General features: G+C 49.8%; 1 long non-coding RNA gene across 3 annotated transcripts; it reads left to right on the top strand.

Moving 5' to 3' along the window:
- Window positions 1–62,732: 62,732 nt before the first annotated feature.
- LOC134987309 (uncharacterized) lies at window positions 62,733–84,848 on the top strand. Of its 3 annotated transcripts, none has more exons than XR_010192976.1 (12): window positions 62,733–62,881; window positions 66,902–67,031; window positions 71,052–71,181; window positions 75,202–75,331; window positions 77,289–77,316; window positions 78,815–78,844; window positions 80,033–81,994; window positions 82,968–83,339; window positions 83,423–83,598; window positions 83,879–84,006; window positions 84,296–84,423; window positions 84,702–84,848. It is a non-coding gene; the product is annotated as an uncharacterized LOC134987309 (long non-coding RNA). The 3 variants fall into 3 exon arrangements; XR_010192974.1 differs by lacking the exon at window positions 78,815–78,844 and adding an exon at window positions 78,052–78,118; XR_010192975.1 differs by lacking the exon at window positions 78,815–78,844.
- Window positions 84,849–144,179: the final 59,331 nt, after the last annotated feature.

Below are 144,179 nucleotides of genomic sequence, written 5' to 3'. Positions count from 1 at the left end.
GGGGATGATATATTATCCCAGTGTCTGTGGCCATCGGTGATGCTATATTATCTCAGTGTGTGTGGCCATCGGTGATGATATATTATCTCAGTGTGTGTGGCCATCGGTGATGATGTATTATCTCAGTGTGTGTGGCCATCGGTGATGATATATTATCTCAGTATGTGTGACCATCGGTGATGATATTTTATCTCAGTGTGTGTGAGACCATCGGTGATGACATATTATCTCAGTGTGTGTGACCATCGGTGATGATATATTATCTCAGTATGTGTGGCCATCAGTGATAATGTATTATCTCAGTATGTGTGAAAAACGGTGATGATATATTATGTCAGTATGTGTGGCCATCGGTGATGACATATTATCTCAGTGTGTGTGACCATCGGTGATGACATATTATCTCAGTATGTGTGACCATCGGTGATGATATATTATCTCAGTATGTGTGACCATCAGTGATGATATATTATCTCAGTATGTGTGACCATCAGTGATGATATATTATCTCAGTATGTGCGGCCATCGGTGATGATATATTATCTCAGTATGTGCGGCCATCGGTGATGATATATTATCTCAGTATGTGTGGCCATCGGTGATAATATATTATCTCAGTATGTGTGGCCATTGGTGATGATATATTATCTCAGTATGTATGGCCATCTGTGATGATATATTATTTCAGTATGTGTGATAACTGGTGATGATATAGTATCTTGGCATGTGTGGCCATCGGTGATGATATATTATCTCAGTGTTTGTGGCCATCGTTGATGATTCATTTTCTCAGTATGTGTGGCCATCGGTGATGATATATTATCTCAGTGTGTGTGGCCATCGGTGATGATTAATTATCTCAATGTGTGTGACCATCGGTGATGATATATTATGTCAGTATGTGTGACCATCGGTGATGACATATTATCTCAGTATGTGTGACCATCGGTGGTGATATATTATCTCAGTATGTGTGGCCATCGGTTATAATGTATTATTTCAGTATGTGTAACAATCGGTGATATATTATCTCAGTATGTGTGTCCATCGGTGATGATATATTATCTCAGTATGTGTGGGCATCGGGGATGATATACTATCTCAATGTGTGTGGCCATCGGGGATGATATATTATCTCAGTGTGTGTGGCCATCGGTGATGCTATATTATCTCAGTGTGTGTGGCCATCGGTGATGATATATTATCTCAGTGTGTGTGGCCATTGGTGATGATATATTATCTCAGTATGTGTCACCATCGGTGATGATATATTATCTCAGTGTCTGTGGCCATCGGTGATGATATATTATCTCAGTGTGTGTGGCCATCGGTGATGATATATTATCTCAGTGTGTGTGGCCATCGGTGATGATTAATTATCTCAGTGTGTGTGACCATAGGTCAAGACATATTATCTCAGTATGTGTGACCATCGGTGACGATATATTATCTCAGTATGTGTGGACATCGGTGATAATGTATTATCTCAGTATGTGTGACAATTGGTGATGATATATTATCTCAGTATGTGTGACCATCGGTGATGATATATTATCTCAGTATGTGTGTCCATCGGTGATGACATATTATCTCAGCATGTGTGGCCATCGGTGATGATATATTATCTCAGTGTGTGTGGCCATCGGTGATGATTAATTATCTCAGTGTGTGTGACCATAGGTGATGACATATTATCTCAGTATGTGTGACCATCGGTGACGATATATTATCTCAGTATGTGTTGCCATCGGTGATAATGTATTATCTCAGTATGTGTGACAATCTGTGATGATATATTATCTCAGTATGTGTAGCCATCGGTGATGATATATTATCTCAGCATGTGTGGGCATCGGGGTTGATATACTATCTCAATGTGTGTGGCCATCGGGGATGATATATTATCTCAGTGTGTGTGGCCATCGGTGATGATATATTATCTCAGTGTGTGTGACCATTGGTGATTATATATTATCTCATTGTGTGTGGCCATCGGTGATGATATATTATGTCAGTATGTGTGGCCATCGGTGATGATATATTATGTTAGTATGTGTGGCCATCGGTGATGATATATTATGTCAGTATGTGTGGCCATCGGTGTTGATATATTATCTCAGTATGTGTGACCATCGATGATGATATATTACCTCAGTGTGTGTGGCCATCGGTGATGATTAATTATCTCAGTGTGTGTGGCCATCGGTGATGATATATTATCTCAGTATGTATGGCCATCGGTGATGATATATTTTCTCAGTATGTGTGATAACTGGTGAGGATATAGTATCTTGGCATGTGTGGCCATCGGTGATGATATATTATCTCAGTATGTGTGGCCATCGGTGATGATATATTATCTCAGTATGTATGGCCATCGGTGATGATATATTATCTCAGTATGTGTGATAAGTTAACTGGTGATGACATAGTATCTTGGCATGTGTAGCCATCGGTGATGATATATTATCTCAATGTGTGTGGCCATCGGTGATGATATATTATGTCAGTATGTGTGGCCATCGGTGATGATATATTATCTCAGTATGTGTGACCATCGGTGATGACATATTATCTCAGTATGTGTGACCATCGGTGATGATATATTATCTCAGTATGTGCGGCCATCGGTGATGATATATTAACTCAGTATGTATGGCCATCGGTGATGATATATTTTCTCAGTATGTGTGATAACTGGCGATGATATAGTATCTTGGCATGTGTGGCCATCGGTGATGATATATTATCTCAGTATGTGTGGCCATCGGTGATGATATATTATCTCAGTATGTATGGCCATCGGTGATGATATATTATCTCAGTATGTGTGATAACTGGTGATGATATAGTATCTTGGCATGTGTGGCCATCGGTGATGATATTTTATCTCAGTATGTATGGCCATCGGTGATGATATATTATTTCAGTATGTGTGACAACTGCTGATGATATAGTATCTTGGCATGTGTGGCCATCGGTGATGATATATTATCTCAGTATGTGTGGCCATCGGTGATGATTTATTATGTCAGTATGTGTGGCCATCTGTGATGATATATTATCTCAGTGTGTGTGGCCATCGGTGATGATATATTATCTCGGTGTGTGTGACCATCGGTGATGACATATTATCTCAGTATGTGTGACCATCGGTGATGATATATAATCTCAGTATGTGTAGCCATCGGTGATGATTTATTATGTCAGTATGTGTGGCCATCTGTGATGATATATTATCTCATTGTGTGTGACCATCGGTGATGACATATTATCTCAGTATTTGTGACCATTGGTGATGATATATTATCTCAGTGTGTGTGGCCATCGGTGATGATTAATTATCTCAGTATGTGTGACCATAGGTGATGACATATTATCTCAGTATGTGTGGACATCGGTGATAATGTCTTATCTCAGTATGTGTGACAATAGGTGATGATATATTATCTCAGTATGTGTGACCATCAGTGATGATATATTATCTCAGTACGTGTGTCCATCGGTGATGACATATTATCTCAGTATGTGTGGGCATCGGGGATGATATACTATCTCAATGTGTGTGGCCATCGGGGATGATATATTATCTCAGTGTGTGTGGACATCGGTGATGATATATTATCTCAGTATGTGTGACCATCTGTGATTATATATTATCTCAGTATGTATGGCCATCGGTGATGATATATTTTCTCAGTATGTGTGATAACTGGTGAGGATATAGTATCTTGGCATGTGTGGCCATCGGTGATGATATATTATCTCAGTATGTGTGGCCATCGGTGATGATATATTATCTCAGTATGTATGGCCATCGGTGATGATATATTATCTCAGTATGTGTGATAAGTTAACTGGTGATGATATAGTATCTTGGCATGTGTAGCCATCGGTGATGATATATTATCTCAATGTGTGTGGCCATCGGTGATGATATATTATCTCAGTTTGTGTGGCCATCGGTGATGATAAATTATCTCAGTGTGTGTGGCCATCGGTGATTGGTGGAGAGCAAAGGTGCTGAGGATGAGGAGGATTGGTGGAGAGAAAAGGTGCTGAGGATGAGGCAGAGTGGTTAAGAGGAAAGGTGCTGAGGATGAGGTGGAGCGGTGGAGAGGAAAGGTGCTGAGGATGAGATGGAGAGGAAAGGTTCTGAGGATGAGGAGATGTGGTGGAGAGGAAAGGTTCTGAGGATGAGGAGAATTGGTGGAGAGGATAGGTGCTGAGGGTGAGGAGGAGTGGTGGCGAGGAAAGTTGCTGAGGAACAGGAGCAGTGGTAGCGAGGTAAGGTGCTGAGTATGAGGAGGAGTGGTGGAGAGGAAAGGTACTGAGGATGAGGAGGCATGGTGGAGAGCAAAGGTGCTGAGGATGAGGCAGAGTGGTGGAGGGGAAAGGTGCTGATAATGCGGAGGAGTGGTGGAGAGGAAAGGTGTTGAGGATGGGGAGGAGTGGTGGAGAGGAAAGGTGCTGAGGATGAGGAGGAGTGGTGGCGAAGTAAAGTGCTGAGAATGAGGAGGAGTGGTGGCGAGGAAAGGTGATGTGAAGGTCTGGTGGCAAAGAAAGTTGCTGAGGATGAGGAGATGCGGTGGCGAGGAAAGGTGATGAGGAGTAGAGGTGGCAAGGAAAGGCACTGAGGATGAGGAGGAGTGGTGGCAAAGAAAGTTGCTGAGAATGAGGAGGCGTGGTGGAGAGTAAAGTTGTTGAGGATGAGGAGTGGTGGAGAGGGAAGGTGCTGAGGATGAGGAGGAGTGGTGGAGAGGAAAGGTGCTGAGTATGAGGAGGAGTGGTGACGAGGAAAGGTGCTGAGGTTGGAGAGGATTGGTGGAGAGGAAAGGTGCTGAGGATGAGGAGGAGTGGTGGTGAGCAAAGGTGCTGAGAATGAGGAGGATTGGTGGAGAGAAAAGATGCTGAGGATGAGGCAGAGTGGTTAAGAGGAAAGGTGCTGAGGATGAGGTATAGTGGTGGAGAGGAAAGGTGCTGAGGATGAGATGGAGAGGAAAGGTTCTGAGGATGAGGAGATGTGGTGGAGAGGAAAGGTTCTGAGGATGAGGAGAATTGGTGGAGAGGATAGGTGCTGAGGATGGGGAGGAGTGGTGGCGAGGAAAGGTGCTGAGGATGAGGAGGAGTGGTGGAGAGGAAAGGTGCTGAGGATGAGGAGGAGTGGCGGAGAGGAAAGGTGCTGAGGATGACGAGGAGTGGAGGTGAGGAAAGGTGCTGAGGATGGGGAGGAGTGGTGGAGAGGAAAGTTGCTGAGGATGAGGAGGAGTGGTGGCGAGGAAAGGTGCTGAGGATGAGGAGGAGTGGTGGTGAGGAAAGGTGCTGAGGATGAAGAGGAGTGGTGGAGAGGAAAGGTGCTGAGGATGTGAAGGAGTGGTGGTGAGGAAAGGTGCTGAGGATGAGGAGGAGTGGTGGCGAGGAAAAGGCGCTGAAGTTAAGGAGGCTTGGTGGAGAGCAAAGGTGCTGAGGATGAGGAGGATTGGTGGAGAGAAAAGGTGCTGAGGATGAGGCAGAGTGGTTAAGAGGAAAGGTGCTGAGGATGAGGTGGAGTGGTGGAGAGGAAAGGTTCTGAAGATGAGATGGAGAGGAAAGGTTCTGAGGATGAGGAGATGTGGTGGAGAGGAAAGGTTCTGAGGATGAGGAGAATTGGTGGAGAGGATAGGTGCTGAGGGTGAGAAGGAGTGGTGGCGAGGAAAGTTGCTGAGGAACAGGAACTGTGGTAGCGAGGGTAGGTGCTGAGTATGAGGAGGAGTGGTGGAGAGGAAAGGTACTGAGGATGAGGAGGCATGGTGGAGAGCAAAGGTGCTGAGGATGAGGAGGAGTGTGGAGAGAAAAGGTGCTGAGGATGAGGCAGAGTGGTGTAGAGGAAAGGTGCTGAGGATGAGGAGGAGTGGTGGAGAGGAAAGGTGCTTAGGATGGGGAGGAGTGGTGGAGAGGAAAGGTGCTGAGGATGAGGAGGAGTGGTGGCGAAGAAAGGTGCTGAGGATGAGGAGGAGTGGTGGCGAGGAAAGGTGATGTGAAGGTGTGGTGGCAAGGAAAGGTGCTGAGGATGAGGAGAAGTGGTGGCGAGGAAAGGTGATGAGAAGGAGAGGGGGCAAGGAAAGGCACTGAGGATGAGGAGGAGTGGTGGCAAAGAAAGTTGCCGAGGAACAGGAGCAGTGGTAGCGAGGTAAGGTGCTGAGGATGAGGAGGAGTGGTGGCAAGGAAAGGCACTGAGGATGAGGAGGCGTGGTGGAGAGTAAAGTTGTTGAGGATGAGGAGTGGTGGAGAGGAAAGGTGCTGAGGAGGAGGAGTGGTGGAGAGGAAAGGTGCTGAGTATGAGGAGGAGTGGTGACGAGGAAAGGTTCTGAGGATGGGGAGGATTGGTGGAGAGGAAAGGTGCTGAGGATGGGGAGGAGTGGTGGAGAGGAAAGGTGCTGAGGATGAGGAGGAGTGGTGGAGAGGAAAGGTGCTGAGGATGAGGAGGAGTGGTGGCGAGGAAAGGTGCTGAGGATGAGTAATGGTGGCGAGGAAAGGTGCTGAGGATGAGGAGGAGTGGTGGAGAGGAAATTGCTGAGGATGGGGAGGAGTGGTGGAGAGGAAATTTGCTGAGGATGAGGAGGAGTGGTGGCGAGGAAAGGTGCTGTGGATGAGGAGTGGTGGAGAGGAAAGGTGCTGAGGATGGGGAGGAGTGGTGGAGAGGAAAGGTGCTGAGGATGGGGAGGAGTGGTGGAGAGGAAAGGTGCTGAGGATGAGGAGGAGTGGTGGCGAGGAAAGGTGCTGTGGATGAGGAGTGGTGGAGAGGAAAGGTGCTGAGGATGGAGAGGAGTGGTGACGAGGGAAGGTGCTGAGGATGAGGAGGAGTGGTGGAGAGGAAAGGTGCTGAGTATGAGGAGGAGTGGTGATGAGGAAAGGTGATGAGGATGGGGATGATTGGTGGAGAGGAATGGTGCTGAGGATGCGGAGGAGTGGTGGAGAGGAAAGGTGCTGAGGATGAGGAGGAGTGGTGGAGAGGAAAGGTGCTGAGGATGAGGAGGAGTGGTGGCGAGGAAAGGTGCTGAGGATGAGGAGTGGTGGCGAGGAAAGGTGCTGAGGATGGGGAGGAGTGGTGGAGAGGAAAGGTGCTGAGGATGAGGAGGAGTCGTGGCGAAGAAAGGTGCTGAGGATGAGGAGGAGTGGTGGCGAGGAAATGTGTTGTGAAGGTCTGGTGGCAAGGAAAGGTGCTGAGGATGAGGAGAACTGTTGGAGAGGAAAGGTGCTGAGGATGAGGAGGCGTGGTGGAGAGTAAAGTTGTTGAGGTTGAGGAGTGGAGGAGAGGGAAGGTGCTGAGGATGAGGAGGAGTGGTGGAGAGGAAAGGTGCTGAGTATGAGGAGGAGTGGTGACGAGGAAAGGTGCTGAGGATGGGGAGGATTGGTGGAGAGGAAAGGTGCTGAGGATGGGGAGGAGTGGTGGAGAGGAAAGGTGCTGAGGATGAGGAGGAGTGGTGGAGAGGAAAGGTGCTGAGGATGAGGAGGAGTGGTGGAGAGGAAAGGTGCTGAGGATGAGGAGGAGTCGTGGCGAAGAAAGGTGCTGAGGATGAGGAGGAGTGGTGGCGAGGAAATGTGTTGTGAAGGTCTGGTGGCAAGGAAAGGTGCTGAGGATGAGGAGAACTGTTGGAGAGGAAAGGTGCTGTGGATGAGGAGGTGTGGTGGAGAGTAAAGTTGTTGAGGATGAGGAGTGGAGGAGAGGGAAGGTGCTGAGGATGAGGAGGAGTGGTGGAGAGGAAAGGTGCTGAGTATGAGGAGGAGTGGTGACGAGGAAAGGTGCTGAGGATGGGGAGGATTGGTGGAGAGGAAAGGTGCTGAGGATGGGGAGGAGTGGTGGAGAGGAAAGGTGCTGAGGATGAGGAGGAGTGGTGGAGAGGAAAGGTGCTGAGGATGAGGAGGAGTGGTGGCGAGGAAAGGTGCTGAGGATGAGTAATGGTGGCGAGGAAAGGTGCTGAGGATGAGGAGGAGTGGTGGAGAGGAAAGGTGCTGAGGATGAGGAGGAGTGGTGGCGAGGAAAGGTGCTGAGGATGAGGAGTGGTGGCGAGGAAAGGTGCTGAGGATGGGGAGGAGTGGTGGAGAGGAAAGGTGCTGAGGATGAGGAGGAGTCGTGGCGAAGAAAGGTGCTGAGGATGAGGAGGAGTGGTGGCGAGGAAATGTGTTGTGAAGGTCTGGTGGCAAGGAAAGGTGCTGAGGATGAGGAGAACTGTTGGAGAGGAAAGGTGCTGAGGATGAGGAGGCGTGGTGGAGAGTAAAGTTGTTGAGGATGAGGAGTGGAGGAGAGGAAGGTGCTGAGGATGAGGAGGAGTGGTGGAGAGGAAAGGTGCTGAGTATGAGGAGGAGTGGTGACGAGGAAAGGTGCTGAGGATGGGGAGGATTGGTGGAGAGGAAAGGTGCTGAGGATGGGGAGGAGTGGTGGAGAGGAAAGGTGTTGAGGATGGGGAGGAATGATGGAGAGGAAAGGTGCTGAGGATGAGGAGGAGTGGTGGCGAAGTAAGGTGCTGAGGATGAGGAGGAGTGGTGGCGAGGAAAGGTGATGTGAAGGTCTGGTGGCAAGGAAAGGTGCTGAGGATGAGGAGAAGTGGTGGCGAGGAAAGGTGATGAGGAGTAGAGGTGGCAAGGAAAGGCACTGAGGATGAGGAGGAGTGGTGGCAAAGAAAGTTGCTGAGGAACAGGAGCAGTGGTAGCGAGGTAAGGTGCTGAGGATGAGGAGGAGTGGTGGAGAGGAAAGGTGCTGAGAATGAGGAGGCATGGTGGAGAGTAAAGTTGTTGAGGATGAGGAGTGGTGGAGAGGAAAGGTGCTGAGGATGAGGAGGAGTGGTAGCAAGGAAAGGTGCTGAGGATGTGTAATGGTGGCGAGGAAAGGTGCTGAGGATGAGGTGTGGTGGTGGAGAGGAAAGGAGCTGAGGATGGGGAGGAGTGGTGGAGAGGAAAGGTGCTGAGGATGAGGAGGAGTGGTGGCGAGGAAAGGTGCTGTGGATGAGGAGTGATGGAGAGGAAAGGTGCTAAGGATGAAGTGGACTGGTGGCGAGGAAAGGTGCTGAGGATGAGGAGTGGTGGTGAGTAAAGGTGCTGAGGATGAGGAGGAGTGGTGGAGAGGAAAGTTGCTGAGGATGAGGAGGAGTGGTGGCAAGGAAAGGTGCTGAGGATGAGGAGGAGTGGTGGTGAGGAAAGGTGCTGAGTATGAAGAGGAGTGGTGGCGAGGAAAGGTGCTGAGGATGAGGAGTGGTGGCGAGGAAAGGTGCTGAGGATGAGGAGGAGTGGTGGAGAGGAAAGGTGCTGAGGATGAGGATTGGTGGAGAGAAAAGGTGCTGAGGATGAGGAGGCGTGGTGGAGAGCAAAGGTGCTGAGGATGAGGAGGAGTGGTGGCGAGGAAAGGTGATGTGAAGGTCTGGTGGCAAGGAAAGGTGCTGAGGATGAGGAGACGTGGTGGCGAGGAAAGGTGATGAGGAGTAGAGGTGGAAAAGGAAAGGCACTGAGGATGAGGAGGTGTGGTGTCAAAGAAAGTTGCTGAGGAACGGGAGCAGTGGTAATGAGGTATGTTGCTGAGGATGAGGAGGAGTGGTGGAGAGGAAAGGTGCTGAGAATGAGGAGGCGTGGTCGAGAGTAAAGTTGAGGAAGAGGAGTGGTGGAGAGGGAAGGTGCTGAGGATGAGGAGGAGTGGTGGAGAGGAAAGGTGCTGAGTATGAGGAGGAGTGGTGACGAGGAAAGGTGATGAGGATGCGGATGATTGGTGGAGAGGAATGGTGCTGAGGATGCGGAGGAGTGGTGGAGAGGAAAGGTGCTGAGGATGGGGAGGAGTGGTGGAGAGGAAAGGTGCTGAGGATGGGGATGATTGGTGGAGAGGAATGGTGCTGAGGATGCGGAGGAGTGGTGGAGAGGAAAGGTGCTGAGGATGAGGAGGAGTGGTGGAGAGGAAAGGTGCTGAGTATGAGGAGGAGTGGTGACGAGGAAAGGTTCTGAGGATGGGGAGGATTGGTGGAGAGGAAAGGTGCTGAGGATGGGGAGGAGTGGTGGAGAGGAAAGGTGCTGAGGATGAGGAGGAGTGGTGGAGAGGAAAGGTGCTGAGGATGAGGAGGAGTGGTGGCGAGGAAAGGTGCTGAGGATGAGTAATGGTGGCGAGGAAAGGTGCTGAGGATGAGGAGGAGTGGTGGAGAGGAAATTGCTGAGGATGGGGAGGAGTGGTGGAGAGGAAATTTGCTGAGGATGAGGAGGAGTGGTGGCGAGGAAAGGTGCTGTGGATGAGGAGTGGTGGAGAGGAAAGGTGCTGAGGATGGGGAGGAGTGGTGGAGAGGAAAGGTGCTGAGGATGGGGAGGAGTGGTGGAGAGGAAAGGTGCTGAGGATGAGGAGGAGTGGTGGCGAGGAAAGGTGCTGTGGATGAGGAGTGGTGGAGAGGAAAGGTGCTGAGGATGGAGAGGAGTGGTGACGAGGGAAGGTGCTGAGGATGAGGAGGAGTGGTGGAGAGGAAAGGTGCTGAGTATGAGGAGGAGTGGTGATGAGGAAAGGTGATGAGGATGGGGATGATTGGTGGAGAGGAATGGTGCTGAGGATGCGGAGGAGTGGTGGAGAGGAAAGGTGCTGAGGATGAGGAGGAGTGGTGGAGAGGAAAGGTGCTGAGGATGAGGAGGAGTGGTGGCGAGGAAAGGTGCTGAGGATGAGGAGTGGTGGCGAGGAAAGGTGCTGAGGATGGGGAGGAGTGGTGGAGAGGAAAGGTGCTGAGGATGAGGAGGAGTCGTGGCGAAGAAAGGTGCTGAGGATGAGGAGGAGTGGTGGCGAGGAAATGTGTTGTGAAGGTCTGGTGGCAAGGAAAGGTGCTGAGGATGAGGAGAACTGTTGGAGAGGAAAGGTGCTGAGGATGAGGAGGCGTGGTGGAGAGTAAAGTTGTTGAGGTTGAGGAGTGGAGGAGAGGGAAGGTGCTGAGGATGAGGAGGAGTGGTGGAGAGGAAAGGTGCTGAGTATGAGGAGGAGTGGTGACGAGGAAAGGTGCTGAGGATGGGGAGGATTGGTGGAGAGGAAAGGTGCTGAGGATGGGGAGGAGTGGTGGAGAGGAAAGGTGCTGAGGATGAGGAGGAGTGGTGGAGAGGAAAGGTGCTGAGGATGAGGAGGAGTGGTGGAGAGGAAAGGTGCTGAGGATGAGGAGGAGTCGTGGCGAAGAAAGGTGCTGAGGATGAGGAGGAGTGGTGGCGAGGAAATGTGTTGTGAAGGTCTGGTGGCAAGGAAAGGTGCTGAGGATGAGGAGAACTGTTGGAGAGGAAAGGTGCTGTGGATGAGGAGGTGTGGTGGAGAGTAAAGTTGTTGAGGATGAGGAGTGGAGGAGAGGGAAGGTGCTGAGGATGAGGAGGAGTGGTGGAGAGGAAAGGTGCTGAGTATGAGGAGGAGTGGTGACGAGGAAAGGTGCTGAGGATGGGGAGGATTGGTGGAGAGGAAAGGTGCTGAGGATGGGGAGGAGTGGTGGAGAGGAAAGGTGCTGAGGATGAGGAGGAGTGGTGGAGAGGAAAGGTGCTGAGGATGAGGAGGAGTGGTGGCGAGGAAAGGTGCTGAGGATGAGTAATGGTGGCGAGGAAAGGTGCTGAGGATGAGGAGGAGTGGTGGAGAGGAAAGGTGCTGAGGATGAGGAGGAGTGGTGGCGAGGAAAGGTGCTGAGGATGAGGAGTGGTGGCGAGGAAAGGTGCTGAGGATGGGGAGGAGTGGTGGAGAGGAAAGGTGCTGAGGATGAGGAGGAGTCGTGGCGAAGAAAGGTGCTGAGGATGAGGAGGAGTGGTGGCGAGGAAATGTGTTGTGAAGGTCTGGTGGCAAGGAAAGGTGCTGAGGATGAGGAGAACTGTTGGAGAGGAAAGGTGCTGAGGATGAGGAGGCGTGGTGGAGAGTAAAGTTGTTGAGGATGAGGAGTGGAGGAGAGGAAGGTGCTGAGGATGAGGAGGAGTGGTGGAGAGGAAAGGTGCTGAGTATGAGGAGGAGTGGTGACGAGGAAAGGTGCTGAGGATGGGGAGGATTGGTGGAGAGGAAAGGTGCTGAGGATGGGGAGGAGTGGTGGAGAGGAAAGGTGTTGAGGATGGGGAGGAATGATGGAGAGGAAAGGTGCTGAGGATGAGGAGGAGTGGTGGCGAAGTAAGGTGCTGAGGATGAGGAGGAGTGGTGGCGAGGAAAGGTGATGTGAAGGTCTGGTGGCAAGGAAAGGTGCTGAGGATGAGGAGAAGTGGTGGCGAGGAAAGGTGATGAGGAGTAGAGGTGGCAAGGAAAGGCACTGAGGATGAGGAGGAGTGGTGGCAAAGAAAGTTGCTGAGGAACAGGAGCAGTGGTAGCGAGGTAAGGTGCTGAGGATGAGGAGGAGTGGTGGAGAGGAAAGGTGCTGAGAATGAGGAGGCATGGTGGAGAGTAAAGTTGTTGAGGATGAGGAGTGGTGGAGAGGAAAGGTGCTGAGGATGAGGAGGAGTGGTAGCAAGGAAAGGTGCTGAGGATGTGTAATGGTGGCGAGGAAAGGTGCTGAGGATGAGGTGTGGTGGTGGAGAGGAAAGGAGCTGAGGATGGGGAGGAGTGGTGGAGAGGAAAGGTGCTGAGGATGAGGAGGAGTGGTGGCGAGGAAAGGTGCTGTGGATGAGGAGTGATGGAGAGGAAAGGTGCTAAGGATGAAGTGGACTGGTGGCGAGGAAAGGTGCTGAGGATGAGGAGTGGTGGTGAGTAAAGGTGCTGAGGATGAGGAGGAGTGGTGGAGAGGAAAGTTGCTGAGGATGAGGAGGAGTGGTGGCAAGGAAAGGTGCTGAGGATGAGGAGGAGTGGTGGTGAGGAAAGGTGCTGAGTATGAAGAGGAGTGGTGGCGAGGAAAGGTGCTGAGGATGAGGAGTGGTGGCGAGGAAAGGTGCTGAGGATGAGGAGGAGTGGTGGAGAGGAAAGGTGCTGAGGATGAGGATTGGTGGAGAGAAAAGGTGCTGAGGATGAGGAGGCGTGGTGGAGAGCAAAGGTGCTGAGGATGAGGAGGAGTGGTGGCGAGGAAAGGTGATGTGAAGGTCTGGTGGCAAGGAAAGGTGCTGAGGATGAGGAGACGTGGTGGCGAGGAAAGGTGATGAGGAGTAGAGGTGGAAAAGGAAAGGCACTGAGGATGAGGAGGTGTGGTGTCAAAGAAAGTTGCTGAGGAACGGGAGCAGTGGTAATGAGGTATGTTGCTGAGGATGAGGAGGAGTGGTGGAGAGGAAAGGTGCTGAGAATGAGGAGGCGTGGTCGAGAGTAAAGTTGAGGAAGAGGAGTGGTGGAGAGGGAAGGTGCTGAGGATGAGGAGGAGTGGTGGAGAGGAAAGGTGCTGAGTATGAGGAGGAGTGGTGACGAGGAAAGGTGATGAGGATGCGGATGATTGGTGGAGAGGAATGGTGCTGAGGATGCGGAGGAGTGGTGGAGAGGAAAGGTGCTGAGGATGGGGAGGAGTGGTGGAGAGGAAAGGTGCTGAGGATGGGGATGATTGGTGGAGAGGAATGGTGCTGAGGATGCGGAGGAGTGGTGGAGAGGAAAGGTGCTGAGGATGAGGAGGAGTGGTGGAGAGGAAAGGTGCTGAGGATGAGGAGGAGTGGTGGCGAGGAAAGGTGCTGAGGATGAGGAGTGGTGGCGAGGAAAGGTGCTGAGGATGGGGAGGAGTGGTGGAGAGGAAAGGTGCTGAGGATGAGGAGGAGTCGTGGCGAAGAAAGGTGCTGGGGATGAGGAGGAGTGTTGGCGAGGAAATGTGTTGTGAAGGTCTGGTGGCAAGGAAAGGTGCTGAGGATGAGGATAACTGTTGGAAAGGAAAGGTGCTGAGGATGAGGAGGCGTGGTGGCGAGTAAAGTTGTTGAGGATGAGGAGTGGAGGAGAGGGAAGGTGCTGAGGATGAGGAGGAGTGGTGGAGAGGAAAGGTGCTGAGTATGAGGAGGAGTGGTGACAAGGAAAGGTGCTGAGGATGGGGAGGATTGGTGGAGAGGAAAGGTGCTGAGGATGGGGAGGAGTGGTGGAGAGGAAAGGTGCTGAGGATGAGGAGGAGTGGTGGAGAGGAAAGGTGCTGAGGATGAGGAGGAGTGGTGGTGAGGAAAGGTGCTGAGAATGAGGAGGCGTGGTGGAGAGTAAAGTTGTTGAGGATGAGGAGTGGAGGAGAGCGAAGGTGCAGAGGATGAGGAGGAGTGGTGGAGAGGAAAGGTGCTGAGTATGAGGAGGAGTGGTGACGAGGAAAGGTGCTAAGGATGGGGAGGATTAGTGGAGAGGAAGGGTGCTGAGGATGGGGAGGAGTGGTGGAGAGGAAAGGTGCTGAGGATGAGGAGGAGTGGTGGAGAGGAAAGGTGCTGAGGATGAGGAGGAGTGGTGGCGAGGAAAGGTGCTGAGGATGAGTAATGGTGGCGAGGAAAGGTGCTGAGGATGAGGAGGAGGGGTGGAGAGGAAAGGTGCTGAGGATGGGGAGGAGTGGTGGAGAGGAAAGGTGCTGAGGATGAGGAGGAGTGGTGGCGAGGAAAGGTGCTGTGGATGAGGAGTGATGGAGAGGAAAGGTGCTAAGGATGAAGTGGACTGGTGGCGAGGAAAGGTGCTGAGGATGAGGAGTGGTGGTGAGTAAAGGTGCTGAGGATGAGGAGGAGTGGTGGAGAGGAAAGTTGCTGAGGATGAGGAGGAGTGGTGGCAAGGAAAGGTGCTGAGGATGAGGAGGAGTGGTGGTGAGGAAAGGTGCTGAGGATGAAGAGGAGTGGTGGCGAGGAAAGGTGCTGAGGATGAGGAGTGGTGGCGAGGAAAGGTGCTGAGGATGAGGAGGAGTGGTGGAGAGGAAAGGTGCTGAGGATGAGGATTGGTGGAGAGAAAAGGTGCTGAGGATGAGGAGGCGAGGTGGAGAGCAAAGGTGCTGAGGATGAGGAGGAGTGGTGGTGAGGAAAGGTGATGTGAAGGTCTGGTGGCAAGGAAAGGTGCTGAGGATGAGGAGAAGTGGTGGCGAGGAAAGGTGATGAGGAGTAGAGGTGGAAAAGGAAAGGCACTGAGGATGAGGAGGTGTGGTGTCAAAGAAAGTTGCTGAGGAACGGGAGCAGTGGTAATGAGGTATGGTGCTGAGGATGAGGAGGAGTGGTGGAGAGGAAAGGTGCTGAGAATGAGGAGGCGTGGTCGAGAGTAAAGTTGTTGAGGAAGAGGAGTGGTGGAGAGGGAAGGTGCTAAGGAAGAAGTGGACTGGTGACGAGGAAAGGTGCTGAGGATGAGGAGTGGTGGCGAGTAAAGGTGCTGAGGATGAGGAGGAGTGTGGGAGAGGAAAGGTGCTGAGGATGGGGAAGAGTGGTGGAGAGGAAAGGTGCTGAGGATGAGGAGGAGTGGTGGCGAGGAAAGGTGCTGTGGATGAGGAGTGGTGGCGAGTAAAGGTGCTGAGGTTGAGGATGAGTGGTGGAGAGGAAAGGTGCTGAGGATGAGGAGGAGTGGTGGCGAGGAAAAGGCAATGAGGATGGGGATAAGTGGTCGAGAGGAAAGGTGCTGAGGATGAGGTATAGTTGTGGAGAGGAAAGGTGCTGAGGATGGGGAGGAGTGGTGGAGAAGAAAGTTGCTGAGGATGAGGAGGAGTGGTGGCGAGGAAAGTTGCTGAGGATGAGGAGGAGTGGTGGTGAGGAAAGGTGCTGAGGATGAAGAGAGGTGGTGGAGAGGAAAGGTGCTGAGTATGAGGAGGAGTGGTGACGAGGAAAGGTGCTGAGGATGGGGAGGATTGGTGGAGAGGAAAGGTGCTGAGGATGGGGAGGAGTGGTGGAGAGGAAAGGTGTTGAGGATGGGGAGGATTGATGGAGAGGAAAGGTGCTGAGGATGAGGAGGAGTGGTGGCGAAGTAAGGTGCTGAGGATGAGGAGGAGTGGTGGCGAGGAAAGGTGATGTGAAGGTCTGGTGGCAAGGAAAGGTGCTGAGGATGAGGAGAAGTGGTGGCGAGGAAAGGTGATGAGGAGTAGAGGTGGCAAGGAAAGGCACTGAGGATGAGGAGGAGTGGTGGCAAAGAAAGTTGCTGAGGAACAGGAGCAGTGGTAGCGAGGTAAGGTGCTGAGGATGAGGAGGAGTGGTGGAGAGGAAAGGTGCTGAGAATGAGGAGGCGTGGTGGAGAGTAAAGTTGTTGAGGATGAGGAGTGGTGGAGAGGGAAGGTGCTGAGGATGAGGAGGAGTGGTGGAGAGGAAAGGTGCTGAGGATGAGGAGGAGTGGTAGCGAGGAAAGGTGCTGAGGATGTGTAATGGTGGCGAGGAAAGGTGCTGAGGATGAGGAGGAGTGGTGGAGAGGAAAGGAGCTGAGGATGGGGATGAGTGGTGGAGAGGAAAGGTGCTGAGGATGAGGAGGAGTGGTGGCGAGGAAAGGTGCTGTGGATGAGGAGTGATGGAGAGGAAAGGTGCTAAGGATGAAGTGGACTGGTGGCGAGGAAAGGTGCTGAGGATGAGGAGTGGTGGTGAGTAAAGGTGCTGAGGATGAGGAGGAGTGGTGGAGAGGAAAGTTGCTGAGGATGAGGAGGAGTGGTGGCAAGGAAAGGTGCTGAGGATGAGGAGGAGTGGTGGTGAGGAAAGGTGCTGAGGATGAAGAGGAGTGGTGGCGAGGAAAGGTGCTGAGGATGAGGAGTGGTGGCGAGGAAAGGTGCTGAGGATGAGGAGGAGTGGTGGAGAGGAAAGGTGCTGAGGATGAGGATTGGTGGAGAGAAAAGGTGCTGAGGATGAGGAGGCGAGGTGGAGAGCAAAGTTGCTGAGGATGAGGAGGAGTGGTGGTGAGGAAAGGTGATGTGAAGGTCTGGTGGCAAGGAAAGGTGCTGAGGATGAGGAGAAGTGGTGGCGAGGAAAGGTGATGAGGAGTAGAGGTGGAAAAGGAAAGGCACTGAGGATGAGGAGGTGTGGTGTCAAAGAAAGTTGCTGAGGAACGGGAGCAGTGGTAATGAGGTATGGTGCTGAGGATGAGGAGGAGTGGTGGAGAGGAAAGGTGCTGAGAATGAGGAGGCGTGGTCGAGAGTAAAGTTGTTGAGGAAGAGGAGTGGTGGCTAGGAAAGGTGCTGTGGATGAGGAGTGGTGGAGAGAAAAGGTGCTAAGGATGAAGTGGACTGGTGGCGAGGAAAGGTGCTGAGGATGAGGAGTGGTGGCGAGTAAAGGTGCTGAGGATGAGGAGGAGTGGGGGAGAGGAAAGGTGCTGAGGATGGGGAGGAGTGGTGGAGAGGAAAGGTGCTGAGTATGAAGAGGAGTGGTGGCGAGGAAAGGTGCTGTGGATGAGGAGTGTTGGAGAGGAAAGGTGCTGAGGATGGGGAGGAGTGGTGGAGAGGAAAGGTGCTGAGGATGAGGAGGAGTGGTGGCGAGGAAAGGTGCTGTGGATGAGGAGTGGTGGAGAGGAAAGGTGCTAAGGAAGAAGTGGATTGGTGACGAGGAAAGGTGCTGAGGATGAGGAGTGGTGGCGAGTAAAGGTGCTGAGGATGAGGAGGAGTGTGGGAGAGGAAAGGTGCTGAGGATGGGGAAGAGTGGGGGAGAGGAAAGGTGCTGAGGATGAGGAGGAGTGGTGGCGAGGAAAGGTGCTGTGGATGAGGAGTGGTGGCGAGTAAAGGTGCTGAGGTTGAGGATGAGTGGTGGAGAGGAAAGGTGCTGAGGATGAGGAGGAGTGGTGGCGAGGAAAAGGCAATGAGGATGGGGATAAGTGGTCGAGAGGAAAGGTGCTGAGGATGAGGTATAGTTGTGGAGAGGAAAGGTGCTGAGGATGGGGAGGAGTGGTGGAGAAGAAAGTTGCTGAGGATGAGGAGGAGTGGTGGCGAGGAAAGTTGCTGAGGATGAGGAGGAGTGGTGGTGAGGAAAGGTGCTGAGGATGAAGAGAGGTGGTGGAGAGTTAAGGTGCTGAGTATGAGGAGGAGTGGTGACGAGGAAAGGTGCTGAGGATGGGGAGGATTGGTGGAGAGGAAAGGTGCTGAGGATGGGGAGGAGTGGTGGAGAGGAAAGGTGTTGAGGATGGGGAGGAATGATGGAGAGGAAAGGTGCTGAGGATGAGGAGGAGTGGTGGCGAAGTAAGGTGCTGAGGATGAGGAGGAGTGGTGACGAGGAAAGGTGATGAGGATGGGGATGATTGGTGGAGAGGAATGGTGCTGAGGATGCGGAGGAGTGGTGGAGAGGAAAGGTGCTGAGGATGAGGAGGAGTGGTGGAGAGGAAAGGTGCTGAGGATGAGGAGGAGTGGTGGCGAGGAATGGTGCTGAGGATGAGGAGTGGTGGCGAGGAAAGGTGCTGAGGATGGGGAGGAGTGGTGGAGAGGAAAGGTGCTGAGGATGAGGAGGAGTCGTGGCGAAGAAAGGTGCTGAGGATGAGGAGGAGTGGTGTCGAGGAAATGTGTTGTGAAGGTCTGGTGGCAAGGAAAGGTGATGAGGAGAACTGTTGGAGAGGAAAGGTGCTGAGGATGAGGAGGCGTGCTGGAGAGTAAAGTTGTTGAGGATGAGGAGTGGAGGAGAGGGAAGGTGCTGAGGATGAGGAGGAGTGGTGGAGAGGAAAGGTGCTGAGTATGAGGAGGAGTGGTGACGAGGAAAGGTGCTGAGGATGGGGAGGATTGGTGGAGAGGAAAGGTGCTGAGGATGGGGAGGAGTGGTGGAGAGGAAAGGTGCTGAGGATGAGGAGGAGTGGTGGAGAGGAAAGGTGCTGAGGATGAGGAGGAGTGGTGGCGAGGAAAGGTGCTGAGGATGAGTAATGGTGGCGAGGAAAGGTGCTGAGGATGAGGAGGAGTGGTGGAGAGGAAAGGTGCTGAGGATGAGGAGGAGTGGTGGCGAGGAAAGGTGCTGAGGATGAGGAGTGGTGGCGAGGAAAGGTGCTGAGGATGGGGCGGAGTGGTGGAGAGGAAAGGTGCTGAGGATGAGGAGGAGTCGTGGCGAAGAAAGGTGCTGAGGATGAGGAGGAGTGGTGGCGAGGAAATGTGTTGTGAAGGTCTGGTGGCAAGGAAAGGTGCTGAGGATGAGGAGAACTGTTGGAGAGGAAAGGTGCTGAGGATGAGGAGGCGTGGTGGAGAGTAAAGTTGTTGAGGATGAGGAGTGGAGGAGAGGGAAGGTGCTGAGGATGAGGAGGAGTGGTGGAGAGGAAAGGTGCTGAGTATGAGGAGGAGTGGTGACGAGGAAAGGTGCTGAGGATGGGGAGGATTGGTGGAGAGGAAAGGTGCTGAGGATGGGGAGGAGTGGTGGAGAGGAAAGGTGTTGAGGATGGGGAGGAATGATGGAGAGGAAAGGTGCTGAGGATGAGGAGGAGTGGTGGCGAAGTAAGGTGCTGAGGATGAGGAGGAGTGGTGGCGAGGAAAGGTGATGTGAAGGTCTGGTGGTAAGGAAAGGTGCTGAGGATGAGGAGAAGTGGTGGCGAGGAAAGGTGATGAGGAGTAGAGATGGCAAGGAAAGGCACTGAGGATGAGGAGGAGTGGTGGCAAAGAAAGTTGCTGAGGAACAGGAGCAGTGGTAGCGAGGTAAGGTGCTGAGGATGAGGAGGAGTGGTGGAGAGGAAAGGTGCTGAGAATGAGGAGGCGTGGTGGAGAGTAAAGTTGTTGAGGATGAGGAGTGGTGGAGAGGGAAGGTGCTGAGGATGAGGAGGAGTGGTGGAGAGGAAAGGTGCTGAGGATGAGGAGGAGTGGTAGCGAGGAAAGGTGCTGAGGATGTGTAATGGTGGCGAGGAAAGGTGCTGAGGATGAGGAGGAGTGGTGGAGAGGAAAGGAGCTGAGGATGGGGAGGAGTGGTGGAGAGGAAAGGTGCTGAGGATGAGGAGGAGTGGTGGCGAGGAAAGGTGCTGTGGATGAGGAGTGATGGAGAGGAAAGGTGCTAAGGATGAAGTGGACTGGTGGCGAGGAAAGGTGCTGAGGATGAGGAGTGGTGGTGAGTAAAGGTGCTGAGGATGAGGAGGAGTGGTGGAGAGGAAAGTTGCTGAGGATGAGGAGGAGTGGTGGCAAGGAAAGGTGCTGAGGATGAGGAGGAGTGGTGGTGAGGAAAGGTGCTGAGTATGAAGAGGAGTGGTGGCGAGGAAAGGTGCTGAGGATGAGGAGTGGTGGCGAGGAAAGGTGCTGAGGATGAGGAGGAGTGGTGGAGAGGAAAGGTGCTGAGGATGAGGATTGGTGGAGAGAAAAGGTGCTGAGGATGAGGAGGCGTGGTGGAGAGCAAAGGTGCTGAGGATGAGGAGGAGTGGTGGCGAGGAAAGGTGATGTGAAGGTCTGGTGGCAAGGAAAGGTGCTGAGGATGAGGAGAAGTGGTGGCGAGGAAAGGTGATGAGGAGTAGAGGTGGAAAAGGAAAGGCACTGAGGATGAGGAGGTGTGGTGTCAAAGAAAGTTGCTGAGGAACGGGAGCAGTGGTAATGAGGTATGTTGCTGAGGATGAGGAGGAGTGGTGGAGAGGAAAGGTGCTGAGAATGAGGAGGCGTGGTCGAGAGTAAAGTTGTTGAGGAAGAGGAGTGGTGGAGAGGGAAGGTGCTGAGGATGAGGAGGAGTGGTGGAGAGGAAAGGTGCTGAGTATGAGGAGGAGTGGTGACGAGGAAAGGTGATGAGGATGGGGATGATTGGTGGAGAGGAATGGTGCTGAGGGTGCGGAGGAGTGGTGGAGAGGAAAGGTGCTGAGGATGGGGAGGAGTGGTGGAGAGGAAAGGTGCTGAGGATGGGGATGATTGGTGGAGAGGAATGGTGCTGAGGATGCGGAGGAGTGGTGGAGAGGAAAGGTGCTGAGGATGAGGAGGAGTGGTGGAGAGGAAAGGTGCTGAGGATGAGGAGGAGTGGTGGCGAGGAAAGGTGATGAGGAGTGGTGGCGAGGAAAGGTGCTGAGGATGGGGAGGAGTGGTGGAGAGGAAAGGTGCTGAGGATGAGGAGGAGTCGTGGCGAAGAAAGGTGCTGGGCATGAGGAGGAGTGGTGGCGAGGAAATGTGTTGTGAAGGTCTGGTGGCAAGGAAAGGTGCTGAGGATGAGGATAACTGTTGGAAAGGAAAGGTGCTGAGGATGAGGAGGCGTGGTGGCGAGTAAAGTTGTTGAGGATGAGGAGTGGAGGAGAGGGAAGGTGCTGAGGATGAGGAGGAGTGGTGGAGAGGAAAGGTGCTGAGGATGGGGAGGATTGGTGGAGAGGAAAGGTGCTGAGGATGGGGAGGAGTGGTGGAGAGGAAAGGTGCTGAGGATGAGGAGGAGTGGTGACGAGGAAAGGTGCTGAGGATGGGGAGGATTGGTGGAGAGGAAAGGTGCTGAGGATGGGGAGGAGTGGTGGAGAGGAAAGGTGCTGAGGATGAGGAGGAGTGGTGGAGAGGAAAGGTGCTGAGGATGAGGAGGAGTGGTGGTGAGGAAAGGTGCTGAGAATGAGGAGGCGTGGTGGAGAGTAAAGTTGTTGAGGATGAGGAGTGGAGGAGAGGGAAGGTGCTGAGGATGAGGAGGAGTGGTGGAGAGGAAAGGTGCTGAGTATGAGGAGGAGTGGTGACGAGGAAAGGTGCTAAGGATGGGGAGGATTAGTGGAGAGGAAGGGTGCTGAGGATGGGGAGGAGTGGTGGAGAGGAAAGGTGCTGAGGATGAGGAGGAGTGGTGGAGAGGAAAGGTGCTGAGGATGAGGAGGAGTGGTGGCGAGGAATGGTGCTGAGGATGAGTAATGGTGGCGAGGAAAGGTGCTGAGGATGAGGAGGAGGGGTGGAGAGGAAAGGTGCTGAGGATGGGGAGGAGTGGTGGAGAGGAAAGGTGCTGAGGATGAGGAGGAGTGGTGGCGAGGAAAGGTGCTGTGGATGAGGAGTGGTGGAGAGGAAATGTGCTGAGGATGGGGAGGAGTGGTGGAGAGGAAAGGTGCTGAGGATGAGGAGGAGTGGTGGTGAGGAAAGGTGCTGTGGATGAGGAGTGGTGGAGAGGAAAGGTGCTAAGGATGAAGTGGACTTGTGGCGAGGAAAGGTGCTGGGGATGAGGAGTGGTGGCGAGTAAAGGTGCTGAGGATGAGGAGGAGTGGGGGAGAGGAAAGGTGCTGAGGATGGGGAGGAGTGGTGGAGAGGAAAGGTGCTGAGGATGAAGAGGAGTGGTGGCGAGGAAAGGTGCTGTGGATGAGGAGTGGTGGAGAGGAAAGGTGCTGAGGATGGGGAGTAGTGGTGGAGAGGAAAGGTGCTGAGGATGAGGAGGAGTGGTGGCTAGGAAAGGTGCTGTGGATGAGGAGTGGTGGAGAGAAAAGGTGCTAAGGATGAAGTGGACTGGTGGCGAGGAAAGGTGCTGAGGATGAGGAGTGGTGGCGAGTAAAGGTGCTGAGGATGAGGAGGAGTGGGGGAGAGGAAAGGTGCTGAGGATGGGGAGGAGTGGTGGAGAGGAAAGGTGCTGAGTATGAAGAGGAGTGGTGGCGAGGAAAGGTGCTGTGGATGAGGAGTGGTGGAGAGGAAAGGTGCTGAGGATGGGGAGGAGTGGTGGAGAGGAAAGGTGCTGAGGATGAGGAGGAGTGGTGGCGAGGAAAGGTGCTGTGGATGAGGAGTGGTGGAGAGGAAAGGTGCTAAGGAAGAAGTGGACTGGTGACGAGGAAAGGTGCTGAGGATGAGGAGTGGTGGCGAGTAAAGGTGCTGAGGATGAGGAGGAGTGGTGGAGAGGAAAGGTGCTGAGGATGGGGAAGAGTGGTGGAGAGGAAAGGTGCTGAGGATGAGGAGGAGTGGTGGCGAGGAAAGGTGCTGTGGATGAGGAGTGGTGGCGAGTAAAGGTGCTGAGGTTGAGGATGAGTGGTGGAGAGGAAAGGTGCTGAGGATGAGGAGGAGTGGTGGCGAGTAAAAGGCAATGAGGATGGGGATAAGTGGTCGAGAGGAAAGGTGCTGAGGATGAGGTATAGTTGTGGAGAGGAAAGGTGCTGAGGATGGGGAGGAGTGGTGGAGAAGAAAGTTGCTGAGGATGAGGAGGAGTGGTGGCGAGGAAAGTTGCTGAGGATGAGGTGGAGTGGTGGTGAGGAAAGGTGCTGAGGATGAAGAGAGGTGGTGGAGAGTTAAGGTGCTGAGTATGAGGAGGAGTGGTGACGAGGAAAGGTGCTGAGGATGGGGAGGATTGGTGGAGAGGAAAGGTGCTGAGGATGGGGAGGAGTGGTGGAGAGGAAAGGTGTTGAGGATGGGGAGGATTGATGGAGAGGAAAGGTGCTGAGGATGAGGAGGAGTGGTGGCGAAGTAAGGTGCTGAGGATGAGGAGGAGTGGTGGCGAGGAAAGGTGATGTGAAGGTCTGGTGGCAAGGAAAGGTGCTGAGGATGAGGAGAAGTGGTGGCGAGGAAAGGTGATGAGGAGTAGAGGTGGCAAGGAAAGGCACTGAGGATGAGGAGGAGTGGTGGCAAAGAAAGTTGCTGAGGAACAGGAGCAGTGGTAGCGAGGTAAGGTGCTGAGGATGAGGAGGAGTGGTGGAGAGGAAAGGTGCTGAGAATGAGGAGGCGTGGTGGAGAGTAAAGTTGTTGAGGATGAGGAGTGGAGGAGAGGGAAGGTGCTGAGGATGAGGAGGAGTGGTGGAGAGGAAAGGTGCTGAGTATGAGGAGGAGTGGTGACGAGGAAAGGTGCTGAGGATGGGGAGGATTGGTGGAGAGGAAAGGTGCTGAGGATGGGGAGGAGTGGTGGAGAGGAAAGGTGTTGAGGATGGGGAGGAATGATGGAGAGGAAAGGTGCTGAGGATGAGGAGGAGTGGTGGCGAAGTAAGGTGCTGAGGATGAGGAGGAGTGGTGGCGAGGAAAGGTGATGTGAAGGTCTGGTGGCAAGGAAAGGTGCTGAGGATGAGGAGAAGTGGTGGCGAGGAAAGGTGATGAGGAGTAGAGATGGCAAGGAAAGGCACTGAGGATGAGGAGGAGTGGTGGCAAAGAAAGTTGCTGAGGAACAGGAGCAGTGGTAGCGAGGTAAGGTGCTGAGGATGAGGAGGAGTGGTGGAGAGGAAAGGTGCTGAGAATGAGGAGGCGTGGTGGAGAGTAAAGTTGTTGAGGATGAGGAGTGGTGGAGAGGGAAGGTGCTGAGGATGAGGAGGAGTGGTGGAGAGGAAAGGTGCTGAGGATGAGGAGGAGTGGTAGCGAGGAAAGGTGCTGAGGATGTGTAATGGTGGCGAGGAAAGGTGCTGAGGATGAGGAGGAGTGGTGGAGAGGAAAGGAGCTGAGGATGGGGAGGAGTGGTGGAGAGGAAAGGTGCTGAGGATGAGGAGTGGTGGCGAGGAAAGGTGCTGTGGATGAGGAGTGATGGAGAGGAAAGGTGCTAAGGATGAAGTGGACTGGTGGCGAGGAAAGGTGCTGAGGATGAGGAGTGGTGGTGAGTAAAGGTGCTGAGGATGAGGAGGAGTGGTGGAGAGGAAAGTTGCTGAGGATGAGGAGGAGTGGTGGCAAGGAAAGGTGCTGAGGATGAGGAGGAGTGGTGGTGAGGAAAGGTGCTGAGTATGAAGAGGAGTGGTGGCGAGGAAAGGTGCTGAGGATGAGGAGTGGTGGCGAGGAAAGGTGCTGAGGATGAGGAGGAGTGGTGGAGAGGAAAGGTGCTGAGGATGAGGATTGGTGGAGAGAAAAGGTGCTGAGGATGAGGTGGCGTGGTGGAGAGCAAAGGTGCTGAGGATGAGGAGGAGTGGTGGCGAGGAAAGGTGATGTGAAGGTCTGGTGGCAAGGAAAGGTGCTGAGGATGAGGAGAAGTGGTGGCGAGGAAAGGTGATGAGGAGTAGAGGTGGAAAAGGAAAGGCACTGAGGATGAGGAGGTGTGGTGTCAAAGAAAGTTGCTGAGGAACGGGAGCAGTGGTAATGAGGTATGTTGCTGAGGATGAGGAGGAGTGGTGGAGAGGAAAGGTGCTGAGAATGAGGAGGCGTGGTCGAGAGTAAAGTTGTTGAGGAAGAGGAGTGGTGGAGAGGGAAGGTGCTGAGGATGAGGAGGAGTGGTGGAGAGGAAAGGTGCTGAGTATGAGGAGGAGTGGTGACGAGGAAAGGTGATGAGGATGGGGATGATTGGTGGAGAGGAATGGTGCTGAGGGTGCGGAGGAGTGGTGGAGAGGAAAGGTGCTGAGGATGGGGAGGAGTGGTGGAGAGGAAAGGTGCTGAGGATGGGGATGATTGGTGGAGAGGAATGGTGCTGAGGATGCGGAGGAGTGGTGGAGAGGAAAGGTGCTGAGGATGAGGAGGAGTGGTGGAGAGGAAAGGTGCTGAGGATGAGGAGGAGTGGTGGCGAGGAAAGGTGCTGAGGATGAGGAGTGGTGGCGAGGAAAGGTGCTGAGGATGGGGAGGAGTGGTGGAGAGGAAAGGTGCTGAGGATGAGGAGGAGTCGTGGCGAAGAAAGGTGCTGGGCATGAGGAGGAGTGGTGGCGAGGAAATGTATTGTGAAGGTCTGGTGGCAAGGAAAGGTGCTGAGGATGAGGATAACTGTTGGAAAGGAAAGGTGCTGAGGATGAGGAGGCGTGGTGGCGAGTAAAGTTGTTGAGGATGAGGAGTGGAGGAGAGGGAAGGTGCTGAGGATGAGGAGGAGTGGTGGAGAGGAAAGGTGCTGAGTATGAGGAGGAGTGGTGACGAGGAAAGGTGCTGAGGATGGGGAGGATTGGTGGAGAGGAAAGGTGCTGAGGATGGGGAGGAGTGGTGGAGAGGAAAGGTGCTGAGGATGAGGAGGAGTGGTGGAGAGGAAAGGTGCTGAGGATGAGGAGGAGTGGTGGTGAGGAAAGGTGCTGAGAATGAGGAGGCGTGGTGGAGAGTAAAGTTGTTGAGGATGAGGAGTGGAGGAGAGGGAAGGTGCTGAGGATGAGGAGGAGTGGTGGAGAGGAAAGGTGCTGAGTATGAGGAGGAGTGGTGACGAGGAAAGGTGCTAAGGATGGGGAGGATTAGTGGAGAGGAAGGGTGCTGAGGATGGGGAGGAGTGGTTGCGAGGAAAGGTGCTGTGGATGAGGAGTGGTGGAGAGGAAATGTGCTGAGGATGGGGAGGAGTGGTGGAGAGGAAAGGTGCTGAGGATGAGGAGGAGTGGTGGTGAGGAAAGGTGCTGTGGATGAGGAGTGGTGGAGAGGAAAGGTGCTAAGGATGAAGTGGACTTGTGGTGAGGAAAGGTGCTGGGGATGAGGAGTGGTGGCGAGTAAAGGTGCTGAGGATGAGGAGGAGTTGGGGAGAGGAAAGGTGCTGAGGATGGGGAGGAGTGGTGGAGAGGAAAGGTGCTGAGGATGAAGAGGAGTGGTGGCGAGGAAAGGTGCTGTGGATGAGGAGTGGTGGAGAGGAAAGGTGCTGAGGATGGGGAGTAGTGGTGGAGAGGAAAGGTGCTGAGGATGAGGAGGAGTGGTGGCTAGGAAAGGTGCTGTGGATGAGGAGTGGTGGAGAGAAAAGGTGCTAAGGATGAAGTGGACTGGTGGCGAGGAAAGGTGCTGAGGATGAGGAGTGGTGGCGAGTAAAGGTGCTGAGGATGAGGAGGAGTGGGGGAGAGGAAAGGTGCTGAGGATGGGGAGGAGTGGTGGAGAGGAAAGGTGCTGAGTATGAAGAGGAGTGGTGGCGAGGAAAGGTGCTGTGGGTGAGGAGTGTTGGAGAGGAAAGGTGCTGAGGATGGGGAGGAGTGGTGGAGAGGAAAGGTGCTGAGGATGAGGAGTGGTGGCGAGGAAAGGTGCTGTGGATGAGGAGTGGTGGAGAGGAAAGGTGCTAAGGAAGAAGTGGACTGGTGACGAGGAAAGGTGCTGAGGATGAGGAGTGGTGGCGAGTAAAGGTGCTGAGGATGAGGAGGAGTGTGGGAGAGGAAAGGTGCTGAGGATGGGGAAGAGTGGGGGAGAGGAAAGGTGCTGAGGATGAGGAGGAGTGGTGGCGAGGAAAGGTGCTGTGGATGAGGAGTGGTGGCGAGTAAAGGTGCTGAGGTTGAGGATGTCAGGAATCGACTCACCGCTGTCATGTCGGTCCGCCGGAGCGGACTCCGTCTGGGGTCACTGCATGTTGCTATCACCTGTCGTCCTGCTCATAGATGCATCCTCAGACCTGGAAGCGCCCCTGGAGTCAACGGGCGTGTGAGCGCGCCGCGTCCCTGCCGGGCCGCGGCATGGGCGCCGCCATGTTAGTATTCCTCAATGTAAGTGTGGCAGCCAATCCGGAGCTTGGCCGCACCCCCTTGTCTCACTCCAGCCAATGCCTGCCGGTCAGGGGGTATATCAGGAGCTGCTGGGTGAGGCAGAGGTTGTCCTGAACTTTGTGTCACTCCTGCGACTCGTGTGGTTGGACCTGTTATCCTGTTCCTCCGTGTTCCTGGATATTCACCTGATTCTCCTTGTTCCTGGATACTCTCCTGTATCAGCTACTCCGTGGAACTACAAGCACCAGCACCACAGCAATACCTTTCTGGCTTCACACCTTCTACACCTGCAGTGTGCTCCAGCCATCAACAGTAGAGACTCCCTATCCCGGTGCGTTCTAATATCCGACCTGTGATTCAGCCTGCAAGCTGATTGTGCTTTCCACCAGCACAGTGGACATTAACACCTTGTCTCCTGCACTGCTACCAGGTTGCTACTGTTATTCCCATCTCTGCTGGCTCCACGTTTTAACCATTCCAGTTTCATCTCGTTATTACAAACTTTGCCATAGACTTTCAGTTTACCAATTGCCATTGCTATCACCATTGCCGTTATCATTGCCATTCCCATTGCATTCGTTTGTTTTACTTTCTGCTGCATTATTATTATCTGGACTTTTCTGTTATTAATAAATCTACATTGTGCACATGCGCAGAAACCCAGTACTGCCTCCTCACTTCATTCCACCTACCTCCACTGACCCACTAGCGCCCCCTCCGGGGACACAAACAACACCGACTCTGACAGAGGATGAGTGGTGGAGAGGAAAGGTGCTGAGGATGAGGAGGAGTGGTGGCGAGGAAAAGGCAATGAGGATGGGGATAAGTGGTCGAGAGGAAAGGTGCTGAGGATGAGGTATAGTTGTTTAGAGGAAAGGTGCTGAGGATGGGGAGGAGTGGTGGAGAAGAAAGTTGCTGAGGATGAGGAGGAGTGGTGGCGAGGAAAGTTGCTGAGGATGAGGAGGAGTGGTGGTGAGGAAAGGTGCTGAGGATGAAGAGAGGTGGTGGAGAGTTAAGGTGCTGAGTATGAGGAGGAGTGGTGACGAGGAAAGGTGCTGAGGATGGGGAGGATTGGTGGAGAGGAAAGGTGCTGAGGATGGGGAGGAGTGGTGGAGAGGAAAGGTGTTGAGGATGGGGAGGATTGATGGAGAGGAAAGGTGCTGAGGATGAGGAGGAGTGGTGGCGAAGTAAGGTGCTGAGGATGAGGAGGAGTGGTGGCGAGGAAAGGTGATGTGAAGGTCTGGTGGCAAGGAAAGGTGCTGAGGATGAGGAGAAGTGGTGGCGAGGAAAGGTGATGAGGAGTAGAGGTGGCAAGGAAAGGCACTGAGGATGAGGAGGAGTGGTGGCAAAGAAAGTTGCTGAGGAACAGGAGCAGTGGTAGCGAGGTAAGGTGCTGAGGATGAGGAGGAGTGGTGGAGAGGAAAGGTGCTGAGAATGAGGAGGCGTGGTGGAGAGTAAAGTTGTTGAGGATGAGGAGTGGTGGAGAGGGAAGGTGCTGAGGATGAGGAGGAGTGGTGGAGAGGAAAGGTGCTGAGGATGAGGAGGAGTGGTAGCGAGGAAAGGTGCTGAGGATGTGTAATGGTGGCGAGGAAAGGTGCTGAGGAGGAGGAGGAGTGGTGGAGAGGAAAGGAGCTGAGGATGGGGATGAGTGGTGGAGAGGAAAGGTGCTGAGGATGAGGAGGAGTGGTGGCGAGGAAAGGTGCTGTGGATGAGGAGTGATGGAGAGGAAAGGTGCTAAGGATGAAGTGGACTGGTGGCGAGGAAAGGTGCTGAGGATGAGGAGTGGTGGTGCGTAAAGGTGCTGAGGATGAGGAGGAGTGGTGGAGAGGAAAGTTGCTGAGGATGAGGAGGAGTGGTGGCAAGGAAAGGTGCTGAAGATGAGGAGGAGTGGTGGTGAGGAAAGGTGCTGAGGATGAAGAGGAGTGGTGGCGAGGAAAGGTGCTGAGGATGAGGAGTGGTGGCGAGGAAAGGTGCTGAGGATGAGGAGGAGTGGTGGAGAGGAAAGGTGCTGAGGATGAGGATTGGTGGAGAGAAAAGGTGCTGAGGATGAGGAGGCGAGGTGGAGAGCAAAGGTGCTGAGGATGAGGAGGAGTGGTGGCGAGGAAAGGTGATGTGAAGGTCTGGTGGCAAGGAAAGGTGCTGAGGATGAGGAGAAGTGGTGGCGAGGAAAGGTGATGAGGTGGAAAAGGAAAGGCACTGAGGATGAGGAGGTGTGGTGTCAAAGAAAGTTGCTGAGGAACGGGAGCAGTGGTAATGAGGTATGGTGCTGAGGCTGAGGAGGAGTGGTGGAGAGGAAAGGTGCTGAGAATGAGGAGGCGTGGTCGAGAGTAAAGTTGTTGAGGAAGAGGAGTGGTGGAGAGGGAAGGTGCTGAGGATGAGGAGGAGTGGTGGAGAGGAAAGGTGCTGAGTATGAGGAGGAGTGGTGACGAGGAAAGGTGATGAGGATGGGGATGATTGGTGGAGAGGAATGGTGCTGAGGATGCGGAGGAGTGGTGGAGAGGAAAGGTGCTGAGGATGGGGAGGAGTGGTGGAGAGGAAAGGTGCTGAGGATGGGGATGATTGGTGGAGAGGAATGGTGCTGAGGATGCGGAGGAGTGGTGGAGAGGAAAGGTGCTGAGGATGAGGAGGAGTGGTGGAGAGGAAAGGTGCTGAGGATGAGGAGGAGTGGTGGCGAGGAAAGGTGCTGAGGATGAGGAGTGGTGGCGAGGAAAGGTGCTGAGGATGGGGAGGAGTGGTGGAGAGGAAAGGTGCTGAGGATGAGGAGGAGTCGTGGCGAAGAAAGGTGCTGGGGATGAGGAGGAGTGGTGGCGAGGAAATGTGTTGTGAAGGTCTGGTGGCAAGGAAAGGTGCTGAGGATGAGGATAACTGTTGGAAAGGAAAGGTGCTGAGGATAAGGAGGCGTGGTGGCGAGTAAAGTTGTTGAGGATGAGGAGTGGAGGAGAGGGAAGGTGCTGAGGATGAGGAGGAGTGGTGGAGAGGAAAGATGCTGAGTATGAGGAGGAGTGGTGACGAGGAAAGGTGCTGAGGATGGGGAGGATTGGTGGAGAGGAAAGGTGCTGAGGATGGGGAGGAGTGGTGGAGAGGAAAGGTGCTGAGGATGAGGAGGAGTGGTGGAGAGGAAAGGTGCTGAGGATGAGGAGGAGTGGTGGTGAGGAAAGGTGCTGAGAATGAGGAGGCGTGGTGGAGAGTAAAGTTGTTGAGGATGAGGAGTGGAGGAGAGGGAAGGTGCTGAGGATGAGGAGGAGTGGTGGAGAGGAAAGGTGCTGAGTATGAGGAGGAGTGGTGACGAGGAAAGGTGCTAAGGATGGGGAGGATTAGTGGAGAGGAAGGGTGCTGAGGATGGGGAGGAGTGGTGGAGAGGAAAGGTGCTGAGGATGAGGAGGAGTGGTGGAGAGGAAAGGTGCTGAGGATGAGGAGGAGTGGTGGCGAGGAAAGGTGCTGAGGATGAGTAATGGTGGCGAGGAAAGGTGCTGAGGATGAAGAGGAGGGGTGGAGAGGAAAGGTGCTGAGGATGGGGAGGAGTGGTGGAGAGGAAAGGTGCTGAGGATGAGGAGGAGTGGTGGCGAGGAAAGGTGCTGTGGATGAGGAGTGGTGGAGAGGAAATGTGCTGAGGATGGGGAGGAGTGGTGGAGAGGAAAGGTGCTGAGGATGAGGAGGAGTGGTGGTGAGGAAAGGTGCTGTGGATGAGGAGTGGTGGAGAGGAAAGGTGCTAAGTATGAAGTGGACTTGTGGCGAGGAAAGGTGCTGGGGATGAGGAGTGGTGGCGAGTAAAGGTGCTGAGGATGAGGAGGAGTGGGGGAGAGGAAAGGTGCTGAGGATGGGGAGGAGTGGTGGAGAGGAAAGGTGCTGAGGATGAAGAGGAGTGGTGGCGAGGAAAGGTGCTGTGGATGAGGAGTGGTGGAGAGGAAAGGTGCTGAGGATGGGGAGTAGTGTTGGAGAGTAAAGGTGCTGAGGATGAGGAGGAGTGGTGGCTAGGAAAGGTGCTGTGGATGAGGAGTGGTGGAGAGAAAAGGTGCTAAGGATGAAGTGGACTGGTGGCAAGGAAAGGTGCTGAGGATGAGGAGTGGTGGCGAGTAAAGGTGCTGAGGATGAGGAGGAGTGGGGGAGAGGAAAGGTGCTGAGGATGGGGAGGAGTGGTGGAGAGGAAAGGTGCTGAGTATGAAGAGGAGTGGTGGCGAGGAAAGGTGCTGTGGATGAGGAGTGGTGGAGAGGAAAGGTGCTGAGGATGGGGAGGAGTGGTGGAGAGGAAAGGTGCTGAGGATGAGGAGGAGTGGTGGCGAGGAAAGGTGCTGTGGATGAGGAGTGGTGGAGAGGAAAGGTGCTAAGGAAGAAGTGGACTGGTGGCGAGGAAAGGTGCTGAGGATGAGGAGTGGTGGCGAGTAAAGGTGCTGAGGATGAGGAGGAGTGTTGGAGAGGAAAGGTGCTGAGGATGGGGAAGAGTGGTGGAGAGGAAAGGTGCTGAGGATGAGGAGGAGTGGTGGCAAGGAAAGGTGCTGTGGATGAGGAGTGGTGGCGAGTAAAGGTGCTGAGGTTGAGGATGAGTGGTGGAGAGGAAAGGTGCTGAGGATGAGGAGGAGTGGTGGCGAGGAAAAGGCAATGAGGATGGGGATAAGTGGTCGAGAGGAAAGGTGCTGAGGATGAGGTATAGTTGTGGAGAGGAAAGGTGCTGAGGATGGGGAGGAGTGGTGGAGAAGAAAGTTGCTGAGGATGAGGAGGAGTGGTGGCGAGGAAAGTTGCTGAGGATGAGGAGAAGTGGTGGTGAGGAAAGGTGCTGAGGATGAAGAGAGGTGGTGGAGAGTTAAGGTGCTGAGTATGAGGAGGAGTGGTGACGAGGAAAGGTGCTGAGGATGGGGAGGATTGGTGGAGAGGAAAGGTGCTGAGGATGGGGAGGAGTGGTGGAGAGGAAAGGTGTTGAGGATGGGGAGGATTGATGGAGAGGAAAGGTGCTGAGGATGAGGAGGAGTGGTGGCGAAGTAAGGTGCTGAGGATGAGGAGGAGTGGTGGCGAGGAAAGGTGATGTGAAGGTCTGGTGGCAAGGAAAGGTGCTGAGGATAAGGAGAAGTGGTGGCGAGGAAAGGTGATGAGGAGTAGAGTTGGCAAGGAAAGGCACTGAGGATGAGGAGGAGTGGTGGCAAAGAAAGTTGCTGAGGAACAGGAGCAGTGGTAGCGAGGTAAGGTGCTGAGGATGAGGAGGAGTGGTGGAGAGGAAAGGTGCTGAGAATGAGGAGGCGTGGTGGAGAGTAAAGTTGTTGAGGATGAGGAGTGGTGGAGAGGGAAGGTGCTGAGGATGAGGAGGAGTGGTGGAGAGGAAAGGTGCTGAGGATGAGGAGGAGTGGTAGCGAGGAAAGGTGCTGAGGATGTGTAATGGTGGCGAGGAAAGGTGCTGAGGATGAGGAGGAGTGGTGGAGAGGAAAGGAGCTGAGGATGGGGAGGAGTGGTGGAGAGGAAAGGTGCTGAGGATGAGGAGGAGTGGTGGCGAGGAAAGGTGCTGTGGATGAGGAGTGATGGAGAGGAAAGGTGCTAAGGATGAAGTGGACTGGTGGCGAGGAAAGGTGCTGGGGATGAGGAGTGGTGGTGAGTAAAGGTGCTGAGGATGAGGAGGAGTGGTGGAGAGGAAAGGTGCTGCGGATGAGGAGGAGTGGTGGCGAGGAAAAGGCGATGAGGATGGGAATAAGTGGTCGAGAGGAAAGGTGCTGAGGATGAGGAGGAGTGATGGAGAGGAAAGGTGCTGAGGATGAGGAGGAGTGGTGGAGAGGAAAGTTGCTGAGGATGAGGAGGAGTGGTGGCAAGGAAAGGTGCTGAGGATGAGGAGGAGTGGTGGTGAGGAAAGGTGCTGAGGATGAAGAGGAGTGGTGGCGAGGAAAGGTGCTGAGGATGAGGAGTGGTGGCGAGGAAAGGTGCTGAGGATGAGGAGGAGTGGTGGAGAGGAAAGGTGCTGAGGATGAGGATTGGTGGAGAGAAAAGGTGCTGAGGATGAGGAGGCGTGGTGGAGAGCAAAGGTGCTGAGGATGAGGAGGAGTGGTGGCGAGGAAAGGTGATGTGAAGGTCTGGTGGCAAGGAAAGGTGCTGAGGATGAGGAGAAGTGGTGACGAGGAAAGGTGATGAGGATGGGGATGATTGGTGGAGAGGAATGGTGCTGAGGATGCGGAGGAGTGGTGGAGAGGAAAGGTGCTGAGGATAGGGAGGAGTGGTGGAGAGGAAAGGTGCTGAGGATGGGGATGATTGGTGGAGAGGAATGGTGCTGAGGATGCGGAGGAGTGGTGGAGAGGAAAGGTGCTGAGGATGAGGAGGAGTGGTGGAGAGGAAAGGTGCTGAGGATGAGGAGGAGTGGTGGCGAGGAAAGGTGCTGAGGATGAGGAGTGGTGGCGAGGAAAGGTGCTGAGGATGGGGAGGAGTGGTGGAGAGGAAAGGTGCTGAGGATGAGGAGGAGTCGTGGCGAAGAAAGGTGCTGGGGATGAGGAGGAGTGGTGGCGAGGAAATGTGTTGTGAAGGTCTGGTGGCAAGGAAAGGTGCTGAGGATGAGGATAACTGTTGGAGAAGAAAGGTGCTGAGGATGAGGAGGCGTGGTGGAGAGTAAAGTTGTTGAGGATGAGGAGTGGAGGAGAGGGAAGGTGCTGAGGATGAGGAGGAGTGGTGGAGAGGAAAGGTGCTGAGTATGAGGAGGAGTGGTGACGAGGAAAGGTGCTGAGGATGGGGAGGATTGGTGGAGAGGAAAGGTGCTGAGGATGGGGAGGAGTGGTGGAGAGGAAAGGTGCTGAGGATGAGGAGGAGTGGTGGAGAGGAAAGGTGCTGAGGATGAGGAGGAGTGGTGGTGAGGAAAGGTGCTGAGAATGAGGAGGCGTGGTGGAGAGTAAAGTTGTTGAGGATGAGGAGTGGAGGAGAGGGAAGGTGCTGAGGATGAGGAGGAGTGGTGGAGAGGAAAGGTGCTGAGTATGAGGAGGAGTGGTGACGAGGAAAGGTGCTAAGGATGGGGAGGATTAGTGGAGAGGAAGGGTGCTGAGGATGGGGAGGAGTGGTGGAGAGGAAAGGTGCTGAGGATGGGGAGGAGTGGTGGAGAGGAAAGGTGCTGAGGATGAGGAGGAGTCGTGGCGAAGAAAGGTGCTGGGGATGAGGAGGAGTGGTGGCGAGGAAATGTGTTGTGAAGGTCTGGTGGCAAGGAAAGGTGCTGAGGATGAGGATAACTGTTGGAGAAGAAAGGTGCTGAGGATGAGGAGGCGTGGTGGAGAGTAAAGTTGTTGAGGATGAGGAGTGGAGGAGAGGGAAGGTGCTGAGGATGAGGAGGAGTGGTGGAGAGGAAAGGTGCTGAGTATGAGGAGGAGTGGTGACGAGGAAAGGTGCTGAGGATGGGGAGGATTGGTGGAGAGGAAAGGTGCTGAGGATGGGGAGGAGTGGTGGAGAGGAAAGGTGCTGAGGATGAGGAGGAGTGGTGGAGAGGAAAGGTGCTGAGGATGAGGAGGAGTGGTGGTGAGGAAAGGTGCTGAGAATGAGGAGGCGTGGTGGAGAGTAAAGTTGTTGAGGATGAGGAGTGGAGGAGAGGGAAGGTGCTGAGGATGAGGAGGAGTGGTGGAGAGGAAAGGTGCTGAGTATGAGGAGGAGTGGTGACGAGGAAAGGTGCTAAGGATGGGGAGGATTAGTGGAGAGGAAGGGTGCTGAGGATGAGGAGGAGTGGTGGAGAGGAAAGGTGCTGAGGATGAGGAGGAGTGGTGGAGAGGAAAGGTGGTGAGGATGAGGAGGAGTGGTGGCGAGGAAAGGTGCTGAGGATGAGTAATGGTGGCGAGGAAAGGTGCTGAGGATGAGGAGGAGGGGTGGAGAGGAAAGGTGCTGAGGATGGGGAGGAGTGGTGGAGAGGAAAGGTGCTGAGGATGAGGAGGAGTGGTGGCGAGGAAAGGTGCTGTGGATGAGGAGTGGTGGAGAGGAAATGTGCTGAGGATGGGGAGGAGTGGTGGAGAGGAAAGGTGCTGAGGATGAGGAGGAGTGGTGGTGAGGAAAGGTGCTGTGGATGAGGAGTGGTGGAGAGGAAAGGTGCTAAGGATGAAGTGGACTTGTGGCGAGGAAAGGTGCTGGGGATGAGGAGTGGTGGCGAGTAAAGGTGCTGAGGATGAGGAGGAGTGGGGGAGAGGAAAGATGCTGATAATGGGGAGGAGTGGTGGAGAGGAAAGGTGCTGAGGATGAAGAGGAGTGGTGGCGAAGAAAGGTGCTGTGGATGAGGAGTGGTGGAGAGGAAAGGTGCTGTGGATGGGGAGTAGTGGTGGAGAGGAAAGGTGCTGAGGATGAGGAGGAGTGGTGGCTAGGAAAGGTGCTGTGGATGAGGAGTGGTGGAGAGAAAAGGTGCTAAGGATGAAGTGGACTGGTGGCGAGGAAAGGTGCTGAGGATGAGGAGTGGTGGCGAGTAAAGGTGCTGAGGATGAGGAGGAGTGGGGGAGAGGAAAGGTTCTGAGGATGGGGAGGAGTGGTGGAGAGGAAAGGTGCTGAGTATGAAGAGGAGTGGTGGCGAGGAAAGGTGCTGTGGATGAGGAGTGGTGGAGAGGAAAGGTGCTGAGGATGGAGAGGAGTGGTGGAGAGGAAAGGTGCTGAGGATGAGGAGGAGTGGTGGCGAGGAAAGGTGCTGTGGATGAGGAGTGGTGGAGAGGAAAGGTGCTAAGGAAGAAGTGGACTGGTGACGAGGAAAGGTGCTGAGGATGAGGAGTGGTGGCGAGTAAAGGTGCTGAGGATGAGGAGGAGTGTGGGAGAGGAAAGGTGCTGAGGATGGGGAAGAGTGGTGGAGAGGAAAGGTGCTGAGGATGAGGAGGAGTGGTGGCGAGGAAAGGTGCTGTGGATGAGGAGTGGTGGCGAGTAAAGGTGCTGAGGTTGAGGATGAGTGGTGGAGAGGAAAGGTGCTGAGGATGAGGAGGAGTGGTGGCGAGGAAAAGGCAATGAGGATGGGGATAAGTGGTCGAGAGGAAAGGTGCTGAGGTATAGTTGTGGAGAGGAAAGGTGCTGAGGATGGGGAGGAGTGGTGGAGAAGAAATTTGCTGAGGATGAGGAGGAGTGGTGGCGAGGAAAGTTGCTGAGGATGAGGAGGAGTGGTGGTGAGGAAAGGTGCTGAGGATGAAGAGAGGTGGTGGAGAGTTAAGGTGCTGAGGATGTGAAGGAGTGGTGGTGAGGAATGGTGCTGAGGATGAGGAGGAGTGGTGGCGAGGAAAAGGCGCTGAAGTTAAGGAGGCTTGGTGGAGAGCAAAGGTGCTGAGGATGAGGAGGACTGGTGGAGAGAAAAGGTGCTGAGGATGAGGCAGAGTGGTTAAGAGGAAAGGTGCTGAGGATGAGGTGGAGTGGTGGAGAGGAAAGGTGCTGATGATGAGGAGATGTGGTGGAGAGGAAAGGTTCTGAGGATGAGGAGAATTGGTGGAAAGGATAGGTGATGAGGGGGAGGAGGAGTGGTGGCGAGGAAAGGTGCTGAGGAACAGGAGCAGTGGTAGCGAGGTAAGGTGCTGAGTATGAGGAGGAGTGGTGGAGAGGAAAGGTACTGAGGATGAGGAGGCATGGTGGAGATCAAAGGTGCTGAGGATGAGGAGGAGTGGTGGAGAGAAAAGGTGCTGAGGATGAGGCAGAGTGGTGGAGAGGAAAGGTGCTGAAGAACAGGAGCAGTGGTAGCGAGGTAAGGTGCTGAGTATGAGGAGGAGTGGTGGAGAGGAAAGGTACTGAGGATGAAGAGGCATGGTGGAGAGCAAAGGTGCTGAGGATGAGGCAGAGTGGTGGAGAGGAAAGGTGCTGAGGATGAGGCAGAGTGGTGGAGAGGAAAGGTGCTGAGGATGAGGAGGAGTGGTGGCGAGGAAAAGGCAATGAGGATGGGGATAAGTGGTCGAGAGGAAAGGTGCTGAGGTATAGTTGTGGAGAGGAAAGGTGCTGAGGATGGGGAGGAGTGGTGGAGAAGAAAGTTGCTGAGGATGAGGAGGAGTGGTGGCGAGGAAAGTTGCTGAGGATGAGGAGGAGTAGTGGAGAGGAAAGGTGCTGAGGATGAGGAGAAGTGGTGGCGAGGAAAGGTGATGAGGAGAGGTGGCAAGGAAAGGCACTGAGGATGAGGAGGAGTGGTGGCAAAGAAAGTTGCTGAGGAACAGGAGCAGTGGTAGCGAGGTAAAGTGCTGAGGATGAGGAGGAGTGGTGGAGAGGAAAGGTGCTGAGTATGAGGAGGAGTGGTGACGAGGAAAGGTGCTGAGGATGGGGAGGATTGGTGGAGAGGAAAGATGCTGAGGATGGGGAGGAGTGGTGGAGAGAAAAGGTGCTGAGGATGAGGAGGAGTGGTGGAGAGGAAAGGTGCTGAGGATGAGGAGGAGTGGTGGCGAGGAAAGGTGCTGAGGATGAGGAGGAGTAGTGGAGAGGAAAGGTGCTGAAGATGAGGAGGAGTGGTGGCAAGGAAAAGGCGATGAGGATGGGGATAAGTGGTCGAGAGGAAAGGTGCTGAGGATGAGGAGGAGTGGTGGAGAGGAAAGGTGCTGAGGATGAGGAGGAGTGGTGGAGAGGAAAGGTTCTGAGGATGAGGAGGAGTGGTGGCGAGGAAAAGGCGCTGAGGATGAGGAGGAGTGGTGGAGAGGAAAGGTGCTGAGGATGAGGAGGAGTGGTGGAGAGAAAAAGTGCTGAGGATGAGGCAGAGTGGTGGAGAGGAAAGGTGCTGAGGATGAGGAGGAGTGGTGGTGAGGAAAGATGCTGAGGATGAAGAGGAGTGGTGGAGAGGAAAGGTGCTGAGGATGTGAAGGAGTGGTGGTGAGGAAAGGTGCTGAGGAGGAGGAGGAGTGGTGGCGAGGAAAAGGCGCTGAAGTTAAGGAGGCTTGGTGGACAGCAAAGGTGCTGAGGAAGAGGAGGACTGGTGGAGAGAAAAGGTGCTGAGGATGAGGCAGAGTGGTTAAGAGGAAAGGTGCTGAGGATGAGGTGGAGTGGTGGAGAGGAAAGGTGCTGAGGATGAGATGGAGAGGAAAGGTTCTGAGGTTGTGGAGATGTGGTGGAGAGGAAAGGTTCTGAGGATGAGGAGAATTGGTGGAGAAGATAGGTGCTGAGGGTGAGGAGGAGTGGTGGCGAGGAAAGGTGCTGAGGAACAGGAGCAGTGGTAGCGAGGTAAGGTGCTGAGGATGAGGTATAGTGGTGGAGAGGAAAGGTTCTTAGGATGGGGAGGAGTGGTGGAGAGGAAAGTTGCTGAGGATGAGGAGGAGTGGTGGCGAGGAAAGGTGCTGAGGATGAGGAGGAGTGGTGGAGAGGAAAGGTGCTGAGTATGAGGAGGAGTGGTGACGAGGAAAGGTGCTGAGGATGGGGAGGATTGGTGGAGAGGAAAGGTGCTGAGGATGGGGAGGAGTGGTGGAGAGGAAAGGTGCTGAGGATGAGGAGGAGTGGTGGAGAGGAAAGGTGCTGAGGATGAGGAGGAGGGGTGGAGAGGAAAGGTGCTGAGGATGGGGAGGAGTGGTGGAGAGGAAAGGTGCTGAGGATGAGGAGGAGTGGTGGCGAGGAAAGGTGCTGTGGATGAGGAGTGGTGGAGAGGAAATGTGCTGAGGATGGGGAGGAGTGGTGGAGAGGAAAGGTGCTGAGGATGAGGAGGAGTGGTGGTGAGGAAAGGTGCTGTGGATGAGGAGTGGTGAAGAGGAAAGGTGCTAAGGATGAAGTGGACTTGTGGCGAGGAAAGGTGCTGGGGATGAGGAGTGGTGGCGAGTAAAGGTGCTGAGGATGAGGAGGAGTGGGGGAGAGGAAAGGTGCTGAGGATGGGGAGGAGTGGTGGAGAGGAAAGGTGCTGAGGATGAAGAGGAGTGGTGGCGAGGAAAGGTGCTGTGGATGAGGAGTGGTGGAGAGGAAAGGTGCTGTGGATGGGGAGTAGTGGTGGAGAGGAAAGGTGCTGAGGATGAGGAGGAGTGGTGGCTAGGAAAGGTGCTGTGGATGAGGAGTGGTGGAGAGAAAAGGTGCTAAGGATGAAGAGGACTGGTGGCGAGGAAAGGTGCTGAGGATGAGGAGTGGTGGCGAGTAAAGGTGCTGAGGATGAGGAGGAGTGGGGGAGAGGAAAGGTTCTGAGGATGGGGAGGAGTGGTGGAGAGGAAAGGTGCTGAGTATGAAGAGGAGTGGTGGCGAGGAAAGGTGCTGTGGATGAGGAGTGGTGGAGAGGAAAGGTGCTGAGGATGGAGAGAAGTGGTGGAGAGGAAAGGTGCTGAGGATGAGGAGGAGTGGTGGCGAGGAAAGGTGCTGTGGATGAGGAGTGGTGGAGAGGAAAGGTGCTAAGGAAGAAGTGGACTGGTGACGAGGAAAGGTGCTGAGGATGAGGAGTGGTGGCGAGTAAAGGTGCTGAGGTTGAGGAGGAGTGTGGGAGAGGAAAGGTGCTGAGGATGGGGAAGAGGGGTGGAGAGGAAAGGTGCTGAGGATGAGGAGGAGTGGTGGCGAGGAAAGGTGCTGTGGATGAGGAGTGGTGGCGAGTAAAGGTGCTGAGGTTGAGGATGAGTGGTGGAGAGGAAAGGTGCTGAGGATGAGGAGGAGTGGTGGCGAGGAAAAGGCAATGAGGATGGGGATAAGTGGTCGAGAGGAAAGGTGCTGAGGATGAGGTATAGTTGTGGAGAGGAAAGGTGCTGAGGATGGGGAGGAGTGGTGGAGAAGAAAGTTGCTGAGGATGAGGAGGAGTGGTGGCGAGGAAAGTTGCTGAGGATGAGGAGGAGTGGTGGTGAGGAAAGGTGCTGAGGATGAAGAGAGGTGGTGGAGAGTTAAGGTGCTGAGTATGAGGAGGAGTGGTGGTGAGGAATGGTGCTGAGGATGGGGAGGAAAGGTGCTGAGGATGAGGAGGAGTGGTGGTGAGGAAAGGTGCTGTGGATGAGGAGTGGTGGAGAGGAAAGGTTCTGAGGATGGGGAGGAGTGGTGGAGAGGAAAGGTGCTGAGTATGAAGAGGAGTGGTGGCGAGGAAAGGTGCTGTGGATGAGGAGTGGTGGAGAGGAAAGGTGCTGAGGATGGAGAGGAGTGGTGGAGAGGAAAGGTGCTGAGGATGAGGAGGAGTGGTGGCGAGGAAAGGTGCTGTGGATGAGGAGTGGTGGAGAGGAAAGGTGCTAAGGAAGAAGTGGACTGGTGACGAGGAAAGGTGCTGAGGATGAGGAGTGGTGGCGAGTAAAGGTGCTGAGGATGAGGAGGAGTGTGGGAGAGGAAAGGTGCTGAGGATGGGGAAGAGTGGGGGAGAGGAAAGGTGCTGAGGATGAGGAGAAGTGGTGGCGAGGAAAGGTGCTGTGGATGAGGAGTGGTGGCGAGTAAAGGTGCTGAGGTTGAGGATGAGTGGTGGAGAGGAAAGGTGCTGAGGATGAGGAGGAGTGGTGGCGAGGAAAAGGCAATGAGGATGGGGATAAGTGGTCGAGAGGAAAGGTGCTGAGGATGAGGTATAGTTGTGGAGAGAAAAGGTGCTGAGGATGGGGAGGAGTGGTGGAGAAGAAAGTTGCTGAGGATGAGGAGGAGTGGTGGCGAGGAAAGTTGCTGAGGATGAGGAGGAGTGGTGGTGAGGAAAGGTGCTGAGGATGAAGAGAGGTGGTGTAGAGTTAAGGTGCTGAGTATGAGGAGGAGTGGTGGTGAGGAATGGTGCTGAGGATGGGGAGGAGTGGTGGAGAGGAAAGGTGCTGAGGATGAGGAGGAGTGGTGGCGAGGAAAGGTGCTGTGGATGAGGAGTGGTGGAGAGGAAAGGTGCTGAGGATGGGGAGGAGTGGTGGAGAGAAAAGGTGCTGAGGATGAGGAGGAGTGGTGGTGAGGAAAGGTGCTGAGAATGAGGAGGCGTGGTGGAGAGTAAAGTTGTTGAGGATGAGGAGTGGAGGAGAGGGAAGGTGCTGAGGATGAGGAGGAGTGGTGGAGAGGAAAGGTGCTGAGTATGAGGAGGAGTGGTGACGAGGAAAGGTGCTAAGGATGGGGAGGATTGGTGGAGAGGAAAGGTGCTGAGGATGGGGAGGAGTGGTGGAGAGGAAAGGTGCTGAGGATGAGGAGGAGTGGTGGAGAGGAAAGGTGCTGAGGATGAGGAGGAGTGGTGGTGAGGAAAGGTGCTGAGGATGAGTAATGGTGGCGAGGAAAGGTGCTGAGGATGGGGAGGAGGGGTGGAGAGGAAAGGTGCTGAGGATGGGGAGGAGTGGTGGAGAGGAAAGGTGCTGAGGATGAGGAGGAGTGGTGGCGAGGAAAGGTGCTGTGGATGAGGAGTGGTGGAGAGGAAAGGTGCTGAGGATGGGGAGTAGTGGTGGAGAGGAAAGGTGCCGAGGATGAGGAGGAGTGGTGGCGAGGAAAGGTGCTGTGGATGAGGAGTGGTGGAGAGAAAAGGTGCTAAGGATGAAGTGGACTGGTGCGAGGAAAGGTGCTGAGGATGAGGAGTGGTGGCGAGTAAAGGTGCTGAGGATGAGGAGGAGTGGGGGAGAGGATAGGTGCTGAGGATGGGGAGGAGTGGTGGAGAGGAAAGGTGCTGAGGATGAAGAGGAGTGGTGGCGAGGAAAGGTGCTGTGGATGAGGAGTGGTGGAGAGGAAAGGTGCTGAGGATGGGGAGGAGTGGTGGAGAGGAAAGGTGCTGAGGATGAGGAGGAGTGGTGGCGAGTAAAGGTGCTGTGGATGAGGAGTGGTGGAGAGGAAAGGTGCTAAGGAAGAAGTGGACTGGTGACGAGGAAAGGTGCTGAGGATGAGGAGTGGTGGCGAGTAAAGGTGCTGAGGATGAGGAGGAGTGTGGGAGAGGGAAGATGCTGAGGATGGGGAACAGTGGTGGAGAGGAAAGGTGCTGAGGATGAGGAGGAGTGGTGGCGAGGAAAGGTGCTTTGGATGAGGAGTGGTGGCGAGTAAAGGTGCTGAGGTTGAGGATGAGTGGTGGAGAGGAAAGGTGCTGAGGATGAGGAGGAGTGGTGGCGAGGAAAAGGCAATGAGGATGGGGATAAGTGGTCGAGAGGAAAGGTGCTGAGGATGAAGTATAGTGGTGGAGAGGAAAGGTGCTGAGGATGGGGAGGAGTGGTGGAGAGGAAAGTTGCTGAGGATGAGGAGGAGTGGTGGCGAGGAAAGTTGCTGAGGATGAGGAGGAGTGGTGGTGAGGAAAGGTGCTGAGGATGAAGAGAGGTGGTGGAGAGTTAAGGTGCTGAGGATGTGAAGGAGTGGTGGTGAGGAATGGTGCTGAGGATGAGGAGGAGTGGTGGCGAGGAAAAGGCGCTGAAGTTAAGGAGGCTTGGTGGAGAGCAAAGGTGCTGAGGATGAGGAGGACTGGTGGAGAGAAAAGGTGCTGAGGATGAGGCAGAGTGGTTAAGAGGAAAGGTGCTGAGGATGAGGTGGAGTGGTGGAGAGGAAAGGTGCTGAGGATGAGGAGATGTGGTGGAGAGGAAAGGTTCTGAGGATGAGGAGAATTGGTGGAGAGGATAGGTGCTGAGGGGGAGGAGGAGTGGTGGCGAGGAAAGGTGCTGAGGAACAGGAGCAGTGGTAGCGAGGTAAGGTGCTGAGTATGAGGAGGAGTGGTGGAGAGGAAAGGTACTGAGGATGAGGAGGCATGGTGGAGAGCAAAGGTGCTGAGGATGAGGAGGAGTGGTGGAGAGAAAAGGTACTGAGGACGAGGCAGAGTGGTGGAGAGGAAAGGTGCTGAAGAACAGGAGCAGTGGTAGCGAGGTAAGGTGCTGAGTATGAGGAGGAGTGGTGGAGAGGAAAGGTACTGAGGATGAGGAGGCATGGTGGAGAGCAAAGGTGCTGAGGATGAGGCAGAGTGGTGGAGAGGAAAGGTGCTGAGGATGAGGCAGAGTGGTGGAGAGGAAAGGTGCTGAGGATGAGGAGGAGTAGTGGAGAGAAAAGGTGCTGAGGATGAGGAGAAGTGGTGGCGAGGAAAGGTGATGAGGAGAGGTGGCAAGGAAAGGCACTGAGGATGAGGAGGAGTGGTGGCAAAGAAAGTTGCTGAGGAACAGGAGCAGTGGTAGCGAGGTAAAGTGCTGAGGATGAGGAGGAGTGGTGGAGAGGAAAGGTGCTGAGAATGAGGAGGTGTGGTGGAGAGTAAAGTTGTTGAGGATGAGGAGTGGTGGAGAGGGAAGGTGCTGAGGATGAGGAGGAGTGGTGGAGAGGAAAGGTGCTGAGTATGAGGAGGAGTGGTGACGAGGAAAGGTGCTGAGGATGGGGAGGATTGGTGGAGAGGAAAAGTGCTGAGGATGGGGAGGAGTGGTGGAGAGAAAAGGTGCTGAGGATGAGGAGGAGTGGTGGAGAGGAAAGGTGCTGAGGATGAGGAGGAGTGGTGGCGAGGAAAGGTGCTGAGGATGAGGAGGAGTGGTGGAGAGGAAAGGTGCTGAAGATGAGGAGGAGTGGTGGCAAGGAAAAGGCGATGAGGATGGGGATAAGTGGTGGAGAGGAAAGGTGCTGAGGATGAGGAGGAGTGGTGGAGAGGAAAGGTGCTGAGGATGAGGAGGAGTGGTGGAGAGGAAAGGTTCTGAGGATGAGGAGGAGTGGTGGCGAGGAAAAGGCGCTGAGGATGAGGAGGAGTGGTGGAGAGGAAAGGTGCTGAGGATGAGGAGGAGTGGTGGAGAGAAAAGGTGCTGAGGATGAGGCAGAGTGGTGGAGAGGAAAGGTGCTGAGGATGAGGAGGAGTGGTGGTGAGGAAAGGTGCTGAGGATGAAGAGGAGTGGTGGAGAGGAAAGGTGCTGAGGATGTGAAGGAGTGGTGGTGAGGAAAGGTGCTGAGGATGAGGAGGAGTGGTGGCGAGGAAAAGGCGCTGAAGTTAAGGAGGCTTGGTGGACAGCAAAGGTGCTGAGGAAGAGGAGGACTGGTGGAGAGAAAAGGTGCTGAGGATGAGGCAGAGTGGTTAAGAGGAAAGGTGCTGAGGATGAGGTGGAGTGGTGGAGAGGAAAGGTGCTGAGGATGAGATGGAGAGGAAAGGTTCTGAGGTTGTGGAGATGTGGTGGAGAGGAAAGGTTCTGAGGATGAGGAGAATTGGTGGAGAGGATAGGTGCTGAGGGTGAGGAGGAGTGGTGGCGAGGAAAGGTGCTGAGGAACAGGAGCAGTGGTAGCGAGGTAAGGTGCTGAGGATGAGGTATAGTTGTGGAGAGGAAAGGTTCTTAGGATGGGGAGGAGTGGTGGAGAGGAAAGTTGCTGAGGATGAGGAGGAGTGGTGGCGAGGAAAGGTGCTGAGGATGAGGAGGAGTGGTGGTGAGGAAAGTTGCTGAGGATGAAGAGGAGTGGTGTAGAGGAAAGGTACTGAGGATGAGGAGGCATGGTGGAGAGCAAAGGTGCTGAGGATGAGGAGGAGTGGTGGAGAGAAAAGGTGCTGAGGATGAGGCAGAGTGGTGGAGAGGAAAGGTGCTGAGGATGAGGAGGAGTGGTGGAGAGGAAAGGTGCTGAGGATGGGGAGGAGTGGTGGAGAGGAAAGGTGCTGAGGATAAGGAGGAGTGGTGGAGAAGAAAGGTGCTGAGGAAGAGGAGCAGTGGTGGCGAGGAAAGGTGATGTGAAGGTCTGGTGGCAAGGAAAGGTGCTGAGGATGAGGAGAAGTGGTGGCGAGGAAAGGTGATGAGGAGGTGAGGTGGCAAGGAAAGGCACTGAGGATGAGGAGGAGTGGTGGCAAAGAAAGTTGCTGAGGAACAGGAGCAGTGGTAGCGAGGTAAGGTGCTGAGGATGAGGAGGAGTGGTGGAGAGGAAAGGTGCTGAGAATGAGGGTGCGTGGTGGAGAGTAAAGTTGTTGAGGATGAGGAGTGGTGGAGAGGGAAGGTGCTAAGGATTAGGAGGAGTGGTGGAGAGGAAAGGTGCTGAGTATGAGGAGGAGTGGTGACGAGGAAAGGTGCTGAGGATGGGGAGTATTGGTGGAGTGGAAAGGTGCTGAGGATGGGGAGGAGTGGTGGAGAGAAAAGGTGCTGAGGATGAGGAGGAGTGGTGGAGAGGAAAGGTGCTGAGGATGAGGAGGAGTGGTGGAGAGGAAAGGTGCTGAGGATGAGGAGGAGTGGTGGAGAGAAAAGGTGCTGAGGATGAGGAGGAGTGGTGGAGAGGAAAGGTTCTGAAGATGAGGAGGAGTGGTGGCGAGGAAAAGTCGCTGAGGATGGGGAGAATTGGTCGAGAGGAAAGGTTCTGAGGATCAGGATGAGTGGTGGAGAGGAAAGGTGTTGAGGATGAGGAGGAGTGGTGGAGAGGAAAGGTGCTGAGGATGAGGAGGAGTGGTGGAGAGGAAAGGTGCTGAGGATGAGGAGGAGTGGTGGAGAGGAAAGGTGCTGAGGATGAGGAGGAGTGGTGGAGAGGAAAGGTGCTGAGGATGAGGAGGAGTGGTGGAGAGGAAAGGTGCTGAGGATGAGGCAGAGTGGTGGAGAGGAAAGGTGCTGAGGATGAGGAGGAGTAATGGCGAAGAAAGGTGCTGAGGATGAGGAGGAGTGGTGGCGAGGAAAGGTGATGAGGAGGAGAGGTGGCAAGGAAAGGCACTGAGGATGAGGAGGAGTGGTGGCAAAGAAAGTTGCTGAGGAACAGGAGCAGTGGTAGCGAGGTAAGGTGCTGAGGATGAGGAGGAGTGGTGGAGAGGAAAGGTGCTGAGTATGAGGAGGAGTGGTGACGAGGAAAGGTGCTGAGGATGGGGAGGTTTGGTGGAGAGGAAAGGTGCTGAGGATGGGGAGGAGTGGTGGAGAGAAAAGGTGCTGAGGATGAGGAGGAGTGGTGGAGAGGAAAGGTGCTGAGGATGAGGAGTGGTGGAGAGGAAAGGTGCTGAGGATGAGGAGGAGTGGTGGAGAGAAAAAGGGCTGAGGATGAGGAGGAGTGGAGGAGAGGAAAGGTTCTGAAGATGAGGAGGAGTGGTGGCGAGGAAAAGGCGCTGAGGATGGGGAGAATTGGTCGAGAGGAAAGGTTCTGAGGATCAGGAGGAGTGGTGGAGAGGAAAGGTGTTGAGGATGAGGAGGAGTGGTGGAGAGGAAAGGTGCTGAGGATGAGGAGGAGTGGTTGAGAGGAAAGGTGCTGAGGATGAGGAGGAGTGGTGGAGAGGAAAGGTGCTGAGGATGAGGAGGAGTGGTGGAGAGAAAAGGTGCTGAGGATGATGCAGAGTGGTGGAGAGGAAAGGTGCTGAGGATGAGGAGGAGTGGTGGCGAAGAAAGGTGCTGAGGATGAGGAGGAGTGGTGGCGAGGAAAGGTGAAGAGGAGGAGAGGTGGCAAGGAAAGGCACTGAGGATGAGGAGGAGTGGTGGCAAAGAAAGTTGTTGAGGAACAGGAGCAGTGGTAGCGAGGTAAGGTGCTGAGGATGAGGAGGAGTGGTGGAGAGGAAAGGTGCTGAGAATGAGGAGGCGTGGTGGAGAGTAAAGTTGTTGAGGATGAGGAGTGGTGGAGAGGGAAGGTGCTGAGGATGAGGAGGAGTGGTGGAGAGGAAAGGTGCTGAGGATGAGGAGGAGTGGTGGCGAGGAAAGGTGCTGAGGATGGGGAGGAGTGGTGGAGAGTAAAGTTGTTGAGGATGAGGAGTGGTGGAGAGGGAAGGTGCTGAGGATGAGGAGGAGTGGTGGAGAGGAAAGGTGCTGAGTATGAGGAGGGGTGGTGATGAGGAAAGGTGATGAGGATGGGGATGATTGGTGGAGAAGAATGGTGCTGAGGATGCGGAGGAGTGGTGGAGAGGAAAGGTGCTGAGGATGAGGAGGAGTGGTGGAGAGGAAAGGTGCTGAGGATGAGGAGGAGTGGTGGCGAGTAAAGGTGCTGAGGATGAGGAGTGGTGGCGAGTAAAGGTGCTGAGGATGGGGAGGAGTGGTGGAGAGGAAAGGTGCTGAGGATGAGGAGGAGTCGTGGCGAAGAAAGGTGCTTAGGATGAGGAGGAGTGGTGGCGAGGAAATGTGTTGTGAAGGTCTGGTGGCAAGGAAAGTTGCTGAGGATGAGGAGAGCTGTTGGAGAGGAAAGGTGCTGAGGATGAGGAGGCGTGGTAGAGAGTAAAGTTGTTGAGGATGAGGAGTGGAGGAGAGGGAAGGTGCTGAGGATGAGGAGGAGTGGTGGAGAGGAAAGGTGCTGAGTATGAGGAGGAGTGGTGACGAGGAAAGGTGCTGAGGATGGGGAGGATTGGTGGAGAGGAAAGGTGCTGAGGATGGGGAGGAGTGGTGGAGAGGAAAGGTGATGAGGATGAGGAGGAGTGGTGGAGATGAAAGGTGCTGAGGATGAGGAGGAGTGGTGGCGAGGAAAGGTGCTGAGGATGAGTAATGGTGGCGAGGAAAGGTGCTGAGGATGGGGAGGAGGGGTGGAGAGGAAAGGTGCTGAGGATGGGGAGGAGTGGTGGAGAGGAAAGGTGCTGAGGATGAGGAGGAGTGGTGGCGAGGAAAGGTGCTGTGGATGAGGAGTGGTGGAGAGGAAAGGTGCTGAGGATGGGGAGGAGTGGTGGAGAGGAAAGGTGCTGAGGATGAGGAGGAGTGGTGGTGAGGAAAGGTGCTGTGGATGAGGAGTGGTGGAGAGGAAAGGTGCTAAGGATGAAGTGGACTGGTGGCGAGGAAAGGTGCTGAGGATGAGGAGTGGTGGCGAGTAAAGGTGCTGAGGATGAGGAGGAGTGGGGGAGAGGAAAGGTGCTGAGGATGGTGAGGAGTGGTGGAGAGGAAAGGTGCTGAGAATGAAGAGTAGTGGTGGAGAGGAAAGGTGCTGTGGATGAGGAGTGGTGGAGAGGAAAGGTGCTGAGGATGGGGAGTAGTGGTGGAGAGGAAAGGTGCTGAGGATGAGGAGGCGTGGTGGCGAGGAAAGGTGCTGTGGATGAGAAGTGGTGGAGAGAAAAGGTGCTGAGGATGGGGAGGAGTGGTGGAGAGGAAAGGTGCTGAGGATGAGGAGGCGTGGTGGCGAGGAAAGGTGCTGTGGATGAGGAGTGGTGGAGAGGAAAGGTGCTGAGGATGGGGAGGAGTGGTGGAGAGGAAAGGTGCTGAGGATGAGGAGGAGTGGTGGCGAGGAAAGGTGCTGTGGATGAGGAGTGGTGGAGAGGAAAGGTGCTAAGGATGAAGTGGACTGGTGACGAGGAAAGGTGCTGAGGATGAGGAGTGGTGGCGAGTAAAGGTGCTGAGGATGAGGAGGAGTGTGGGAGAGGAAAGGTGCTGAGGATGGGGAGGAGTGGTGGAGAGGAAAGGTGCTGAGGATGAGGAGGAGTGGTGGCGAGGAAAGGTGCTGTGGATGAGGAGTGGTGGAGAGGAAAGGTGCTAAGGATGAAGTGGACTGGTGGCGAGGAAAGGTGCTGAGGATGAGGAGTGGTGGCGAGTAAAGGTGCTGAGGTTGAGGATGAGTGGTGGAGAGGAAAGGTGCTGAGGATGAGGAGGAGTGGTGGCGAGGAAAAGGCAATGAGGATGGGGATAAGTGGTCGAGAGGAAAGGTGCTGAGGATGAGGTATAGTGGTGGAGAGGAAAGGTGCTGAGGATGGGGAGGAGTGGTGGAGAGGAAAGGTGCTGAGGATGAGGAGGAGTGGTGGCGAGGAAAGGTGCTGAGGATGAGGAGGAGTGGTGGTGAGGAAAGGTGCTGAGGATGAAGAGGAGTAGTGGAGAATTAAGGTGCTGAGGATGTGAAGGAGTGGTGGTGAGGAATGGTGCTGAGGATGAGGAGGAGTGGTGGCGAGGAAAAGGCGCTGAAGTTAAGGAGGCTTGGTGGAGAGCAAAGGTGCTGAGGATGAGGAGGACTGGTGGAGAGAAAAGGTGCTGAGGATGAGGCAGTGTGGTTAAGAGGAAAGGTGCTGAGGATGAGGAGATGTGGTGGAGAGGAAAGGTTCTGAGGATGAGGAGAATTGGTGGAGAGGATAGGTGCTGAGGGGGAGGAGGAGTGGTGGCGAGGAAAGGTGCTGAGGAACAGGAGCAGTGGTAGCGAGGTAAGGTGCTGAGTATGAGGAGGAATGGTGGAGAGGAAAGGTACTGAGGATGAGGAGGCATGGTGGAGAGCAAAGGTGCTGAGGATGAGGAGGAGTGGTGGAGAGAAAAGGTGCTGAGGATGAGGCAGAGTGGTGGAGAGGAAAGGTGCTGAAGAACAGGAGCAGTGGTAGCGAGGTAAGGTGCTGAGTATGAGGAGGAGTGGTGGAGAGGAAAGGTACTGAGGATGAGGAGGCATGGTGGAGAGCAAAGGTCCTGAGGATGAGGCAGAGTGGTGGAGAGGAAAGGGAGTAGTGGAGAGGAAAGGTGCTGAGGATGAGGAGAAGTGGTGGCGAGGAAAGGTGATGAGGAGAGGTGGCAAGTAAAGGCACTGAGGATGAGGAGGAGTGGTGGCAAAGAAAGTTGCTGAGGAACAGGAGCAGTGGTAGCGAGGTAAAGTGCTGAGGATGAGGAGGAGTGGTGGAGAGGAAAGGTGCTGAGAATGAGGAGGTGTGGTGGAGAGTAAAGTTGTTGAGGATGAGGAGTGGTGGAGAGGGAAGGTGCTGAGGATGAGGAGGAGTGGTGGAGAGGAAAGGTGCTGAGTATGAGGAGGAGTGGTGACGAGGAAAGGTGCTGAGGATGGGGAGGATTGGTGGAGAGGAAAGGTGCTGAGGATGGGGAGGAGTGGTGGAGAGAAAAGGTGCTGAGGATGAGGAGGAGTGGTGGAGAGGAAAGGTGCTGAGGATGAGGAGGAGTGGTGGCGAGGAAAGGTGCTGAGGATGAAGAGGAGTGGTGGAGAGGAAAGGTGCTGAGGATGTGAAGGAGTGGTGGTGAGTAAAGGTGCTGAGGATGAGGAGGAGTGGTGGCGAGGAAAAGGCGCTGAAGTTAAGGAGGCTTGGTGGACAGCAAAGGTGCTGAGGAAGAGGAGGACTGGTGGAGAGAAAAGGTGCTGAGGATGAGGCAGAGTGGTTAAGAGGAAAGGTGCTGAGGATGAGGTGGAGTGGTGGAGAGGAAAGGTGCTGAGGATGAGATGGAGAGGAAAGGTTCTGAGGTTGTGGAGATGTGGTGGAGAGGAAAGGTTCTGAGGATGAGGAGAATTGGTGGAGAGGATAGGTGCTGAGGGTGAGGAGGAGTGGTGGCGAGGAAAGGTGCTGAGGAACAGGAGCAGTGGTAGCGAGGTAAGGTGCTGAGGATGAGGTATAGTGGTGGAGAGGAAAGGTTCTTAGGATGGGGAGGAGTGGTGGAGAGGAAAGTTGCTGAGGATGAGGAGGAGTGGTGGCGAGGAAAGGTGCTGAGGATGAGGAGGAGTGGTGGTGAGGAAAGGTGCTGAGGATGAAGAGGAGTGGTGGAGAGGAAAGGTACTGAGGATGAGGAGGCATGGTGGAGAGCAAAAGTGCTGAGGATGAGGAGGAGTGGTGGAGAGAAAAGGTGCTGAGGATGAGGCAGAGTGGTGGAGAGGAAAGGTGCTGAGGATGAGGAGGAGTGGTGGAGAGGAAAGGTGCTGAGGATGGGGAGGAGTGGTGGAGAGGAAAGGTGCTGAGGATAAGGAGGAGTGGTGGAGAAGAAAGGTGCTGAGGAAGAGGAGCAGTGGTGGCGAGGAAAGGTGATGTGAAGGTCTGGTGGCAAGGAAAGGTGCTGAGGATGAGGAGAAGTGGTGGCGAGGAAAGGTGATGAGGAGGTGAGGTGGCAAGGAAAGGCACTGAGGATGAGGAGGAGTGGTGGCAAAGAAAGTTGCTGAGGAACAGGAGCAGTGGTAGCGAGGTAAGGTGCTGAGGATGAGGAGGAGTGGTGGAGAGGAAAGGTGCTGAGAATGAGGGTGCGTGGTGGAGAGTAAAGTTGTTGAGGATGAGGAGTGGTGGAGAGGAAAGGTGCTGAGGATTAGGAGGAGTGGTGGAGAGGAAAGGTGCTGAGTATGAGGAGGAGTGGTGACGAGGAAAGGTGCTGAGGATGGGGAGGATTGGTGGAGTGGAAAGGTGCTGAGGATGGGGAGGAGTGGTGGAGACAAAAGGTGCTGAGGATGAGGAGGAGTGGTGGAGAGGAAAGGTGCTGAGGAAGAGGAGGAGTGGTGGAGAGGAAAGGTGCTGAGGATGAGGAGTAGTGGTGGAGAGAAAAGGTGCTGAGGATGAGGAGGAGTGGTGGAGAGGAAAGGTTCTGAAGATGAGGAGGAGTGGTGGCGAGGAAAAGGCGCTGAGGATGGGGAGAATTGGTCGAGAGGAAAGGTTCTGAGGATCAGGAGGAGTGGTGGAGAGGAAAGGTGTTCAGGATGAGGAGGAGTGGTGGAGAGGAAAGGTGCTGAGGATGAGGAGGAGTGGTGGAGAGGAAAGGTGCTGAGGATGAGGAGGAGTGGTGGAGAGGAAAGGTGATGAGGAGGAGTGGTGGAGAGGAAAGGTGCTGAGGATGAGGAGGAGTGGTGGAGAGGAAAGGTGCTGAGGATGAGGAGGAGTGGTGGAGAGGAAAGGTGCTGAGGATGAGGAGGAATGGTGGAGAGGAAAGGTGCTGAGGATGAGGCAGAGTGGTGGAGAGGAAAGGTGCTGAGGATGAGGAGGAGTAATGGCGAAGAAAGGTGCTGAGGATGAGGAGGAGTGGTGGCGAGGAAAGGTGATGAGGAGGAGAGGTGGCAAGGAAAGGCACTGAGGATGAGGAGGAGTGGTGGCAAAGAAAGTTGCTGAGGAACAGGAGCAGTGGTAGCGAGGTAAGGTGCTGAGGATGAGGAGGAGTGGTGGAGAGGAAAGGTGCTGAGTATGAGGAGGAGTGGTGACGAGGAAAGGTGCTGAGGATGGGGAGGTTTGGTGGAGAGGAAAGGTGCTGAGGATGGGGAGGAGTGGTGGAGAGAAAAGGTGCTGAGGATGAGGAGGAGTGGTGGAGAGGAAAGGTGCTGAGGATGAGGAGGAGTGGTGGAGAGGAAAGGTGCTGAGGATGAGGAGGAGTGGTGGAGAGAAAAAGGGCTGAGGATGAGGAGGAGTGGAGGAGAGGAAAGGTTCTGAAGATGAGGAGGAGTGGTGGCGAGGAAAAGGCGCTGAGGATGGGGAGAATTGGTCGAGAGGAAAGGTTCTGAGGATCAGGAGGAGTGGTGGAGAGGAAAGGTGTTGAGGATGAGGAGGAGTGGTGGAGAGGAAAGGTGCTGAGGATGAGGAGGAGTGGTTGAGAGGAAAGGTGCTGAGGATGAGGAGGAGTGGTGGAGAGGAAAGGTGCTGAGGATGAGGAGGAGTGGTGGAGAGAAAAGGTGCTGAGGATGATGCAGAGTGGTGGAGAGGAAAGGTGCTGAGGATGAGGAGGAGTGGTGGCGAAGAAAGGTGCTGAGGATGAGGAGGAGTGGTGGCGAGGAAAGGTGATGAGGAGGAGAGGTGGCAAGGAAAGGCACTGAGGATGAGGAGGAGTGGTGGCAAAGAAAGTTGCTGAGGAACAGGAGCAGTGGTAGCGAGGTAAGGTGCGGAGGATGAGGAGGAGTGGTGGAGAGGAAAGGTGCTGAGAATGAGGAGGCGTGGTGGAGAGTAAAGTTGTTGAGGATGAGGAGTGGTGGAGAGGGAAGGTGCTGAGGATGAGGAGGAGTGGTGGAGAGGAAAGGTGCTGAGGATGAGGAGGAGTGGTGGCGAGGAAAGGTGCTGAGGATGGGGAGGAGTGGTGGAGAGTAAAGTTGTTGAGGATGAGGAGTGGTGGAGAGGGAAGGTGCTGAGGATGAGGAGGAGTGGTGGAGAGGAAAGGTGCTGAGTATGAGGAGGGGTGGTGATGAGGAAAGGTGATGAGGATGGGGATGATTGGTGGAGAAGAATGGTGCTGAGGATGAGGAGGAGTGGTGGAGAGGAAAGGTGCTGAGGATGAGGAGGAGTGGTGGAGAGGAAAGGTGCTGAGGATGAGGAGGAGTGGTGGCGAGGAAAGGTGCTGAGGATGAGGAGTGGTGGCGAGGAAAGGTGCTGAGGATAGGGAGGAGTGGTGGAGAGGAAAGGTGCTGAGGATGAGGAGGAGTCGTGGCGAAGAAAGGTGCTGAGGATGAGGAGGAGTGGTGGCGAGGAAATGTGTTGTGAAGGTCTGGTGTCAAGGAAAGTTGCTGAGGATGAGGAGAACTGTTGGAGAGGAAAGGTGCTGAGGATGAGGAGGCGTGGTAGAGAGTAAAGTTGTTGAGGATGAGGAGTGGAGGAGAGGGAAGGTGCTGAGGATGAGGAGGAGTGGTGGAGAGGAAAGGTGCTGAGTATGAGGAGGAGTGGTGACGAGGAAAGGTGCTGAGGATGGGGAGGATTGGTGGAGAGGAAAGGTGCTGAGGATGGGGAGGAGTGGTGGAGAGGAAAGGTGATGAGGATGAGGAGGAGTGGTGGAGAGGAAAGGTGCTGAGGATGAGGAGGAGTGGTGGCGAGGAAAGGTGCTGAGGATGAGTAATGGTGGCGAGGAAAGGTGCTGAGGATGGGGAGGAGGGGTGGAGAGGAAAGGTGCTGAGGATGGGGAGGAGTGGTGGAGAGGAAAGGTGCTGAGGATGAGGAGGAGTGGTGGCGAGGAAAGGTGCTGTGGATGAGGAGTGGTGGAGAGGAAAGGTGCTGAGGATGGGGAGGAGTGGTGGAGAGGAAAGGTGCTGAGGATGAGGAGGAGTGGTGGTGAGGAAAGGTGCTGTGGATGAGGAGTGGTGGAGAGGAAAGGTGCTAAGGATGAAGTGGACTGGTGGCGAGGAAAGGTGCTGAGGATGAGGAGTGGTGGCGAGTAAAGGTGCTGAGGATGAGGAGGAGTGGGGGAGAGGAAAGGTGCTGAGGATGGTGAGGAGTGGTGGAGAGGAAAGGTGCTGAGAATGAAGAGTAGTGGTGGAGAGGAAAGGTGCTGTGGATGAGGAGTGGTGGAGAGGAAAGGTGCTGAGGATGGGGAGTAGTGGTGGAGAGGAAAGGTGCTGAGGATGAGGAGGCGTGGTGGCGAGGAAAGGTGCTGTGGATGAGAAGTGGTGGAGAGAAAAGGTGCTAAGGATGAAGTGGACTGGTGGCGAGGAAAGGTGCTGAGGATGAGGAGTGGTGGCGAGTAAAGGTGCTGAGGATGAGGAGGAGTGGTGGAGAGGAAAGATGCTGAGGATGGGGAGGAGTGGTGGAGAGGAAAGGTGCTGAGGATGGGGAGGAGTGGTGGCGAGGAAAGGTGCTGTGGATGAGGAGTGGTGGAGAGGAAAGGTGCTAAGGATGAAGTGGACTGGTGACGAGGAAAGGTGCTGAGGATGAGGAGTGGTGGCGAGTAAAGGTGCTGAGGATGAGGAGGAGTGTGGGAGAGGAAAGGTGCTGAGGATGGGGAGGAGTGGTGGAGAGGAAAGGTGCTGAGGATGAGGAGGAGTGGTGGCGAGGAAAGGTGCTGTGGATGAGGAGTGGTGGAGAGGAAAGGTGCTAAGGATGAAGTGGACTGGTGGCGAGGAAAGGTGCTGAGGATGAGGAGTGGTGGCGAGTAAAGGTGCTGAGGTTGAGGATGAGTGGTGGAGAGGAAAGGTGCTGAGGATGAGGAGGAGTGGTGGCGAGGAAAAGGCAATGAGGATGGGGATAAGTGGTCGAGAGGAAAGGTGCTGAGGATGAGGTATAGTGGTGGAGAGGAAAGGTGCTGAGGATGGGGAGGAGTGGTGGAGAGGAAAGGTGCTGAGGATGAGGAGGAGTGGTGGCGAGGAAAGGTGCTGAGGATGAGGAGGAGTGGTGGTGAGGAAAGGTGCTGAGGATGAAGAGGAGTAGTGGAGAATTAAGGTGCTGAGGATGTGAAGGAGTGGTGGTGAGGAATGGTGCTGAGGATGAGGAGGAGTGGTGGCGAGGAAAAGGCGCTGAAGTTAAGGAGGCTTGGTGGAGAGCAAAGGTGCTGAGGATGAGGAGGACTGGTGGAGAGAAAAGGTGCTGAGGATGAGGCAGTGTGGTTAAGAGGAAAGGTGCTGAGGATGAGGAGATGTGGTGGAGAGGAAAGGTTCTGAGGATGAGGAGAATTGGTGGAGAGGATAGGTGCTGAGGGGGAGGAGGAGTGGTGGCGAGGAAAGGTGCTGAGGAACAGGAGCAGTGGTAGCGAGGTAAGGTGCTGAGTATGAGGAGGAATGGTGGAGAGGAAAGGTACTGAGGATGAGGAGGCATGGTGGAGAGCAAAGGTGCTGAGGATGAGGAGGAGTGGTGGAGAGAAAAGGTGCTGAGGATGAGGCAGAGTGGTGGAGAGGAAAGGTGCTGAATAACAGGAGCAGTGGTAGCGAGGTAAGGTGCTGAGTATGAGGAGGAGTGGTGGAGAGGAAAGGTACTGAGGATGAGGAGGCATGGTGGAGAGCAAAGGTCCTGATGATGAGGCAGAGTGGTGGAGAGGAAAGGGAGTAGTGGAGAGGAAAGGTGCTGAGGATGAGGAGAAGTGGTGGCGAGGAAAGGTGATGAGGAGAGGTGGCAAGGAAAGGCACTGAGGATGAGGAGGAGTGGTGGCAAAGAAAGTTGCTGAGGAACAGGAGCAGTGGTAGCGAGGTAAAGTGCTGAGGATGAGGAGGAGTGGTGGAGAGGAAAGGTGCTGAGAATGAGGAGGTGTGGTGGAGAGTAAAGTTGTTGAGGATGAGGAGTGGTGGAGAGGGAAGGTGCTGAGGATGAGGAGGAGTGGTGGAGAGGAAAGGTGCTGAGTATGAGGAGGAGTGGTGACGAGGAAAGGTGCTGAGGATGGGGAGGATTGGTGGAGAGGAAAGGTGCTGAGGATGGGGAGGAGTGGTGGAGAGAAAAGGTGCTGAGGATGAGGAGGAGCGGTGGAGAGGAAAGGTGCTGAGGATGAGGAGGAGTGGTGGCGAGGAAAGGTGCTGAGGATGAGAAGGAGTGGTGGAGAGGAAAGGTGCTGAAGATGAGGAGGAGTGGTGGCGAGGAAAAGGCGATGAGGATGGGGATAAGTGGTCGAGAGGAAAGGTGCTGAGGATGAGGAGGAGTGGTGGAGAGGAAAAGTGCTGAGGATGAGGAGGAGTGGTGGAGAGGAAAGGTTCTGAGGATGAGGAGGAGTGGTGGCGAGGAAAAGGCGCTGAGGATGAGGAGGAGTGGTGGAGAGGAAAGGTGCTGAGGATGAGGAGGAGTGGTGGAGAGAAAAGGTGCTGAGGATGAGGCAGAGTGGTGGAGAGGAAAGGTGCTGAGGATGAGGAGGAGTGGTGGTGAGGATGAAGAGGAGTGGTGGAGAGGAAAGGTGCTGAGGATGTGAAGGAGTGGTGGTGAGGAAAGGTGCTGAGGATGAGGAGGAGTGGTGGCGAGGAAAAGGCGCTGAAGTTAAGGAGGCTTGGTGGAGAGCAAAGGTGCTGAGGAAGAGGCAGAGTGGTTAAGAGGAAAGGTGCTGAGGATGAGGTGGAGTGGTGGAGAGGAAAGGTGCTGAGGATGAGATGGAGAGGAAAGGTTCTGAGGTTGTGGAGATGTGGTGGAGAGGAAAGGTTCTGAGGATGAGGAGAATTGGTGGAGAGGATAGGTGCTGAGGGTGAGGAGGAGTGGTGGCGAGGAAAGGTGCTGAGGAACAGGAGCAGTGGTAGCGAGGTAAGGTGCTGAGGATGAGGTATAGTGGTGGAGAGGAAAGGTTCTTAGGATGGGGAGGAGTGGTGGAAAGTTGCTGAGGATGAGGAGGAGTGGTGGCGAGGAAAGGTGCTGAGGATGAGGAGGAGTGGTGGCGAGGAAAGGTGCTGAGGATGAAGAGGAGTGGTGGAGAGGAAAGGTACTGAGGATGAGGAGGCATGGTGGAGAGCAAAGGTGCTGAGGATGAGGAGGAGTGGTGGAGAGAAAAGGTGCTGAGGATGAGGCAGAGTGGTGGAGAGGAAAGGTGCTGAGGATGAGGAGGAGTGGTGGAGAGGAAAGGTGCTGAGGATGGGGAGGAGTGGTGGAGAGGAAAGGTGCTGAGGATAAAGAGGAGTGGTGGAGAAGAAAGGTGCTGAGGATGAGGAGGAGTGGTGGCGAGGAAAGGTGATGTGAAGGTCTGGTGGCAAGGAAAGGTGCTGAGGATGAGGAGAAGTGGTGCCGAGGAAAGGTGATGAGGAGGAGAGGTGGCAAGGAAAGGCACTGAGGATGAGGAGGAGTGGTGGCGAGGAAAGGTGCTGAGGATGAGGAGGAGTGGTGGTGAGGAAAGGTGCTGAGGATGAAGAGGAGTAGTGGAGAATTAAGGTGCTGAGGATGTGAAGGAGTGGTGGTGAGGAATGGTGCTGAGGATGAGGAGGAGTGGTGGCGAGGAAAAGGCGCTGAAGTTAAGGAGGCTTGGTGGAGAGCAAAGGTGCTGAGGATGAGGAGGACTGGTGGAGAGAAAAGGTGCTGAGGATGAGGCAGTGTGGTTAAGAGGAAAGGTGCTGAGGATGAGGAGATGTGGTGGAGAGGAAAGGTTCTGAGGATGAGGAGAATTGGTGGAGAGGATAGGTGCTGAGGGGGAGGAGGAGTGGTGGCGAGGAAAGGTGCTGAGGAACAGGAGCAGTGGTAGCGAGGTAAGGTGCTGAGTATGAGGAGGAATGGTGGAGAGGAAAGGTACTGAGGATGAGGAGGCATGGTGGAGAGCAAAGGTGCTGAGGATGAGGAGGAGTGGTGGAGAGAAAAGGTGCTGAGGATGAGGCAGAGTGGTGGAGAGGAAAGGTGCTGAAGAACAGGAGCAGTGGTAGCGAGGTAAGGTGCTGAGTATGAGGAGGAGTGGTGGAGAGGAAAGGTACTGAGGATGAGGAGGCATGGTGGAGAGCAAAGGTCCTGAGGATGAGGCAGAGTGGTGGAGAGGAAAGGGAGTAGTGGAGAGGAAAGGTGCTGAGGATGAGGAGAAGTGGTGGCGAGGAAAGGTGATGAGGAGAGGTGGCAAGGAAAGGCACTGAGGATGAGGAGGAGTGGTGGCAAAGAAAGTTGCTGAGGAACAGGAGCAGTGGTAGCGAGGTAAAGTGCTGAGGATGAGGAGGAGTGGTGGAGAGGAAAGGTGCTGAGAATGAGGAGGTGTGGTGGAGAGTAAAGTTGTTGAGGATGAGGAGTGGTGGAGAGGGAAGGTGCTGAGGATGAGGAGGAGTGGTGGAGAGGAAAGGTGCTGAGTATGAGGAGGAGTGGTGACGAGGAAAGGTGCTGAGGATGGGGAGGATTGGTGGAGAGGAAAGGTGCTGAGGATGGGGAGGAGTGGTGGAGAGAAAAGGTGCTGAGGATGAGGAGGAGCGGTGGAGAGGAAAGGTGCTGAGGATGAGGAGGAGTGGTGGCGAGGAAAGGTGCTGAGGATGAGAAGGAGTGGTGGAGAGGAAAGGTGCTGAAGATGAGGAGGAGTGGTGGCGAGGAAAAGGCGATGAGGATGGGGATAAGTGGTCGAGAGGAAAGGTGCTGAGGATGAGGAGGAGTGGTGGAGAGGAAAAGTGCTGAGGATGAGGAGGAGTGGTGGAGAGGAAAGGTTCTGAGGATGAGGAGGAGTGGTGGCGAGGAAAAGGCGCTGAGGATGAGGAGGAGTGGTGGAGAGGAAAGGTGCTGAGGATGAGGAGGAGTGGTGGAGAGAAAAGGTGCTGAGGATGAGGCAGAGTGGTGGAGAGGAAAGGTGCTGAGGATGAGGAGGAGTGGTGGTGAGGATGAAGAGGAGTGGTGGAGAGGAAAGGTGCTGAGGATGTGAAGGAGTGGTGGTGAGGAAAGGTGCTGAGGATGAGGAGGAGTGGTGGCGAGGAAAAGGCGCTGAAGTTAAGGAGGCTTGGTGGAGAGCAAAGGTGCTGAGGAAGAGGCAGAGTGGTTAAGAGGAAAGGTGCTGAGGATGAGGTGGAGTGGTGGAGAGGAAAGGTGCTGAGGATGAGATGGAGAGGAAAGGTTCTGAGGTTGTGGAGATGTGGTGGAGAGGAAAGGTTCTGAGGATGAGGAGAATTGGTGGAGAGGATAGGTGCTGAGGGTGAGGAGGAGTGGTGGCGAGGAAAGGTGCTGAGGAACAGGAGCAGTGGTAGCGAGGTAAGGTGCTGAGGATGAGGTATAGTGGTGGAGAGGAAAGGTTCTTAGGATGGGGAGGAGTGGTGGAGAGGAAAGTTGCTGAGGATGAGGAGGAGTGGTGGCGAGGAAAGGTGCTGAGGATGAGGAGGAGTGGTGGCGAGGAAAGGTGCTGAGGATGAAGAGGAGTGGTGGAGAGGAAAGGTACTGAGGATGAGGAGGCATGGTGGAGAGCAAAGGTGCTGAGGATGAGGAGGAGTGGTGGAGAGAAAAGGTGCTGAGGATGAGGCAGAGTGGTGGAGAGGAAAGGTGCTGAGGATGAGGAGGAGTGGTGGAGAGGAAAGGTGCTGAGGATGGGGAGGAGTGGTGGAGAGGAAAGGTGCTGAGGATAAAGAGGAGTGGTGGAGAAGAAAGGTGCTGAGGATGAGGAGGAGTGGTGGCGAGGAAAGGTGATGTGAAGGTCTGGTGGCAAGGAAAGGTGCTGAGGATGAGGAGAAGTGGTGCCGAGGAAAGGTGATGAGGAGGAGAGGTGGCAAGGAAAGGCACTGAGGATGAGGAGGAGTGGTGGAGAGGAAAGGTGCTGAGAATGAGGAGGCGTGGTGGAGAGTAAAGTTGTTGAGGATGAGGAGTGGTGGAGAGGGAAGGTGCTGAGGATGAGGAGGAGTGGTGGAGAGGAAAGGTGCTGAGTATGTGGAGGAGTGGTGACGAGGAAAGGTGCTGAGGATGGGGAGGATTGGTGGAGAGGAAAGGTGCTGAGGATGGGGAGGAGTGGTGGAGAGAAAAGGTGCTGAGGATGAGGAGGAGTGGTGGAGAGGAAAGGTGCTGAGGATGAGGAGGAGTGGTGGCGAGGAAAGGTGCTGAGGATGAGGAGGAGTGGTGGAGAGGAAAGGTGCTGAAGATGCGGAGGAGTGGTGGCGAGGAAAAGGCGATGAGGATGGGGATAAGTGGTCGAGAGGAAAGGTGCTGAGGATGAGGAGGAGTGGTGGAGAGGAAAGGTGCTGAGGATGAGGAGGAGTGGTGGAGAGAAAAGATGCTGAGGATGAGGAGGAGTGGTGGAGAGGAAAGGTTCTGAAGATGAGGAGGAGTGGTGGCGAGGAAAAGGCGCTGAGGATGGGGAGAATTGGTCGAGAGGAAAGGTTCTGAGGATCAGGAGGAGTGGTGGAGAGGAAAGGTGTTGAGGATGAGGAGGAGTGGTGGAGAGGAAAGGTGCTGAGGATGAGGAGGAGTGGTGGAGAGGAAAGGTGCTGAGGATGAGGAGGAGTGGTGGAGAGGAAAGGTGCTGAGGATAAGGAGGAGTGGTGGAGAGAAAAGGTGCTGAGGATGAGGCAGAGTGGTGGAGAGGAAAGGTGCTGAGGATGAGGAGGAGTGGTGGCGAAGAAAGGTGCTGAGGATGAGGAGGAGTGGTGGCGAGGAAAGGTGATGAGGAGGAGAGGTGGCAAGGAAAGGCACTGAGGATGAGCAGGAGTGGTGACAAAGAAAGTTGCTGAGGAACAGGAGCAGTGGTAGCGAGGTAAGGTGCTGAGGATGAGGAGGAGTGGTGGAGAGGAAAGGTGCTGAGAATGAGGAGGCGTGGTGGAGAGGGAAGGTGCAGAGGATGAGGAGGAGTGGTGGAGAGGAAAGGTGCTGAGTATGAGGAGGAGTGGTGACGAGGAAAGGTGCTGAGGATGGGGAGGATTGGTGGAGAGGAAAGGTGCTGAGGATGGGGAGGAGTGGTGGAGAGGAAAGGTGCTGAGGATGAGGAGGAGTGGTGGAGAGGAAAGGTGCTGAGGATGAGGAGGAGAGGTGGCGAGGAAAGGTGCTGAGGATGAGGAGTGGTGGCGAGGAAAGGTGCTGAGGATGAGGAGGAGTGGTGGAGAGGAAAGGTGCTGAGGATGGGGAGGAGTGGTGGAGAGGAATGGTGCTGAGGATGAGGAGGAGTGGTGGCGAGGAAAGGTGCTGTGGATGAGGAGTGGTGGAGAGGAAAGGTGCTGAGGATGGGGAGGAGTGGTTAAGAGGAAGGGTGCGGATGATGGGGAGGCGTGGTGGAGAGGAAAGGTGCTGAGGATGAGGAGGAGTGGTGGCGAGGAAAGGTGCTGTGGTTGAGGAGTGGTGGAGAGGAAAGGTGCTAAGGATGAAGTGGACTGGTGGCGAGGAAAGGTGCTTATGATGAGGAGTGGTGGTGAGGAAAGGTGCTGAGGATGAGGAGGAGTGGTGGAGAGGAAAGGTGCTGAGGATGAGGAGGAGTGGTGGCGAGGAAAAGGCGATGAGGATGGGGATAAGTGGTCGAGAGGAAAGTGCTGAGGATGAGGAGGAGTGGTGGAGAGGAAAGGTGCTAAGGATGAGGAGGAGTAGTGGTGAGGAAAGGTTCTGAGGATGAGGAGGAGTGGTGGCGAGGAAAAGGCGCTGAGGATGGGGAGAATTGGTTGAGAGGAAAGGTGCTGAGGATGAGGAGGAGTGGTGGAGAGGATGAGGAGGAGTGGTGGAGAGGAAAGGTGCTGAGGATGAAGAGGAGTGGTGGAGAGAAAAGGTGCTGAGGATGAGGAGGAGTGGTGGAGAGGAAAGGTGCTGAGGATGAGGGGTAGTGGAGGGGAGTAGGTCTGGAGCTACTCTGAAACTGCACATTTTTTTTTTTTGTAGCCGCTCTGTGATCCTTTCGTTCGCACTTCTGCTAAGATACTCTCCCAGAGGACGGCGGCTTAGCGTTTGTACGGCTGCTAAAAACTCCCATGGTGCCTTACAGCCGTATACACGTTTCTGCAGGAATACAAGAGCCTCATTTGCATGAACCCACCCTTACCCGAATTTTCATGAACCCACCCTTAGCTGCATTTGCATGAACCCACCCTTAGCCGCATTTGCATGAACCCACCCTTAGACGCGTTTGCATGAACCCACCCTTAGCGACATTTGCATTAACCCACCCTTAGCCACATTTGCATGAACCCACCCTTACTGCATGAACTCACCCTTTCCCGCATTTGCATGAACCCACCCTTACCTCTGTTTACATGAACACACACCTACTGTATTTACACGCTTTTCCTCTCCACTGTTCCATCTTTTCAGTTATAAGGAGGTATAAATGTGGGATACACACAAGTCTACATTGTCCTACCTTCCGCCTTCTTGTAAATTGAAATCGGCACCACTGCACTTGGGGGCGTGGCCTCATGACTGGGGGTGTGGCTTTGTGGGAAATGCTGTGCCCGTGAGCCACACCTTCTGTTTTTGTCACTGTGGGAGCTGCTGGCACCGTCCCCAGTCCCTCTCTCCACAGAGTAGACACCACGCACATGCGCATGGAATTTATTCACCAGAGGCGTAACTAGGGTTATTGGAGCCCAGGGCAAAATTTAGAATGCCCTCCCCCCTCCAAAAAAAAAAAAGAAATCAAAAGCCTTACAAAGAAATTGTGTGCGCATGCTGGAAAAAAATGGGCATGGTCACATAACAGAAGGGGCGTGGCAACATGATTTTCTTTTCAATTCAACATGCAGCTTACCTGTATGATGGTTTCTCACAATATGGAACCTCTGATGAACACTATTCATGTACAGATGTTTCCACATTTATCTTGACGGTTAATAGGATTAACTGTGACTGGCCAGTCAGACTTAATCCTCTGCTGTAATGACTTAATCCCCTGCTGCATTGTTCTCTGTATTGTATCAGTGGCAAACGCAGGATTTTCGGGGGGGGGGGGGGGGGGGTTTCCATATGTATGTATGAGTGTGTGTATATATATATTATATATGTTAAATGAATATATTTCCTGGAATTGTTATATGTAATTGGTACCAATTGTCTTTATTGCTCGTTAATTGCAGTCAATTTGACATTAGGTGTACTATCCGAATTGGGTATGCTACGGACACAGTCTCGACCCTGTGTCAGCCTCTCCAGATATATGTGTGATTGACATTTATTATATATCCTTGATTATGCCATGCAATAGTAATCCAATAACTTTATTATTCAGCACAGATACAGTCGTATAATGTTGCAGTTGTGTCACAGGTACTTATTGCATTAACAAGATATTGGCGCCACCTACGCTTTGGAGCGCCTTAAATTTGGCACACAACTGCATGTCACACATTGAGTTTGGCCGCAATTATACTTAACCGATTAGGTATATATCATTTGGTCAATATTGTTGTGGAGATGTATCTCCGTTTGGTCTGTACTAAGTATGTGTCATGATCTAAGTTGTCCGGCACAAATACTACACCTTGCTATAAATTCTCTTGTCTTTGTACTTTTATTTCATGTTTTCTATTTATTTATTTGGGTTTGTGGTTTATTTCACAATAAATGTTTTTTCTGTGTTTGTAAGGTCTCCCGGCAACGGCTTACGGGAATCCGGTGCAGTCACGGCACCCGTCGCACTTGTGGTGACGTCATAGACCCCAGCCGCAGCCCCGGGACCACGAGTTCGTCTTGTGAGGGTTATTCACTCTATAAAGGTATGTGGTTATTTATGTACTGTATCCTGACGAAAGTTTTTTCAATAAAACTGAAACGTTGATGAAAGATAGGCTGCAATTGCCTTCATAATTACTACACTTATTAAGTCCTGTGAGTGCCGCCGTCTTTCCTCTGTATCTAACTCCACTTTTAGTGGTAAGGAGGGCACCAAGGCGAATATTGCATGACAGACTGAGTGCCGGCCACTGCAGCCTCTACATTTTGTTCTCGTAACCGGACCAGGTGTGACCGCTCCAGGACACGGGTACAAGGCAAGGCACCATCTACTATTAGCAACTTACAGTCAAGACTCCACAGCACAGACTGAATAGTCTAAAGGATCTTTTTGCACAAATTGGTTTCACACTCCTGGGTGATGACACAAGAGAATCCCAGCACGGAAGCAAGTGGTTTCAGAAATATTACTTTACCACATGGGGAGACCCTCAGCTTCTCCGATATAGAAGCGAACAATATATATTTCAAAGAAGACTTCCAGACATCGGGCGGAGATTTGCCAACCGAACAACTATACCATGAACTACTTCGGCTGAAGAAAAAGGAAGTTGATTACTTTATGCATGGAGTAACTCTTACAGATTATCACCGTTCAAAACAAATCCCTAGAGGATTCCGAGTGAAAAATATTCCCACGATTGGGAAATATAACCCTGAATTCTGTAGAAGGTGGGTAGCTGTACTTAACAAGTGCAGTTACGATTTAATTTTACTTGTGATTGAAGAATCCTCAAGGGAATTGAATTTAATTAAAACTAAAATTACCTCGTTTGAATCCACATACAAGGACAAACTGGTACAGGACACAGACACCGACTGGCTATCCAAATTGGGAGAACAAGTAGACACATATAAACGTAATTTGGTCAAATACAAAAGAGAAAAATTGACAAAGGTACAAAGAGATTACCAGGAATGTAATGTGTATGCTTGGGCACAAAATCCAGGTGGCAATTCAAAACCCCGGTTCAGACAAACCCGCAGACGCTTCAGACCATTGGATAACGATACATCAAGTGGAGAATACGCCTCTCAGAGCGAGATCGAAGAAAGCAGCTCTGCCACTACTGGCAGGCCCCCTTTAGGGGTACGCACACGCGCTCAGCGCGAAGGCAAAACCGGACCCGCATGAGGCGCGGCGGGCAGGGGCAGAGGAACCGCTCCAAAGAAGCCAAAAAGTCGCAAATAACATCTGTATTTAACCTATCCAGTCGCATACTTAGTACAGCAGAGATGTCAGTACTAAGCAAGGGTTTGTCATACGTTCCATCAGGACGTTTTAATGATCTACAATGGAAAATTGACTCATATAAGTTTGCAAGGTCACTACGTCTTAAAGAGTATTTTGAGAAATCACCACCAGATGTGCATCCCAAATGCAATGACATTCCAGCCTGTATAAAGATGAAATCAAGATTTGATCCCACCTCGACCAACCAGTCAATCAAATGCTTTACAAAAACATTGGATCGTTCTGTGGAAACACACATTAAAAAGAACATTGCTGTTCCCAGTAATCTAACTAAGGATGAACGACAAGCTTTACAGAACTTGAAAAAGGACTCCAATTTAATCATCCGCTCGGCGGACAAGGGGGGTGGCATTGTAGTACAAAATTTATCGGACTACAAAAGTGAAATTTATTCACAACTACAGGACTCGAATGTATATGAAACTTTGCAGGGAGATCCAACTCAAGAGTACAAGACTGAACTGGACACTATCATGAAACATGCTGTTTCTACAGGTATAATTTCTGACCAGCTCAGCCGTAATTTGATACAAGATTTTCCCATTGCCCCGATTTTGTACACTATACCCAAACTACACAAAAATCCAGAACACCCTCCCGGCCGCCCTATCATATCGGCCAGGGATTCAATTTACTACAAAATCTCACAATATCTGGATTACTATCTTCAGCCCCTCATACAATCACACAAAATGTTTTTAAAAGACACCACTACCCTTATCAATAAATTGATTTCGGTTTCACCGGTTCCAGAGCACAGCATACTATGTACGTTAGATGTAGTTTCATTGTACACTAACATTCCGCACGACCTGGGCATCCAAGCTGTTAGATCTTTTCTAACTGACAATGAGCTATACACAGGACCCGACTTGTCTTTCTTTCTGACCCTACTAGACCTTACCCTCAAACGCAATTATTTCCTCTTTGACAACAAATGGTACCGACAACGGCGGGGCTGCGCAATGGGTTCTTGCGTGGCTCCGTCGTTTGCAAATATCTATATGTTCAAAATAGAACAAGACCTCATTCTGTCTAATAGAGAAATTGCGGACAATCTACTTTGGATAATCCGATACATAGATGACCTTCTGCTAATTTGGACAGGTACCAAATTGCAGTTAGAATCACAGTTATTGCAAATCAATACCTTGGATCCCACTATCAAATTTACTTGGGATATAAGTGATACAGAAGTTCACTATTTGGATGTGAACATATCACTTGAACAAGGAGTTATACACACTGGCCTGTACAAGAAGCCCACAGACAGAAATACCTACCTTCATGCACACAGTCAACACCCACCAGCATGCATCAAAGGCTTACCATACTCACAATTCTTACGAGTGTGCAGAATTTCAGATGCACAGGATAAAGCGGCTGCAGACATAGATGCCATGATCACACAGTTCATGCAACGGGGGTATAATTTCACTTCTTTACAACAGGCGAAAAGGAAAGCTTTAGCTACACCCAGGGCACAATTGTTAGCGCCAGTCACTCCCAGTAAAGCATTACAAAATAAACAGGTATTTGTGCAGCAATACCACCCGTCAAACACTTTCATCTCTAGGAAAGCAAAGCAATTGTGGCCAACTATAGCTCTAGATCCAGACCTACAGTTTGCAAAAAACACTAGCATTTTACCTAGTTTCACTAGAAACAAAAACCTAAAGGATATTCTAGTTAAAAATGACATCTCTACCATCAGTAACACCCACCAGTCACACTTTTTGAGTCGCAAACCGGGTTGCTATAGATGCACAGGCTGCATAACTTGCAGCTACATGGAGACCGGCAAAGATTTCAGTCATCCCCATACAGGGGTTCGCATCCCAATTAAACACATTCTGACTTGCAGTACTAAATTTGTCGTCTATTACATCCGATGCCCATGCGGACTGCTCTATATAGGTAAAACTACCTGTATGTTCAAAGAAAGAATGGCCACGCATCGAATGGCCATAAGACAAGCTCTGGAAGGTGCAAACCAAGATCAGCCAGTAGCAAGACATTTTAAACTGTCTAAGCATAATCTATCCTCCCTTAAATATAAAATTATAGATCACATCCCTATCAACATCAGAGGGGGAGACAGAGCAAAACAGCTCTTACGTCTTGAAACCCACTGGATACATAGATTAAACACTGTATCACCAGCTGGGTTAAATTAATATATTTCCTGGAATTGTTATATGTAATTGGTACCAATTGTCTTTATTGCTCGTTAATTGCAGTCAATTTGACATTAGGTGTACTATCCGAATTGGGTATGCTACGGACACAGTCTCGACCCTGTGTCAGCCTCTCCAGATATATGTGTGATTGACATTTATTATATATCCTTGATTATGCCATGCAATAGTAATCCAATAACTTTATTATTCAGCACAGATACAGTCGTATAATGTTGCAGTTGTGTCACAGGTACTTATTGCATTAACAAGATATTGGCGCCACCTACGCTTTGGAGCGCCTTAAATTTGGCACACAACTGCATGTCACACATTGAGTTTGGCCGCAATTATACTTAACCGATTAGGTATATATCATTTGGTCAATATTGTTGTGGAGATGTATCTCCGTTTGGTCTGTACTAAGTATGTGTCATGATCTAAGTTGTCCGGCACAAATACTACACCTTGCTATAAATTCTCTTGTCTTTGTACTTTTATTTCATGTTTTCTATTTATTTATTTGGGTTTGTGGTTTATTTCACAATAAATGTTTTTTCTGTGTTTGTAAGGTCTCCCGGCAACGGCTTACGGGAATCCGGTGCAGTCACGGCACCCGTCGCACTTGTGGTGACGTCATAGACCCCAGCCGCAGCCCCGGGACCACGAGTTCGTCTTGTGAGGGTTATTCACTCTATAAAGGTATGTGGTTATTTATGTACTGTATCCTGACGAAAGTTTTTTCAATAAAACTGAAACGTTGATGAAAGATAGGCTGCAATTGCCTTCATAATTACTACACTTATTAAGTCCTGTGAGTGCCGCCGTCTTTCCTCTGTATCTAACTCCACTTTTAGTGGTAAGGAGGGCACCAAGGCGAATATTGCATGACAGACTGAGTGCCGGCCACTGCAGCCTCTACATTTTGTTCTCGTAACCGGACCAGGTGTGACCGCTCCAGGACACGGGTACAAGGCAAGGCACCATCTACTATTAGCAACTTACAGTCAAGACTCCACAGCACAGACTGAATAGTCTAAAGGATCTTTTTGCACAAATTGGTTTCACACTCCTGGGTGATGACACAAGAGAATCCCAGCACGGAAGCAAGTGGTTTCAGAAATATTACTTTACCACATGGGGAGACCCTCAGCTTCTCCGATATAGAAGCGAACAATATATATTTCAAAGAAGACTTCCAGACATCGGGCGGAGATTTGCCAACCGAACAACTATACCATGAACTACTTCGGCTGAAGAAAAAGGAAGTTGATTACTTTATGCATGGAGTAACTCTTACAGATTATCACCGTTCAAAACAAATCCCTAGAGGATTCCGAGTGAAAAATATTCCCACGATTGGGAAATATAACCCTGAATTCTGTAGAAGGTGGGTAGCTGTACTTAACAAGTGCAGTTACGATTTAATTTTACTTGTGATTGAAGAATCCTCAAGGGAATTGAATTTAATTAAAACTAAAATTACCTCGTTTGAATCCACATACAAGGACAAACTGGTACAGGACACAGACACCGACTGGCTATCCAAATTGGGAGAACAAGTAGACACATATAAACGTAATTTGGTCAAATACAAAAGAGAAAAATTGACAAAGGTACAAAGAGATTACCAGGAATGTAATGTGTATGCTTGGGCACAAAATCCAGGTGGCAATTCAAAACCCCGGTTCAGACAAACCCGCAGACGCTTCAGACCATTGGATAACGATACATCAAGTGGAGAATACGCCTCTCAGAGCGAGATCGAAGAAAGCAGCTCTGCCACTACTGGCAGGCCCCCTTTAGGGGTACGCACACGCGCTCAGCGCGAAGGCAAAACCGGACCCGCATGAGGCGCGGCGGGCAGGGGCAGAGGAACCGCTCCAAAGAAGCCAAAAAGTCGCAAATAACATCTGTATTTAACCTATCCAGTCGCATACTTAGTACAGCAGAGATGTCAGTACTAAGCAAGGGTTTGTCATACGTTCCATCAGGACGTTTTAATGATCTACAATGGAAAATTGACTCATATAAGTTTGCAAGGTCACTACGTCTTAAAGAGTATTTTGAGAAATCACCACCAGATGTGCATCCCAAATGCAATGACATTCCAGCCTGTATAAAGATGAAATCAAGATTTGATCCCACCTCGACCAACCAGTCAATCAAATGCTTTACAAAAACATTGGATCGTTCTGTGGAAACACACATTAAAAAGAACATTGCTGTTCCCAGTAATCTAACTAAGGATGAACGACAAGCTTTACAGAACTTGAAAAAGGACTCCAATTTAATCATCCGCTCGGCGGACAAGGGGGGTGGCATTGTAGTACAAAATTTATCGGACTACAAAAGTGAAATTTATTCACAACTACAGGACTCGAATGTATATGAAACTTTGCAGGGAGATCCAACTCAAGAGTACAAGACTGAACTGGACACTATCATGAAACATGCTGTTTCTACAGGTATAATTTCTGACCAGCTCAGCCGTAATTTGATACAAGATTTTCCCATTGCCCCGATTTTGTACACTATACCCAAACTACACAAAAATCCAGAACACCCTCCCGGCCGCCCTATCATATCGGCCAGGGATTCAATTTACTACAAAATCTCACAATATCTGGATTACTATCTTCAGCCCCTCATACAATCACACAAAATGTTTTTAAAAGACACCACTACCCTTATCAATAAATTGATTTCGGTTTCACCGGTTCCAGAGCACAGCATACTATGTACGTTAGATGTAGTTTCATTGTACACTAACATTCCGCACGACCTGGGCATCCAAGCTGTTAGATCTTTTCTAACTGACAATGAGCTATACACAGGACCCGACTTGTCTTTCTTTCTGACCCTACTAGACCTTACCCTCAAACGCAATTATTTCCTCTTTGACAACAAATGGTACCGACAACGGCGGGGCTGCGCAATGGGTTCTTGCGTGGCTCCGTCGTTTGCAAATATCTATATGTTCAAAATAGAACAAGACCTCATTCTGTCTAATAGAGAAATTGCGGACAATCTACTTTGGATAATCCGATACATAGATGACCTTCTGCTAATTTGGACAGGTACCAAATTGCAGTTAGAATCACAGTTATTGCAAATCAATACCTTGGATCCCACTATCAAATTTACTTGGGATATAAGTGATACAGAAGTTCACTATTTGGATGTGAACATATCACTTGAACAAGGAGTTATACACACTGGCCTGTACAAGAAGCCCACAGACAGAAATACCTACCTTCATGCACACAGTCAACACCCACCAGCATGCATCAAAGGCTTACCATACTCACAATTCTTACGAGTGTGCAGAATTTCAGATGCACAGGATAAAGCGGCTGCAGACATAGATGCCATGATCACACAGTTCATGCAACGGGGGTATAATTTCACTTCTTTACAACAGGCGAAAAGGAAAGCTTTAGCTACACCCAGGGCACAATTGTTAGCGCCAGTCACTCCCAGTAAAGCATTACAAAATAAACAGGTATTTGTGCAGCAATACCACCCGTCAAACACTTTCATCTCTAGGAAAGCAAAGCAATTGTGGCCAACTATAGCTCTAGATCCAGACCTACAGTTTGCAAAAAACACTAGCATTTTACCTAGTTTCACTAGAAACAAAAACCTAAAGGATATTCTAGTTAAAAATGACATCTCTACCATCAGTAACACCCACCAGTCACACTTTTTGAGTCGCAAACCGGGTTGCTATAGATGCACAGGCTGCATAACTTGCAGCTACATGGAGACCGGCAAAGATTTCAGTCATCCCCATACAGGGGTTCGCATCCCAATTAAACACATTCTGACTTGCAGTACTAAATTTGTCGTCTATTACATCCGATGCCCATGCGGACTGCTCTATATAGGTAAAACTACCTGTATGTTCAAAGAAAGAATGGCCACGCATCGAATGGCCATAAGACAAGCTCTGGAAGGTGCAAACCAAGATCAGCCAGTAGCAAGACATTTTAAACTGTCTAAGCATAATCTATCCTCCCTTAAATATAAAATTATAGATCACATCCCTATCAACATCAGAGGGGGAGACAGAGCAAAACAGCTCTTACGTCTTGAAACCCACTGGATACATAGATTAAACACTGTATCACCAGCTGGGTTAAATTAATATATTTCCTGGAATTGTTATATGTAATTGGTACCAATTGTCTTTATTGCTCGTTAATTGCAGTCAATTTGACATTAGGTGTACTATCCGAATTGGGTATGCTACGGACACAGTCTCGACCCTGTGTCAGCCTCTCCAGATATATGTGTGATTGACATTTATTATATATCCTTGATTATGCCATGCAATAGTAATCCAATAACTTTATTATTCAGCACAGATACAGTCGTATAATGTTGCAGTTGTGTCACAGGTACTTATTGCATTAACAAGATATTGGCGCCACCTACGCTTTGGAGCGCCTTAAATTTGGCACACAACTGCATGTCACACATTGAGTTTGGCCGCAATTATACTTAACCGATTAGGTATATATCATTTGGTCAATATTGTTGTGGAGATGTATCTCCGTTTGGTCTGTACTAAGTATGTGTCATGATCTAAGTTGTCCGGCACAAATACTACACCTTGCTATAAATTCTCTTGTCTTTGTACTTTTATTTCATGTTTTCTATTTATTTATTTGGGTTTGTGGTTTATTTCACAATAAATGTTTTTTCTGTGTTTGTAAGGTCTCCCGGCAACGGCTTACGGGAATCCGGTGCAGTCACGGCACCCGTCGCACTTGTGGTGACGTCATAGACCCCAGCCGCAGCCCCGGGACCACGAGTTCGTCTTGTGAGGGTTATTCACTCTATAAAGGTATGTGGTTATTTATGTACTGTATCCTGACGAAAGTTTTTTCAATAAAACTGAAACGTTGATGAAAGATAGGCTGCAATTGCCTTCATAATTACTACACTTATTAAGTCCTGTGAGTGCCGCCGTCTTTCCTCTGTATCTAACTCCACTTTTAGTGGTAAGGAGGGCACCAAGGCGAATATTGCATGACAGACTGAGTGCCGGCCACTGCAGCCTCTACATTTTGTTCTCGTAACCGGACCAGGTGTGACCGCTCCAGGACACGGGTACAAGGCAAGGCACCATCTACTATTAGCAACTTACAGTCAAGACTCCACAGCACAGACTGAATAGTCTAAAGGATCTTTTTGCACAAATTGGTTTCACACTCCTGGGTGATGACACAAGAGAATCCCAGCACGGAAGCAAGTGGTTTCAGAAATATTACTTTACCACATGGGGAGACCCTCAGCTTCTCCGATATAGAAGCGAACAATATATATTTCAAAGAAGACTTCCAGACATCGGGCGGAGATTTGCCAACCGAACAACTATACCATGAACTACTTCGGCTGAAGAAAAAGGAAGTTGATTACTTTATGCATGGAGTAACTCTTACAGATTATCACCGTTCAAAACAAATCCCTAGAGGATTCCGAGTGAAAAATATTCCCACGATTGGGAAATATAACCCTGAATTCTGTAGAAGGTGGGTAGCTGTACTTAACAAGTGCAGTTACGATTTAATTTTACTTGTGATTGAAGAATCCTCAAGGGAATTGAATTTAATTAAAACTAAAATTACCTCGTTTGAATCCACATACAAGGACAAACTGGTACAGGACACAGACACCGACTGGCTATCCAAATTGGGAGAACAAGTAGACACATATAAACGTAATTTGGTCAAATACAAAAGAGAAAAATTGACAAAGGTACAAAGAGATTACCAGGAATGTAATGTGTATGCTTGGGCACAAAATCCAGGTGGCAATTCAAAACCCCGGTTCAGACAAACCCGCAGACGCTTCAGACCATTGGATAACGATACATCAAGTGGAGAATACGCCTCTCAGAGCGAGATCGAAGAAAGCAGCTCTGCCACTACTGGCAGGCCCCCTTTAGGGGTACGCACACGCGCTCAGCGCGAAGGCAAAACCGGACCCGCACGAGGCGCGGCGGGCAGGGGCAGAGGAACCGCTCCAAAGAAGCCAAAAAGTCGCAAATAACATCTGTATTTAACCTATCCAGTCGCATACTTAGTACAGCAGAGATGTCAGTACTAAGCAAGGGTTTGTCATACGTTCCATCAGGACGTTTTAATGATCTACAATGGAAAATTGACTCATATAAGTTTGCAAGGTCACTACGTCTTAAAGAGTATTTTGAGAAATCACCACCAGATGTGCATCCCAAATGCAATGACATTCCAGCCTGTATAAAGATGAAATCAAGATTTGATCCCACCTCGACCAACCAGTCAATCAAATGCTTTACAAAAACATTGGATCGTTCTGTGGAAACACACAATAAAAAGAACATTGCTGTTCCCAGTAATCTAACTAAGGATGAACGACAAGCTTTACAGAACTTGAAAAAGGACTCCAATTTAATCATCCGCTCGGCGGACAAGGGGGGTGGCATTGTAGTACAAAATTTATCGGACTACAAAAGTGAAATTTATTCACAACTACAGGACTCGAATGTATATGAAACTTTGCAGGGAGATCCAACTCAAGAGTACAAGACTGAACTGGACACTATCATGAAACATGCTGTTTCTACAGGTATAATTTCTGACCAGCTCAGCCGTAATTTGATACAAGATTTTCCCATTGCCCCGATTTTGTACACTATACCCAAACTACACAAAAATCCAGAACACCCTCCCGGCCGCCCTATCATATCGGCCAGGGATTCAATTTACTACAAAATCTCACAATATCTGGATTACTATCTTCAGCCCCTCATACAATCACACAAAATGTTTTTAAAAGACACCACTACCCTTATCAATAAATTGATTTCGGTTTCACCGGTTCCAGAGCACAGCATACTATGTACGTTAGATGTAGTTTCATTGTACACTAACATTCCGCACGACCTGGGCATCCAAGCTGTTAGATCTTTTCTAACTGACAATGAGCTATACACAGGACCCGACTTGTCTTTCTTTCTGACCCTACTAGACCTTACCCTCAAACGCAATTATTTCCTCTTTGACAACAAATGGTACCGACAACGGCGGGGCTGCGCAATGGGTTCTTGCGTGGCTCCGTCGTTTGCAAATATCTATATGTTCAAAATAGAACAAGACCTCATTCTGTCTAATAGAGAAATTGCGGACAATCTACTTTGGATAATCCGATACATAGATGACCTTCTGCTAATTTGGACAGGTACCAAATTGCAGTTAGAATCACAGTTATTGCAAATCAATACCTTGGATCCCACTATCAAATTTACTTGGGATATAAGTGATACAGAAGTTCACTATTTGGATGTGAACATATCACTTGAACAAGGAGTTATACACACTGGCCTGTACAAGAAGCCCACAGACAGAAATACCTACCTTCATGCACACAGTCAACACCCACCAGCATGCATCAAAGGCTTACCATACTCACAATTCTTACGAGTGTGCAGAATTTCAGATGCACAGGATAAAGCGGCTGCAGACATAGATGCCATGATCACACAGTTCATGCAACGGGGGTATAATTTCACTTCTTTACAACAGGCGAAAAGGAAAGCTTTAGCTACACCCAGGGCACAATTGTTAGCGCCAGTCACTCCCAGTAAAGCATTACAAAATAAACAGGTATTTGTGCAGCAATACCACCCGTCAAACACTTTCATCTCTAGGAAAGCAAAGCAATTGTGGCCAACTATAGCTCTAGATCCAGACCTACAGTTTGCAAAAAACACTAGCATTTTACCTAGTTTCACTAGAAACAAAAACCTAAAGGATATTCTAGTTAAAAATGACATCTCTACCATCAGTAACACCCACCAGTCACACTTTTTGAGTCGCAAACCGGGTTGCTATAGATGCACAGGCTGCATAACTTGCAGCTACATGGAGACCGGCAAAGATTTCAGTCATCCCCATACAGGGGTTCGCATCCCAATTAAACACATTCTGACTTGCAGTACTAAATTTGTCGTCTATTACATCCGATGCCCATGCAGACTGCTCTATATAGGTAAAACTACCTGTATGTTCAAAGAAAGAATGGCCACGCATCGAATGGCCATAAGACAAGCTCTGGAAGGTGCAAACCAAGATCAGCCAGTAGCAAGACATTTTAAACTGTCTAAGCATAATCTATCCTCCCTTAAATATAAAATTATAGATCACATCCCTATCAACATCAGAGGGGGAGACAGAGCAAAACAGCTCTTACGTCTTGAAACCCACTGGATACATAGATTAAACACTGTATCACCAGCTGGGTTAAATTAATATATTTCCTGGAATTGTTATATGTAATTGGTACCAATTGTCTTTATTGCTCGTTAATTGCAGTCAATTTGACATTAGGTGTACTATCCGAATTGGGTATGCTACGGACACAGTCTCGACCCTGTGTCAGCCTCTCCAGATATATGTGTGATTGACATTTATTATATATCCTTGATTATGCCATGCAATAGTAATCCAATAACTTTATTATTCAGCACAGATACAGTCGTATAATGTTGCAGTTGTGTCACAGGTACTTATTGCATTAACAAGATATTGGCGCCACCTACGCTTTGGAGCGCCTTAAATTTGGCACACAACTGCATGTCACACATTGAGTTTGGCCGCAATTATACTTAACCGATTAGGTATATATCATTTGGTCAATATTGTTGTGGAGATGTATCTCCGTTTGGTCTGTACTAAGTATGTGTCATGATCTAAGTTGTCCGGCACAAATACTACACCTTGCTATAAATTCTCTTGTCTTTGTACTTTTATTTCATGTTTTCTATTTATTTATTTGGGTTTGTGGTTTATTTCACAATAAATGTTTTTTCTGTGTTTGTAAGGTCTCCCGGCAACGGCTTACGGGAATCCGGTGCAGTCACGGCACCCGTCGCACTTGTGGTGACGTCATAGACCCCAGCCGCAGCCCCGGGACCACGAGTTCGTCTTGTGAGGGTTATTCACTCTATAAAGGTATGTGGTTATTTATGTACTGTATCCTGACGAAAGTTTTTTCAATAAAACTGAAACGTTGATGAAAGATAGGCTGCAATTGCCTTCATAATTACTACACTTATTAAGTCCTGTGAGTGCCGCCGTCTTTCCTCTGTATCTAACTCCACTTTTAGTGGTAAGGAGGGCACCAAGGCGAATATTGCATGACAGACTGAGTGCCGGCCACTGCAGCCTCTATATATATATATATATATATATATTGTCAAAGTCGAAAAATATCTTGATTCACATGCCTTGTACTAACCCCATGCACATGCCTGCTGTACGTGCACCCAGTCTGCGGTGCGTGCTCATATCCGCAAATTGCGTAAGATCGCGCCGGCGATCACGCGCGTTGTATGCGCATTTACGGTAGAGTTTGTGAGCATGTAGCGGGCGACTCGATCGCAACATATTTAACCCATATAGTGTGTTTTATAGTTAATATTCCCCTAGACATCGTCAGCAAGTATGTTACGTTTAAACGGTTCTTGGACAGAGAGATTCCTCTTTACATGCTAGGAAGGCTCAGATAAAGGTTGAAAGGTGGTGTTTAGTATCCAGCTGTAGGGTATTTTAAGAGTAATATTCCTATGATAGTTAGGAAAGATTCACATATTTCTGCGTATAGTTATGCGCAGAAGTAGAAAATAGATATAAAATTGCATTTAAAATATATTACAAATGGGCAGATGAACAGAATGGAATTCACACATGAATTTCCCACAGTTGAGATACAATGGCCTTATTTACACTAAGCTTTGAGATTCTATGAAGAGGGCTTACACCTTTGTTTATGAATAGGGCCAGGTTTCTCTCCAGAATAATAAGTGCTCAGTTGTCATTGTCTCAACTAAAGGAGGGGACAGTGGGGTAAACAAAGCCCAGAGCCAGTTTGTTTGGAAGATCCGAAACAATAGCTACCCACAACATTCCAGACAGACAGGAATTTGGAATACTAACAAGTCCTAGTCATCACCCACTTCTTGAACTAACCAATGGCCCCTGGTGCAGGACATGTCCCACCCCCTAACCAATGGAAAAAGAGCACACAGTGTCTATTGTAGTATGTCTTGAGCTAGTGAATAAATATAGCTTGCAACAGGCATTGACACACAAGACTCTGAAGGCTTTCTCCTTGATAGCTGAGGACTGAATTCAGGTTGCGCCGGCGAAACATTCTCATGTATGTATATTTCTCAGTAGCCATTTTGTTATTCTTTGTGTATGCCATTCATTCTCACTCTGTGTGCTTGTATTTGCGATCGCTTTGCTAATGTTTATATCTTATTTCTTGTTATTATGTTTAGATATTAATGTTAGGTCTGTAGTGTATAAGCTGTAATTGTTTTCCCCTTTTTCATACTAAAAGTATCTTCTATGAAGGTGTTGGAACCTTACCAGGTCATGTGTATTTCATCATTTACTACTAAGGGTTTCTGAGCGTCTCAATCGCTCATATTGCATACGCATTATTAAGGTTTTCCAGCGTCACATCGCTGCAGTGCTTTATGAGTAAGGTTTAGAGTTTAAGCATATCATCTCTGTGTTTAACATAACAAGGTCTAAAAGGTTATGAACTGTGTGTGCGCCTGCTGTGTGTATTCCATACGCCCAGCGCAGTGTGTGTACGTTACGTGCGTACCACGTGCAAAGTCTTTATATGCAAATAGCGTACAAAGTGCATAGCACGTGCACGTGGTTTAGCGGCCATAACGGCTTCATGGTGTTAATACATAGCTTATGTTCAAAGGTAAATATTTGACTTTATCAATTGGGGGACTCATCCGGGCCTCCTCATATCCGCAGCCAAGCGGAACCGGGTAGACTTTATCCGTCAGCAAAGGGCGGGAAGGTAGTATCCCCTGTTATCCGTTTGGTGGTTGGGGATACGGTAGTGACGATCAGATAAGCGTCTCCTCTGCTTGGTTTGTAGGGCTGCTGGTGGGATCCGGAACCGAAAGGTAAGAACATTAAGCTATTGTCTTTTAAATCTGTTTAATTTCTGTTTGGTGCCAACTGCGCACGCAAAACACGCAACACACGCAACACACGCACACACCTGTACTCTGCAAATCTGATCATATTGTTACAAAACAAGGTTCAAATGAGTAATATTGTGTTTTATTCAGATTGGATTGCTTATCTGTTTAAGTAGGTTTAAAAGTATATTTAAAAGTTGCTGCAAAAGCCTGATATAGTGTTGTTGTTGTTGTTGTTGTTGTTGTTGTTGTTTTTAACTTAGGCCTAAAATAACTTCAGGGGCTTGCATGGTGATTTTTTTGTGACAAAGGAAGCCGCATGGTCTGTCCTCCATTTTGTGTAACCTTCATGGATGTGGAAGGGGGAGGAGCAGCGGCCATTTTGGGAAGGTCCAAAAAAATGTTTTTCTAAAATAGCTGATTTTCAGTCTACTCAGGAATAATAAGCCGGCCATGGTCAAAAAGAAATCACCATTTGAGTTACCAATGCATTTATTTAACCAATGTCATAATCAATTACAAATAGTTTCAGATGGGGCTTAATGAAAGATAATAGTAAAATGAATATTTAATTTAGGAATGACACACACAGATAAAAAAAAGTTTTGTTTTGTTTTTTGCTCTCTCCTTACCTCTGTGATTCAGGTAAACTCTGTTTGTTGTAGGATAGCAATTGAAATGCAAATTAACCTGTATGGCTGCTTTTTTTCCTGGCAGTGAAAAAATCACCTTCACAGACAGTCAAAAGCACAGCATTCATATGCAAATTAGAAACACTTAATGGGTACATAGAGATAATATTATAATTATGTGTGTGTTTATATCAATGTATGTTCTACAAGATAGCTACCCAATATGAATCATACTATTGGAAGCATTGATTACTAGATTAATTTAGAATTGTATCTGTGTATTTTCGCATAGCTACTCTCTTGTTGCCATTAGAATTGATTGCTAGACACGTGCTGAGGAAATTTGGTGCTATTTAGTTGATATTATAAAGTAATACTTAAGGGAGTAATTGTAAAAACACGCATGCAGCACAGAAGATACTGTGTGGTGTTCGGTAAGCGATTATAGTTGAACATCATTTACATTTATAGAAGCGTGTTATTTGTGTTATTGTGAGCGTATCTGGCCTTTTGTATACGTGTCTCGGGCAACGTGTGAGATTACATACGCAAACGCAAAGGCCTACACATGTGGCGTATAATACGCAGCGTGCGTACGGATACGCCCACTAAATTCAAATCACATGATAGCATTGTTTTAGTGTGGGCGGTATAGTAGCCACGTGATAATAGCACAAGTTTGTTCAGTTTCCAAAAAGTTTAGTTTAAAAAGAACCTTTTTCTATTGCAAAACTCGATGATTGAACTGTTTGCCTGAATGAAAGTAATTTCTGTACAGAAAAATCAGTGTGCATATGAGTGAACAGGAGTGAGTGTGCAAATAAAGGTATTCTTTTTTGTGAACCCAGAAATCGAGATACCTTCGGAGACCACACCAGGTGAGTGGAGACTTGGTGGCGTGGGATTGGCTTGCTCACGTTAACATTGTATAAGGTAAAGGAGCAATTAGTATCAGCAGACAAGAGGACTGCGAAGTCAGAAAACCGCAAACTCTCGCAACGCTCTGAAAACCGTGACCAAAAAGAAAGGTCAGAGGTAGAAAGCGCAGCCCCGGGGGTTGGCGTAGTACCCATATAGGCCCGTTAGTATAATGCTCCAGCTGAAGGTTTCGCAGCCTGAACAACCGATTTCATTGGTCGTTCAGCGGATAAGTAATAGTTACTTATATGCAGTGCGACTGTACCGCATATAATTGTGTGCATTAGTTAGTTGCCTTGATACCCATTACGCAATTTGCGTACGCTTTGCGGGATCAAAAACCCTATTTGTACACTTTAACGTGATTTGTGTAGGTTTTAGTTATTTTAAGTGAGTTTCGCTGTTCACTCAGGAAATCTCCAACAACTGATATTTACTGGGAGGTGTAGCATACTCCCACACGCTCTCAGTAAATAGAGGTTCCAAAAAGATCCCGAGATTGGGTACGACCAGTGGTGGGCACACTGCTGGAATTCGTATCAGCCAATAGGGGCGAGAGTGGGTGAAGGCACTCGTTGGACTTTCACCGTCGCCTTACCTCTGGGGAACTTGTTTTTTTGTAAGGGTTCGCTGAGAAAGCAATACCTGCAAATAATGGGGACCAGTTGCTCAAGTAAGGGACTATCAACAAGGGTTCACGTTGGTACTGGTTGGCCCAAAGGGACAGCACGGTATATAATGTATGAGAAATATGGATCACACACACAGGTCTTATGCAAAGAATGGGAACGAATGACTGAGGATGATGGTGAACAGTACCCCAGGGTCGGCAGTTTGAATCCTGAGGTATTGCAAAATCTAAGAAAAAGGATATGTCTAATAAAATCTGCAAAACAGAGGATTAGGCATTATGATTGTTTACAGTTATGGCAACAGGAAGGTGAGATACAAAGGGAATTAGCTGGCACAGCTGATTCCCACCTTAGCAGGAAACACATGGCAACTTGAGAAACAATGGCTACAGAGAATGGCATACTGGGATATGATGATGATAATAATGCACTTAGTAACTGTATTAATAATGATAGTAGTAAATGTAATAATGATAGAAGGAAAACTGATAAATGTACAAATTCTAACCCATGCAGGTTGCACCCCATGTTAAACTTCCCTCAGGATTACAAGCAAGAAACTGAGCCCAGCATGATGTCGGCACCTTTTCCAGCAGCCATCATACGAGACACCCAGGTGGGCACGGCCCAATCGGTAAAGACAGTAGTAAAGCCCCCTAATGGAGGGTCAGGTGAGGTCGTGTCCACAGGTAAGTACGGTATTGTATATTATGCACATACAATTGCACCTCACATTGTAGAGTCAACACAAGATGATGTAGTTGAACTCAATTCTGTCAGGGTGATTGTAGTCCCAAATGGACAGACTGACACTCTGGGAGTCACTCACGTCAGGGGCATTGCCCCTGGTCCCAGACAGAATTAAGGACAATTATGTCTGAATTTCCTGATCCCAGGAAAGATCTAGCCGCATGCCAAAGGTTCATTAAAAAATTAGGTAACTCCGCATAACCCAATAACAAACATTGGCGGACATTGCTGAGGGTATATCTACCCTCCAATATTGACCCTGCGAAATTTATTACTGATTGTAAATTAGACGCAGACGTACCTCTCACTGAGGAATACACTCAGGAGAATGTACGACAAATCAATCTGCAATTAGGAGTATATTTCCCAACTGTTGTCAAGTGGAACAAAATTTTCTCCATTAGCCAAAAAGAAGGTGAAATGGCAGCGGAATATTTCCATCGAGCACTGCAGGAAATATCTACATACACTGGGATCACGGACATTGAGGATAATGTACATTATAGGGAGGTAGCTGTGTCCGTATTAATGGATGGCTTAAAAGACACACTAAGAATCAGGGTACAAACCTCTCTACCTAACTGGAGAGGTATCTCGGTGGCTGCATTAAGAGAGTCCGCTATCGAGCATGACCGTAATATCCAAAGAACCAGGGAAGCACGGGGAGAGCGGTTGATGGTGATGAACATCCAAGCACTAGAAGAGGCATCAAATCGACCAAAACCCCAGGCCACTGGCACATGGAGGAAGCCAAGGGTTTGTTATCTTTGTAAAAGGGAAGGGCATTATGCCAGCAACTGTAACAGCACACATAAAGTCAGACCCCCTAGACAAGAACACGAGCAAAGTTATGACGCACGTAATTGTAATCAGGGATCATATAGGAAGAATTTTGGGAAGCACCTGTAATTTGCAGCCAGTGAAGTTGATCATTAGCCTTGATAGTAAGCCTGAGGTTACAGTCAATGTAATTGGGAGGTCAATTCCTTGTAGACACAGGGACGGCCGGGTAAACTTTGTAATTTATCTTTAAATGTTTCCTTCTCATCGCTAACGTTCACCAGCAGAACACAAACGTCACATGACTACTTGGTCTTTTCAGAGGTCTACCCAACCCCAGTATATCTTACCAGCATCGTTGTGTTTGGCCAGGCACAAAGGGTGGAGAGTGGAAATACTGGTGGGGGAGAAAGTGCAGAGATACCTATGGACATATTGGTGTAAAAAGCCTAATGGTGAACGGAAATCCGACAATGTTTTTTTTTCCTAATTGTTCTCTCTCTTTTTGTTCTTTCATGTTTTATGGATGGTATGTCACACAAAAGTTAGATAAATGGTAATGCAAGATTTATGCTCCTTACAGAAAGATCACTGATTTGGAAAGAATATTGTATCACCGGAGTGTTCGTTGTGGGAAGACTGAGAGACAGCACCTTTGAGATGACAACTGAGCAAGAAGAACAAAAAGACTAGAGGACAAATTATCGTAACAAGTTTTTTTCCCCTTCAATTAATTTCTGTACCCCCATTACAACTTTCTCTTTCTCCTCTTGTAAGATGGACTCGCACCAAGAGACTGCAGTCCGTGTTTTCCTGTTGACCCTGTTGTTGACCAGAGCAGTCTGTTTCGGTGAGAGTACCAGTGAGGTCGAGAAAGGATCTGGAAAGGGTTCTGATGATCAGGATGGAGTAGTAGAATTCCAAGAGCAACACAATCACCGAGTAAAGGCGAGTATCAGAAAACGATCTGGTAGCCATGACACTAAGAGACATTGTGAAGGATTGTTAGCTGAAGAGAATTGTATCTGTAGGAATTGTGAAAACATAGTTGAGGATGGGTGCATCCAGAGATGTCAGTCCAGCCTTAATATCAACATGGACCGTCATCCGTTGAGTGACTATCACTCATTAGTGGGTAAGGTTTTAAACCAAACAGAATGCTGGGTGTGCTCACAAGTACCTCAAGGTCATAGAAAGTCAGGACTAGTGCCATACTCTTTATCGATAGATGAGGTACTTGAGTTAAGGGGTGGGAGACCGGTGGACAAGAAATTTAATATTTCTAGGCCTCCTGGTTTGAAGCTCCACCAATACCATGTAGATAGGTCCCTAATATGTTTTAACATTTCCAATCCCCGAAAGCCGGGAAATTGGGAAGTGACATGGAACAACTGAACCATGACATTCTACGTTACATTTTTTGGCGTCAGGCACATTCCAGCCTACACTGTCTCAAACATGCGGTTTTTCACAGTCGACACTGTCGCGCTGTATAACCCAGGTCTTTAGGGCTTTCCGCAAATTGACGATCCAGTACATCACATTTCCAGAGACGGACAGCGAATGTCGTGAGATCAAATTAGGCTTTTTTACCAAATACAAATTTCCCAATGTTCTGGGCGCGATTGACTGTACCCACGTGCAGATCAGACCGCGATGGAATTCGGAAGAATGTTTTCGGAACCGAAAACATTTCCATTCCATGAATGTACAGGCGGTCTGTGATGTCAACATGAAATTTTTGAATATTTTTGTGGGATTTCCTGGATCGTCTCACGACTACTTCATCCTAAGTCAGTCATCGCTGTTTGAGAAGTTCGAAACAGGAAAGATGCCGGGTGGCTGGCTGTTAGGTATTTATTTTAATTGTTTTTTTTTTTTTTTTTTATATTACCCACCATTTTTTTTTCTTTTCTTATAGGCGATGCGGGTTATCCCAACAAATCGTGGCTCTTGACCCCATTGTCAAATCCTGTTGGTAGAGCAGAAAAACGTTACCAAGAGACACACAAAGCATCAAGGCAAATAATTGAACGTGCCTTCGGGGTACTTAAAAGCCGGTTTAGATGTTTAGACACTTCCGGCGGTGCTCTTTTGTATTCACTGGGAAAGGTTTGCGGCATGGTAAATGCATGTTGTATTTTACACAACATATGTGTCGCAAACTGTTTGCCGGTGACTCTTCGTCACAGTGCTTTCTGACGCGGGAACCGTTCTTCTGCTCTACCGGTGGGTATGGACGAAGGAGATGATTCCCGACGGACATTGGTACAAAACTTTTTTTCCGTTGCCTGTGAGTATACTTGTAACATTTGTATTATCGTGTAAACTGAGATTGTAATATTCTAAAAAAACATCTTTATTTATGTATTTCAGAGTTTTACGTCCTGTTGACGCACCTTCCCAGGCCTGTTTTCAAAGTTTTGTCCTGTTGACGACCTGTTACCCCCTGTTTTCTCCTGTTGTTGGGTTGCCGCAAATATTGGACCCATTTATCTAACTCCACCATGGGCGACCTGACCCTCCGCCATGTAGCAGACAACCCCCCTCAGGTGAGATGTACTGCCCAAAAGTCCATCCTGTCCAAGTCACCCCTGCATGTCCAAAGTGCAGCCCTCCGGCATTTGCAAAACTGCACATCCAATCATGCCCTGAAACACCAATGCTTACGCTGTGTCAGGGAATGTATGGATGTGTAGTTACACAAGTGCCGGGGGGTTGCATTTGGGCCCACTGTAACCTGCTTGTGTCGTGTTGCTTGTACCTCATCTTTTCCATACCAGGGTGATACTATTACCAATAGCTGGAACCTCATAATATTCTCTTCCACAGGTCTTGCGGAGTATCCTTCCCAAGTTGCGTGGATGTGAAGAGACACGACATTTCTCCTGATGTACCATAGGCGAGCTACTTGTGATGTGGACCTGAATCTCCGCCATGTAGCTGACAACCCCACTCAGGTGAGATGTATTGCCCAAAACTCCCTCCTGTCCAAGTCACCCCTGCATGTCCAAAGTGCAGCCCTCCGGCGTTTGCAAAACTGCACATCCAATCATGCCCTGACACACCAATGCTTACGCTGTGTCAGGGCATGCTTGGATGTATAATTTCTCAAGTGCCGGAGGGTTGAATTTGAGACAAAGGCTGCTGTAACCTGATTGTGTCAAAGTGTTGCTTGTACCTTGTCTTTTCCATGCCAGGGTGACACTATTACCAGTAGCTGGAACCTCATACTATTCTCTTCCACAGGTCTTGCGGAGTATCCTTCCCAAGTGGTGTGGATGTGAAGGGACACAACATTTCTCCTGATGTACCATGGGCGACCTACTTGTGATGTGGACCTGAACCTCCGCCATGTAGCTGACAACCCCCCTCAGGTGAGATGTATTGCCCAAAACTCCCTCCTGTCCATGTCACCCCTGCATGTCCAAAGTGCAGCCCTCCGGCATTTGCAAAACTACATCCAATCATGCCCTGACACACCAATGCTTACGCTGTGTCAGGGAATGTTTGGATGTGTAGTTACGCAAGTGCCGGGGGGTTGCATTTGGGCCCACTGTAACCTGCTTGTGTCGTGTTGCTTGTACCTCGTCTTTTCCATACCAAGGTGACACTATTACCAATAGCTGGAACCTCATACTATTCTCTTCCACAGGTCTTGCGGAGTATCCTTCCCAAGTTGCGTGGATGTGAAGGGACACCACAGTTCCCCTGATGTACCATGGGTGACCTAACAATTCCACTGCATCTCATATTTAACATTGTATTTGCTAATAATTTAAATAAAAACCACAGAAAACTTCTCAATGTAAACATTTATTAAAGAAAAATTGAATTTTATTTTTGAAATAAAAAATGAAATGTAATAAAACAAAAAAATAGTTTGTTCTTCTTTACATTCTTTTCTTGTGTAGATATCCGTGGGGAAAAAAAGCATATAAGTAAAGACACTAATGTGATGTTCATTCCTTTCCCAAGAACATTTGTGGAACCACACAGCATGACCCATTGCTGGGCTGTGTGGTTCCACAAAGGCAGGCGGTCCAAAGTGGAATAGTGGTGTCAGTGGTCAGTACTTTGACACGCCTGCACTTGTGGAACCACACAGCCCAGCATGACCCATTGCTGGGCTGTGTGGTTCCACAAAAGCAGGCGGTCCAAAGTGGAATAGTGGTGTCAGTGGTCAGCACTTTGACACGCCTGCACTTGTGGAACCACACAGCCCAGCATGACCCATTGCCGGGCTGTGTGGTTCCACAAAGGCAGGCGGTCCAAAGTTTCTTGAAAATATACATTGGAACATGGCTCTACTCACCTTGGTACGCAAACACGAACTATGCAGTCCACTTCAATTTTCAACCCAATCCTATGAATAAGCCAAAAACAAACAATAGTGAATAGTAAATTCACACAACAATGAAAGCCTATTGTACACCAATACAAAAAGGATTTTTTGGGTAAAAAAAGTGGTATCAGAATAGCTCTTTGGCCCATCACACATGTAGCCACAAGGAGCTTTCATCCGTTACCACACGCACCTGCATACATGCCCGCGCATGTATGCCTAGACATAAAGCTCCTTGGTAGTACCCGGTCACGGGTGGGGGAGCCCAACACATATAAAACAATAGTAAGAAGAAAAAAAACTAATGGCAGGGGAAGAAAGGGATACATGAAAAACATAACGGTAAATAAAACAATACGACCGGGCTTATGGTGGAAGTCTGTCCGGATCCTCGTCTTCCTCCTGATGGGCGTTGATGTCCTGGGCGGCTGGGTAGTGGGTTGAATAAGCCTCGGTGCCCGTGCGGGTGCAGATGTTGCGGCCGGTGTTGGTGGTGGAGGCATCTGGTGGGTGGGGTACATCCCTGTATATCCTTGGTACAGCTGTGACTGTCTATACCAGGATTGTGGTGGAGGAAGGGAAGGAGGCGTCCATGTGGCTTGTGATAGCGGAAGTGGTGGATCACCAGCGTGTTGACGAGCTGGCTCTGGGAGCTTATTGTACATCATCTGCAGTGTGGTTGCGATGATCTGTTGGCTGGATGCGGAATGTCGGTGGCTCTCCGACATGTTGTTAGAGCTGTGTGCCAGGCATGTTGTGTTCTCCACCAGCCGGTTGATGGATGTGGTCAGAAGTTGAAGGATGTCCATAGTCTCCCTATGATCTTCTCGTCTGGTCTTTTGAATTTCGGCCGTGCTGTCGGCTTGAGCCTTCTGCATTTCAAGCAGACCGTTTGCCATCTTATCCATTGTCCTCTTAATGGCGTCCAGTCTGCATCCAACGACAACCTGAAAACTATCCTGGCTGACATTCATCTCTGCTGCCAGGGTGTGTACCCTCTGAACATTTGAGGGATCCTGCCCTTCCTGTACGTCTGCTACCAATTGCATTTGTGCAGCTGAAAAGAAAATTAGAAATTATTATACACATTCATCATACATTTGTTTGAAGGCTCACAATTCGATATTTACTCACACAGGGATGTAGAAACAGCAGGCTGCTGCACTTCCACCTCGTCATCCTCTGATGAATCCTGTATGAGATCTGGCCTGTAGTGGGAACCAATCCCCGACGCTAGTCCTCTGCTGGTCCGTGGCACCTCTGTTTGCAAAAGAAAAAAAAAAGTAAGTTAATAAACTATACAAAAATGGTACCCCTCCCATCCCCCCACCCCCACAAAAATAAATACAAACCTTCTCCATGCGGTGGTGCCGCTGCTCCAGGAGCTTCACTTGTCCTCAATTCTGGAGACTTTTCAAGGGTCTGGCTGGATACGTCTGCACGGCTGTCTTCAAACCCAAGAAAAGTCTCGTCCGTTAACCCTGTAGACTTAAACATTTTGGGTGATGGGTCCACAAGGGTAGTGTCTTGTTGAGGCTCTTCGGTCACAGTCCCAGAGATCCTGGAGAGATGACGATCTGGTGATGGCCTGCGCAGATGATGGTCCGCGCGCTGCTGCTGATGCCTGCTGCGCAGGTGATGGTCCGTGCGCTGGCGATGTCCTGTGCGCAGGTGATGTCCTCTGGGCAGGCGTGTCTGGAAAAAAAAACACATTAGCAAATACAAAAATATTTTTTTTTAGTACAGCTCATCTGAATGTATTCTTACCATCATGCCTTCTTTTGGACTGCTTGTCTCCCGCCGTCTTCCGTCTTCTGGGTGGTTCTTCCTCCTCGGGAAAGCCAGCAGGACGGCTGGAGTCCACACCTCCGCGAACTACTTCGACCATGTTAGGGTTCATGCGCCTTTTGATAACATTCTCCCAGGGTAGCCACTTCAGATTGAGAGCCGGACCACCTCCCGTAGCTGTCTCATGTCGGCGCTGAATCCCCATCTTCTTTTTGGTCTGTCTGCGGCAATCACTGTACCGCTTCATGCAGTTTCTGGTGCTCCGGCGGTTTCCAGATACTGCAGTGACTTGTCTCGCGATGGCATCCCAGATGTTTTGCTTGGTCTTAGCTGCTGTGGTCTGTGCCCTTGATCCATACAGAACGTCGTAGGACCTGTCGACACCATGCACTAGGGCACAGTTTTCCGCCTCAGTGTATCTGGGTCCACGCGGCTTCTTCGGTCCTGCATCTTCACCAAAGGCTTCCTCCTCCGACTGCTCCTCTGGCTGGCTTCTTGCCTTTAGGGATAAAAAAAACAAAACATGCATTTACTAAGATCGGTATGTACCTGTGAGTGTCAGTATCCCTGGCAGTGCGCAAAGATACCTGTAGGTCTTCATGGCAGTGCGCAAACTAGGGTGTGTCAAGTTGGATGCTATTGTGTCTGCAGGTGTTGTCAGTATTCACCTGTCTAGGCTTTTTCTTTTTCTTTGACATCTCCATTTGGTCCCTTGACGACCGCGGCTGGTCACTGCATGACTGGTCGGTCGTATCCTCCTCCTGGGTCGGCTCCGGCTCCCACTCCTCATTGCTATGCAGGGAAAGATCTTCTGAGGGGTGGGGGGAAGGGGGGGATCGGGACCACTTAGCCGTAGACATCTCTGTTGTAAAAAGAAAAAATATATATGTTTACAAATTTAACACACATTACAAAATTACATGTAACCACACGTCATGCTGCTGAGACCTCAGTTCTCAAGCAGGACCAAACACACACAAAATAATAAAATTAAAAAAAAGAATAGAAAAAAAAAAAGCAAAATAAGCCAAAAGCCCTGTACAAGCATCCCTGCACATACTGAAGGTCAACCAGTGCTAACACAAAATGGCTGACACAAACAAAATGGCTGACAGTCACCCCAAGCTAGCCAAAAAGCATCCCTGCACACTCTGGAGGTACACCAGTGCTAATATAGGAGCAAAATAACATGTTTGGCAAACAAACGACACAACATGTTGACCGCATGGCTGACACAAACTTGCTCCAAGTCACCTCAAACAAGCCAAAAAGCATTCCTGCACACTCTGGAGGTACACCAGTGCTAAAATAGGAGGTAAAAAACCTGTTTTGTCAAACAAACGACACGACATGTCGACCGCATTGATACCGACACACACTAAAATCAGCCCAAAGTAGCCAAAAAGCATCCCTGCACACTCTGGAGGTACACCAGTGCTAATATAGGAGCAAAAAAACATATTTGGCAAACAAACGACACAACATGTTGACCGCATGGCTGAAACAAACTTGCTCCAAGTCACCCCAAACAAGCCAAAAAGCATCCCTGCACACTCTGGAGGTACACCAGTGCTAAAATAGGAGGTAAAAAACCTGTTTTATCAAACAAACGACACGACATGTCGACCGCATTGATACCGACACACACTAAAATCAGCCCAAACTAGCCAAAAAGCATCCCTGCACACTCTGGAGGTACATCAGTGCTAATATAGGAGCAAGAAAACATGTTTGGCAAACAAACGACACAACATGTCGACCGCATGGCTGACACACACTTGCTCCAAGTCACCCCAAACAAGCCAAAAAGCATCCCTGCACATTCTGGAGGTACACCAGTGCTAAAATAGGAGCAAAAAAACATGTTTGGCAAACAAACGACATGGCATGTCGACCGCATGGCTGACACAAACTTGCTCCAAGTCACCCCAAACAAGCCAAAAAGCATCCCTGCACATTCTTGAGGTACACCAGTGCTAAAATAGGAGCAAAAAAACATGTTTGGCAAACAAACGACATCACATGTCGACCAGATTGATACCGACACACTCTAAAATCACCCCAAACAAGACAAAAAACATCCCTGCACATGCTGGAGGTACACCAATGCAAAAGCATGACCCAAAAAGTCATTTTAAGAAAGAAAAAAAATGTGAAAAACAACCCCAAAACACAAAACTCCCCCCAAAAATGCAGCAATACAAGCAGGAGCTATACACATACCTGCACACATATATATACATACCTCAAACACCCCAAAGACATACCCCAAACACCCCATGTACACCTCATGGCAACCCCCACTACACAAACGCATACATGCAACACCAGACCCACATGTTGTACTTACCTAAAAATGTAGAAATAGCTCCAAAAACGACTCTCCTCCGGGGTAACAGGTATCCTCCTGTCTGTCATGGATTAAAGCCTGCTGGGTGTCCAAACTATACCACAGCAAACAACAACCAATTTGCTAGCTCTGCACCACCTCACACCTCTCTGCAGGTTCACAAAATGGCTGCTGAGCACGCAGCAAACAAGCCCTAATAAAGGGCTGCAAACGGCGGGAAGTCGAATTCAGGACGCCCACTACTCGCCAATTGGTCCGTTATCCGCCAAGGGGAGTGTCGAATGCGTTTTGTATTGCATATGGTGAATTCATGGTCCCGGCGGCAGGGCTGCAGCTGTCGAGTACAGGCGAATTTTAAAACGGACGAAAAAAAGGTGCAATTCATCCGGAATTGCATATATCCCTCAGATTTTAGTATTTCCAGTAGCTGTTCTTCCACGGTGTGGATTCTTATAACTGGTATCACCTGCAAGTATACCCTCACACCAGAGAACACACCCGAACAAAAAGACGGCCAGAATGGCCTAAATTAGATATGATACCAATTTGTTTTTATTAAAAAAATATATAGAGGCGGGACTGAATGGCGGGACGGAAGTTCGACTGACGGCGGCGGAGCGCTGAACCGGAGATGGCCCCTGGAGCGGAGGACACTGACCTGGCTCCCCCCTGCTTCCACGTCTGCGCTGCAGTGTCCGGAGGCGAAGCTGGGCGACGCGGCGGTGATCGGCTTCCGTGACGGGTGCCGGCTGAGCGGCGGCGGAAGATCCCAAGAGGCACTTATCATCACGGGCGAGGTGAGAGCCTGCTGAATCGAGCCCGTCTGCTACCTGGGGGGTGGCCGCTACTGCCCTCGGCTCCTGGGGTGTTGAGGTCCCTCTCCAGCCCTCTGAACCTGTTGCCGGAGTTTGGACATCCGGATTACTGAGACCTTGTATAGTGCAGTGGCGGTGATTGCTGGGGTAAGGATGGAGAGGGTGACCTTCCGGTGCCCCACCGGCTTGCTCTAATCAAATAACTGGAGACGAGACTTGTGATTTTGTGCAAAGAATAAATGGTCACAGCTTTATTTCCACCTAATACCAAAAACATGCCATTGCAGGGTAAAAAGGAGAGCAAGCGGTGCACGGCTTTCCCGCTGTTTAGAGAAATGCCTGGGGCATGCCTTACCGGCAATGGCCACGCCCCCTCCCCGCCTGAGGTGTACCCGGCCCGCCCTTGTTGGCCGACGGACCATGCCCTCTGCGCTGGGGGACCAGCTACCATGCGCATAACACCCTACCACGGCGCGCAACCCGTATGGCCCCTGCCACATTTAGCTGGAACCAGGCGTACGGCCTACTAATTGGTGACTTATGTGAGGCATTCTGACAATCCCCCCTTACCATGCCTTGTGCAACGCTCCTTCCCCGCAACCCGCTGTGACAAGAAAATACAAACGATTTACACCAAACCATGTTTATTGCGATAAAACAAAACACCGTAATAACTTCTCACAACGTGTCATATATTAGCAAGTGACGGAAAAAAAAAACTGCCTAAGTCCTGCGCTCCCTTGGCCCGTTCCCTTGTCCTAGCTACTACCGACCCTGTTCCTTGCCAACTCAGGGCGGGTGGGTGGGCTTCCTTTCCTGTGTGGGGAAAATGGAGCTATAAACTCCCTCCCCCCGGCTGCTGCTTTTATCTGCCTCTCCCTCCTCACCCCCCCCCCCCCCCCTGCCTCTGGGCCGCACCTTTTACTGGCCCAGGGCTCCCTGCAGGTGATGAAAAGGGGAGGGGGTCCTGCCTCCCTGCGGCCAACCCCCCCTCCCCTGGCGTTCGCTCCTTCGGGCTGCCCGGCACCCCTCCTCCTTATCCCGCTGCGGCGCCATTGCTGCCCTCTTCGCCCCTGTAAGGATGGAGAGGGTGACCTTCCAGTGCCCCGCCGGCTTGCTCTAATCAAATAACTGGAGACGAGACTTGTAATTTTTGTGCACAGAATAAATGGTCACAGCTTTATTTCCACCTAATACCAAAAAAAGAAGAAAACTCCTCTTTTCTATAAGACAATTCAGAAGTATAGAATCACTGTGAGCCCAGTGGTCCTCTCTTTTCCTAAACTTTGCAATTTCTGATATTAATACTCACAATTTCTGAAGCAAGAGGATATAAAGAAATGGAAACGATAAAGGTGATACACATAAAATGGAACATGGGAATGACCGATACATCGGCCTAGATGATTCTAGGAATTAGATGGATTAAAGATGGGATGTAACATCATAATAGGATAATTACTAAAGAGTCTCTCACCATCTCACCAATTGGAAGTTTGTTCTTGTAATTAAGTGAGGTAGAATGACTCAATATGGAATGAAAAGTAACTGAAGAATTATTAACCGACCTTATTCGAACGTAGGTGGTAATTGTGGGTTAAGAAACATAGGTAGAATTGGTGAATATTATTAATACACAAAAATTAAAAACAATGATAATAAAGATGTATATCCTAGGATCATGGGTTGAAAACACAGAGTGGTAGTGGCACAGTGTGTTCATTTGGATTTTAGGCACTTCACTTAAGCATGTGTATGGGAAGGGGGTTGGGGGGAGGGAGGGTAATAATAATTTTTTGAGGATAAACACTTATTACATCTAATGAATTAACACATAATAATGAGAGAGAACACTATATAATTACAGCACATAGTTATAAACTTAGTATAATTTAATCTATCTCCAATGAGAGAGACTTGGAGATGGATTGCACATATGGATTGAGGGGAGGGAATAATCACTAAGGAGAATGGAGCACAGTGAAAGAAATAGGACTTGCACTTTTTTCACATAGTAATATTGAAAGGGAATCATCAGTGTAAAAGATCTATAAAAATAGGAGATCATATAAGATAGTGACCAATATCAGGACACCAGTATGTAGTATTGAGATCAAAAGAACAACTTTTGATGTATAGTAATGTATTAGGAATAGTCATCCAATAGAGTAATGAAAAGATAGTATTGGGCACGAAGAAAAATAATATAAAAAATAATTAATTGGCATTAAAGAAAGTAGAATAGGGTTGGATGAGTAAAACTAAAATTAAGATATTTCAAACATATGAGAATTCTTAAAATAAAAGATATTTAATTATCTCAAATTTAGGTCAGAACAAAAATTTACTTTTAAAAATTTGATATTGATAATTTTTGTAGGAAGAAATGTACTGTAGGAATTATTACTGGGATTAAAGTGGTAATTCTGAGTACAATAAAATTCTAAATATTGTTTTATTAATACTGACATATTTATCTGATTCCTCAGATCACAGTTGTAATGATATAATATAATGGAATGTATCACCATTACAGAAATAGCAGGAATACCAATGGCATTGTAGTAATGTCAGGATTCATGCTATAATTGTGCAGCAGGATCTGAATGATTGACAGCCTTTAGATCCAATCAAGATAATATGTGGGGGATATAAGGAGATGGAAATCCTGGCTCTGGTTAGTGCCCTGAGGAAGCCTAAGGTGGAACGGCCGTGGGCTGCTTCCGGGTGGTGTTTAAACTCAAAGTAAAGATAATAATGTGTCAATAATTGTAATGTAATTGTGTTGTCCTCCCTCTGAGATAAGCAATAGACCTCAAGATCGCTCCCTCTCACGATCTCCGCTGCCGGCAGCGGCTTCGTGAGTGAAGCCGTCAGACGGAGAGAGAGAGCGGGGAGTCCCGGCGTCAGCCCGCACACACGCTGAGCTCAGTGCGGCCAGTGGCATTAAGACGGGCGGCCGGCTTTCAGTGCTCACCTGTATTATCTATGATCACAGCCTATAAAGCTACATAGTGCTGTGATCGCAATACATTAAATCTAATCACTATCAACAAACAATCAGTTTTATCAGACAGAATAATAAATGAATTGAAAATATTACTGATACTGAGGGATTGTAATGAAATAACAGTGTTGTGCACGGCTGCTCAAAATATATGCAATTACTCTGATGGGATGGAAGCGTGATGGTTAATATATACAGGCTAACGGATAGTTTTTATAGTGGGAAAGACATCCCTTGAATAATATAGAAAGGATGGTGTGTTAATCACAGATAACTGGGCAATATTTAATAAAATCAAGTGAATATCAAATAGCTATAGCATATAAGAATATATCTGCAAGTTTTTGCGTCTATCAAGGATAATTAGTGGAGGAAATATTTCCCCTGCATGAAAGACTAGCAGTGACACATCCTTGGAATAAAGCCAGCAACATTTATTAGCTACAATTTATAAGAATAGCAATAGTAGCTACATTGTATAAGAGCATACTTGAAATTGTTGCAAAAGGATAAGCAATAATACTGCCAGCCTGTTGTAATCATTAAAAAGCAGTTTATAGGACAACACTAACAAAAGACACGCATACTATGTTACAGGCAATATAGCCTTTATTGAGTTAACACTTTGAGGGATCACCATTCCGAAATGAGTAGTTTTTATTATCACATTCTGATTTTCTTATTCACACTATATTTTAATATTTCACCAATTCCTTACATTTTTAATGTATATCCGATAAAGAATAGACATTTTAAGTAAACAATTAGTGGTTGAGTGCATCCAAGAAAATGCTTCTTTCTTCTTTGGTAGCTTCATACGAGTCCAGGACTCAAAAGCATTTGGAGGGCACCTGCGTACAGGGTCATATAGGGTCGAGAAAACCCAAAATATTTTCAGCAACTCTGAAGGTACCACAATACATTTGAACTGTATACACAAGAAAATTATAGTGGTACGGGATTACACAAACTATATGTACATATGGAAAAACACACTGGTGGGGGGGAGGGACATGGAGACACATGCAGGCAGGGTCACACAAACACACACACAGGTGCCCTCACCTTGATGACTTGTAGCCTCCAGCTGCTGCTCCCTCCTCTTCCACGCTGCCAGCCAGGGCCCAGGAGAAGAGCTGTAGAAGATGCTGCTGTAGCCCCGCCCCCTACTCGGGTCATATGAGCATGTGCTGGGTTCCACCAATCGGGGCTCAGCACATGCTCCTCTGACCCCTACTGTCAGCAGGTTACTCTCTGCTTCTGCTGCTCATTGTCACAGAGCAGGCAGCCGGCATCAGCAGCTTGAAAAGGTACAGAGGAGGGCGACCAAACTAATTAAGGGCATGGAGACGATGGAATACAAGGAAAGGCTTGAAAGACTAGGCATGTTTACATTGGAAAAGCGGAGACTAAGAGGGGATATGATCAACATCTACAAATACATAAGGGGACAATACATAGAGCTTGCGCGGGACCTGTTTTTGGTTAGATCAACACAGAGGACTCGTGGACACTCGCTCAGGTTAGAGGAGAGGAGATTCCGCACAATACAGCGTAAAGGCTTTTTCACGGTAAGGACAATACGTGTTTGGAATTCCCTGCCCGAGGGAGTTGTAATGGCAGAATCTGTCAACACCTTTAAGAATGGGTTAGATAAATTCCTATTGGATAAGGATATCCAGGGGTATGGTGCATAGTCATGCATTATAGTTACTATAAATAGGGATAAAAATGCAATGGCTGACGGCAGCATCAGTCAGAAATTTTAGTCAAATCATCATGCATAGGACACCACAAATAGGTTGAACTCGTTGGACAATTGCCTTTTTTCAACCTCAGATACTATGTTACTATGTTACATTGATGGAGGCGGGCAGGCGAGCAGGTACAATGCCCTGGCCAGTGGCACCCCCTTCTGCTGGGCCTGCCACGGTGCCCAGGGCACATGCCCTGCTCGACCCCCCTTAGTTACGCCTCTGCTTTCGATAGGTAGTTTTTGTCGGAGAAAGACGTGCAGAGATGTTCTCATACTTACAGACATTTTTGATGATATTTCTCATTATTACAGCAGGTCAGGGAGCACCTATTGTGGCAACTGAAGGTAAGTGCCATCTTCCTACACATTGCTAATCTTCTCTATTCTCTCTGTGGCCTTACATCAGCCACACATGTAGGTGTCTCCGCAGACCATGCCGGTGTCCAAGGGACAGAAGACCCTTATGTTCCTACAGACACAGGTAACTAACAGTGATGAAAGTCAGACATATATGTGCTATGTGTTAGTAATAAGGATCAGTGACATCTTCCGCTGGCAGCAGCTGGGTGAGATTGGGGCATCATTTGCCTAGTATTGCACTTATGCCCATAAGTCAGCTTTGTGCTGCAGAATATAACATATCAGCAGGTGCAGAGTACTCAGTGAGGCATTCCCAGGTTAGGGCGCAGGTTACTCCTCAAAATACATGTGACGGTTACACACCATCAGGGGCAAATGCAGGATTTCTAGGAAATGATATGCGCTGAGCTTCAGCATATTCTGCACTTACTAGTGACAACAAAGCTGTTTTCAGAATTGTTTCATATAAGGAATTGATCCACGTGTAACACGGCTGTAAATGACATGACGCTTATTCACAGAACCTTCTTTCTTTCTTGCAGGATTGCTGATTGCCGCTACATGTTTCTGCTTCTTCTCATTGGCGGTAATGCTGGCCTTCTGCATTTACATCTGGTAAGTCAGTGATATCATTTACAGATAAAGGGCCCTATTCAAAGTTGTTAGCAAACCAAAAAAGCCCACTAATGGGCAAAACCATGTGCACTGCAGGTGGGGCAGGTGTAACATGTGCAGAGAGAGTTAGATTTAGGTGTGGTGTGTTCAATCTGCAATCTAAATTGCAGTGTAAAAATAAAGCAGCCAGTATTTACCCTGCACAGAAACAAAATAACCCACCCAAATCTAACTCTCTCTGCAAATGTTATATCTGCCTCCCCTGCAGTTCACATGGTTTTGCCCAACTGCTAAAAAAGTTTCTGTTGCGATCAACTTGGAATTACCCCCCATGTGCACTGCAGGTGGGGCAGGTGTTACATGTGCAGAGAGAGTTAGATTTGGGTGGGTTGTGTTCAAACAGAGATCTAAATTACAGTGTAAAAAAAAAAGCAGCCAGTATTTTCCCTGTACAGAAACAATATAATCCACCCAAATCTAACTCTCTCTGCACATGTTACATCTGCCCCATGTTATATAATGTGCCTCTATACACTGCACTGTGAAATGCGTTTAGGATATAGGGGGCTAATGGTTTTTCTGTTCTGCTACTGAGTACTTTTCATTCTTTTTGTACATTTAGGAAGAGACCAAAGTCGGAGAGAAAGTCGGACCCCGATATTGAGGCTGGAGACAATGGCAGTTGGAGCATTCTGGAAGAAGAACAACAGGAAGAAGAAAAAGCAGAAGAAGAAGCAGAAGAAAAAGAAGAAGCAGCAGCAGGAGAGGAAGCAGCAGTGGACATCAATAAAGACAGAGCGGCACCAGAAGAACAAGTTTATTTTTTGGATGACGAGGAAACACACAAGAAGGTGGAGGCTGCTATGGTTATACCACCGCCCCAGTGTGCACCAATCACCAGCGGCTTTCTGTTTGATGAACGGGCTACTTATGAGTACCGCCTCCCTTCTGGATTTTTGAGCTGCATGATATTTGGAGGAGGCTAATATCATGCTTGGTTTGTCAGCATTGTTACTGTTATGCCATCTGGCATTCACTACTGGCAGGGCCCTCCAAAGTGGACAGGTCCCAAAAACAGACCACAGAAGAAAGACCTAGCGATCAACTTCCAGATGCTGCTTCAGAATCCCCAACAGCTGCTGCTGTAGTTCTCTGCTGCAGCTCTCCTCTTCCAGCATCTCTTCCAGATATGCAGGCAGCTCCCATAGGGAAGTGTGAGCCGCTCAGCACACTCCTATGCCACAGGGTAAGATCCACCACCTAGCTCCAGCGTTATAGCCTCCGCTCCCAGCTCCTGCCTTCCCTGTGCTCCACTCTTAAGGGGGGTACTCACGGAGAGATCCATGCTTAAAATCTAATCCATATGACTAGATTGCTTAGATTTTAAGCACAGATCACTCGTGTATACCCCCACAGCAATAGCGATGCGCGGCCCCGCACATCGCTATCACCGGTGCTAGACAATGGAGTGGGAGCATGCATGCAGGCCAATCTAGCACGTTGCTCATTTTACCCGCTGGGTGAAATGAGCGGCTCCCCGACCTCCCCCGCATTGCTCAGCACACATCGCGCTGTGCTAAGCAGTGGGTGAGATGTGTGCTGAGCGGTTCGCTCAGCACACATCTCTCCCATCTATATGGGCTTTTAGTTCCTGCCTTCCCTGTGCTCCGCTGAAAAGTTGAAGGTCAAGAAAAAGAGGAAAACCAGCAGCGAGATAGCATGATACAGTCACAACAACTATAGACACCAGACTATAAACACTGAGCCGCTTAACTTAAGTTCTAAATTTGTTCAAGACAGCTGTCCACAGGGTCATCATGAGTCAACATTGACTTGACGGAACTTAACAACAGCCACACCAATATCCTGATAATTCATCCTGTGGCCACCCTGATACTCTTCCCATCATTAGATGTCCTCCTGGGTGTGTTGCTGTTGGGCTCTGGACCTCCATAGTGCCCCCCACAGTAACATATCAGAGCAGGCTAGGATAGGGACTTGCAGAATATTGGGGTCTCTTGACATGGGCTGCAAGCTTAAATGTTTTGATCAAAACATGACCAAATCCCCTCTGTTTTATTTGCCTAGTGCTGTCATGGCAGTGTACAATTAAGGCTATAAATTGCCTTCTTGGGTTTGGTTCACAGGCCAGCCCTGTATGGATGTTCCCCTATGTAGGTGGAAGGTACATTTACCTGCATTGCAATGGCGTGCTGAGCATGTAGGCTTGGTGAGGGACTTTCAGAATATTGGTGTCCCTTGACGATGGGATACAACATACCGCCAAACTATCCTGCATTCAGTGATACAGTCCTGTTTTCCTAGGACTGTCCCGCTGTCTCACCTGTGGGCTGCTATGTGCCCCATGGTGGTAGGGTAGTTGGGAGAGCACACACCACTGCTCTATACGCCCCCCCACAGTGATGAGAATGGGGGTTGACAAAACTCCACCCACTTTCACATAGGCTATGTCCCCTTTGCGGTCACATGTGCGCACCTTTGCGGTTGTTCCCGCTCCATTGACCACAATTTTGGGAGGTATGCTACAAGCAGGCCCACTATCAGGGGGTGTTGCGGGCTCAGATGTCCCGAGACCAGCCTCTCTGACAGTGGAGAGGGCCCGGACTGCTCATACCACCATCCGCCCGCCACGATGCTCTGCCCATTTTTCATTACCGAGTTCTGGCACTTGCAAAGGGGAAGTGGTCGTTAGGTTGACAAGCATTAGGTCGACATACATTGATCGACCACTGAAGGTCCACATGCATTAGCTCGACATGGTCATTAGGTCAACATCTACTAGGTCGACAAAAAAAATTCGACATGAGTGTTTTTCCCATATTTTTACCTTTTTCATACTTAATGATCCATGTGGACTACAATTGGAAATGGTAACCTGTGCTGAGCGCAGCTGCAGCGGAGCGAGGTACCTTCATGAGCCATGCGAGGGGACGCGGTGCACCAATTGGGGTTCCCCATTACTTTACGAAGAAAACTACACCAAAACAGTCAAAAACTCATGTCGACCTTTTTTCTATGTCGACCTTGTACATGTCGACATAATGAACATGTCGACATAATGAATGTGTCGATCTTCAGTGGTCGATCCAATGTATATCGACCCAGTGGCGGAACAAGCAAGCGGTGGGCCCAGGTGCGACAAAATGCTGTGCCCCCCCCCCCCCCCCCCCATCCAAGTCCACCCCAGGGGCAGTGCGCGCCGTAGGCGCGCGCAAAAATACATAGTGGCGTGGCTTCGTGGGGAAGGGGTGTGGCCACAAAATAATACCAACACAGTAGTCTCCATTATTCAAATTACGCCGCACAGTAGCACCACTACACCAGGTAGAGACCCTTTTACACCTTACAGCAAACAGATTCCTCTTTTTACACATTACAGCAGACAGCGTGCCCTTTTTACACATAACGGCAGACCGCGTGCCCTTGTTACACATTACGGCAGACAGCGTGCCCTTGTTACACATTACGGCAGACAGCGTGCCCTTTTTACACATTACAGCAGACAGCGTGCCCTTGTTACACATAGCGGCAGACAGCGTGCCCTTTTTACACATTACGGCAGACAGCGTGCCCTTGTTACACATTACGGCAGACCGCGTGCCCTTGTTACACATTACGGCAGACAGCGTGCCCTTGTTACACATTACGGCAGACAGCGTGCCCTTGTTACACATTACGGCAGACAGCGTCCCCATTTTTACACATTACGGCAGACAGCGTGCCCTTGTTACACATTACGGCAGACCGCGTGCCCTTGTTACACATTACGGCAGACAGCGTGCCCTTGTTACACATTACGGCAGACAGCGTCCCCATTTTTACACATTACGGCAGGCAGATTCCCCATTTTTACACATAGCAGCAGGCAGATTCCCCATTTTTACACATAGCGTCAGGCAGTCCCCCTGTTTTACACATAGCGTCAGGCAGTCCCCCTTTTTTACACATTACGGCAGGCAGATTCCCCTTTTTACACATTGCGTCGGGCAGATTACCCCTTTTTACACATAGCGGCAGGCAGTCCCCCATTTTTACACATTGCGGCAGGCTGATTCCCCCTTTTTACACATTGCGGCAGGCAGTCCCCCCTTTTTACACATTGCGGCAGGCAGTCCCCCCTTTTTACACATTGCGGCAGGCAGTCCCCCCTTTTTACACATTGCTGCAGGCAGTCCCCCCTTTTTACACATTGCGGCAGGTATGCCCCCCTTTTTACACATTGCGGCAGGTAGTCCCCCCTTTTTACACATTGCGGCAGGTATGCCCCCCTTTTTACACAGTGCAGCAGGTAGTCCCCCATTTTTACACATTGCGGCAGGTATGCCCCCCTTTTTACACAGTGCAGCAGGTAGTCCCCCATTTTTACACAGTGCGGCAGGCAGGAACAAGAAAGAAGGAAAGAAGGAAAGAAAGAAGGAAAGAAGGAAAGAAAGAAAGAAAGAAAGAAAGAAAGAAAGAAAGAAAGAAAGAAAGAAAGAAAGAAAGAAGAATTATACTTACCCTCTCCGCTGGCTCAGGCTCCTCGGTGCAGCGTCTGACGATTCCCGGGCTGTAGAGAAGAAGGAGGACGGAGGTGAAGGAGGGAGCCGCAGCAGCGCTGTGTTACTGGTGGAGGCGCTGCTGCTGCTGCCCCTCTGCTTCCCTATAGGCTGTTCTCGGAAGACAGCCTATAGGGAAGCAGAGGGGCAGCAGCAGCAGCGCCTCCACCAGTAACAAAGCGCTGCTGTGGCTCCCTTCTCAGCCTCCCTCCTCCTCCTTCCCCCGTCTGTAGTACCGCTGCTCCTCTCCTCTCCTCTCTTCGCCGGGCGGCTGTGCGCTGCGGGCAGCGGTTGCCCGCAGCGCACAGCGGCATGTAATGAGTCAGTTTGACTCATTACATGCTTGGGCCCCTGGACAGAGGCGGGCCCCAGTGCAGTGCACTGCCTGCACTGCCGGTAGTTCCGCCTCTGTATCGACCTAATGCTCCACACCTCTTGCAAAGGAGGGGGAGAGGACGCTGCAAGCTTCTATTGTAAACATCACTCCAAAAATGGCCACCGCCACAGAGGAGACAGTCATTAAAGATGCTAGAGGAGGCTCCTCTAGTAAGTTTAATAGCTGTCTCCTCTAAGGCTGTGGCCAGGCCCGGCGTTATCCGCTCAGCGAAGGGATGCAGTGCAGGGAGGCGCTGGGATGGATAGGTGCTTCCCCTGCTCTACATCCCTTCCCTGCTGCGCCGTCCTGTCCCCCTCCTGCTGCTGCTGCTGCCACTGCTGTGTCTGTCACTGTATGACAGGCACTGGCAGCGGACACCTGCAGCATGAAACGCCTCCTCCCTCCCCTCACCTCATCTCATCTATGTGAGAGAGCCGAGTACAGGACAGAAGGAGGTGGAGCTACACGGGACGGTAGGGGGCGTGGCTAAATGGGACATAAGGGGGCGGAGCTACATGGACCTGGCTGCTGTACAGAGAGAGACTGGATTAGGTAAGTGGAGGGTGAGAGAGAAGTGTGTGTCTATGGTGGGTGTGTATGTGTGTGTGAATTGTGTGTGTGTGTACGTGAGGTATGTTTGTGCGCGCGCTCTATGGACGCCACTACTGGGGGGGCATTACGTATAAGGACGCTATTACTACAGGGGGGCATTACTTGTAACAACGCTATTACTGGGGGGGCCATTACGTGTAAGGATGCTACTACTAATGGGGCTGGGGGCATTACGTATAAGGACGATACTACTACTGGGGTGCACTACGTATAAGAACGCTACTACTACTGGGGGGGCATTACCTATAAGGACGATACTACTACTGGGGGTGCACTACGTATAAGGACGCTGCTACTACTACTGGGGGGGCATTACATATAAGGACGATACTACTACTTGGGGGCATTATGTATAAGGACGCTACTATTACCAGGAGGGCATTACGTATAACAATGCTATTACTACTGGGAGGAGGGCATTACGTATAAGGATGCTAGTACTGCGGGGGGCATTATGTATAAGGACGGTGCTACTACTGGGGGCGCATTACGTATAAGAACGCTACTACTACTGAGATGGCATTACGTATAAGGATGCTAATACTACTGGGGGTGCACTACCTATAAGGACGCTAATACTACTGGGGGTGCACTACCTATAAGGACGCTACTACTACTATGGGGGGTATTACGTATAAGGACGCGTCTACTACTGGGGGTGCACTACGTACAAGGACGCTACTACTACTGTGGGTGCATTATGTATAAGGATGCTACTACTACTGGGGGGGCATTATGTATAAGGACACTACTACTACGGGGGTGCATTATGTATAAGGACACTACTACTACAGGGGGGCATTATGTATAAGGATGCTACTACTACTGGGGGGGCATTATGTATAAGGATGCTACTACTACTGGGGTGCATTACATATAAGGACGCTACTACTACGGGTGAGGTATTACGTATAAGGACGCTACTACTACGGGTGGGGCATTACGTATAAGATTAATAAGATTGTGCTACATTGTGGCGTAATTTTAAATGGGGGTACTACTGTTCCCTTACTTGTGAGACCACAACCCTCTTTCCGGCGCTCGCCAAAGGAATATGGGAGGGCACAAATTTATAGTTTGCATGGCAGCGCCGAACACCCTAGCACCGGCCCTGGCTGTGGCCATTTTGGCAGAGTTTTTTTCAATTGAAGCTTGCAGCATACTCTACCCTCTCATGTGACAGTGCCAAGCTCGGTCAAGAAAAGCGGGAGGAGCTACATGAAACAGAGGTGTCGGAGCTACATGGAACCAGGCTGCTACAGCCTCTGATAGATAAGATGAGGGAGAGTGAGTGGGAGAGAGAAAGTGTGTGTGTATTTATTTTGTATGTATATATACGTTGGGGGGTGAGCCACGGGGGCTGCGTGACGTCTCACGTAGCCGCTACGGCCAGCGGGAGCGACTAACAACTCCCGGCCCGCCGCAGGAGCTGCGCTGGCCGGGAGTTACTCCTCAAATACAAAGGCATCACCACTGTGCGATGCGTTTGTATTTGTGCGGGAGGGGGGCTGGACTGACATGCGGGGCGGACTAGCCCTGTGCTGGGTGTCCCCCCGCATGTCAGGGAACATGATCATAGTTGTGCTAAATTTAGCACAGCTACGATCAACTCGGAATGACCCCCAATATGCGCAGATGGAAAGTGCCACAAAAAAAGGGTGGCCTCGCAAGTGAGGAACATAATATGACCCCACAGTAAAGCAACTGACACCATATTAAGCTGCACACAGTAATGCCCCTGACACCATATTATGCCGCACACAGTAATGCTCCTGACACCATATTATGCCGCACACAGTAATGCTCCTGACACCATATTATGCCGCACACAGTAATGCTCCTGACACCATATTATGCCGCACACAGTAATGCTCCTGACACCATATTATGCCGCACACAGTAATGCCCCTGACACCATATTATGCCGCACACAGTAATGCCCCTGACACCATATTATGCCGCACACAGTAATGCCCCTGGCACCATATTATGCCCCTGACACCATATTATGCCGCACACAGTAATGCCCCTGACACCATATTATGCCGCACACAGTAATGCTCCTGGCACCATATTATGCCCCTGACACCATATTATGCCGCACACAGTAATGCTCCTGGCACCATATTATGCCCCTGACATCATATTATGCCGCACACAGTAATGCCCCTGACACCATATTATGCCGCACACAGTAATGCCCCTGACACCATATTATGCCGCACACAGTAATGCTCCTGGCACCATATTATGCCCCTGACATCATATTATGCCGCACACAGTAATGCCCCAGACACCATATTATGCTGCACACAGTAATGCCCCTGACACCATATTATGCCGCACACAGTAATGCCCCTGACACCATATTATGCCGCACACAGTAATGCTCCTGGCACCATATTATGCCCCTGACATCATATTATGCCGCACACAGTAATGCCCCAGACACCATATTATGCTGCACACAGTAATGCCCCTGACACCATATTATGCCCCTGACATCATATTATGCCGCACACAGTAATGCTCCTGGCACCATATTATGCCCCTGACATCATATTATGCCGCACACAGTAATGCCCCAGACACCATATTATGCTGCACACAGTAATGCTCCTGGCACCATATTATGCCGCACACAGTAATACTCCTGGCATCATATTATGCCCCTGACATCATATTATGCCACACACAGTAATGCCCCTGACACCATATTATGCCGCACACAGTAATGCCCCAGACACCATATTATGCCGCACACAGTAATGCTCCTGGCACCATATTATGCCCCTGACACCATATTATGCCGCACACAGTAATGCTCCTGGCACCATATTATGCCCCTGACATCATATTATGCCGCACACAGTAATGCCCCAGACACCATATTGTGCCCCTGACATCATATTATGCCGCACACAGTAATGCCCCTGACACCATATTATGCCCCTGACATCATATTATGCCGCACACAGTAATGCTCCTGGCACCATATTATGCCGCACACAGTAATGCCCCTGACACCATATTATGCCCCTGACATCATATTATGCCGCACACAGTAATGCCCCTGACACCATATTATGCCCCTGACATCATATTATGCCACACACAGTAATGCTCCTGGCACCATATTATGCCCCTGACATCATATTATGCCGCACACAGTAATGCCCCTGACACCATATTATGCCGCACACAGTAATGCCCCTGACACCATATTATGCCGCACACAGTAATGCTCCTGGCACCATATTATGCCCCTGACATCATATTATGCCGCACACAGTAATGCCCCAGACACCATATTATGCTGCACACAGTAATGCCCCTGACACCATATTATGCCGCACACAGTAATGCCCCTGACACCATATTATGCCGCACACAGTAATGCTCCTGGCACCATATTATGCCCCTGACATCATATTATGCCGCACACAGTAATGCCCCAGACACCATATTATGCGGCACACAGTAATGCTCCTGGCACCATATTATGCCGCACACAGTAATACTCCTGGCATCATATTATGCCCCTGACATCATATTATGCCACACACAGTAATGCCCCTGACACCATATTATGCCGCACACAGTAATGCCCCAGACACCATATTATGCCGCACACAGTAATGCTCCTGGCACCATATTATGCCCCTGACACCATATTATGCCGCACACAGTAATGCTCCTGGCACCATATTATGCCCCTGACATCATATTATGCCGCACACAGTAATGCCCCAGACACCATATTGTGCCCCTGACATCATATTATGCCGCACACAGTAATGCCCCTGACACCATATTATGCCCCTGACATCATATGCCGCACACAGTAATGCTCCTGGCACCATATTATGCCCCTGACACCATATTATGCCGCACACAGTAATGCCCCAGACACCATATTATGCCCCTGACATCATATTGTGCCGCACACAGTAATGCCCCTGACACCATATTATGCCCCTGACATCATATTATGCCGCACACAGTAATACTCCTGGCACCATATTATGCCCCTGACATCATATTATGCCGCACATAGTAATGCCCCAGACACCATATTATGCCGCACACAGTAATGCTCCTGGCACCATATTATGCCCCTGACATCATATTATGCCGCACATAGTAATGCTCCAGACACCGTATTATGCCGCACACAGTAATGCCCCTGACACCATATTATGCCGCACACAGTAATGCTCCTGGCACCATATTATGCCGCACACAGTAATGCTCCTGGCACCATATTATGCCCCTGACATCATATTATGCCGCACATAGTAATGCTCCTGACACCATATTATGCCGCACACAGTAATGCTCCTGGCACCATATTATGCCCCTGACATCATATTATGCCGCACATAGTAATGCCCCTGACACCATATTATGCCCCTGACATCATATTATGCCGCACACAGTAATGCTCCTGACACCATATTATGCCCCTGACATCATATTATGCCGCACACAGTAATGCCCCTGACACCATATTATGCCCCTGCAGTAATGCCCCTGACACCATATTATGCCCCTGACATCATATTATGCTGCACACAGTAATGCCCCTGACACCATATTATGCCGCACACAGTAATGCTCCTGACACCATATTATGCCCCTGACATCATATTATGCCGCACACAGTAATGCCCCTGACACCATATTATGCCGCACACAGTAATGCTCCTGGCACCATATTATGCCCCTGACACCATATTATGCTGCACACAGTAATGCCCCTGACACCATATTATGCCCCTGACATCATATTAAGCCGCACACAGTAATGCTCCTGGCACCATATTATGCCCCTGACATCATATTATGCCGCACACAGTAATGCCCCAGACACCATATTATGCTGCACACAGTAATGCTCCTGGCACCATATTATGCCGCACACAGTAATACTCCTGGCATCATATTATGCCCCTGACATCATATTATGCCACACACAGTAATGCCCCTGACACCATATTGTGCCCCTGACATCATATTATGCCGCACACAGTAATGCCCCTGACACCATATTATGCCCCTGACATCATATTATGCCGCACACAGTAATGCTCCTGGCACCATATTATGCCGCACACAGTAGTGCCCCTGACACCATATTATGCCCCTGACATCATATTATGCCGCACACAGTAATGCCCCTGACACCATATTATGCCCCTGACATCATATTATGCCGCACACAGTAATGCTCCTGGCACCATATTATGCCCCTGACATCATATTATGCCGCACACAGTAATGCCCCTGACACCATATTATGCCGCACACAGTAATGCCCCTGACACCATATTATGCCGCACACAGTAATGCTCCTGGCACCATATTATGCCCCTGACATCATATTATGCCGCACACAGTAATGCCCCAGACACCATATTATGCTGCACACAGTAATGCCCCTGACACCATATTATGCCGCACACAGTAATGCCCCTGACACCATATTATGCCGCACACAGTAATGCTCCTGGCACCATATTATGCCCCTGACATCATATTATGCCGCACACAGTAATACTCCTGGCATCATATTATGCCCCTGACATCATATTATGCCACACACAGTAATGCCCCTGACACCATATTATGCCGCACACAGTAATGCCCCAGACACCATATTATGCCGCACACAGTAATGCTCCTGGCACCATATTATGCCCCTGACACCATATTATGCCGCACACAGTAATGCTCCTGGCACCATATTATGCCCCTGACATCATATTATGCCGCACACAGTAATGCCCCAGACACCATATTGTGCCCCTGACATCATATTATGCCGCACACAGTAATGCCCCTGACACCATATTATGCCCCTGACATCATATGCCGCACACAGTAATGCTCCTGGCACCATATTATGCCCCTGACACCATATTATGCCGCACACAGTAATGCCCCAGACACCATATTATGCCGCTGACATCATATTATGCCGCACACAGTAATGCCCCTGACACCATATTATGCCCCTGACATCATATTATGCCGCACACAGTAATACTCCTGGCACCATATTATGCCCCTGACATCATATTATGCCGCACATAGTAATGCCCCAGACACCATATTATGCCGCACACAGTAATGCTCCTGGCACCATATTATGCCCCTGACATCATATTATGCCGCACATAGTAATGCTCCAGACACCGTATTATGCCGCACACAGTAATGCCCCTGACACCATATTATGCCGCACACAGTAATGCTCCTGGCACCATATTATGCCGCACACAGTAATGCTCCTGGCACCATATTATGCCCCTGACATCATATTATGCCGCACATAGTAATGCTCCTGACACCATATTATGCCGCACATAGTAATGCTCCTGACACCATATTATGCCGCACACAGTAATGCTCCTGGCACCATATTATGCCCCTGACATCATATTATGCCGCACATAGTAATGCTCCTGACACCATATTATGCCCCTGACATCATATTATGCCGCACACAGTAATGCCCCTGACACCATATTATGCCCCTGCAGTAATGCCCCTGACACCATATTATGCCCCTGACATCATATTATGCCGCACACAGTAATGCCCCTGACACCATATTATGCCGCACACAGTAATGCTCCTGACACCATATTATGCCCCTGACATCATATTATGCCGCACACAGTAATGCCCCTGACACCATATTATGCCGCACACAGTAATGCTCCTGACACCATATTATGCCCCTGACATCATATTATGCCGCACACAGTAATGCTCCTGACACCATATTATGCCCCTGACATCATATTATGCCGCACACAGTAATGCCCCAGACACCATATTATGCCGCACACAGTAATGCCCCAGACACCATATTATGCCGCACACAGTAATGCTCCTGACACCATATTATGCCCCTGACATCATATTATGCCGCACACAGTAATGCTCCTGACACCATATTATGCCCCTGACATCATATTATGCCGCACACAGTAATGCCCCAGACACCATATTATGCCGCACACAGTAATGCCCCAGACACCATATTATGCCCCTGACACCATATTATGCCGCACACAGTAATGCCCCAGACACCATATTATGCCCCTGACATCATATTATGCCGCACACAGTAATGCTCCTGACACCATATTATGCCCCTGACATCATATTATGCCGCACACAGTAATGCCCCTGACACCATATTATGCCCCTGACATCATATTATGCCGCACACAGTAATGCCCCAGACACCATATTATGCTGCACACAGTAATGCCCCTGAAACCATATTATGCCGCACACAGTAATGCCCCTGACACCATATTATGCCACACACAGTAATGCCCCTGACACCATATTATGCCCCTGACATCATATTATGCCGCACACAGTAATGCCCCAGACACCATATTATGCTGCACACAGTAATGCCCCTGACACCATATTATGCCGCACACAGTAATGCCCCTGACACCATATTATGCCGCACACAGTAATGCTCCTGGCACCATATTATGCCCCTGACATCAAATTATGCCGCACACAGTAATGCCCCAGACACCATATTATGCTGCACACAGTAATGCTCCTGGCACCATATTATGCCGCACACAGTAATACTCCTGGCATCATATTATGCCCCTGACATCATATTATGCCACACACAGTAATGCCCCTGACACCATATTATGCCGCACACAGTAATGCCCCAGACACCATATTATGCCGCACACAGTAATGCTCCTGGCACCATATTATGCCCCTGACACCATATTATGCCGCACACAGTAATGCTCCTGGCACCATATTATGCCCCTGACATCATATTATGCCGCACACAGTAATGCCCCAGACACCATATTGTGCCCCTGACATCATATTATGCCGCACACAGTAATGCCCCTGACACCATATTATGCCCCTGACATCATATGCCGCACACAGTAATGCTCCTGGCACCATATTATGCCCCTGACACCATATTATGCCGCACACAGTAATGCCCCAGACACCATATTATGCCCCTGACATCATATTATGCCGCACACAGTAATGCCCCTGACACCATATTATGCCCCTGACATCATATTATGCCGCACACAGTAATACTCCTGGCACCATATTATGCCCCTGACATCATATTATGCCGCACATAGTAATGCCCCAGACACCATATTATGCCGCACACAGTAATGCTCCTGGCACCATATTATGCCCCTGACATCATATTATGCCGCACATAGTAATGCTCCAGACACCGTATTATGCCGCACACAGTAATGCCCCTGACACCATATTATGCCGCACACAGTAATGCTCCTGGCACCATATTATGCCGCACACAGTAATGCTCCTGGCACCATATTATGCCCCTGACATCATATTATGCCGCACATAGTAATGCTCCTGACACCATATTATGCCGCACACAGTAATGCTCCTGGCACCATATTATGCCCCTGACATCATATTATGCCGCACATAGTAATGCTCCTGACACCATATTATGCCCCTGACATCATATTATGCCGCACACAGTAATGCCCCTGACACCATATTATGCCCCTGACATCATATTATGCCGCACACAGTAATGCCCCTGACACCATATTATGCCGCACACAGTAATGCTCCTGACACCATATTATGCCCCTGACATCATATTATGCCGCACACAGTAATGCCCCTGACACCATATTATGCTGCACACAGTAATGCTCCTGGCACCATATTATGCCGCACACAGTAATGCTCCTGACACCATATTATGCCCCTGACACCATATTATGCCGCACACAGTAATGCTCCTGGCACCATATTATGCCGCACACAGTAATGCTCCTGGCACCATATTATGCCCCTGACATCATATTATGCCGCACATAGTAATGCTCCTGACACCATATTATGCCGCACACAGTAATGCTCCTGGCACCATATTATGCCCCTGACATCATATTATGCCGCACATAGTAATGCTCCTGACACCATATTATGCCCCTGACATCATATTATGCCGCACACAGTAATGCCCCTGACACCATATTATGCCCCTGACATCATATTATGCCGCACACAGTAATGCCCCTGACACCATATTATGCCGCACACAGTAATGCTCCTGACACCATATTATGCCCCTGACATCATATTATGCCGCACACAGTAATGCCCCTGACACCATATTATGCTGCACACAGTAATGCTCCTGGCACCATATTATGCCGCACACAGTAATGCTCCTGACACCATATTATGCCCCTGACATCATATTATGCCGCACACAGTAATGCCCCTGACACCATATTATGCCCCTGACATCATATTATGCCACACACAGTAATGCTCCTGGCACCATATTATGCCCCTGACACCATATTATGCCGCACATAGTAATGCTCCTGACACCATATTATGCCCCTGACATCATATTATGCCGCACATAGTAATGCCCATGACACCATATTATGCCCCTGACATCATATTATGCCACACACAGTAATGCCCCTGACACCATATTATGCCGCACACAGTAATGCCCCTGACACCATATTATGCCCCTGACATCATATTATGCCGCACACAGTAATGCCCCTGACACCATATTATGCCCCTGACATCATATTATGCCACACACAGTAATGCTCCTGACACCATATTATGCCGCACACAGTAATGCCCCTGACACCATATTATGCCCCTGACATCATATTATGCCACACACAGTAATGCCCCTGACACCATATTATGCCCCTGACATCATATTATGCCGCACACAGTAATGCCCCTGACACCATATTATGCCCCTGACATCATATTATGCCGCACACAGTAATGCCCCAGACACCATATTATGCCCCTGACATCATATTATGCCGCACACAGTAATGCCCCTGACACCATATTATGCCCCTGACATCATATTATGCCGCACACAGTAATGCCCCTGACACCATATTATGCCCCTGACATCATATTATGCCGCACACAGTAATGCCCCTGACACCATATTATGCCCCTGCAGTAATGCCCCTGACACCATATTATGCCCCTGACATCATATTATGCCACACACAGTAATGCCCCTGACACCATATTATGCCGCACACAGTAATGCCCCTGACACCATATTATGCCCCTGACATCATATTATGCCGCACACAGTAATGCCCCTGACACCATATTATGCCCCTGACATCATATTATGCCACACACAGTAATGCTCCTGACACCATATTATGCCGCACACAGTAATGCCCCTGACACCATATTATGCCCCTGACATCATATTATGCCACACACAGTAATGCCCCTGACACCATATTATGCCCCTGACATCATATTATGCCGCACATAGTAATGCCCCTGACACCATATTATGCCCCTGACATCATATTATGCCGCACACAGTAATGCCCCAGACACCATATTATGCCCCTGACATCATATTATGCCGCACACAGTAATGCCCCTGACACCATATTATGCCCCTGACATCATATTATGCCGCACACAGTAATGCCCCTGACACCATATTATGCCCCTGACATCATATTATGCCGCACACAGTAATGCCCCTGACACCATATTATGCCCCTGACATCATATTATGCCGCACACAGTAATGCCCCTGACACCATATTATGCCCCTGACATCATATTATGCCGCACACAGTAATGCTCCTGGCACCATATTATGCTGCACACAGTAATGCTCCTGGCACCATATTATGCCCCTGACATCATATTATGCCGCACACAGTAATGCCCCTGACACCATATTATGCCCCTGACATCATATTATGCCGCACACAGTAATGCCCCTGACACCATATTATGCCCCTGACATCATATTATGCCGCACACAGTAATGCCCCTGACACCATATTATGCCCCTGACATCATATTATGCCGCACACAGTAATGCCCCTGACACCATATTATGCCCCTGACATCATATTATGCCGCACACAGTAATGCCCCTGACACCATATTATGCCCCTGACATCATATTATGCCGCACACAGTAATGCCCCTGACACCATATTATGCCCCTGACATCATATTATGCTGCACACAGTAATGCCCCTGACACCATATTATGCCCCTGACATCATATTATGCCGCACACAGTAATGCTCCTGGCACCATATTATGCCCCTGACATCATATTATGCCGCACACAGTAATGCCCCTGACACCATATTATGCTGCACACAGTAATGCTCCTGGCACCATATTATGCCCCTGACATCATATTATGCCGCACACAGTAATGCCCCAGACACCATATTATGCCGCACACAGTAATGCCCCTGACAACATATTATGCCCCTGACATCATATTATGCCGCACACAGTAATGCCCCAGACACCATATTATGCCGCACACAGTAATGCCCCTGACACCATATTATGCCCCTGACATCATATTATGCCGCACACAGTAATGCCCCAGACACCATATTATGCCCCTGACATCATATTATGCCGCACACAGTAATGCCCCTGACACCATATTATGCCCCTGCAGTAATGCCCCTGACACCATATTATGCCCCTGACATCATATTATGCCGCACACAGTAATGCCCCAGACACCATATTATGCCGCACACAGTAATGCCCCTGACACCATATTATGCCCCTGACACCATATTATGCCGCACACAGTAATGCTCCTGGCACCATATTATGCCCCTGACATCATATTATGCCGCACACAGTAATGCCCCTGACACCATATTATGCCCCTGCAGTAATGCCCCTGACACCATATTATGACCCCATAGTAATTCCCTGGCACCATATTATGCCACTGCACTAATGCCCCTGACACCATATTTTTTCACCACAGTAATGCCCCGACACAATATTATGCCGCCCACAGTTATAGCCTACCTCAGCCATACCCTACTGGTTATTCAATTTTCCCATTTCCTGCAGTTTTTGAAACACAAGGGGTGTACTGCGACTTCTGACTCACCCTGTATAATGTTTAAAGCTTTAAAAGTTGAATATAAGGAGGTAAAACAACAAATAATATAATGGGCATGAATAAGGCACAAACATATAGTGTTATGGATTTTGATGAGGGAGAGGGGCCCCAAAGTGGCTAGGGCCCGTGAGGTCTAAATCCCGCTCCGGATTATACTCAGATATCTGATACAGCATCTGTGAGCTAACAGCACATTCATGTGATAACATTATATTAATGTCTGGCAGTTATCAGCTTATAATTTCTCTGCACAGATTGTCCCTAATAAGGCCCCAGCCCCTTCCTAACTGTCATTATGACATCACAGCCGCATCACAATGCAGCTGAGGCCAGGGTGATGTCACAGACTGTTAGAGTTTTAGCCTTTTGATAGGTAGTTTTTGGCGGAGAAAGACGTGCAGAGATGTTCTCGTGCTTACAGACATTTTTGTGGATATTTCTCATTATTACGGCTGGTCAGGGAGCACCTATTGTGGCAACTGAAGGTAAGCGCCATCTTCCTTATTGTAAGAGTTGTTACTAAGTAGAAATAAATGATATTATTTAGCCAAATAGAGCCATAGACACAAGTATACCTCAGCATTTATAAGGGCGCACAGTACATAATATACAACATACAGACCTCTACAAGCATGACATACATACAACTATACTGTCTATATCACACCCTATATAGTGCTAGTTACATACTGAGTGTTATACTAAATATACTGTGTGAGAATAGTACTGGGGTGACATGTGTGACTTACACAGGCCTACTCACCTGTGTCTATAGCAGGTGTAGGCAACATGTGGTAGACCATCTAGTGTGGAACTACATATCCCAGCATGCCCTGTTACAATTTTAGCATGTCTTAACAGCAAAACTATGGCAGGACATGCTGGGAAGTGTAGTTCTGCAGCCAGAGCCGGCCCTAGCCAATTTGATGCCCTAGGCAAAATTTTGTCTGGTGCCCCCTAGCACTGCCGCTAGTTCTGCATCTGACCCAGCAACACTTAGGTAGTGGGGCCCACCGGGGGGTTACCATGTGGTCCAGTTCAACCCTGCATAATGGCACACAGTAATGCCCATAATACACATAATTCCACACAGTGATGCACCTTACACATATGTCCCACATTAGTAATGCTAGTAACTTTTTTTATAAAACTTACTTTTGCTTGCTGGTGTGCTTGCAGTCAGTGTGTACGCCCATGCAGCTCCCTGGATCTGTGCCTGCGTTTTGTGAGATGGGGGTGGCAGGATGGGTGGGTGGGTGGGTGCGTGCTTGCGCTGGCACCCGTACAAGGGATGTGACCTCACAGGGTATGCCATCCTGGCATGGGAATTTTACAGCATGGACTGACTAGGAAATAAAGTGTGAGGAGAACACTGCCCATGTTATGTCCCTGCAGACATCTGGGGTTGGCACAGGAATAAGGAACACAGGATAGCAGGGTCCCCCTCCCCCATGTGCACAAGCAGTATAGGTGATGTCAGGTTTATGTGAAGCAGTCTTCCAAATACACATGTGGTATCATAAGGAGCCATCCAGTAATAACCTTATATAGTCAGTGTAAATATCACAGGTCCAGGAATTGCAGTTACCGGGCTTCTGCTGTCTGTCTGAGGTCTCACAAGTCAGGGGCATTCAAGCATGTCAGAGGGAATTTAAAGAACTTTAAGGGAGAGTGTGCATTTTTATTTGACAAATGTAAACAGCAGTGTATACCAGTACTGATTGAATACATTTGGAAAGTAACAGTTAGTTTGTAGACTGTCCCTCCCAGCATGAGATACTGCAGGGACTTGGATGCCCCTAGACATGCTTGGATGCCCTAGGCAAATGCCTAGCCTGCCTATAGCTAAGGCCGGCTCTGTCTGCAGCAGCTGGAATGCCCACATGCTGATCAACCAATGATGGTGGAGATTATGGGAAGACTATCCCCAGGTGTACGCCCATATTATTTACATTACCACACTCAGATAGCTGTGTAACAGGAGACAGAAACACGTCCCCCATAACACACAGGAAATGTCCTGTCGCAGCGTCACTAGGCAAAGTAAATGTTCATTATTTATACATTACTATACACATTGCTCATCTTCTCTATTCTCTCCGTGGCCTTACATCAGCCACAGATTTAGGTGTCTCCGCAGACCATGCCGGTGTCCAGGGGACAGAAGACCCTTATGTTCCTATAGACACAGGTAACTAACAGTGATGAAAGTCAGACATATATGTGCTATGTGTTAGTAATAGGGATCAGTGGGGACAGGGACGGCATCTGTGTGTGTGAGGGGGGTAAGTTACATCTTCCACTGGCAGCAGCTGGGTGAGATTGGGGCATCATTTGCCTAGTATTGCACTTATGCCCATAAGTCAGCTATGTGCTGCAGAATATAACATATCAGCAGGTGCAGAGTACTCAGTGAGGCATTCCCAGGTTAGGGCGCAGGTTACTCCCCAAAATACATGTGATGGTTACACACCATCAGTGGCAAACGCAGGATTTCTAGGAAATGATATGCGCTGAGCTTCAGCATATTCTGCACTTACTAGTGACAACAAAGCTGTTTTCAGAATTGTTTCATATAAGGAATTGATCTATGTGTAACACAGCTGTAAATGACATGACGCTTATTCACAGAACCTTCTTTCTTTCTTGCAGGATTGCTGATTGCCGCTACATGTTTCTGCTTCTTCTCATTGGCGGTAATGCTGGCCTTCTGCATTTACATCTGGTAACTCAGTGATATCATTTACAGATAAAGGGCCCTATTCAAAGTTGTTAGCAAACCAAAAAAGGCCACTAATGGGCAAAACCATGGGGGTCATTCTGACCCAATCGCACACTGCAGTTTATTGCAGCTGTGCGATGGGGTCAGGACTGCGCATGTGGCGCCGTCGGGCCGCTACGATCGCCCCTGCCTGATTGACAGGCAGAGGCGGTCGCTGGGCAGGGGGGTGGAATGGTGGCATTTGGCTGCTGTTTCATCGGCGTGGTCCGGCCAATGCAGGCATGGCCGGACCGAACGGGGGGCGGGCCGCAGCGGCTGCGTGATGTCACATGCAGCCGCTGTGGGCCGGGGAGCGACGAGTAGCTGTGCGATGCCTTTGCACTTCTGCAGGGGGCGACCAGCACTGACATGCGGGGTGGGATAGCCCTGTGCTGGGCGTCCCCCTGCATTTCAGTGTGAATGATCGTAGCTGTGCTATATTTAGCACATCTATGATCATCTCGGTATAACCCCCCCATGTGCACTGCAGGTGGGGCAGGTGTAACATGTGCAGAGATTTGGATTTGGGTGGGGTGTGTTCAAATGGAAATCTACATTGCAGTGTAAAAATAAAAAAGCCAGTATTTACCCTGCAGAGAAACAATACAACCCACCCAAATCTAACTCTCTCTACACATGTTACATCTGCCCCAACCACAGTGCAACATGATTTTGCCCATTAGTGGGCTTTTTTGGTTTGCTAATAAACCTGAATAACATTCAATGTTACAGTTTATTTACCTACAGTAGACAACAGGAGTATTAGTTATTATCAGTATAACAGAAAGGGTTAATACAGGCACTCTGCTGTCAGCGTATGAGAATATGATTTTACTGACACACTAACAGACAGTAATATGCTATATTAGCACAGACAATAGAGTGACAATAACTTGCAGACCTGTCCCTTTTATCAGAACTCTTGTGCGCACTTAGCAGGATATATAGTGGAAAGTAGAACACAACCACTCCTGCATTGCTGTGCTATACTGTGATATCATAGGCTGCCCTGTGTTCCTGTGCTGTACTGTAATACATTATGCTACCGTGTTATATAATGTGCCTCTATACACTGCACTGTGAAATGCGTTTAGGATATAGGGGGCTGATGGTTTTTCTGTTCTGCTACTGAGTACTTTTCATTCTTTTTGTACATTTAGGAAGAGACCAAAGTCGGAGAGAAAGTTGGACCCCGATATTGAGGCTGGAGACAATGGCAGTGGGAGCATTCTGGAAGAAGAACAACAGGAAGAAGAAAAAACAGAAGAGGAAGCAGAAGCAAATGAAGCTGCAGCAGAAGAAGAAGCAGCAGCAGCAGCAGCAGCAGCAGCAAAAGAAGCGGCAGCAGTGGACATCAATAAAGACAGAGCGGCACCAGAAGAACAAGTTTATTTTCTGGATGACGAGGAAACACACAAGAAGGTGGAGGCTGCTATGGTTATACCACCGACCAAGCGTGCACCAATCACCAGTGGCTTTCTGTTTGATGAACGGGCTACTTATGAGTACCGCCTCCCTTCTGGATTTTAGAGCTGCATGATATTTGGCGGAGGCTAATATCATGCTTGGTTTGTCAGCATTGTTACTGTTATGCCATCTGGCATTCACTACTGGCAGGGCCCTCCAAAGTGGACAGGTCCCAAAAACAGACCACAGAAGAAAGACCTAGCGATCAACTTCCAGATGCTGCTTCAGAATCCCCAACAGCTGCTGCTGTAGTTCTCTGCTGCAGCTCTCCTCTTCCAGCATCTCTTCCAGATATGCAGCCGCTCAGCACACTCCTATGCCACAGGGTAAGATCCACCACCTAGCTCCAGCGTTATAGCCTCCGCTCCCAGCTCCTGCCTTCCCTGTGCTCCGCTGGAAAAGTTGAAGGTCACGAAAAAGAGTAAAAACAAGCAGCGAGATGGCATGATACAGTCATCATGAGTCAGCATTGACTTGACAGCACTTAACAGCCACAGCAATATCCTGATTATTCATCCTGTGGTCACCCTGGGACTCTTCCCATCATTAGATGTCCTCCTGGGGGTGTTGCTGTCGGGCTCTGGACCTCCATTGTGCCCCCCAACCAGTAACATATCGGAGCAGGCTAGGATAGGGACTTGCAGAATATTGGGGTCCCTTGACGTGGGCTGCAAGCTTAAATGTTTTGATCAAAACATGACTAAATCCCCTCTGTTTAATTTGCTACATACACACAGATTTGTAGTATATTATTGTTAGCGGCAACAGCTAATGGATTCTTCTTTGTATACATATATAGCATGAATATGGCCACCAGCTGGTACCAGTGGCGTGCGGTGAGGTCAGAGGCTGGTGAGGCACTACAGCCATAATGTCCGCCAAATCCTGGCGATGACCCCTACCGCCGCCGAGCCAATGCCCACTACTGCCACTTAGCCGATGCCTGCAGCCACCGCCAATGGCTTACAAACTAGCCCACCATCAACTGACCCAGCCCTCCGCCACTAATTTGCACCTCAGTCCGATGCCGCCAATGCCCGCTGCCTGCCTGCTTATCATACTTGTGATATATTGTACATTTTTATAGAAAAAAATTAAAATTAGTGTTTGGGAAGGGAGTGGGAGGAGGACATGAATGCAATTTTGTTGTCCAGGGCTTCCATTAACTTAATGGAGAAGGATCTGAATGTGTTAAAAAATGTAAAAAAAAAATGCGTGAGGTCCCCCTTCCTTAGTATAACCAGCCTCGGGCTCTTTGAGCTGGTCCTGGTTGTCTAAATACTGGGAAAAAATTGGACAGGGGTTCCCCGTATTTAGACAACCAGCACCGGGCTCTTAGACCGGTCCTGGTTCCAAAAATACGGGGGACAAAAGATGTAGGGGTCCCCCGTATTTTTAAAACCAGCACCGGACTCCACTAGCCAGGGACATAATGCCACAGCCGGGGGACACATTTATGTAGGTCCCTGCGGCCGTGGCATTACCCCCCCAACTAGTCACCCCTGGCCGGGGTTCCCTGGAGGAGTGGGGACCCCTTAAATCAAGAGGTCCCCCCCCTCCAGGCACCCAAGGGCCAGGGGTGAAGCCCGAGGCTGTCCCCAGCCCCCCTGGGCGGTGGGTGCCGGGCTGATAGCCATAAGTGTGAATAAAAAAGAATATTGTTTTTTGTTGTGGAACTAAAAGGCCCAGCAAGCCTCCCCCGCTTGCTGGTACTTGGAGAACCTCAAGTGCCAGCATGCGGGGAAATAATGAGCCCGCTGGTACCTGTAATTCTACAACAGAAAAAATACCCAAATAAAGACACAACACACACACCGTGAAAGTAAAAATGTATTCAAACACACTTACACACTCACACATACTTACCTACATCCCACGTCGGTCACGTCCACTTGTCCAGTAGAATCCAATAGGTGGTTCCTGTAAAAATGAGAGAGAGATCACTTACCTACATCCCACGCCGGTCACGTCCACTTGTCCAGTAGAATCCAATAGGTGGTTCCTGTAAAAATGAGAGAGAGATCACTTACCTACATCCCACGCCGGTCACGTCCACTTGTCCAGTAGAATCCAATAGGTGGTTCCTGTAAAAATGAGAGAGAGATCACTTACCTACATCCCACGCCGGTCACGTCCACTTGTCCAGTAGAATCCAATAGGTGGTTCCTGTAAAAATGAGAGAGAGATCACTTACCTACATCCCACGCCGGTCACGTCCACTTGTCCAGTAGAATCCAATAGGTGGTTCCTGTAAAAATGAGAGAGAGATCACTTACCTACATCCCACGCCGGTCACGTCCACTTGTCCAGTAGAATCCAATAGGTGGTTCCTGTAAAAATGAGAGAGAGATCACTTACCTACATCCCACGCCGGTCACGTCCACTTGTCCAGTAGAATCCAATAGGTGGTTCCTGTAAAAATGAGAGAGAGATCACTTACCTACATCCCACGCCGGTCACGTCCACTTGTCCAGTAGAATCCAATAGGGCCGGTATCTGTAAAAATGAAAATTATACTTACAAAGTAATCCACAGGAGGAGAGAGAGAAATGAATGAATATTATGCACTCGCTGATGCGGGAAGACGTTAGCACAGACAGGGGAGAGGCTGCTGCTAACTGGGATGATGGAGCAGGCTCCCCCAATAGTTGTGAGCCTAGTAGCTGTACCCCTAGTAGCTTTGCCCCCAGTAGCATTGCCCCGAGTAGTTGTGACCCCTTGTAGTTGTGCCCCCAGTCGCTGTGCCCCCAGTAGTTGTGACCCCAGTTGCTGTGCCCCTTGTAGCTTTGCCCCTAGCTGTGCCTGAAGTAGTTGTGCCCCCTGTCGGTGTGCCCTCAGTCGCTTTGCCCCCAGTAGCTGTGACCCCTGTAATTGTGCCCCCAGTTGCTGTGCCCCTTGTAGTTGAGCCCCCCAATTGCTGTGCCCCTTGTAGTTGTGCCCCCCAGTTGCTGTGCCCCCAGTTGCTGTGCCCCTTGTAATTGTGCCCCCCAGTTGCTGTGCCCCTTGTACTTGTGCCCCTTATAGCTGTGCCCCTTGTTGCTGTGCCCCTGTTGCTGTGCCCCTTGTGGTTGTGCCCCCCAGTTGCTGTGCCCCTGTTGCTGTGCCCCTTGTTGTTGTACCCCCCTGTTGCTGTGTCCCTTGTTGATGCGCCCCCCAGTTGCTGTGCCCCTGTTGCTGTGCTCCTTGTTGTTGTGCCCCCCAGTTGCTGTGCCCCTGTTGCTGTGCCCCCCAGTTGTAGTGCCCCCCAGTTGCTGTGCCCCTTGTTGTTGTGCCCCGCAGTTGCTGTGCCCCTCTTGCTGTGCCACTTGTTGTGCCCCCCAGTTGCTGTACCCCCCAGTTGTAGTGCCCCCTTGTTGTTGTGCCCCTCTTGCTGTGCCACTTGTTGTTGTGCCCCCCAGTTGCTGTGCCCCTCTTGCTGTGCCCCTTGTTGTGCCCCCCAGTTGCTGTGCCCCCCCAGTTGTTGTGCCCCCGAGTTGCTGTGCCCCCCAGTTGTTGTGCCCCTCTTGCTGTGCCCCAACACAAAAAAAAAACAACACACACACACACACACACATACTCACCGCTTCTGCAGCGCTGTCCTCCGTCCGTCCTCCGTCCGTCCGCCGCTGGCTCGTCTCTTCTGTACTATGGGAGAGACGTCATGACTCATGACGTCTCTCCCATAGTAGCGGTGCTGGCTGCAGCGGGCGCCCACACAGCCCACGGCGCCTGCTGCAGCCGGGAAGGGGGTGATTGGACAGCGGATCCAGCACTGGATCCGATGGGCCAATCACATCTGGGGCACTGACAGGGGCGTGCATTCATCGCACGCCCCTGTCATTGCGGCACCAGTATAGGTGCCGCTTCCCCATTCATTTTCAATGGGCTTTCACAGCCCATTGCTGCGCCCCGCCCCCTGCCCGCCCCCCGCTGCCCGGAGTTTTAATGTTCGCAGCGAGAGGCACCTCTCCCACTGCCTCCCACCCTCACAAGCAGCCCGGGGGGGGGGGGGAATTATTAAAATAATAAAAAAAGATATTTATAACAGACTGTGTTATAAATATCTTCTTTTTATTATTTTAATCATTATGACAGGGGAGGCACTGCCTCCCCTGCCTCCCCTGACTGCACGTCCCTGGCTGGTACCATGTACAATATGGTAAACCCGAGCATGGGCATATTTCTTTTCTGTTTTGTTTCCAAATATTTTGCCTAGTGCTGTCATGGCAGTGTACAATTAAGGCTATAAATTGCCTTCTTGGGTTTGGTTCACAGGCCAGCCCTGTATGGATGTTCCCCTATGTAGGTGAAAGGTATATATACCTGCATTGCAATGGTGTGCTGAGTATATAGGCTAGGTTAGAGACTTTCAGAATATTGGGGTCCCTTGACGATGGGCTACATCATACCTCCAAACTATCCTGCATTCAGCGGGACAGTCCCGTTTTCCTAGGACTGTTCCGCTGTCTCACCTGTGGGCTGCTATGTGCCCCATGGTAGTAGGGTAGTTGGGAGAGCACACATCACTGCTCTATACGCCCCCCCACAGTGATGGGAATGGGGGTTCGCAAAACTTCACCCACTTTCACATAGACTATGCCCCCTTTGAGGTCACATGTGTGCGCCTTTGCGGTTGCTGCCGCTCGATTGACCACAATGTTGGGAGATATGCTACAAGCCTAAATTTTCTGATCAAAATATGACCAAATCCCCTCTGCTACATACACATGGATTTGCAGTATAATATTAGCGCTGATAGCAACTGTCTATCTATCTATCTATCTATCTATCTATCTATCTATCTATCTATCTATACACACGCACAAGGTATAGATACATTTACTTTACATACACAAAGTGTAGTGTATATGTACACTGTGTGATTATGTGTGTGTATTTGTATATATGTGTGTGTATGTGTATATATATATATATATATTAAAGTAACCATAGTGGACTGGTAAAGGATTTCAAGTTCATATATATATATATATATATATATATATATATATTTGTATATAGTTTTTATTATTATTATTATCATTATTATTATTTATTTATATGGTGCCACAAGGGATTCGCAGCGCCCGTTACACAGTACATAAGCAAATGAGCAAACAAGAAAGCAGTACTTACAGTGCAAGACAAAATAGGATAGGTATAGAAAACCCGGGGTTAGGTGCAACCAACGGGAGTATGGAGTATAAGATAGCACAAGTAAGAAAAGGAAATGCACATGATATATATATTTCTTAATGGAAGGTGATAAGGTAGGTGTTCTGCAGCCTTGTTAGGTTCGCAGAGGTGGATGGCGTTTTCTGTTTCTACCACATCCACCACATGGTTCTTAGTCTATCTGACTGGACCCCACTCCGGTGGAGACTCGTCTACTACTTTTCCGTTAGTCCGGGAATAGACCAGGACCTGTGAGTTACTTGTAAAATCCAAAGGGGGACATTCTGGAGTTACAGATGTTCCCCTCACTGATTTTCTAATAGATCTTGCCATTTCCCCTCTGGAAGAGGAGGTAGTACGCGACGCCATACCAGAGGTGCGTCAGGTTCAAGGCATTGTCCTGCTGTCCCTTATTTTTTAAAAAAATAAAAAAAATAAGATGTTTAAATGCGTTGTTTTCCGCATTCAGTTTACCTGGCGGGAGATCCAGGATTGTATTTGCCATTTCACCGGAGTGATGGCAGTATGATGGTTTTCTTTCAATAATAGGAGCCATTGTTATTCTGTACTAAGACGCTCTCCTGATTAAAGCGAGGTCAAGAAACAAGTGGTGCAAGGCGTTGTTTCTCTCTGACTGTTCTTCAACACTGGGAATGGCTGTTGTTCCCAACGACGCATATGTCGGGGGTGGGTATCAGAGTAGATACTGAACGGTTGAGGTTCTGTGTTTTTCCTGTGGAATAGGTCTGAGGATCCGGAGTCGGATCAGTTTTGCAATGACAATCCATCATTATGTTCCGTTATGAAGTGGAGGGGTGCGGCCTAAGAGGCCTTTTCGGTGAGTAGGTAAAATGCTAGAGTGTTTTCAAGGGACCAGTTGGAAATGTGGTCCGGGTCTCACCTGCACCGGAATGTGATCCTACTGGCCAGGATGTCGCTCCTGTGGTGTCTGCTCGGTTCTCACCTTCTGGAGGGACGAAAGTTCGGATCCAAGATTAGATCCTGGTGTTAATGCATGCAGATCTCCGAGGCTGGGGATTAGTCCTTGCAAGGGACGTATTTCCGGAGGAAAAGGTCAAGCTGGGAAGATTGTCTGTACTATGCTTTCTTGATTTAAGAGCTATTTTCAACGAACATATTTTTCGTGGTCCGCCCGTGTTACTTCTGTCGGACGACTTAACAGCAGTGGCGTAAGTAAGCCACTAAGGCGGAACAAGGAGCAAAGCGGAAATGGCAGAAGGTGCAAAAAATTTGCCGCTGAGTGGAAAGACTGATAAACGCTTTATTAGTGGTCTTCACTCCGGAGGTAAACGACGGAGAATTAGATTTCCTCTGCAGCTGCAATCTCCTTCCGGGAGAAATACAGTCGTCATCAAGAAGTTTTCACAGAAGTGACAAGTCTTTGAGGAGTACCTCAATTGGACATGTTGGCATTTCGCCTCAACGAGAGGCCTCAAGGATATTGTTCCAGGTCAAGGGACACTCAAGCTATGGCAGTGGATGCCCTCGTGACACCTTGGGTGTTTTCAGTCGGTCTATGTGTTCCCTCCGTTTTCACCTTTTCTGAAGGGATAACCGTAAGACGAACAAAGGTTCATGAGATCCTCATTGTTCCGATCTAGCCAAGGAGTGCTTGGTTTACAGGTTTTCATGATTACTCATGGAAGATTTCTGACCGCTTTGTCTACATAAGGAACTGTTACAAAGATCAGGGAGTGTTTCAAGACTTACCGTGACTGCGTTTGACGGCGTGGAGGTTGAATGCCATATCCTAGCCAGAAAAGGTATTTCCAGTGAAGTCGTTTCCACATTTCTTCAGGCTAGAAAAGAAGTAACAGCATAACCTTACCACCGTAGTCGGCGTAAAGATGTGTCTTGGTATGAATCCAAGAAGACTCCTACGGAAGATTTTCAGCTGGGTCGTTCTTCTCCTCTCCTTGCAAGCAGTTGTGGATACAGGCCTAAAGTTAGGCTCCATTTCAGTGCAGTTTTAGTCTTTTACATTTTCTCAAAGAAAAAAAAAAGAATTGGCCACCTTTCTGGAAGTTCGGACTTTCGTGAAAGCAGTACTGCACATCCAACCTCCGGTTGTGCCGCCATTGGCACCATGGGACCTTGACGTGGTGTTGTGTTTTCTTGTGTCACACTGTTTGGAACCTTTATGAAAGGTTGTGTTAAAAATTTCTCTCTTGAAGAGTGGTCATGCTACTGGATTTGGCGTCCGCAAGGCGTGTGTCGGAAGTAGCGGCTTTGTCTCACAAGAGCTCCTGTTGGATCTTCCATGTGTAGAGCGGAATTGAGAACTCGGATAATAGTTCTACAAAGAAGGTGGCTCTGTGTTTCGCAGAAACCAGCCTATTGTGATGCCTGTGATTACTTAAGCTTTGGCTGATTCAAAGGCTCTCGATGTCGTCGGGACTTTGACTATTTTTGACGCCTCGTTGGCTCAGGTTGGGGAAACAGAGGCTCTGCTTGTCCAGTATGCTCCCAGCATAATTGGGACACCTGCATCTATGCAGTCTGTTTTACGCTGGATCTGTGATACAATTTGGTGTGCTCATTCTACGGCTGGATTGCCGTTACCATTGTTGGTGGAGACCCATTCTCCTAGGAAGATGGGCTCTTCTTGGGCGGATGCCCGAGGAGTCTCGGCAGTTCAACTTTGCAGAGCGGCTACTTGGTTGGGTTCAAACTCTTTTGCTAAACTGTACAAATTTGATACCCTGGTTTCTGAGGACCTCATGGTTGCTCAAATCGGTGCTGCAGAGTCGTCCGCACTCTCCCGCCCGGTCTGGAGCTTTGGTATAAAAACCCCATGGTCCTTACGGAGTCCCCAGCATCCTCTAGATCGTATGTGAAAATAGGATTTGAATACCTACCGGTAAATCCTTTTCTCTTAGTCCATAGAGGATGCTGGGCGCCCGTCCCAGTGCGTACTGTGTCTGCAGTTCTTGGTTATAGTTACTCTGGTGGTGTTTCTTTCTGTAAGGCTGTTGCTGACGTGGTGCTTACCATGGCAGGCAGTGTTTTATTATTGGTTGTGTTGACACACTGGTTGTGTTGCATATTCTCTCAGCATGTGGTTGTGTATTTTTCATGCTGTTGGCTGGTATTCTATTGATTGCCACGTTCTGCGGTATGTTCGTGGTGTGAGCTGGTATGACACTCACTGTGTTTAAACAATAAATTCTTTCCTCGAAAGGTCCCTCTCCCTGGGCACAGTTTTCTAACGGAGGTCTGGAGGAGGGGCATAGAGGGAGGAGCCAGTTAACACCCATTCAAAGTCTTATAGCGTGCCCATGTCTCCTGTGGATCCCGTCTATACCCAATGGTCCTTACGGAGTCCCCAGCATCCTCTATGGACTAAGAGAAAAGGATTTACCAGTAGATATTAAAATCCTATAATAAATATCTATATCTATCTATCTATCTATCTATCTATCTATCTATCTATCTATCTATCTATCTATCTATCTATATATATATATTCATACTTAGTGCTAAAAAGGAAATAGGGCAGGACAGAGGTGGGCAGTGATGTGGGTGGAGCTACCACAGGGGTGGGGCATAAATTGGTGCATAAAAATGCAGTTATGCTATGTGGGTCGCGCCCATTTATGGCATAAACATTTTAATGGGACAATATGCGCAGATGGAAAGTGCCACAAAAAAAGTGTGGTCTCGCAAGTGAGAGACATATGACCCCACAGTAAAGCATCTGACACCATATTATGCCGCACACAGTAATGCCCGACACCATATTAAGCCCCACACAGTAATGCCCCTGACACCATATTATGACCCCATAGTAATGCCCTGGCACCATATTATGCCACTGCACTAATGCCCCTGACACCATATTTTTTCACCACAGTAATGCCCCGACACAATATTATGCCCCCATAGTTATAGCCCACCTCACCCATACCCTACTGGTTATTCAGTTTTCCCATTTCCTGCAGTTTTTGAAACACAAGGGGTGTACTGCGACTTTTGACTCACCCTGTATAATGTTTAAAGCTTTAAAAGTTGAATATAAGGAGGTAAAACAACAAATAATATAATGGGCATGAATAAGGAACAAACATATAGTGTTATGGATTTTGATGAGGGAGAGGGGCCCCAAAGTGGCTAGGGCCCGTGAGGTCTAAATCCCGCTCCGGATTATACTCAGATATCTGATACAGCATCTGTGAGCTAACAGCACATTCATGTGATAACATTATATTAATGTCTGGCAGTTATCAGCTTATAATTTCTCTGCACAGATTGTCCCTAATAAGGCCCCAGCCCCTTCCTAACTGTCATTATGACATCACAGCCGCATCACAATGCAGCTGAGGCCAGGGTGATGTCACAGACTGTTAGAGTGTTAGCCTTTTGATAGGTAGTTTTTGGCGGAGAAAGACGTGCAGAGATGTTCTCGTGCTTATAGACATTTCTGACGTCCTAGTGGATGCTGGGAACTCCGTAAGGACCATGGGGAATAGATGGGCTCCGCAGGAGACTGGGCACTCTAAAAGAAAGATTAGGTACTATCTGGTGTGCACTGGCTCCTCCCTCTATGCCCCTCCTCCAGACCTCAGTTAGAATCTGTGCCCGGCCAGAGCTGGGTGCTCCTAGTGGGCTCCCCTGAGCTTGCTAGAAATAAAGTATTTGTTAGTTTTTTTATTTTCAGTGAGATCTGCTGGCAACAGACTCACTGCTACGTGGGACTGAGGGGAGAGAAGCAAACCTACCTGCTTGCAGCTAGCTTGTGCTTCTTAGGCTACTGGACACCATTAGCTCCAGAGGGTTCGAACACAGGGCCTGACGTCGATCGTCCGTTCCCGGAGCCGCGCCGCCATCCCCCTTGCAGAGCCAGAAGACAGAAGAGAAGCGATGAAATCGGCGGCTGAAGACTCCTGTCTTCATTAAGGTAGCGCACAGCACCGCAGCTGTGCGCCATTGCTCCCACAGCACACCACACACTCCGGTCACTGTAGGGTGCAGGGCGCTGGGGGGAGGGGGGGCGCCCTGGGCAGCAATAAAAATACCTTTTGGCATAAAAATACACATAATACAATCTGTGACTGTATATGTGTAAAACCCCCGCCATTTTTCAGTCAGAAACTGCAGGGAGAAACCCGCCGCTGAGGGGGTGGGGCCTTCTTCCTCAGCACACCAGTGCCATTTTCCCTTCACAGCTCCACTGGAAGCAGCTCCCCAGGCTCTGCCCTGCAGTATTCCTGATAAAAGAAGGGTAAAAAAGAGAGGGGGGGCACATAAATTTAGGCGCAAAATAATATATATTAAGCAGCTATTGGGTAAATCACTTTTTGTAGTGTGAATCCCTGTGTTATATAGCGCTGTGGTGTGTGCTGGCATACTCTCTCTCTGTCTCCCCAAAGGACTTTGTGGGGTCCTGTCCTCAGTCTGAGCATTCCCTGTGTGTGTGCGGTGTGTCGGTACGGCTGTGTCGAAATGTTTGATGAGGAGGGTTACGTAGAGGCGGAGCAGAGGCAGATAAGTGTGGTATCGCCCCCGACGGGGCCGACACCTGATTGGATGGATATGTGGAAGGTCTTAACCGACTGTATCAACTCCTTACATAAAAGGTTCGATGACGCAGCAGCCTTGGGACAGCCGGGATCTCAGCCTGTGCCTGCCCAGGCGTCTCAGAGGCCATCAGGGGCTCATAAACGCCCGCTAGCTCAGATGGTAGACACAGATGTCGACACGGAGTCTGACTCCAGTGTAGACGATGATGACACAAATGTATTGCACATTTCTGACGTTAACCCGGTTACTACCAAGAAGGGTATTATGTTTGGGGAGAAAAAGCAGCCAGTGACTTTTCCCCCATCTGATGAATTAAATGAATTGTGTGAAGAAGCTTGGAGTTCCCCTGATAAGAAACTAGTGATTTCTAAGAGGTTACTGATGGCATACCCTTTCCCGCTAATGGACAGGTTACGTTGGGAAACATCCCCTAGGGTGGACAAGGCGCTCACACGCTTATCAAAAAGGGTGGCACTGCCGTCTCAGGATATGGCCGCCCTAAAGGAGCCTGCGGATAGAAAGCAGGAAGCTATCCTGAAGTCTGTGTATACACAGTCGGGTACTATGCTGAGACCTGCTATTGCTTCAGCATGGATGTGTAGTGCTGCAGCAGCATGGACTGATACCCTGTCAGACAACATTGATTCCCTCGACAGGGACACTATTTTGTTAACCATAGAACATATAAAGGACGTAGTCTTATATATGCGGGATGCACAGAGGGACATTTGCCTGCTGGCATCGAGAATTAATGCAATGTCCATTTCTGCCAGGAGAGTATTATGGACTCGGCAGTGGACAGGTGATGCTGATTCTAAAAAACACATGGAGGTTTTGCCTTATAAGGGTGAGGAATTGTTTGGGGACGGTCTCTCGGACCTCGTATCCACAGCAACAGCTGGGAAGTCGACTTTTTTACCTCAGGTTCCCTCACAGCCTAAGAAAGCACCGTATTATCAAATGCAGTCCTTTTGGCCTCAGAAAGGCAAGCGGGTCAGAGGCGCATCCTTTCTGGCCAGAGGCAGGGGTAGAGGAAAGAAGCTGCACCAGGCAGCAAGTTCCCAGGAACAAAAATCCTCCCCCGCTTCCACTAAGTCCACCGCATGACGCTGGGGCTCCACAGGCGGAGCCAGGTGCGGTGGGGGCGCGTCTCCGAAACTTCAGCAACCAGTGGGTTTGCTCACAGGTGGATCTCTGGGCTGTACAAATTGTATATCAGGGATACAAGCTGGAGTTCGAGGCGACTCCCCCTCACCGTTACCTCAAATCAGCCTTGCCAGCTGCTCCCAGGGAAAGGGAGGTAGTACTGGCGGCAATTCACAAGTTGTACCTCCAGCAGGTGATAATCAAGGTTCCCCTCCTTCATCAGGGACGGGGTTACTATTCCACAATGTTTGTGGTACCGAAACCAGACGGTTCGGTGAGACCCATTCTGAATTTAAAATCCTTGAACACTTATATAAGGAAGTTCAAGTTCAAAATGGAATCGCTCAGGGTGGTTATTGCAAGCCTGGAAGAGGGGGATTTTATGGTGTCGCTGGACATCAAGGATGCTTACTTGCATGTCCCCATTTACCCACCTCACCAGGAGTACCTCAGGTTTGTGGTACAGGACTGTCATTACCAATTCCAGACGTTGCCGTTTGGTCTGTCCACGGCACCGAGAGTATTTACCAAGGTAATGGCCGAAATGATGATACTACTTCAGAAGAAGCGAGTTATAATTATCCCGTACTTGGACGATCTCCTTATAAAGGCGAGGTCCAGAGAGCAGTTGTTGGTCAGCGTAGCACTCTCTCAGGAGGTGTTGCAACAGCACGGCTGGATTCTGAATATTCCAAAGTCGCAGCTGATTCCTGTGACTCGTCTGCTTTTCCTGGGCATGATTGTGGACACAGAACAGAAGAAGGTATTTCTCCCGGTGGAGAAGGCCCAGGAATTGTCATCTCTGGTCAGGGACCTCCTGAAATTAAAACAGGTGTCGGTGCATCACTGCACACGAGTCCTGGGAAAGATGATGATGAAAGATTCCCTTCGGCAGGTTCCATGCAAGGATCTTTCAGTGGGATCTGTTGGACAAATGGTCCGGATCGCATCTTCAGATGCATCGGTTGATCACCCTGTCCCCAAGGGCCAGGGTGTCTCTGCTGTGGTGGCTGCAGAGTGCTCATCTTCTCGAGGGCCGCAGGTTCGGCATACAGGACTGGGTCCTGGTGACCACGGATGCAAACCTCCGAGGATGGGGGGCAGTCACTCAGGAAAGAAACTTCCAAGGACAGTGGTCAAGTCAGGAGACTTCACTACACATATATCTACTGGAACTAAGGGCCATTTACAACGCCCTGAGTCAAGCAGAGCCCCTGCTTCAAAACCAACCTGTGCTGATTCAATCAGACAACATCACGGCGGTCGCCCATGTAAACCGCCAGGGCGGCACTAGAAGCAGGATGGCGATGGCAGAAGCCACAAGGATTCTTCGATGGGCAGAGAATCACGTGCTAGCACCAGTGGCGGATCCAGGGGGGGGCACTTGGGCCCGTGCCCCCCCTGTCATTTGTGGCCTCTACCCCGTTCCGTCCCCCATCGGCATCGGCGCCACACAGGGAGATGACGGGCGCCTGCGAGATTGTGTTACCAGCAGGTGCCCATCTCCCTGCACGGCGGTAGCCGGAGCTCAATACTGAGCTCCGGCTTCTGGCGCTGTCACTGTGCGCCGTGCGCTATGGGAGAGACGTCAGTCATGACGTCTCTCTCATAGTGCTGAGGAGAGGACGCCAGGAGGAGAACTGCAGCGGCCTGGAAGCGGGAACAGGGCTCGGTAAGAATTGCTTTTTTCTTCCTTAATGCAGCGGGGGCATCTACTGGGGGCAAACTACGGGGGTACATTACTACTGGGGGCATCAACAAGGGGCATTACTACTGGGGGGGCATTACTACAGGGGGCATATAACTGGGGGCATCACTACTGGGGGGGTCATCTATTGGGGGCAGCTACTGGGGGCATTATTACTGGGGGGCACCTACAGGGGGCATTACTACTGGGGGGTCATCTATTGGGGGCACCTAATGGGGGACATTTTTTCTGGGGGACATCTACTGGGGGCATTATACTGAGGGGCATCTACTTGGGGCATAACTACTGTTGGGTCATCTATTGGGGGCAGCTACTGGGGCATTATTACTGGGGGGCATCTACTGGGGGCATTACTACTGGGGGATCATCTATTGGGGGCATTACTACTGGGGGCAAACTACTGGAGGACATTATTACTGGGGAGCATCTACTGGGGGACATTATTACTGGGGGGCAACTACTGGGGGCAAACTGCTGGGGGACATTATTACTGGGGACATCTACTGGGGGACATTATTACTGGGGGGCACCTACTGGGGGCACACTGCTGGGGGACATTATTACTGGGTGGCATCTACTGGGGGCAAACTACTGGGGGACATTATTAACTGGGGGCCATCTACAAAGGTGCTAACTACTGGGGCATACTACAGGAGGGCATTACTACTGGCTGCTTAACTACAGGGGCATTACTACTTGGGGGCTAAACTACAGGGGGGCATAACTACAGGGGCCAAACTACTGGGGGCAATACTACTGAAGGCTAAACTATAAGGGGGGCATAACTACAGGGGCTAAACTACAATGGGGAAAACTACAGGGGGGGCATTACTACTGGTGGCTAAACTAGTGGGGGCATTACCACTGGGAGGCTAAACTAAAGGGGGAGGTAAACTACTGGGGTCATAAATGCAGGGGCATTACCACAGGGGGCATAATGACTGGGGGCATTACTACAGGCAACATTGCTACTGGGGGCAATATGGGCATTGCATAAGGGACACCACTACTATGGGGTCTATATAAGGGGCACTACCAGTACAGTGGACATTGCATAATGAGCGCTACAACTGTGGGCATTGTATAAGAAGCGCCACCTCACATGCACCGAAGCCGCACGCAAATGTACTTGCCCCTTCCATGGTGCCCCCCTATCATTTTCTTCTGGATCCGCCCCTGGCTAGCACTGTCAGCAGTGTTCATTCCGGGAGTGGACAACTGGGAAGCAGATTTCCTCAGCAGGCACGACCTCCACCCGGGAGAGTGGGAACTTCATCCAGAAGTCTTCACGCAGATTGTAAACCGTTGGGAACGGCCACAGGTAGACATGATGGCGTCCCGCCTCAACAAAAAGCTAAAAAAATATTGCGCCAGGTCAAGGGACCCTCAGGCGATAGCTGTGGACGCGCTAGTGACACCGTGGTTGTACCAGTCGGTTTATGTGTTCCCTCCTCTTCCTCTCATACCCAAGGTACTGAGGATAGTAAGAAAGAGAGGAGTAATAACTATACTCATCGGTCCGGATTGGCCAAAAAGAACTTGGTACCCAGAACTACAAGAAATGATCTCAGAGGACCCATGGCCTCTGCCTCTCAGACAGGACCTGTTACAGCAAGGGCCCTGTCTGTTCCAAGACTTACCGTGGCTGCGTTTGACGGCATGGCGGTTGAACGCTGGATCCTAACGGAAAAGGGCATTCCAGATGAAGTGATTCCTACGCTGATAAAAGCTAGGAAGGATGTGACAGCACAGCATTATCATCGCATATGGCGGAAATATGTTGCTTGGTGTGAGGCCAGGAAGGCCCCAACAGAGGAATTCCAGCTGGGTCGATTTCTGCACTTCCTACAGTCAGGGGTGACTATGGGCCTAAAATTGCTGTCCATAAAGGTCCAGGTTTCGGCCCTATCCATTTTCTTTAAAAAAGAACTGGCTTCACTGCCTGAAGTTCAGACGTTTGTTTAAGGGAGTGCTGCATATTCAGCCCCCTTTTGTGCCTCCAGTGGCACCTTGGGATCTTAACGTTGTGTTGGATTTCCTGAAATCCCACTAGTTTGAACAACTTAAGACCATGGAGCTAAAATATCTCACGTGGAAAATGGTCGTGCTATTGGCCTTAGCTTAAGCTAGGCGTGTGTCAGAATTGGAGGCTTTGTCATGTAAAAGCCCTTATCTGATCTTCCATATGGACAGGGCAGAATTGAGGACTCGTCCCCAATTTCTCCCTAAGGTGGTATCAGCGTTTCATTTGAACCAACCTATTGTGGTGCCTGCGGCTACTCGGGACTTGGAGGACTCCAAGTTACTGGATGTAGTCAGGGCTTTGAAAATCTATGTAGCCAGTACGGCTGGAATCAGAAAAACTGACTCACTGGGGTAAATTTACTAAGATTCGTGATTCTCCCATTTTGGTGGGAGATTAATCACGAATGACATCGAAAGTGTAAAACTGCAACTATTTGAATTTATTACGACTAATTTACTAAGCTGTCGTATTCTGCATTTTCGTGTTTTCCGATGTCGATGTCATTCGTAATTTTTAACAGTGTTTTACGGGAGTGAATGGCAAAACACTGCCGACTTTAACACAATGAATCACGGCCGGATCTGTGAGATCCGTGCTGGGGTTCATTGTGCACATTTTTTTTTGTTTAAAAATAGTTTAAAATGATAAAAAAAATTGCGTGGGGTCCCCCCTCCTAAGGCAAACCAGCCTCGGGCTCTTTGAGCCGATCCTGGTTGCAGAAATATGGGGAAAAAATGGACAGGGGTTCCCCCATATTTAAACAACCAGCATCGGGCTCTGCGCCTGGTCCTGGTTCCAAAAATACGGGGGACAAAAAGCGTAGGGGTCCCCCGTATTTTTGAAACCAGCACCGGGCTCCACTAGCTGCACATATAATGCCACAGCCGGGGGTCACATTTATACAGTGCCCTGCGGCCGTGGCATCAAATATCCAACTAGTCACCCCTGGCCGGGGTACCCTGGGGGAGTGGGGACCCCTTCAATCAAGGGGTTCCCCCCCAGCCACCCAAGGGCCAGGGGTGAAGCCCGAGGCTGTCCCACCCCATCCAAAGGGCTGCGGATGGGGTGCTGATAGCCTTTGTTTGAAGTTATGAATATTGTTTTTAGTAGCAGTACTACAAGGCCCAGCAAGCCTCCCCCGCAAGCTGGTACTTGGAGAACCACAAGTACCAGCCTGCGGCGGAAAAACGGACCCGCTGGTACCTGTAGTACTACTACTAAAAAAATACCCCAAAAAAGACAGAAGACACACACCGTGAACGTATAACTTTAATACATACATACATACCAACATACATACATACTTACCTTATGTTCACACGAGGGTCGGTCCTCTTCTCCAGTAGAATCCATGGGGTACCTGTTGAAAAAATTATACTCACAAAATCCAGTGTAGATCGGTCCTCTTCTGCAAGCAATCCATTTGTAATCCATGTACTTGAGAAAATAAAAAAACGGAGACCCGACCTTGAACTGAAAGGGGCCCGATGTTTTCACATGGGACCCCTTTCCCCGAATGCCAGGAACCCCCTCTGACTTAAGTCCAAGAGGGTTCCATCAGCCAATCAGGGAGCGCCACGTTGTGGCACCCTCCTGATCGGCTGTGTGCTCCTGTACTGAGTGACAGGCAGCACGCGGCAGTGTTACAATGTAGCGCCTATGCGCTCCATTGTAACCAATGGTGGGAACTTTGAGGTCAGCGGTGAGGTTACTCTCGGTCACCCGCTGGCCACAAAGTTCCCACCATTGGTTACAATGGAGCGCATAGGCGCTACATTGTAACACTGCCGCGTGCTGCCTGTCACTCAGTACAGGAGCACACAGCCGATCAGGAGGGTGCCACAACGTGGCGCTCCCTGATTGGCTGATGGAACCCTCTTGGACTTAAGTCAGAGGGGGTTCCTGGCATTCGGGGAAAGGGGTCCCATGTGAAAACATCGGGCCCCTTTCAGTTCAAGGTCGGGTCTCCGTTTTTTTATTTTCTCAAGTACATGGATTACAAATGGATTGCTTGCAGAAGAGGACCGATCTACACTGGATTTTGTGAGTATAATTTTTTCAACAGGTACCCCATGGATTCTACTGGAGAAGAGGACCGACCCTCGTGTGAACATAAGGTAAGTATGTATGTATGTTGGTATGTATGTATGTATTAAAGTTATACGTTCACGGTGTGTGTCTTCTGTCTTTTTTGGGGTATTTTTTTAGTAGTAGTACTACAGGTACCAGCGGGCCCGTTTTTCCGCTGCAGGCTGGTACTTGTGGTTCTCCAAGTACCAGCTTGAGGGGGAGGCTTGCTGGGCCTTGTAGTACTGCTACTAAAAACAATATTCATAACTTCAAACAAAGGCTATCAGCCCCCCATCCGCAGCCCATTGGATGGGTGGGACAGCCTCGGGCTTCACCCCTGGCCCTTGGGTGGCTGGGGGGGGGGGACCCTTGATTGAAGGGGTCCCCACTCCCCCAGTGTACCCCGGCCAGGGGTGACTAGTTGAATATTTGATGCCACAGCCGCAGGGCACTGTATAAAAGTGACCCCCGGCTGTGGCATTATCTGTCCAGCTAGTGGAGCCCGGTGCTGGTTTCAAAAATACGGGGGACCCTTACGCTTTTTGTCCCCCATATTTTTGGAACCAGGACCAGGCGCAGAGCCCGATGCTGGTTGCTTAAATATGGGGGAACCCCTGTCAATTTTTTCCCCATATTTTTGCAACCAGGACCGGCTCAAAGAGCCCGAGGCTGGTTATGCTTAGGAGGGGGGACCCCACGCAATTTTTTTTTGGAAAATTAACACTTTCCCAACCCTTCCCACTGATATACATGCACGGATCTCATGGATCCGTGCATGCCTATCCAAACACGGCTCAAAAAAGCAGGTCTGTTTTTTTTTTTAGCACTTTTTTACGAATTGTAATTATTCACGGCAGTGTTTGGCTATTTTGAGATTTGCACTTTTTAGTAAATGACCGAGTTCTACTAATTTGCTGGCGTATTTGACCGATGGTGTATTCATTCGTATTTTTTTTCTTGGACTTCCAAAAAAATACGAATGCCCTCATCACTGCCGTGATTTGAGTTTAGTAAATTACCGAGATGACACTTTGAAGAAAAAACGGCATCTCGGTCAAAATCGGGAGCTTAGTAAATATACCCCACTGTTTATCCTGCATGTACCCAACAAGCTGAGTGCTCCTGCTTCAAAGCAGACTATTGCTCGCTGGATCTGTAGCACGATTCAGCAAGCTCATTCTGCGGCAGGATTGCCGCATCCTAAATCAGTAAAAGCCCATTCCACAAGGAAGGTGGGCTCTTCTTGGGCGGCTGCCCGAGGTGTCTCGGCTTTACAGCTTTGCCGAGCTGCTACTTGCTCGGGTTCAAACACATTTGCTAAGTTCTACAAGTTTGATACCCTGGCTGAGGAGGACCTTGCCTTTGCTCATTCGGTGCTGCAGAGTCATCCGCACTCTCCCGCCCGTTTGGGAGCTTTGGTTTAATCCCCATGGTCAGAGCCGGATTAAGACCATGGGGGGCCCGGGGCACTTAAGAAAGTGGGGCCCCTAATAGAGAAGGCAAAATATATATATATATATATATATATATATATACACACACACCCAGGGCCTCGCAGGGACTAGTGGGGTACAACACAAGCCTAGAGCCGGCTGTATACCATGCCCCTTGTCAGCCTCACATACCCACTCCCCTGTGCCTCCTGTACCTGACACCCCTTTGGTCCCCGTCCCTCCACTGTATATCCCAGAGGAGGTCCCTTCCCGGGTGCGGGGGTTAGGAGGGAGTTTATGGGGTGTGAATGTGGGAGATAGTGGGAGTAGGATGTGTGGTGGGGTTAGAGAATTTGGGTGTATGTGGGGTGAACACGGGGACTAGGCTGTGGGGTATAGAGGATTATGGGGTGTATGTGGGGGAATAGGGTGTGTGGCAGGGGTAGAGGTGTATTGTATGGGGGGACTGGAGTAGGGTATGTTGGGAGGTAGAGCGCTATGGGATGTATGTGCCCTGCACTCCCGTCCCCTCTGCAGCAGCGGGCGCACAGACAGGACAGCTGAGCTGAGCGACGGCTCAGCTGTCCAATAAAGTATGAATGAAGCAGCCTGCCGCTTAGTCATTGGCTGGGCACGCAGGCTGTTTCATTGATACATTATTGGACAGCTGAGCCATCGCTCAGTTGAGCTGTCCTGTCTGTGCGCAGCTGCTGCTGCAGTGAGGACGGGAGCCGGGGAGCACAGCACCGCAGATCGGATCGGAAGAGAGATACGATCTGCGGTGTGGCAGGGGGCCCTTTTGGAAAGGGGGGGTCCGGGGTACTTATCCCCCGGGCCCGCCCCCCTTAATCCGGCTCTGCCCATGGTCCTTACGGAGTTCCCAGCATCCACTAGGACATCAGAGAAAATAAGAATTTACTCACCGGTAATTCTATTTCTCGTAGTCCGTAGTGGATGCTGGGAGCCCGTCCCAAGTGCGGACTCTCTGCAATACATGTATATAGTTATTGCTTAACTAAAGGGTTATTGTTATGAGCCATCCGTTGAACGAGGCTCAGTTGTTGTTCATACTGTTAACTGGGTATGGTTATCACAAGTTGTACAGTGTGATTGGTGTGGCTGGTATGAGTCTTACCCTGGATTCCAAATCCTTTCCTTGTAGTGTCAGCTCTTCTGGGCACAGGCCCTCATTCCGAGTTGTTTGCTCGCAAGCTGGTTTTAGCAGATTTACTCACGCTAAGCCGCCGCCTATTGGGAGTGAATCTTAGCTTCTTAAAATTGCGAACGAAAGATTCTCAAAATTGCGATTACACAACTCTTAGCAGTTTCAGAGTAGCTCCAGACTTACTCGGCATCTGCGATCAGTTCAGTGCTTGTCGTTTGACGTCACAAACACACCCAGCATTCGCCCAGACACTCCCCCGTTTCTCCAGCCATTCCTGCGTTTTTCCCGGAAACGGTAGCGTTTTTTCGCACACACCCATAAAACGTCCAGTTTCCGCCCAGTAACACCCACTTCCTGTCAATCACATTACGATCACCAGAACGATGAAAAAGCCGTGAGTAAAAATCCTAACTGCATAGCAAATTTACTTGGCGCAGTCGCAGTGCGAACATTGCGCATGCGCACTAAGCGGAAAATCGCTGCGATGCGACGAAATTTAACGAGCGAACAACTCGGAATGGGGGCCACAGTTTCCCTAACTGAGGTCTGGAGGAGGGGCATAGAGGGAGGAGCCAGTGCACACCAGATAGTACTAAATCTTTCTTTTAGAGTGCCCAGTCTCCTGCGGAGCCCGTCTATTCCCCATGGTCCTTACGGAGTCCCCAGCATCCACTACGGACTACGAGAAATAGAATTACCGGTGAGTAAATTCTTATTTTTTGTTTATATTTCTCATTATTATGGCTTGTCAGGGAGCACCTATTGTGGCAACTGAAGGTAAGCGCCATGTTCCTTATTGTAAGAGTTATTACTAAGTACAAATAAATGATATAATTTAGCCAAATAGAGCCATAGACACAAGTATACCTCAGCATTTATAAGGGCGCACAGTACATAATATACAACACACAGACCTCTACAAGCATGACATACATACAACTATACTTTCTATATCACACCCTATATAGCGCTAGTTACATACTGAGTGTTATACTAAATATACTGTGTGAGAATAGTACTGGGGTGACATGTGTGACTTACACAGGCCTACTCACCTGTGTCAATAGCAGGTATAGGCAACATGTGGTAGACCATCTAGTGTGGAACTACATATCCCAGCATGCCACAGTTTTAGCATGTATTAACAGCAAAACTATAGCAGGACACGCTGGGAAGTGTAGTTCTGCAGCAGCTGGAATGTCCACATGCTGAGCGACCAATGACGGTGGAGATTATGTGGAGATTATCCCCAGTTGGACACCCATATTATTTATATCACCACACTCAGATAGCTGTGTAACAGGAGACAGAAACACGTCCATAACACACAGGAAATGTCCTGTCGCAGTGTCACTAGGCAAAGTAAATGTTCATTATTTATACATTACTATACACATTGCTCATCTTCTCTATTCTCTCCGTGGCCTTACATCAGCCACACATGTAGGTGTCTCCGCAGACCATGCCGGTGTCCAGGGGACAGAAGACCCTTATGTTCCTATAGACACAGGTAACTAACAGTGATGAAAGTCAGACATATATGTGCTATGTGTTAGTAATAGGGATCAGTGGAGGTGTGGCATCTGTGGAGAGGGGGGGGGGGGGTAAGTTACATCTTCCGCTGGCAGCAGCTGGGTGAGATTGTGGCATCATTTGCCTAGTATTGCACTTATGCCCATAAGTCAGCTATGTGCTGCAGAATATAATATATCAGCAGGTGCAGAGTACTCAGTGAGACATTCCCAGGGGATCAGTACGTAATGCCGCTGGACGGGATCCCGGCGGTCGAAATACCGACGCCGGAATCCCGACCACACAATCCCGACAGGGGTGGCAAGCGGAACGCAGACCCTTGCGGGCTCGCTTCGCTCGCCACGCTGCGGGCACGGTGCCTCGCTACGCTCGGCACAGTATTATAGTCTCCCTCTATGGGTGTCGTGGACACCCACGGAGGGAGAATATGTCGGGATTGTGGCGGTCGGGATTCCGGCATCGGTATTTCGACCGCCGGGATCCCGTCCAGCGGGATGTTGACCGCATCCCATTCCCAGGTTAGGGCGCAGGTTACTCCCCAAAATACATGTGACAGTTACAGAAATGAATTGTTTCATATAAGGAATTGATCTATGTGTAACACAGCTGTAAATGACATGACGCTTATTCACAGAACCTGTTTCTTTCTTGCAGGATTGCTGATTGCCGCTACATGTTTCTGCTTCTTCTCATTGGCGGTAATGCTGGCCTTCTGCATTTACATCTGGTAACTCAGTGATATCATTTACAGATAAAGGGCCCTATTCAAAGTTGTTAGCAAACCAAAAAAGGCCACTAATGGGAAAAACCATGGGGGTAATTCTGACCCAATCGCACACTGCAGTTTATTGCAGCTGTGCAATCGGGTCAGGACTGCGCATGTGGCGCCGTCGGGCCGCTACGATCGCCTCTGCCTGATTGACAGGCAGAGGCGGTCGCTGGGCAGGGGGGTGGAACGGTGGCATTTGGCTGCCGTTTCGTGAGCGTGGTCCGGCCAACGCAGGCATGGCCATACCAAACGGGGGGGCGGGCCGCAGAGGCTGCATGACGTCACATGCAGCCGCTGTGGGCCGGGGAGCGACGAGTAGCTGTGCGATGCCTTTGCACTTCTGCAGGGGGCGGCCAGCACTGACATGCGGGGTGGGATAGCCCTGTGCTGGGCGTCCCCCTGCATGTCAGTGTGAATGATCATAGCTGTGCTAAATTTAGCACAGCTACAATCATCTCGGAATAATCCCCCCATGTGCACTGCAGGTGGGGCAGGTGTAACATGTGCAGAGAGTTGGATTTGGGTGGGGGTGTTTTCAAATGGAAATCTACATTGCAGTGTAAAAATAAAGCAGACAGTATTTACCCTGCAGAGAAACAATATAACCCACCCAAATCTAACTCTCTCTGCACATGTTACATCTGCCCCACCCACAGTGCAACATGATTTTGCCCATTAGTGGGCTTTTTTGGTTAGTTAATAAACCTGAATAACATTCAATGTTACAGTTTATTTAACTAGATGATAACAGGAGTATTAGTTATTACCATTATAATAGAAAGGGTTAATACAGGCACTCTGCTGTCAGCGTATGAGAATATGATTTTACTGACACACTAATAGACAGTAATATGCTATATTAGCACCGCCAATAGAGTGACAACAACTTGCAGACCTGTCCCTTTTTTTTTTTTTTTTATATTTTTATTGAGGTAACAAAGATGATACAAGCATACCACAATAGTTACAATGTTGCTTTGATACTTCTAGTAACAACATGCGGTTTAAGCTGAATTAGTACATTAACACAGATTCTCATTATAGTAAAATCTATGATATAAATAAGTCAATCTGAGTATAACAGTAAATGTTCAAGGTGTACATCTCTAGATGTCGAGGAAAACTTATTGTATATCAGTATAAATCTGTAATCGTCAACAGCTATGTCTCTGAGCTAAATTCTGAACACACAAACACCAATAAGACTGCGAGTCCTGACTCTCAATAACAGCCCATATGCACGAGTAGGTGTCACCTTACGCCAAGGTTATCGGAGGGTCATGGGTTATCAGCCTGGTAAGATACCAAGTGGTGTCTTTAAGACTATAATGAATCTGATTTCTAGTGGTAAGTGGAAGGTGTCTATGTATGACTCCCAGAGTGAAAAGAAACGCTCCACTTCTCTTTCCTTATGCAGGAGTGTCTCTACCCAGTCCATTCCAAACAGAAAGTACAGTTTATTAAAAAACAATGGTAACTGAGGGGGTGAATTATCTAGCCAACTTTGTAATATAGTTTTTTTTACCCGCTGCGCTTATGGCTAGTAGTAATTTCTTACTACCCGGGGTTATTCGAAGCATAGGGTTAACCATTCCGAAAATTGCCCACTCCGGGGTAAATGGGACATAATTTGTCAGTTTCAATTCAGCATATCTGCATATTAAATGCCAGAAATATTTTACTATAGGGCAAGCCCATAAGCAATGGTAATTATCTGCCATCTCCTGATGACACCTCGGACAGTTATGAGTCGCGGAGGTACCTATATGAAATCGGCGCAGCGGGGAAAGATATGCATTATGGAATATGTTTAAGAATAGCTCAGTATACACACTAGAAGGGAGAGTTCTGCGAGAATATAGGAGGGTCTTTTCCAAATGTGAGATTGTTAGTTCGGGGAAGTGGGACAGCCACCCCGACACTCCTCCCGACACTTTGGTATGATCCATAATATCTCTAAGAAAGGTATAGTGGATCGAGATAGCTCTACGTTGCGGGACTGCATTTTTTTTTAAGAGGGCGTCTAGGGGGTTATCCCAGTCTTTGTCTGAAAAATGCTGTAGGACGTGGCTTACATAAAAGCGTGTCTGTAGGAAGGCCAGAGGATATGGCCTAACCATGGCATATTTAGTGGATAATTCTGTGAAAGTGAGAGGGCGTTTCTCCCCCGACACTAGAGACCCAATATTCTCCACTCCTGCGTGTCTCCATAGGGTGAAGGGATGAGCAGCCATGCCGTCTAGGAATTGAGGATTCTTGATCAGGGGCAAGTGTAAAGAATAGAAACCATTGAGTCCAGCTTTGTGACGCAGGATGTGCCAGAGCTTCCGTGTTGTCCAAAGCAAAGGATTTAATTTAATATGTTCCTCCACTTCTTGATCATGTTGATGTAATAAGCCTATTAATGCAATGTCCCTCAAAAACTCTTGTTCCAAGAGGACATCCGTATAAATCGATGTCCCCTGTAACCAGTCTCTTAAATGTCGCAAGATAGCTGAGTGATTATACCCAGTGACATCAGGGAAGTTGATGCCGCCATTCGTTTTTGGTTGATATAACTTCCGTAAGGCTATGCGTGCGCGTCCTCCCTTCCATATGAACTTCCTAATCAAGGCGTTCAAGTGAACCGTATCTGCTTTAGTCAAAAGTATTGGAAGGTTTTGTAGTGGGTATAATATTCTAGGTATTGCTACCATTTTTAAGAGATCTGCTCGCCCCAGGTAAGAGAGTGGCAGACGTTCCCAACGTCTCATATCTTCCATAAGAGTATGTATTATCTTTTTAATGTTAAATTGGTATAAATTGACCGGATTTCTGGGCAGAGTTATTCCCAATTAAGGGATAGATGTTCTGGCCCATTGCAGGGACAAATGGGAGGCCCAACGAGGTTGAGTTAGTGTGCCCCCAAGGAGCATAGCCACTGATTTGTCCATGTTAAGTTGCAGACCGGATATGGAACCATATAAATTAATTGTGTGTAGTATTTGATCTAAGGAGTGTTCCGGGTTGGAAACGTATAGCAAAATATCATCTGCGAATGCGGATATCTTTATTTCCCTGCACCCAACTCTAATACCCTGAAAGGTATGCCATTGTTGTAGAGTGCGTAATAAGGGATCTAGTGCTATGTTGAAGAGGAGGGGTGATAGAGGGCAACCTTGACGGGTGCCTCTTTCTAGTGTAAAGCTTGGGCTTAACAGGCCGTTAACCAGTAGGGAAGTATTTGGATCGTGGTAGATATATTTTATAAAATTTACAAAGCTATCATCAAAGCCTCTTTTTTCTAATATAGTATAAAGATGCGGCCAGAGAATAGAGTCAAAGGCCCTATGAATGTCTAAGCTGACCACTATATTTTGAGTGGGTGTCGTGCGCTGAGCCGCCACAACGGCCGCTATGGCTGTCCTAATGGCCCTAACTGCATGGCGTCCCTGTATAAATCCCAACTGATGGTCCGAAAGGATTGATGGCAGTATAGTCTGGAGACGCGTTGCCATGATTTTGGCCACCAATTTGTAATCAACATTTAACAGACTTATAGGTCTGTAAGATGTCAATAGATTCAGATCCTTGTCTGGCTTAGGGAGCAGGGTCATGAAAGCATCATTGAAAGATGAGTAGGGAGTTCCCTTTTCATGAATAGACTTAAATAGTTCTAGCAAGGTCGGGGCAATGTGTGTTTGTAAAATTCGGTAATAATCGCCCGACAGACCATCAGGTCCCGGAGACTTTCCATGAGGAAGGGTAGATATGGTTTTATTGATTTCATC

Source organism: Pseudophryne corroboree, assembly GCF_028390025.1.
Source record: "Pseudophryne corroboree isolate aPseCor3 chromosome 8 unlocalized genomic scaffold, aPseCor3.hap2 SUPER_8_unloc_1, whole genome shotgun sequence".
NCBI classification, from domain to species: domain Eukaryota; kingdom Metazoa; phylum Chordata; class Amphibia; order Anura; family Myobatrachidae; genus Pseudophryne; species Pseudophryne corroboree.
This window is presented reverse-complemented; position numbering and strand designations above follow the sequence as displayed.